The sequence below is a fragment of the Adiantum capillus-veneris genome, chromosome 25 (genome assembly GCF_014529385.1).
Source record: "Adiantum capillus-veneris isolate H3 chromosome 25, ASM1452938v2, whole genome shotgun sequence".
Taxonomy (NCBI): domain Eukaryota; kingdom Viridiplantae; phylum Streptophyta; class Polypodiopsida; order Polypodiales; family Pteridaceae; genus Adiantum; species Adiantum capillus-veneris.
The window spans coordinates 23,822,639-23,966,817 of record NC_140955.1 but is presented as its reverse complement, the minus strand read 5'-3'; the positions used below and the strand labels follow the sequence as shown (position 1 = coordinate 23,966,817).

General features: G+C 41.9%; 1 protein-coding gene across 2 annotated transcripts; it reads right to left on the bottom strand.

Annotated features, from left to right (window-relative positions):
* Window positions 1–94,360: 94,360 nt before the first annotated feature.
* LOC147424576 (putative protein phosphatase 2C 4) lies at window positions 94,361–137,807 on the bottom strand. Of its 2 annotated transcripts, XM_086500634.1 has the most exons (4): window positions 135,344–137,805; window positions 135,062–135,175; window positions 134,546–134,810; window positions 94,361–94,722 (listed from the first exon to the last, which is right to left on the bottom strand). In XM_086500634.1, exons 1-4 carry the CDS (start codon window positions 137,360–137,362, stop codon window positions 94,607–94,609), a joined length of 2,514 nt encoding a protein of 837 aa, XP_086356760.1. In that variant the 5' UTR covers window positions 137,363–137,805; the 3' UTR covers window positions 94,361–94,606. The 2 variants fall into 2 exon arrangements, with proteins under 2 accessions (XP_086356760.1, XP_086356761.1); XM_086500635.1 differs by lacking the exon at window positions 94,361–94,722 and having other exon boundaries at window positions 134,664–134,805; window positions 135,344–137,807.
* Between the last annotated feature and the right edge of the window lie 6,372 nt (window positions 137,808–144,179).

Genomic DNA, 144,179 nt, shown 5'->3' with positions numbered 1-144,179 from the left:
TGACACCCATATATTTGTTTCCATGCGCCTGCGGGTCAAGCTCCGTCCTCGTCTGACATTCTTGTTTGTTGATTGAGTTCTCGCTATTACAACATCCGCTAGCGGCGTAACCGCCCAACAGTACAGTCGTCTTGCAATCAACTGAAATTTTTTTGTTTGTCGAAATATTTGTTGTTTGGATCTGTCTTCCTTGTTATCAAATCTACCTGCAAAGGAAATAATGCTAACAATTTCCTGAGACCATTTGGGTATCATTTCAATATTGAAAAGATAAGCATCAGGTATGTCATCATCTACTCCTTCAGGAGCTTCCCCGTTTTGTAGCCTTGAAAGATGATCCGCCCGTAGATGAGTTTTATCCTTTTTTACTACCACTGTGAAGTCAAACTCTAGAAATATAATAAACCACCGTACAATTCTCCCAGTATTGCATGGTTTATTTACTAGATACAAAAGAGCTTGATGATCTGTGAGGAACACAAAATTGTTTGCAAGCAAGTAATGCCAAAATTTCTTTACAGCATAAATCATTCATAATCCCTCTCTTTCAGTGGTGGTGTAGTTATTTTCTGCACTATTTAGCTGTCGACTCACATAACAAACTGGGAAATCTATTGTTTCGTCTCCAGGTTGAGACAGAATACTCCCAATTGCATATGCAGATGCATCAATGTGAACATGGAATATCTTTTCCCAATCTGGTGCTTTAAGTACAGGTGCTGGTACAAGGTTTTCCTTAAGCTTTTGGAATGAAGTTTCACACTCCTCAGTCCAATCGAAACTAACTAAAGCGATATAGTGGTTGTGCAATGACCGCATAGATATATATGAATCTTTGATAATATCCGCAGTGTCCCATGAAGGATTGTACTTGTTTGGCATTAGTAGGCCTGGGCAAGTCTGCTATGACTCTAATTTTGTCTAGGTCAGTGGTTATGCCATTTCTTGAGACAATATGTCCTAAGATGCGGCCATGAACTTTTCCGGGTTGAGACAGATTCGATATGTTCTGCACTTCTCAAATACCTTTTGTAAATGGTCAATATGTTCTTCTCGTATAAGAGCATGGACACAGAGATCATCCATATATATTTCTAAGAATATTCTCAGGTATTCTTTGAACGCATGAGTCATTAACCTTTGGAAGGTAGCTGGGACATTGGTTAGGCCAAAAGGCATAACTCTATACGCATATATTCCCCACTCTGTGGCAAATGCTGTTTTGTGTTGATTCTCTATTGCAATTGCCAATTGGTTATACCCAGAAAAACCATCTAAAAAGGAATAGGCATGTTTTCCTGCCACCCTCTCAAGCACATGTTCTGTGATCGGCAAGGGATAATTATCCCTTATTGTGGCTGCATTCACTTTTTTTTAGATTCACACACACACACAGCTTTCCATTCTTTTTGGGGCACAATGGATGAAACCCAATCTGTATGCTCGATTTCATAGATGAATTCAACATCCATCAACTTGTCAATCTCTTCTTTGATTCGTTTAGCGAATGTGTCATTATATGTGTAAGGACATTGTTTGCTAGGTTTGGCATCTGATTTCAAAGGAATTGTATGTTGGCATATCGATGGATCAACTCCTTTGAGGTCTTTGTAGGACCATGCAAACACATCTTTATACTTCTTGAGAAGTTGTGTTAGCCTTTCTTCTTCTTCAGGCTCTAAATCAGTTGCTATATAGACAGACTGAGGCTCTTCGCCTAGCGCAGCGAGGTCTATCCGTTTTGCATTTTCCATCCCATCGTAAGATTCCTGGTTTACTCTTTCCCTTATTGGTGGTGTCATTATGATTTTTCTGTCTTGGATGGTGAATTTTTGATAGTGGGATGGTACATTCATGTTTTCTTTTTCTGAATCCTCCTTATCGTCACTTTCTCCCTCAGTAGTCCGTACCTCTCGTAACGACCATTTTAGTTCTTGGTATATCTTTTTACTCTCCATTTTGGTCCACTCCAGATCTTTTGTCTTTTCCTATTTTTATTGTTGAGATTTTCTTGATTTTGTTTCTGTTTTAGTCTTCCGTGCTTGTTTTATTTCCTCATGTGTCCTTTCCCTTTGAACTCTTGAGAATCTTCCTGATATTTGGTCTTTTACACAATCCTCTGCCTTGACAAGCATTAGATAGTGAGTTTTATCTTTTATCCTGGGCATCAGGTTCTCTCTAATTTTGTTTTTTGCTCTTTTTTTTTTATAGCGTTCTTGGCATCTAGGGTGTTGATTTTCAAAATCATAAAACTTGATATTCGCGGTTGTCTCCCCACGCTCGCTCGAGCTGTCTAAACACTCGTTATCTGCATCGTTACTTAATTCCAGATGCTCAGAGGAGTCATAAAACTCTTCTTGTTCTCGTGAGTCTACATTTTCATGTCCTGCTGGTATAAGGCTTACCATGTAATAGGGTAGCACATCATAGCCATCCTTATCGCAAAATTTTGTCGTTGGGCTATCTGTAATGGTACAGACATCCAATGTTGCTAGTGTGTGTACCCATTCCAGAGGTTCTAAGGCATCTTTGGGAAAAGGTTCTGGAATGTAATCCTTGTCCTCAATAGCTCTTTCTAAGATGCATTCCTCTCTTTTTAAGCTCCCACAATGTGAAGCTCCGCACATCCATAGCTCTTTTTTTTGCCCTAACCATGCTGGGAGTTCGGACCCTGCCAATGTAGCTGAATCAAACTCTTCCACTGGTGTCTGGTTCACATCCTTGTAACTATGGTCTTTTAGGTATATTTTGGTTGTAGTCTCCCCACGTCTGAGGTATATGTGGTCGTAACCCCAATCATGGACCATCTTTAATTGTCTCATGAATGGTCTTCCCAAGATGATATCGTAATTGTTCTTTTTGTCGAAATCAACTATTGCAAATGTATGCTCATACTCGATTCCGAAAGAGGTGACAATTACTTTTTCTAAAAGTCCTAGAGGCTTTTTCATGAACCCATCTACCAGTTGCAATTTCATTCTGGTAACTCTCAAAGCCGGTTTTCCCCATTTTTTCTAGATTTCTTTGGTGGCGATAGCGACTCCCGCTCGACTGTCAAGAATAGCTTTGGATACTACTCCTTGAAATTCTACTAGTAGTGTGGTATTTCCATCTTCTCCCTCGTAATATTCTCCAACCTTGTTTAAAGGTACTGGCCTAGTGTTTAGTTGAGGCTTGTCCAATTCTCTCATCCCTTCTTGAAGCTTCGAGGTAGGGTCCTTTACTCCAAATTTTTCTAAGCATTTGCCTACGGTGGTGTTACCATATACATGTGGTAGTGATGTGTGTGAACACACTAGGACCGCCAAGGCATTTTTTCCCTCTTTAGGAGGTTTTGTCCCCCGTGCATTGTATATATGCCCATCACTCTAGGTCTATCTATCTTTCCCTTGCACACTAAGTAATACACTCTATATAGTGTGCCTTGAGCTTCCTTCGTCTTCTCCAAGCTGTGTGTGTTTCTCTGCAACCCTAATTCCAACAATTGGTATCAGAGCAGGTTGCCTCCTCTCGGGCTTAGTCGCCAGCTGCTCCAGTACACGCCTGCTCACTTTCTCCGATTTCAGTGAGCTTTGGCGAGCGTTCGTAGGTCGAGAAATACAATTTCGGCCTCCGTTTCCACTACAGGCAATACTGCACAGGCTATTTCTTCATTTTGTGCAAAATTTCTGTCAGTGCCGTTTTCTGCATAACAGGTGCCTTACAATCTTCTACGGTTTTTGCTACATAGCACAGGTTGTTCCCGCTCCGTTTCTCCTATTTTTGGGCAGTTTTCACATCAGGTGCAGCATTTACCATGGCTGACAACAACAACACAGATGTGTTCAAGATGTTTGCTGCCGAGTCTGTCCCTCATGGGAATTCTGTCACTTGTGCCAACAATGCCTCTTATCTGGTTCAGGGAGTTGGAAATATTGTGCTTACTGCTACAAATGGAAGTTCCTTCACACTTGTTGATGCACTTTATGTACCTGGGATCAAGAAGAATCTCTTGTCTGTATCCGCACTTGCTAGACTGGACTTGTAGTCAAATTTGTGGATGACAAATGTACACTTCATGATCTCAGTTTTGGTGATGAAATTGTTGCATCTGGGTTTTGTGCCGTGGGTTGTATAAGCTCACTTTGTATGACAAGTGTGGACAAAATTTTGCAAATGCTGTTGAAGATTCAAGGGCTATTTCAGATGCAAAACTTTGACATGCACGTTTTGGTCATCTGAATTTTTCCAGTTTGCTGCGTTTGCAGAAATCTGATATGGTTGCTTCTTTGCCACCTCTTGAAGCACCTCTCAAACATGTTTGTGAAGGCTGTATATTGGGTAAGATGCAGCGTTCTAAGTTTCCAAAGGATGGTTCAGTCCGGGCCACATGCAGGTTGCAGCTTGTGCATAGTGATGTTTGTGGGCCCATGCAAACTCCGTCCTTGGGGAATTACCTGTACTTTGTGACTTTCATTGATGATTACTCCAGGCATGCATGGGTATTTCCGCTTAAAGCGAAGTCCGAAGTCTTTATGTGCTTCAAACAATTTCTGGCTATGGCTGAAAATGTCTCGAAATGTACTATGGGCACCCTCCGTTCAGATCGAGGGGGGGAGTATATGTGTCATGAATTTAATGCATTTCTGGCTAGTCGTGGGATAAAACACCAATGTACAGTGCCTTATACACCTCAGCAAAATGGTGTTGCTGAGAGGAAAAACAGGTCACTGACGAAAATGGCACGATGTATGGTCAAAAGTCAAGCTTTGCCGCGTTCTTTTTGGCTTGAGGCCATCATGTGTGCCACTTATGTACTTAACACGTGTCCTACGAAAGCTTTGCAGTCTATTACTCCATATGAATCATGGCATGATAGAAAGCCTTCTATTGAGCACATGCATATTTTTGGCTGTTTGGCATATGCTTTGGTGCCACAAGTGCAGCGCAAAAAATTGCATGATAAGGTTGTCAAATGTATTTTTGTTGGTTATAATGATGAAAGCAAAGGTTACAGGTTGTATCATCCGCAAACAAAACATATTCCGGTTTCTCGGGATGTAGTGTTTGTGGAAGATTCTGTTCAGCCCTTGCTGTCATGTACCAGAGACAGTAATGTAACCTCACGGGACATTTATGACACTTTGTTGCCTCTTTTCAGTGGTGGAAATACGAATGTAAGTTCCAATGAGGAAAATGTACAGCCTATGGGGGTTTTTGAAAATGTTTTAGATCAACCTATTACTGATGCAGATGTATATGATGTACTTGATGAGGAAAGGGGTGAAAATGAGCAGGCTAGAGGTATGCCAAAATGGCTAGTGCACACTTTGCGTGACAGTAAATTGGATGCACCTTTGTCTAGTCGTACTCGTTCAGGCTCTCGCCATGCATCTTATGCATCAGATTGTTATGCTTTGGCTGTGTCTAGCTTACATGATGTTGAGGAGCCTCTGTCTTTTGATGAAGCATAGAATTCAGAAAATTGTACTAGAGTTTAACTCAAATCCGAGAATATGTATGTATGTATAAGGTTATCAATCAAAGCTACATTGTTGGCCATACAAAGCAAAGCATTCCAGTCCTATACAGGGTCTCATATCTCCTAGGATTTAGCCAAGATCAAGTACTATAGTAGATCTTGTCAAAATCTTTATACTGAAAATACCTAGTATTACTAGCAAATACAGTTTAGGTGGATTTTTTCCTAAAAAATTAACTTCCTCACCAGCAGATCCTGACCAAATAGATCCACGTCATTTAGAAAGAATTCAGTCCCAGAAAAAATAAAGCAAAACTAGCAACAACTAGAGACCATGATCAAAGGACCATCCATAAACCAGATCTCCAATCAACCGGAATCCAACAAAGTCAGCATACTAGAAGTGAAAGATCTTGCCAAGTGAGCATGATAGTGATCACAACCAAAATTTTCAAGAATTATTATTAGTGAAAACCCAAGTTCAACTCAGAACTATCACAATAAGCACAGCCATATAATAGATTTTGCCATACCTTCCATAGAAATAAATACACTCAATAATTAAGAGTCAAAAAACTAACTCAAGAGTCAATAAGAGTATAATTTGTATTTAAGAATATGGTTACCAACAGTTAAAAAAGACCATATTTAGGCCAGACATCAAGAACCGAAACTCAATGAGTAATCTTGTAATCTGCAAAAGGCATGTACACTCCTCAGCACACACCAAGTACCATAAAGAATTTCCCTTGGTATCAAAGTAACAGCTGAACTAACTGCCCAGAGAAGTATCATCCAGAGCCACAAAAAGTGGAGTTATTTTCTATTGTAAACCTCTTATACAAAGGTAGTGAGCATGATTCATTTTCACTTAAAAAATTACACCCCAATTACAGTAGCACCACTCCATTGATGTGTGAATATAAGTCAATCCTATTTTGTGCGCAAGTGCTCCAGCAATAAGGTATTACTGAGATATCAAAGTTTAGATTAGTAAACTCTCAAGCTCAATGAGTAGGCTAGGAGTCCAACTATCCAAAAATTTGTTACATTAGCCAGAGGACCAATAATAATTAGAGGGAAAAGAATCCATCATGTTTTGTGCCCAAGCCATATTAATCATAGTTAATCAATATTTTACTCCTGCTAAACAACAAAGACCAGATTAGTAGAGCTCCCATTCTTTTGTAGATCATAAAAGAAATAGTTTCAAAATTTTTTAGTAAAACCACAACCAGTAAGCGCTAAAGATGTTGTAATAAAGAGTTTAAGAGCCATATGATTACCAAGTGAACTAGTCTTTACATCAACAACAACCAGTCAACCAGTAACCAATCAACCCTCATTTTACAATCAATAACCATAAATAGAATGTATTTGATCCAATTAGGCCATTTAACATCTGTCAACATGGAATTCAAGTCCAAATGCACATATTAGTGTAGTAAGTTTAAAAGTAGCATGTTCTAGAAATCATCAGAATAAAGTTTATTAAGCATGTGTGAGTAGAATAATTGGATTAACCTGCTTTCTAAAACCGATTGAGCCAAAAGACTACAATAGTCATGAGTAGGAAACCAGTCTATAATCAAGGAGAGACCACCTAACACCTGTCAACCTAGCAAGGAATTATAGACAGTGGGTCAATCAAAGCCTATAGACAAGAATAATCTAAAGCCAGCATCTCGGTCAGTTGCTTGGGAGGGCCTAGTGTTTAGGGGTGTGTGTAGATATTTTAATTTATATACATATACACCAAACAAACGACGTTCAAAAAACAACTGATTTTAGATCACTAGGCAAGATTTGTACAAAACCAACTCAGTCTTTGATTCATAATTTTACAACATATTAAGAATGAGGTATCATTCCAAATGAGTTTATACAAAGGTATCAGAACTATCCTAGTTGAATCATCAAGTGTTTTCAAAGTCGGACTACAGCATGCTAAACCTTTTTAAGTCAAGATGGAATTTGCACCTCCATCCATATAGTCAAGACAACAGATATGTTAGACTTGGCTACGTATGGTAGGCTTCAAAGCACCTATCAGTTGTTATCCATGTCATCCTTTTTAAGTCAAGAAAGAATTCTCACCTACATCCATATAGTCAAGACAACAGATGTTAGACTTGGCTATGTATGGCAGGCTTCAAAGAACCTATCAATCGTTATCCATGTCAAACTTAAAAAAATTTAGAATAGCTATTGTCCTAAATATTAAAGTAGTTAAAATCTCAAGTTTTTTCTATATCATAAGTATTCCTGCCTGAATTGCTCCATATAATTTTTAAAAATTTTCATTTTATATTTACTAATTACTGTAAAAATTATCCATTTATCCATAAGTTTAGAAAATTATATGCACTGCTTTGTTTTGTAGCTAAAACATGTATGGACCAAAACATGTATGCAATGCTTTGTTTTGAAACTACATCCAAATGTATCATGACAACAGTGGTTTGTATTGAAGCTTTAATTAAAGAAAGCTCACAAATTACATTAATTAGGGTGTGCTACCCCTATATAGGTTTATCAAAAAATCCATTTTTCCATCATATGACAGAAAATTGTAGTAGCAAAATCCCAAAGTTTCAACCAACAAAGCAGAAGATATATTCATATTAGCAACCAGAAAGGAGACTAAGAATCTAAGAAGATTATTGGATCATAGTCAAACCTTTTAAAACATGGCAGTAAGAACCAGAGTTTGACTCAAATCCGAGAATATGTATGTATCTATAAGGTTACCAATCAAAGCTAGATTTCCCCCCACACAAAGCAAGGCATTCCAATCTTATAGAGGGTCTCATATCTCCTAGGATTTAGCCAAGATCAAGCACTATAGTAGATCTTGTCAAAAACGTTTTACTGAAAATACCCAGTATTACCAGCAGATACAAGTTTAGGTGGAGTTTTTCCTAAAAAATTAACTTCCTCACCAGCAGACCCTGACCAAACAGAGCCAGGTCATTTGGGAAGAATTCAGTCCCAACAAAAATAAAGAAAAACTAGCAAAATCTAGAGACAATGATCAAAGATCCATCCAAAAATCAGATCTTCAGTCAACAAGAATCCAACAAAGTCAGCATACTAGAAGTGAAAGATCTTGCCAATTTAGCATGACAGTGAACACAACCAAAATTTTCAAGAACTATTATTAGTGAAAACCCAAGTTCAACTCAGAACAATCACAATAAGCAGAGCCATATAGTAGATTTTGCCATACCTTCCACAGGAATAAATACACTCAATAATTAATAGTCAAAAAACAAACTCAAGAGTCAATAAGAGTGTAATATATATGTAAGAATATGGTTATCAACAATTAAAAAATACCAAATTTAGGCCAGATATCAAGAACCAAAATTCAATGAGTAATCTCGTAATCTACAACGGGCATGTACACTCATCAGCACACACTAAGGACCATAAGAATTTCCCTTGGTATCAAAGTAACAGCTGAACTAACTCCTCAGAGAAGTATCAGTTAGAGCCACAAAAAGTGGATCTATTTTCTATGGTAAACGTCTTATACAAAGGTAGTGAGCATGATTCATTTTCACTTGAAAAATTACACCCCAATTACAGCAGCAACACTCCCATTGATGTTTGAATATAAGTCAATCCTATTTTGTGCCCAAGTGATCCAACAATAAGGTATTACTGAGATATCAAAGTTTAGATTAGTAAACTCTCAAGCTCAGTGAGCAGGCTAGGAGTCCAAGTATCCAAAAATTTGCTACATTAGACAGAGGACCAATAATAATCACACAAAAAAATCCATCATGTTTTGTGCTCAAGCCATATTAATCATAGTCAATCAATATTTTACTCCTGCTAAATAACAGAGACCAGGTGAGCAAAGCTCCCATTCTTTTGTAGATCATAAAATAAATAGTTTCAAAAAAATTCAATAAAACCACAACCACTAAGTGCTAAAGATTTTGTAATATAGAGTTTAAGAGCCATATGATTACCAAGTGAACTAGTCTATACATCAACCAACAACCAATCAACTAGTAACCAATCAGCCCACATTTTATAATAACAATAAATAGAACCTATTTGATCCAAATTAGCCAATTAACATCTGTCAGCATGGAATTCAAGTCCTAATGCACATATTTAGTATTTTACTAATGCCAGCTCAGAGCAAAGTCAATGGAAAACTACATTTTTTCTTTGCATTCATCACCCAACAGGGACAAAAACGTCCTTTTTTAGAATCAACGCTTTAAGGCAAGAATCAAATCCTATCATAATCATTCAATCAAGAGCTAGACATTTTTTAAAACTGAGATTTGAGTGAAATATAGAACCTGCAGAGTAGAAGCAATTCCAAATAATCTCCAAAGTACCCGGGGAAAGCTAAGCACATTTCCATTCACTTCTTACTCTCTCTTTCCCCCTTTTTTGATACAATAAAACCAATTCGACCATATTTGGTTGTTTTAATGTTGCAAGGGACATCATACCAAAATCGAATGCCCAATCCCTAAACCATAATTTCTTTTCATGTATGCTAAAGGCAGAAGATAGAAAAAACCCAAGCCTAAGTGAAGGGAGAAGAGCCCCTCACCTTTATATATGAGTGGCAATAAAAAAGCACGTTAGCTATCGTTATCCTAAAATATGATAGGTATGGCCACACCTTGCATGCTCACTACTGCGAACACTCCCATCAAAATCGTGTACAGGCCCTTCTCTTCAAGAGGGAAAGAGGAGGAGTTATCATGAAAAGGATGAGGTACATGTCGCACCAAGTCTCCATCATCATCAGAAAGGGAAGCTTCCATCGTGAATCCTCTTGAGTGAAATGGGGAAAGGGATCTGTGGCAACAGATATTGAATGGAATGCCCTCGCATTGATTTTTGCTAGGAGGAGCCATAATGGGAAGGAGGTTTACCATTTATCTTTTAAGGGTTAAATTCTTATAGGTTTTCTCCCCCTGAGTTTATCTTTTTGGTGGTTCACTTTCAACCATGCTAACCAAGATAGCAGTGTAAGCCAGTATCAAGGATTCAAATCTCAATTCTCTTATGCAGTAATTTCATTCTCAAGGTGGACAACCTTATACTAAAAATAAGGTTTTATCCCATTGAGTTTATCTTTTTAGTGGTTCACTTTCAACCATGCTAACCAAGATAGCAGTGTAAGCCAGTATCAAGGATTCAAATCTCAATTCCCTTATGTAGTAATTTCATTCTCAAGGTGGACAACCTTATACTAAAAAAAAGCTACTTGTAATTATGCAGCAATAGTGTCAAAGGCTTAGTCGACTGCCAAAAGTGTATGATTATGTGTGTGTTGGGTGAAGCATTAGCTACATACATAGTTCAGGGAGCAATACCAGTAGGTTGAGTATGGTTATGAGTGTAACTAGAAATAGCTATCATGGTCAGATGTGGCGTGGGATAAGTGTGTGTGTGTGTGTGTGTGTGTGTGTGTGTGTGTGTGTGTGTGTGTGTGTGTGTAGCAGTTCTAAATATATACATATACGCAAAAGAAAAAAAAATGTTCACAGACAAGAAATTCTAGGTAAATACAATGGAATTGTACAATAATTCATTTGCTGTTGCAAATAAAGTACAAGGTAGTCAAGAGAACAAAGTATATCAAGGGAAAAAGTAATCCTCAATTTAGGAGTGATGCTCCTTTAAGGTAAAAGATAATCCATATGTCATCAACCACGTCGAAGAGTATGTTTTTATCAAAGAAGGTAGCCCTCACCTGCACCCATAGTAAACAAGAAAATGCTCGGTTAGCAAATGTTATTGTGTACAGGTGATGCATGGGCATCCCAGTTGTTATCCATGTCCCAATGGAAAAAACAAATGTTATAATAATTTAATTGTATTTTGATACAAAGAATAAGGGAAATTCTTTTGTTAAGTTCTTACTGTACAAATTTTTTTAATATTTTGCAAAAAAAAAAAGATGAGATTCCCATAGTAAATGCTCCCATTTACCAAAGTATTTCCCGATTTTTTTCTACAGTCCAGAGCCTATTTTAAGTTTCGAAGGTTCTTTCAAACAAAAAATGTTCAACACTATCAAAATCATTCTTAAATCAGTATTGGGAGAATTTCCCCCTTATGATCAAGCACAAATTGGCTCGAGACAAAACATTTTATAGTAGGCAGCAATTTTTTACAATTAATCAATTTCACCACATCTCAAGAATTGCTAATCGCCGGTAACATATGAAGCATGTCAAACCCAGATTTTATTTTACTAACAGAGCTTGAATGTTTACATTAGCATTATAGAGAAAGAAAAGCCATAAACATTTTAACTTTCCAAGGTGAAGTCCTTAAAGAAAAGCCGACACTATAATCTTCAGGTTTTTGAAACCAAAAAAACGACCGGAGGAGTCACAACCTGTATGTCTGGTATTTTCGATATTCCGTTTATGATTTACGAGTAGATTCAATTATATTAACTGTCATCATCAAAAATACCGTTGTCTCTTAGTTTATGTCATGTCCAACATACTTTAACACAGCCTGTTACAAATTCCATTTTATTCTATGTTACCATATAATACACATTCCTTCCCTCTTCTTTTTTTTTTTTGAAAACAAGAAAGTAACAGTTTAATTCTTTTTGGTAAGGAAAAAGATATATGTATTGATAGTGTATGCCACCGTGCTAAAACTCTGAAACACAACTAGACTGGCATGACTAAGCATTTAAGAAAAGCATTACCCAGAACCAGCACAGAAGCAAATAGAGAAAAGTTAAAGTAAGGCTAAAAAGGCGGGACCAGCAAAAGCAAAGTCGATGAAATCTCTTACACTAGAGAGAACCTATTAGACCATCAACCCATATAGGGTATCTAACACTAGCTGGAGAAACCTGTTTAAAATTCCTTGTAGCCGCATCAAGCGGGTAAGTGATCATCCTCCTACATTCTAAAATGAGATTAAAAAAGGAGCAAATACTGGCAAGCTTAGAAGAGTAAAGCTTAAAATTCTTGTATAGCGGAGGGGCCAAACTATAACCAGGCAAGCACTAACCAGTTATCATAAGTCAACAAACCATGCGGGTGGTGAGCCACAAAAGACTGTTAGCTATCGTACAGGTAGGGGATGTAACAAGGTAAAAGAGATCAAGTACAAATGTAAAAATACTACATCATTAGGGTATGTGATGCTATTCAAGCTTTACAAGTCTTTTCAAGATATGGTAGCTCCTTAGAAACTAGTACTCATTATGACAGTGAGCTTGCTATTTTCTCAAAAAATTTAGTGAAACAAACCCCGGAACTGAGCAACACATTCAATCTTAAGTATGTCCAATTAGCTAGAGTAAACCATACCAATATTTTACTATTTACCCAAGTATTTTTACAATCATATAAAACCAACCCGACACAATCTAGAAGGCCATAAAGTTTTTTTCACCCTTCCGAAACTTTTTAAAATCTGGCAGTACCTCAGTACCCATAACATAATCAATAATGAGCAACTATTTTACGAAAATCAGCAACAATAAACCACATAGGGTCACGACCTCCAATCTATCATAAAACTATCCAATGAGTAGTAGTTAAAACCACAAAGCATGCTATCTAATTTAAGTTTAACCCATTTATCATAATAAACTTAACTAAATCCGCTCAGCCCCATCTTAAAAGCTAGCAAAGTGACAACCATTTTCAAAAATAAAGCACCTGTAAACTCGGAGGAGATGACAACTCCACCACAGCACTCTCTTTAATTTTAGGCATGTTGCAGTCCCCACAGTTTATAGTTTAGAACGCACAGTCACAGAATAACAACTAACATTATGGAGGCAGTAGTAAGAACACACTATACAGGAGATACAAAAGGTTAGGGTTAATAGGCAGCAAAGACTCACTAGTTTGAATAATTACAAAAGTGAGGCTAAAAATGAATCCCATCATCATTTACTGCTAGTGAAGAAAATAAGAGTAATAGTAAGTGAGTGGCAATAGCTAGTTTAGACACTTTAGACTAAAGCCAAAGCACGCCTCAAAAAACTACTTATGAGGTAAAAACACTGACATTGGAAGTATTCAGACGAATAATTACCATACAAACATTTTATAAGAGACTAATACCAATCGTATGGCCAAATAGGTATGTTCCAAGGGGAAACATATGTCATGAAAACAAAAAGAAGAGTAACAGTGTTACAGTATTCAAGAAGTGTGGGCTCGTAAGGAGGGTATTTAGTACAGATAACCACGAAAAAGAGGTTGCAATCAGGGTCTATATAAGATAGGCATATTCTACCACAGAATGCACTATAACCGACTTCGGCACTTCTTATCTCACCCACAGCTTACAAGTTTCTTCCATAGCTTGTCTTTATACTTCATCAGCTATGGCTTATATTCAGGAGAAGCCATCGTGCGTGAAGGAAAATCACTCACCGGAAACCAAAATTCTCATGGCCAAAAATCAAGGGCAACTTTAGGGGCCTCGAGGGCGGAAGCCCCCGAGATTTTTGTTTTTCATTCGACAGAATATTCCTTTTCGCCGGAATATTATGGCCGGACTGTGGCCGGAGGTCGGAAGTCAATGGCTGGTGGCCGAATTGAAAAGCGGACTTGTCTTCTCAAGGGTCCGATTTGGACTTATCTACACAAGGGCGGCTACACATGGCTGCCTCTCATGAGAGAGGGCAGCCCTTTTGGCCTATAAAAGGAGGCCATTTCTACACACATTTCATAGTGTGAAGTTGATGCAACAAGGTGAGTGTGAGGTGGTGAGAGTGAAGCAAGGCGGGAGCTCCATTAAGGGTATAATCCCTTTGTAAACTACTTCTTGTTTTGAAGTACTAAAGCCATTGAGTGGCTGCTTTTCCGTGGACGTAGCCCACATTGGGTGAACCACATATATCGTGTGTACTCTCTCTCTCTCTCTCTCTCTCTCTCTCTCTCTCTCTCTCTCTCTCTCTCTCTCTCTCTCTCTCTCTCTCTCTCTCTCTCTCTCTCTCTCTCTCTCTCTCTACTCTATAATCTCGTGTATGTAAATCTGTCTCTCTCCATTAAGTAATCTACTCAATTATCTATTTAGCTACGTCATATTTCCTAACAGAGCCCCAAATTACCTTCCATAGGAAGACCTTCATGTGTTGTGGAACCTTTGGCTTCCATATGTTCTCCATTTTTTGATCCCACCTTTCCTCCGGCCATTGCTTTTTCCACAGCTTGTTAGGGGGGCTACACCAATTCTTCTTATGCATCATTGCCTGATATATGCTTATAGGATGGGGTTTCCATAAGAGACTGCTTCCGGGCCATTTCCAAGCATTCCAGTCAAACTCTAAATCACAGATTGGCATCACTAAATTGCCAAGCTCCTTCATCACTTTGTGGACAAGCAAGACCTCCAAGATATTGAGTTGGTACTGGGTAACCAAAAGGTCAATGGTTTTCCAACTCTTGTTGCCATTGTCCTAGAAGTGCCCAAGTCGCTTCAGACCCTTGTTATTCAATTTCTTGGTTGTCTCAATCCAATAGGGAGTTTGTGGCAGATCTACAACTTTGGACAGCCAAGGGGACCAATGCAAAATGGAGTTCTTGAAGTATCTGACTTCTTTCCCCCACTTTAAGACTCATGTTGCTCTATTGCATTTTCTTAAAATTCTCCCGAGCTGCCCCCCAGTCTTAAGGTAGACCACTCCGGGGCTAACAATTTGTCATGAACCTCCACCCCTCTCCACTTTCCACCATCCGAGCCAAGTTTAGCTTCTTCTATCATATCTCTGACCATGACAACCCAAACTTGATCCTGTTTAGCTAAGGAAACAAAAAACTTGGTGCAACAAGCTTCTGCATGGGCCACAGGGTTGAGAATTCCAAGGCCTCCTTGATTCACCGGTCGAGCAACTAATTCCCACCGGGCCCATTTCCATGGCCTGGAGGATTCCATGTTGTTTGTCCATAAAAACCTTTTAACTCGTTTTAAGAACTCTTTCCAGTGGCACTTAGCCATCTTGAGGAGCGGGCTAGTGAAGGCAATATAAGGAATCATAAAGGCATTCATCACTTTTATCCGACTTGGGAATGGGAGAAGAGCATACTCATTTTTGCTTTGATTTTTTCAAGCACCCACTAAAATCTTTGCTTCTGAGTTACGTCCACCCCCAAGGGGGATCCCATTTGTCTAAATATATTCCCTTTTGTGACAATCTCCCCCGACGAGACAGAAGAGTCAAATGAGTCGTTTTTCGATAGGGAGATCAGCCTTGACTTCTCTACATTACACTGGGACCCGGAAGCTACTAAGAATATTTGTACAATCTCCATAGCTTTTCTGATGACCTGTGGGCACGCCTTCAAGAAGAGGAGAGAATCGTCTACAAAAAGTTTTGCTAGGAGTTGGCTATTTCCTGGCAAAGCAAGGCCTTGCAACTCCCCTCATTCCGCACTAGCTTCGAACGTCATGATTAAAGGATGTGATCCTATGGCAAAAAGTAGGGCGGCCAGAGGGCATCCCTTAATAGACCTTTTGACCTCAAAAGAGCCCACAATTCTATTGTTGAATAGGAGCTCTGGCTGGCTTCCAGCCCCTAGTACGCGTACCAACCGACATAGACAAGGCCCAAAGCCCAGAGCTTCCATGACGGCTTCTATATATGTCCATGTTATTCTATCATAAGCATTGTCCAGGTCCAACTGCAGTAGAATGCACTTCTGCTTTATGACAGTTGCGTATTCGATGCCCACCATTGCTGCCAAGATGTTATCGTAAATGGACCTTCCTTTTATGAACCCATGTTGATGGGGAGAGATGATCTTGTTTAGTATGGGACCTAGTTTGAGGGCTACTGCTTTAGCTATAATTTTGTAGGCCATCAACATCATTGTTTTAGGGCACCAATGTTTCAATTGAGAATAGCAGATTTGTTTTGGGATGGGTTTGATAATCCCTCTCTTTACACTTATCTCTAACGACCCTTCGACCATGGCTTTATTGGCCAATCTTGTGATTGGGGCCCTGAGATCATCCCAAAATTCTCTATAGAATTCCACCGTCATCCCATCCCAACCAGGGGACTTTTCCTTGCCAAGGGCTTGCAATCCTAGTGAACATTCGTCTTCGGAGAATGCCCGTTCCAAGCAATTAGCTTCTGAGTGGGGAATTTCCTTCTTCATACTCTATAGTAAGGTCCCTCTAGCTTCTTCCACTTCTTGGGACTGGATCTCTGGCCATCCAATAATTTGACTAATATAGCTCAACATCAGACCATCCATCTCATCCTAGTATGAACTGTTGTCCCTTTCTCATCATAGAGCAAGCGGATGTGGCCCCGGCTCTTCTTGATTTTTAAAGCCCTAAAAAACTGAGTTTGATTGGAGGCTTCAAGTTGAAGGAAAGTCTCCCTCAAGAGAAGCCTTGCCTTTCTAATATCTTCTAATTGATCATTAGCAAGGTTAGATTTGGCTTCAAGCCATCGTTTGTGTTCCTCCTCAGTAGCATGCCCATTGGCTTTTATGGACGTAAGCAATTGTACCTCCGCTGTAAGATGCAGAAGGTGTACCTCCCTAGCTTTCTTGAATCGGGGACCCGAGGTTTTGATTGCTTTCTGGATTCTCCGAGCAAAGAGGTCCCACACATTGTGCTTGTTGAGGTCGACATATTTTTTGAGCTTACCCAGTGCTTTCTTGGTTAGATTCCTGAAAAGCGAGTCTTTGAATAGGTGTGCCCCCATTACTAACAATTTTTTCTCACCTCTTGGGGTCTGCTCCTCCTCTTTATTCTTCTTAAAATGTATGTGCAAAGGAATGTGATGACTACCTTCATCTCCATCAAAGACGGTATCCAGTCAGCTTGGTGTGAGCAATAGCATCTATCCAGCCTAGAGGCAGTGCGGGCATACTGGAGGCTTGTGTAGGTGAAACCAAGTGTGCTGTTCCATGGGCCGACTTCCCATAAGTTGACCATCGCCCACTTTTTGCACAAACTTTTCCATTTAGACCTTTCTGAGCCAGCCAACATACTCGAGGATCCTATTCTATCCCTGCTCTTTTCTACCATATTGAAGTCGCCAACCAATAGCCACTCCCCTTCAATAGGAGTATCTCTAAGATGCATCCACAGTTTAGCTCTTTCTTTTGCATTGCAAGGGCCATACACATTCACAACGGTGAATGGATGCCCTTCCCATTTGATTCTAATCCCCAAGATTCTATCAGATGGGTGGTTAAGAACCAACTTTGGCTCCAATTCTCTATCTGCAATGCTGAGACGCTACTGAAACCGTTACTTCCTTCTCCATAGAATACCAATTTCTTTCCTAGCACGTGTTTTCTCTTGCTATGGGCATCTAAGTGGTGTTCTTGGATGGCCCAGGAGTTGACTATCTTCTCCTTTTTTATTTCCTCCCAGAAAAGGGTACTCTTCTTACAGGTTTTCAACCCCTTTACGTTCCAAGATTGGATGGTGAGAGACTCCGTCATTAATGAGGGGTTCATTGGGACAGAGGAACAAATTCTTCAGCATCCGAATCATTCTCCCCCCCCCCCCCCCCCCCTCTCCTTGATCACAGAGAATCCGGGGGTTCCAAGTCAGGGGATTTCTTTTCTTGCAGTGCTGCAAATGGATTGTGCAGTGGGACAGTGAACCCCCCTCCTTTCGAAGGGGTGGAGGATGAATTCAATCCTTTCACCTCAAGTGTTCTCACGGCTTGCAGCACTTTGGAGTCTCTTGCCACTGCCTTCACTCTTCTGGCTCTTTTCAGACCAGGGACTTGGACAGTCGTCACCGTTGTCACTGTCATAAATTTGGGGGTAGCGGCAGGAGTAATGACCCTACTATTATTGTTTGCACCTTTAAAAGTTTGTTGTATGGGAATCGATTCTTCCACAATCTTATCCTGCATCTTAATATCCATTTTTTCACGTACCATACCTCCTTCATCCTTCTTTGCATTTACCCCTTCTTTGCATTTACCCCTTTGTTAGTGTCTCCTTGCTTCTCCAGCCCTTCCATCGGGGATTCCATTTTGTTGGGGGCCTGTGCTGCCGGAGCTGCAGTATCATTAGACTTCAAGGGCAGTCCTTGGTGAAGTTTCCAAATTTGTTGCATTCAAAACATGCCCCAAAGTATGTTCCAAAGTTTAGCGGAATAGTAACTAGCCCTGCTCCGACATTGATAACCATTCTCTTAGGTGGCATTTTAGACACATCCCAGCCCTATACAAACCCTGTTTGAGGTTCTGCCAAACCCTCTCTTGCTAGGTATAAATAAGGGAGTGCCCAATTGGCTAGCAAGCATCCTGAGATTTTCCCACAGCCAACTAGGCAGACCCACAAGCTCAACCTAGACCAGATGAAACCCTTGTAAAGATTCAGCTGAGTCAAACACTGGCTCCCAAGGCACCACACAAATCGTAGTCCTAGTAAATACTAGGGGCCCTTTGTCAAGGATCTTTTCCACATCAGAGGCCTCTTTGAATCTCACTGAGCAGAATCCTTTAGCTAGGTAACAAGTACTTTCAACTGCTCCTCCATGACCAAGAATTTGAGGGCCTTGAAGCCATTGAATCATCTCATACCTGTTCGGGATTCTTCCACTGAACCCAAATACAAGCATTAGCTTAGCTTGCCTGGCTAACTGTTTTTTGATAATTCCTGGTGGAATCGCTACAGTAATAGCCTTGGCAACCTCCACCTGCTGGGGTAGAGACTTTTTTAAAGCGGAAAAGACCCGATCTGCCAACCCGTCTTCCACCAGCCCACTACAATCTGTTTGGGAGCTAGTTCTTTTGTTGGTGTTAGGGCTGGATTAAATCATTTTTTTGACTTCCTTAAGCTCTTGTTGAAGTCTAGCTCTTGTATTCTGCAATATTTCAATATCTCTTCACTCGACAACCCTTCTGCTGAGCCTTTTCCACAATCCTTAGAGTTAGGCCCCTTGAGTATGCTAGCAAACAAGATGCATGGCCTACGAACAGCAGATGCACTTGACGCCTTATTTACGTTCGTGCATATGGGACTCTGAGGAACCCCGTCTTTGAGGGTTTTAACCTCGAATTTGAACCCTTGAGCTGAGCCCACTTTCTCTCTTGTTTCCTTAGAAGGCACTTTTCCAATCGATACCGTTTTGTCCTCTTTCATGGTTGAAGCCTTTGGCAAATTGGGGCTCAACATTTCCGCGTCATATAACGGTTTCAAGACCGAACCATCGCCTTCATCCATCAGCACTGCTAACTCCATTTCGGATAATTTACCCGGCGCTAACATCTGTGAAAATTTTATAATATCTTCGCCGCCTACTGAAGCGTCGGGTTCCATTACCAAGTGGCTCACAAAAAGAAAGAGCAATAATCTCCCCTTCCACAAGCAATAGAGAGTGGTAGGCTTAAGTTCCAAAACAGGATTAGTTCTCAAGACTAAGGTCAACTAAAGCAAAGCAAAAAAAAAAAAAAGTTATTTGCTAAGGCAGCGACCAAAGCAAATCGTCGCGATTATTATGTACTAATCATCGCGATCATAGTCTTAAGAAAATATGCACGTTTGTCGCATGTGTCAATGCAAGGAACTTGCCAATACATTGTGTGCGACCCACAAATGGCTCCAAGCATACAACAAGCCTAAAGTAGTAAGCTCAAAGATGGCGATGGTGTGTCACTCACCGCTCTACGCTTGTTGTCGTGGAGCATTCCTCGCCGCAAAGAAGAAGGAGCTGCCACTGTGCCTCGCTCAACCGCTTTGCCGCCGCCATGCCGCCGCAATGCTCAATCACTCTCTCTCTCTCTCTCTCTCTCTCTCTCTCTCTCTCTCTCTCTCTCTCTCTCACACACACACACACACACACACACACACACACACAAGGAGATGAAGAAGAAGAAGATGGAGATGGAGCAAGAGCACTCTTCAATTGCACAAATGAGAGAATGAGTAAATTTTAGGTTTAGTTGACTTTTATATGAGCCCGCCCCATTCACACTTGGACACCCATGCTTAGCCAACTAATCCCTTGAATGTTCCAGTTAGAGTGCACCTCTCATCGGCAATCACTCTTACCCTTTTCCTATTGGACCGACAAGCCCGGTACCTAACTCTACCAAATAATTAATAGAGCATCCGTCATAGGTGATAGGAATGTGCGTGAGGGTTAACATACCCCCCATCCTAATGTAGATTCCGTTCTCGGAATCTATTGAGTTGAAGCTCGTTCGTTGTGGTGGACGAGCATTTGAGATGAATGTCCTTAGCCTTCTTCAGTCACTGCAAAATCAAACAACATTGGCACAGTAATTGCATTCTCATATACAATTAAAAAGCATATATAGTTTTAGGCAGACAACTTGATTGGTAGCATAATTCTAAACCATTTGCCAGCAATAAACATTAGATTGCAATTTAATCAAACGCATAAACAGTTGGGAAGGTAAAAAATTAAACAAGTATGGGGTCGCTAATTTAACGGTCGAAAGGCACTAAAGATCGACTATTAATACCATGGCCAAGCTTCTCAATTTTCTCTGGTCAATTAAGTTGTTTAATCGCGAGAGCCAAGTATTTCATGTCCGAGGACTAACTAGAGGCTATACCTAGAAGACCTTGTAGTTAAGCTACCATAAAAGGAATTTCTCATGAAATCATCGCCTGATTGATTACCTTTTCTTTGATCCCCCAAAGTCTTTTCACAGTGATTCAATTTTGATGTTTGTGCTTATTTTGTATGCCTTGGATTTTTTGCTTTTCACGGAAAAGCGCCCACACTCGGAACCTCTAGGGCTCTAGTACTGTAACATTTAATGGCCTAATAACTTGTGTGTAGCGGAAATGAGGATGAACATAGTGGGCATTTCATTAGAATAGATTCCTAATGAGAATTACAAGAGTGCTTGGGTGGAGAGACAAACAAAAAGCATAACGCCTAGTTAGATAGCATCGACAATACTTTCAAAAGAGAGAGAAATTAAGCTAATGACAACAACTGAGGACCGGATTTGCATGGAGCCGGTCCCCCCTCCAAAAGGCTTTGTATTATGGTTTCTCCCATCAAGAGAGACATTGTACAATGCAATTCTTTGTGTTCCTTCAAGACTAGCTAGTGCAATGAAGATGAAAGCTTCATGCACTAAGCAAAACACTTAACAAACACAACTTGAATTATCCCCGTTCTCAGACCCAAGACCTCACACACCTTCGAAGATGGTGAGAGCTAGCAGGGTATGAGAGTAGATTGAGAGGAAGGAGTATCTTACGAGAAAGATGTACATCTCCTCACATAATCACTCATATTAGCATAGCTTAGCTTAGTAATTATCTTGGTAGAGGAGATGAGCATGCATTGAAGCTTGGCTCTTGGTTGGATTTGCATCCACATGCCAAGAGTGTGTTGATGTAGGCTTCTATCTCACAAGCTTGGAGTAGGTGATGAGCTCTCCATTAAAGCTTGTGAAGAGATAGTCTTCTCTTTCTTCACACATGAGATTGTGTGAGTGTGTGTGTGATAATTCCTTGCAAAAATCATCCCCCTCTCTCTCTTGGGCGAGCCCTCTTGCTATTTGCTCTTGCTGAGCCCTCATTGGCTCTCCCCAAGTCAAGCCAATGACTATTAAGCAGCATAAGTGATAGCCTTCTGACATGTGTCCCCCTTTCCCCTTTTGTGAGAGCTTTAGGTAATTAAATAATTAAACTAAACTCTCATTGGACCCCTTTGCCTCCTTGCCAATAGGAATCAGGCAAGCCATTGGGCTCCTGAATGCTCATTGGACCCCTTGTGAGACTGCCCAATAGTCTTCTAGGAGACTTAATTCTCATTGGTTTCTTTTATTAAATGTTTTTAAATTAATTAAACTAGATTTACTCTAGCTTAATTCTCATTGGTCCACTTCAAGGGTCATCCAATAGAAACTGGGCACACCTTGTGGGCATCTGGCCTAGGGAGTTGACATGTGTCCCTCATTCCCTTTGTGTAAAGGGAGCCTGTGTGTGTGTGTGTGTGTGTGGCTTTCTCTCTCATCCCCTAGAAGAAGAGCTCGCCCCCCTCCATGTAGGGATATGTGTTGACTTTGGAGAGCACACAAAGCATCCAATTCCCCCTAAGCTTTAACCCTTTGGACACAACCTTTGAATTTTGGAACCTTAGCATTTTGGAAGTCTTAATGGGCTAAACCTTAGGGTCCTTTTAGCCCATTGTTGCACATGGCTCTTTTGCAGATGGCCCCCCCTTTGGATCCCTAGTTTCCCTCCTTTGGATCCCTACTGTGGCCGGTCTTCTAGCTTAACCAATATTCTAGCCTTTTCTCCCTTGGCACTTCCCCACATTAAATGATCAGTTTAATATGAGAAAATCATTTAGGAGAATTAGATATTGATTATTATGACATTACCTCTCTCTTGAAATCATAGTCGTCCTCGACTATGGTGTAGAGAAGATAAAGCATATTCATGAGTCCTTTTCTTAGCAGGTAGAGGATCCCTATGTTACCCTACGACATCATTCCACAATGGATGACTAGTCCATTTGGCGCTTGAGAGCCTTAGGCTGCCGCAAGCATGTCTCCACATTAGTCCTATCAGTCTTCCATAATAGAGTGACAAGCTCTACTTGGTGTTTGGGAGACGTCGTCTCCACAAACTTGATCTAAGCATGCATACTACTTCATTTTGTGCACAATAAAGAAAAAGAAAGTCTTATAAGACAAAAAATATGTTCATTTTTAACATTTTGTACATTTGCTTACTCATTGGGAAGCATTGTAAGCATTGACAAGGTTTAGGTTATCCTTTAATTGCATGCCTTGCATCCATCTAGAATCTTCAAAAGGATAATTCTTAAACTTAATAAGATATCGCCGGATAGTCTTACCGCCTCTTAGCACCTTGTCTTTATGTCGGAGAATGGACTCGGGCTGCAGCACCTCCTCTTGGTCCTCGATCTCCGGCGGGTCTTCAATAGTTGGTTCTTGAGGTGGCTCTCCTTTGTAAGGCTTTAATAGGCTCACATGGAAAGCATTGTGTATGAGCCAATGATTGGGCAACTTGAGTTGATAGGCCATCTCATTGATTGGCCTAAGAATCTGAAAGGGACCATAGTACCTTTTTGCTAGTTTAGCATAGTACTTTTGGTGGCCCGTAGGTTCTTGCCCGTCGTGTGCCTTTATCGAGCCTTGGGAAACTTTAACAAGACCCAATCGTTTTCTTTAAAGTCTTGGGCTCTTCTGTGCTTGTCAGCAGCAGCCTTTTGCCTTTGCTGTGAGATAGAGATAGCATCCTTAATCTTTTGGAAAGATTCTTATAGGTATCGGCTATACTCATCTGCAGCGAAGATCTTCCCATGTACCTTAAGTAGCAAGGGACTTTTTGATCTTCCCTCAATTACCTCGAAAGGTGCTTTTCCCGTGGAAGTATGTACAGTGTTATTGTAAGCATACTCCACTAAGGGTAAGTACTTCTCCCATTGGGATCTTTGATCTACTTCTGTTACATAGGCTTTTAGTAGATCGAGAATGGTTAGGTTAGCTATTTCACTTTGGCCATCCGTTTGTGGATGATAGGCCGAAAAGAAGTTTAGCCTTGTCCCTAAATTCTCAAAGAGACCCTTCCAGAAATTACTGGTCATTCTAGGATCTCTATCTGACACTATGGACATTGGCAAGCCATGGTACTTGAAAATTTGTGAAATGAAGAGGGTTGCCATTTGATGGGCTTTGATATTCTTTTTGACAGGTATAAAATGAGCTTGTTTACTGAACCTGTCTACTATCGTCCATATTTCCGTATTCCCATGGATAGACTTAGGCAATCCAAATATAAAATCCATGGATATGCTCTCCCATGGTGAATTAGGGATTGGCAAGGGTTGAAGCAATCCAAGTTGCTTCCCTCTATCAAATTTTTTCTTTTGGCATACCACACATTTAGAAACATACTCTTGTATGTTCACTTTCATGGTAGGCCAATAGAAATATGTTTCAATTCCCTTTAAGGTAGACTGAATCCCTCTATGCCCCGCATAAGGTGGAGCATGAGATTCATTCATTACTCTCTCACGTGGTGAGTTAGTAACGCATAGTCTATTGCCATAGAGAAGATAACCATCTTGTAAGGTAAATGGTTCTTCTTTCTTCCCTAATGCAAGGGCTGAAATCACATCTCTAAAATCGGGATCAATAGCGTACTCATCTATCATTGAAGACAGATTCATTGTGAGTTGTTATGGAAACCGCATTCACTCTCGGCCGTCTTGAGAGTGCATCAGCTACTTGATTATGCTTGCCAGCAATGTGAGCAATATGAAAATGAAATTGCGAAAGGAAATTTGCCCACCTCATTTGTTTGTCGGAGAGCTTGGTCTGCGTCATGAAGTACTTAAGACTTTGGTGATCTGTTCGCAGAATGAAAGGAGTCCCCAATAAATAGTGCTTCCATGAGTCTAAGGCATGTAGAACTGCAAGGAGTTCCTTTTTGTATATGCCTAGAGCTTGCTCAACAGGGTCGAGCCTTCGACTCTCATAGCCTATGGCATGCCCTTCTTGGAGTAAAACAGCTCCAAGGCAATCACCACAAGCATCACATTGGACCTCAAATGGTTTTGAGAGATCCGGTAGTGTAAGCACAGGTTAAGAGATAAGCTTTTCGAAAGCATTGTTCTCCTTAGCAGACCATGTATACCTAACGCTTTTCTTTGTTAGGTCATGTAATGGTCCCGCAATTTGTGAGAACTTTTCTATGAAACGTCTATAGTATGCACACATACCCATAAAGCTTCCTAGTTCATGAAGATTCCTTGGTTTAGGCCATCCTTTTATTACCTCTAGCTTAGATGGATCCATTTGGATGCCATCTTGAGAGATAATATGACCTAAATACTAAATCTCTTGCAAGAAAAAATCACTTTTCTTTCGCTTAACATAAAGTTTATTCTCTCTTAAAACTTGAAATATTACCTGGAGGTGTTGCTTGTGTTCCTCCAATGAATTAGAGTAGATGATAATATCATCAAAGAACACTCAAGTGAAGGTTCGATGAGGCCTGAACAGCTTCTCCATCAAGCGGTTGAATGTGGCTAGTGCATTGGTCAAGCCAAAGGCATGACAATGTATTCGTAAAGACCAGATGTGGTGCGAAATGCGGTCTTTACAATGTCTTGATCAACTATCCTTATTTGATGATAGCCACTTTTTAGGTCAATCCTACTGTAGTAGGTTGATCCTTGTAGCTTATCAAATAGGTCTTCTACCCGTGGAACGGGAAGCCTATTCTTGATAGTGATCCTATTTAGTGCTCTATAGTCGACACACATACGATATGTGCCGTCTTTCTTTTGCACTAATAGCACAGGTGAGCAAAATGGAGATGAGCTTGGCCTAACCATACCCTTCTCAACTAACTCATGCACTTGCCGCATGATCTCCTCTTGTTGAGCTTGAGAAACTCTATAAGGAGGTTTGTTAGGCGGTGAACTTCCTGGAAGAAGTTCGATTGCATGGTCATCATTACCTCGTTTAGGAGGTAGCTCACAAGGGATGTCGTCAATAAAAACATCTTGAAACCCCTTGAGAAAATTGGATAACTCTAATTCCTTTTAGTTGATTTTAATTTCTTTTGCTAAAGCATTAGGTTCATTTTGAGAGTCTTTAACAAAAATCATGTACACGAAAATAGAGCTCTTTATTGACTTGTTGAAAGCTAGTGTATGTACAATGGGGATAGTGTTACCCATTTCCTTAGCATCTATATACATGTCTTTTTTCCTGAACTTAAAGGAGATTCTCCTTTCAGGAAATTTAACATCGGCAGCCAGGCGGTCAAACCATGGTGCCCCTAGGATTACATCCTCATGCTTGAGAGGAGAGATAAAGAAGTCCTCTTTGTCCACATAGCCTTGGATATGAAGCCTCAATTTCCCAATCAAGGGAGTGACTGAAGCTTCTTGCCCCTTGAAGGCACTGTCTGCGGGTAGGACATCTCCCATCTCGTAGGATTGTATGCCTAGCTTGGTGGCTAACTCCATAGATATAAAATTGTGAGTAGAACCAGGGTCAAAGAGAATAAAAGCATCATGTTCTCTTACCTTTCCCCAAGCATGGCACAGAGGAGATCCTTTGTGGTGAGTTTGGTGAGTCTCCTCCTCTTGGATTTCAACCAAGGAAGCTCTAGGAGGATCTTGGCGGTTGTTCTTTTGGGGACAAGCGCAGTACGCATGCCCTTGTTCACCGCACTTGAAACACCGGTTATCCTTACGATAACGCTCAAGCTCTTCAGGAGAGATTTTATTCTTACCTTTGTAAACTCCCTTCTCTTTATCTTTGTTGGAGTTGCCCTTAGGAGACTTTTGGACATTGTCCTTCCCCTTAGACTCATTGGAACCCTTGTTTTCCGGGGGCTTATTATTTCTTTTAGCCCCCGTTTGGAAATTGATTCTAGAGGCCACCATAGTATGGTGTATTACCACCGATATGGTACGTGGCCTTTGGGAGTTGACATACTCCACCATTTCTTCGGTTAAGCCCGCACAAAATTGTTGCTTTTGCTCTCCAAAATCCAACTTTTTGAAGACAGTGGCTTTGAGTTGTAGGTCCCAAAACTTGTCTACATATTTGTGGATGGATTCATTGGGAGAGAGCTTTAAGCTTCGCCATTCGGTGAGTACTTTGTCTCTGGCATCGGTGGCCAAAAACTGCTTCATAATGGAAGCTCTTAAAGCTTTCCATGTTCGTGGAGCTTCACGGTTGGCTCGTAGGCTAGACCACCATTGTCTGGCGGACTTTTGAAAGTGAATAGCTACATGGCGTAGCTTAGAGGACTCCGTGAAGCCCTCATCTCCAAACGCCGCATCGAATTGCTGGATAAAGGCCAAGACTTTGTCCGTAGCACCAAAGGTGGAGAATTTCTTCAGCTTGGACGACCTCTTCCATGCAGCATAGGATTTCCTATGGCCTCTTCTTTTTTATGGTTCAAAGGTTGCACCATCACTTTCTTCAGAAGGTGAAGAATTTGAAGAAGGTGGAGAAGAGGGTGACCTCTTTCTCGCCTTTTTCTTGTCTTGATCTTTGTCGTCTTCACCATCACTTTCATGAGAGGAAGAGGATGAAGAAGATGGAGAAGAGGGTGTCCTCTTTCTCGCCTTTTTCTTCTCTTGCTTTTTATCATCCCTCTTTGAATTGTGGTGAGGAGAAGAATACGATGGTCTTCTCCTCTTTGGTGGTGATGGAGAGCGTTTAGCCCGCCGTGTTCGTGGAGCCATCTCCGCCGAGGTGGCGGAAGACTCGCTTCTTTCTCGTTCCTTCGGTGGAGGCTCTTGAGTTCTCCTTTGGGAAGGAGATGCGTTATCAAGAAGTAAATTCTTGAGCCCTTCATATGGATTCTCTTCTTCTTCCCGAATCGGAGAGAGACCTCTTTTGGTAGTCTCACAAGGAGGCTTCCTAGGTGTTCTCTCGTCATGGTGATGATCTTGGAAAATCCCATGAGCACGGAGCTGCCGTTGCACTTCACTTTGGAGAGATGGATTGCCCATGGCTTGTTGAAGCCTAGAAACAAGATAGTTAACAAGCATTGAAGCATCATTAGTAGCTTGCTCATGAGCAAAATCAAAGTTATCAACATTAATTTCACTCCCTTTACTATTGTCAGCCATTCTAACAACTTTTAGGTGTAAACTTTTTAGGTGTACTTTGGCACTTCAAGCCGTAGTTGCTACTCCTCTTTACCCCTTTAGAAAAAGCACTCAAGCTATTGTACCCGCGGCTCGAATACCATTAATTGCAAGGAATAGAAGAGAGGGTCTTTCGACACCAAAACAGCACCGGCTCCTGTCAAGCTTCTAATAGCTCAATAGTGGTTAAGCCGTAGGCAAGCCCCGTAGGACTCCACTATTAAAACCATAGCTCTCGATGGTGATGCCCCGTTAACTGCACAAAGGCAGGCGCACTGCAAGGCTGAAAAATTCCTATTCTACTTACTCACAGGCAATTAATAATACCAACCATTTGGAGCTAGCTTGAGGACCTCCCTTCTTGAGCAAGAAAAGAGAAACCTTGTGCTCTGATACCAATGTAACATTTAATGGCCTAATAACTTGTGTGTAGTGGAAATGAGCATGAACATAGTGGGCATTTCATTAGAATAGATTCCTAATGAGAATTACAAGAGTGCTTGGGTGGAGAGAGCAACAAAAAGCATAACACCTAGTTAGATAGCATCAACAATACTTTCAAAAGAGAGAGAAATTAAGCTAATGACAATAGTTGAGGACCGGATTTGCATGGAGCCGGTCCCCCCTCCAAAAGGCTTTGTATTATGGTTTCTCCCATCAAGAGAGACATTGTACAATACAATTCTTTGTGTTCCTTCAAGACTAGCTAGTGCAATGAAGATGAAAGATTCATGCCCTAAGCAAAACACTTAACAAACACAACTTGAATTATCCCCGTTCTCAGACCCAAGACCTCACACACCTTCGAAGATGGTGAGAGCTAGCAGGGTATGAGAGTAGATTGAGAGGAAGAAGGAGTATCTTACGAGAAAGATGTACATCTCCTCACATAATCACTCATATTAGCATAGCTTAGCTTAGTAATTAGCTTGGTAAAGGAGATGAGCATGCATTGAAGCTTGGCTCTTGGTTGGATTTGCATCCACATGCCAAGAGTGTGTTGATGTAGGCTTCTATCTCACAAGCTTGGAGTAGGTGATGAGCTCTCCATTAAAGCTTGTGAAGAGATAGTCTTCTCTTTCTTCACACATGAGATTGTGTGAGTGTGTGTGTGTGTGATAATGCCTTGCAAAAATCAGCCCCCTCCTCTCTTGGGCGAGCCCTCTTGCTATTTGCTCTTGCTGAGCCCTCATTGGCTCTCCGCAAGTCAAGCCAATGACTATTAAGCAGCATAAGTGATAGCCTTCTGACATGTGTCCCCCTTTCCCCTTTTGTGAGAGCTTTAGGTAATTAAATAATTAAACTAAACTCTCATTGGACCCCTTTGCCTCCTGGCCAATAGGAATCAGGCAAGCCATTGGGCTCCTGAATGCTCATTGGACCCCTTGTGAGACTGCCCAATAGTCTTCTAGGAGACTTAATTCTCATTGGTTTCTTTTATTAAATGTTTTTAAATTAATTAAACTAGATTTACTTTAGCTTAATTCTCATTGGTCCACTTCAAGGGTCATCCAATAGAAACTGGGCACACCTTGTGGGCATCTGGCCTAGGGAGCTGACATGTGTCCCTCATTCCCTTTGTGTAAAGGGAGCCTGTGTGTGTGTGTGTGTGTGTGTGTGGCTCTCTCTCATCCCCTAGAAGAAGAGCTCGCCCCCCTCCATGTAGGGATATGTGTTGACTTTGGAGAGCACACAAAGCATCCAATTCCCCCTAAGCTTTAACCCTTTGGACACAACCTTTGAATTTTGGAACCTTAGCATTTTGGAAGTCTTAATGGGCTAAACCTTAGGGTCTTTTTAGCCCATTGTTGCACATGGCTCTTTTGCAGATGGCCCCCCTTTGGATCCCTATTTTCCCTCCTTTGGATCCCTACTGTGGCCGGTCTGCTAGCTTAACCAATATTCTAGCCTTTTCTCCCGTGGCACTTCCCCACATTAAATGATCAATTTAATATGAGAAAATCATTTAGGAGAATTAGATATTGATTATTATGACAAGTAGCATAGGCGATACATTTGAGTGGAGTACCAAATCAAGCTGAGGTTTCTCTTCCAGCTTAAGATTTTACATTGTGGCACTATGATTTTTTGTTTGTTCGTTTTCAACATTTTAATTTTGTAACTTTGGGGGGTCATATAACACTATTACCCTCCCCAGGCTCATTACACTAGTAAACTCCCTTTATAATACTTAAGCTAAAGGTCAATAGGGACTAAGTCAACTAGAAATCCCTTGTACACTTCACTCAATGCTGCCTAAATTGGATTAAGAACCTAAGTAACCATTGATTATTAGGAAGGCATTCCCCATGGTATTAAGAGAAGATCTCTAACACCTAACTTGGTCAAACTAGCTTAGTCAGACTGCTTGATTTTTAAACCTATACAAGTGATTATAACAAAAAATTACATTGAATTTAATGTTTGATACTAAGCAAATGTGTTGGATATTATGCTATCAATCACAATTAAAGCAGAAAAACATGGATGCAAGAAGATAAGGGGCAATGCTAATGGACAAGAAACACCTATTTGCATTGATAATTGCACTTGATTTGAAGAGTGAGTCGAGATAAAGATTCCATGAAGGTCCAAATCCTAACTACAACAACACGTCTGTGTACACACTAGGAAACACAAAGAATAACTCTAGGAGGCACATCAGTGGGAAAAGGTACCAACACTTATTGAACACAACTAAAAAACATAAGGAACTCTAACCTAATTATTTGCACTCCCCCTAGAGAGTCAAGGGAATAGGATATTGTAGAGATTGGGGGAAAACCCTAAGGCTAAACCCATATCCTCATCGTCGAGAAAAACAAAGTCATTATCCGCGAGACCATACGTGCCATCCGTATAATCATGTAAATCTTCTTCATCATCAGAGGCACCAATGTTTACTAAGAAGGTCACTAGATGCCTATAGTCATCTTGGTCAAAAGGATAGGCTTGTGCAATGGAAGATACACTCTCTACTAAGTATGGATCAGTCATGGTCAAAAGACGTATCAGCCATTCTAACTCCTCAAAATTCCTCTCACATGCTAGCATACCTACCAAATCCCATTCACATGCAAGCACCGGAAAGACCATGTGAAACACTTGTGAAAAGTAACGAGGGTACCTCTCACCCAACGCAGGAGTGGATGACTCTAGCGTACTAGCCATATCTGTACACGCAAATAGATGATGGTTAGAGTGCAAATATTACAAGCGTCGTGTTCTTGTGCATAATGTGTTTTTATGATTTTGTGTTATGGCTCTTGCTATTTTACTTTTTTATCTTGTTTTTGTGAGTATAAGGCTTTATAATTACATTCCCTAAGATTGGAGATTAAGAGGTCAGGGAGGAAGGTTGACAGGGAAGCAAGTGAATGATGGATGTCAGCAAACACTCCCCCCTTCCTTGGGTAGATCATACCTTTTGAAATGATTTTGTCACCCTTTGGAACCAGTTGTTCCAGGTTGTTATAGGTAAAGGCTTTAACCAATAGTTTTTGACCGCCCTATGTGTTTCATCTAGTTGCAAGGGTGGTAAGGTACTCTCCCATGATTTTATTTGCAACATTGTTGTAGGTGGTGAACTTACAACGGGAGGTGCAAACTCTTTCTTGCTTGTATGGGTATGTACAATGGTACGTGGAGGTTGTGTCGAAGCTTCTATTTCTGTATAGGAACTACATGAAGAGCAAGAAGCTTCATGTGATTTCCCTATTCCTGAGCTAGGTGGAACAAATTGTTCTTTCTTTGGTACCCAAACTAGCTCTGGAGCAGGTGTGTAGCATTTCGTGATTTTTTCCTTTCCACAATCTTCAATTTGTTTTGGGACCACAGGATTGAGCTCACATAGGCCCGGTGATAAGTAAGAGCATAATTTACGTTTTGGCACCCAGATTTGATCATTTCCTTTATAGTAGCCTTGGGCTTCCAATAGTTTTTTAGGGATCCATCGCAACGTTTCTTTACATTTCTTGGGGCGAATGGGGCGTCTCTTACCAGGCTCCTCTCTTTTAGCACTGGCTATGGTTGCTAAAGAAGCTTTAGGGACCCACTTGTATGTTTTCTTTGTTATATTAGGATGGGTATTGTGTGTCTCAAGCTTTATTTCAACTACATCAGTTGAAGCTCTAGAGAGTTAGGCTATGGGGACATATGGTTCAACCTCTTGGACATGCAATGTTTTGGGTTTTATTTCCTTAAGAGGCAATATCTCAGGGACGATGGCTTGAGTGGTAGGGCTAAGAGTTGGTTTCTGTGTTGTGACACCCCCTGTCCCCCAATCAATAGTGCATTTGGTGGCTATCATCCATGTGCGTCCTAGGTTTATATTACCCCCCATAGTTCCAACAGGCATGACCAAAAAGTCTTGAGCTACAACCCCATTGTCATAAGTGACAGAAGTGTGACAGGTTCCAAAAACCAAAGTTTTTTTCTTGTTGACACCCTTGACTTGGATAATACTCTCAGATAGAGGTGGCTTCCCTAACTGACACCACATCCCATATGATAGCAGATTATATTTAGCACCCGTGTCCAATAAGGCGTTATATAGCACTTTTCCATAGGTGTTGTTTAGCTCAATAGGGTATCATAGAGGTGTATCAGATTCCAACCAATCCTCGTCGGTTTCAACGTGGAATGCATGTGTGACTCCAAGGTTAGCCTCTCGTTTTTGTCTTATGCGTTGTTGTCGCTCCTTAGCGTCATCTTGAGCTTGTATTTTCTTCAATTCTATTTGTGCCTTGGATGCCTTTTTTGTATGGATGGCACGTATCTCCTCTTGGCTTAAAGGATCATAGTATCTTTTAAATTTGCTCCCATTGAGGAATCCAATGGTTTCAACTCCATCAAGAGTCTCCACATGAATGGTTCCTTGTGGGGTGATCTCACATACTCTACATGGTGCTTTTCCCTCATATTTCAACTTTTTCTTTTTGTTATGCACTCCATACATAAGGACTTTATCACCAACATTGATATCTTTGTTCTTTAGATGACGGTCAAACCATTTCTTCCTCCTATATTTCTCCACAAGTGCATTTTTCACAGCTAATTACCTCTCTTCATCTAGCCTTTCAAGGATATATAATTGCTCAACTAAGGGGTTACCATCCCAACCTTCTTGAGAAGCTACTCGAAGACTAGGAACGACAAACTCCCATGGCATAACCGCTTCTTGGCCATACACCCATCTTAAACGGTGTGCAGTTAATGGCAACTTTGTACATAGTACGATAAGCCCATAGAGCTGATGTAAAGCTTTAATCCCAATCTGTGCGATGAGCTTCCACCGTTTTGGTCAAGATAGAGATTAACGTCTTGTTGGTGCTCTCAGCTTGGCCATTTGCTTGTGGATAATAAGGTGTGGACTTATGGTGAGCTATCATAAAGTTGGTAGTGAGTTCTTTTATTACTCCATTTATAAAATGAGTACCATTGTCACTCACAATCTCAAAGGGACAACCAAATCTTGTAATAATGTTCTCAAAGAGAAACTTGGCAGTTGATCTCGCATCGGCTTTACGTGTCACCTTGGCTTCCGCCCACTTTGTCACATAGTCAGTGGAAACGATAATATATCAAGATTGAGTGCTACGAGCTGTCGAACTAATTGGGCCTACAAAGTCCAACCCCCATTTTTCAAATGGTTGAGTCACTTTAACCGGATATAAGGGCATCCTATCCTTTCGTTGTGTGATCTTGTAACTTGGAATTCATCACATCCTTTTGCAAAAAGTGATGCATCGTTAAATAAGGTTGGCCACCAATAACCTGATTGCAACACCTTTCTAGCTGTTAGTTCCCCTGAGAAATGTCCTCCGGCTATACCCATGTGGGCTTCTTGCAGTATGTATAAATACTCGTCCTCACGAGCACAACGTCTAAGAATATCATCCTTCCCTAGCCTGTAGAGAGTTCCTGCAATGAGAGAGTAAGGTTCACATTCTTTTAACAGTTTTCGAGCTATGTCTTTACGAAGCTCTTTGGGTGGCAAACCATTAACTAGAAAGTTCACAATCTTCTCACTCCATTCAGGTATGGTTTCGACTAGGAATAGAGAAGTATCGGGAAACACATCATCGACTCTAGTAGGGGCTTCACCATTGGGTATGCAAGACAAATGATCCGCCATGACATGTCTTTTACCAGGTCTCACCACAACGGTAAAATCAAACTCAAGGAGAATTAACAACCATCGTGTAATTCTTCCCGTGGAACAAGGTTCATTTACTAGATACAACAAGGCTTAATGATCAACATAGAACACAAACTTGTTGGCCAGAAGATAGTAGAAAAATTTCTTCACTGCATAAATCATACCTAAACCTTCTCGCGATGTAGTGGTGTAGTTTCTCTTGGCATCATTCAATTGACGACTTGTAAAGCTAATGGGGTAGTCCACTTTATGTTCTCCTGGTTGAGCTAGAACACACCCAATAGAAAAGTTCGATGCATCAATATGCACATGGAAAATTACATTCCAATTGGGCACTCATAGAAGAGGAGCGCTAGTCGAGGTCTTTTTCAATGACTCATAAGCATGGTCACACTCTGCAGTCCATTGGAACTCAATAAGAAGCTTGTACAAAGGACAAGCTATCTCAGCAAAGTTTAAAATAAACCGTCGGTAATAACCAACATGGCCCATGAACCTTTGAACTCCTTTATAGTTTGTAGGTGGTGGCAATTTAGCAATGGCTTTAATTTTTCTCTCATCTGTGGAAATCCAATTTTTGGACACTATATGCCCTAAAATGACTCCATGTTTAACCCAAAATTGGCATTTGAAAGGGTTTAAGGAGATGCGATACAATCTACACTTCTCAAACACTTTTCGTAAACATGATAGATGTTCTTTCCAAGAGGAATAAACACAATGGTCATCTAAGAAAGCTTCACAAAACTCCCTCAAATATTCTCTAAAAGCAGTGTTTATTAATCTTTGAAAGGTAGCAAGGGCATTGGTTAAGCCAAAAGCCATAACAAGTCCATGTGCATGACATGATAAGATAGTTGAGTATCTTATCACCATTGGATTTCATATGGCTGATGTGTATCACTTTTTGTATGTGCCAAAGAGTGATAGAGGCATTGTGATCATTATGATTTATGTAGATGATATCATTGTTGGGGTGACAATTTAGATGAGATTGAGCATGACAAAGACTTGTTGAAGAAGCTGTTTGACATGAAGGACTTGGGAGATCTACGCTACTTTTTGGGCATTGAGGTCATTCGCACACCTGAGGGAATTTGGTTGTCACAGAGACAGTATATGTTGGACATGTTGTCCAAATATGATATGGCTGATTGCAAGCCAATTTTGGTGCTATTAGATCAGAATGGCAAGATCAGTGCGGATTTCACTGTCAGATGTCTACCTGGAACATGGATCGCGATTCATGTTGGAAAGCATCTGGTCGTGATTTTTGGTTCTGTTGGTTTCCTGTTTCTAGTTGATCCCAATTCTCTTCCCTTTTTTGAATTTGGACAAGTAAACGTGCGAACACTCCAAATTCGGTTATAAAGGCTGTTTTAGCTTGGTCCTCCAGCGCAATTGTGATTTGATTGTAGCCAGAGTACCCATCTAAAAAGCTATAAGCTTCCTTCCCTACAAGTCTTTCAAGCACATGTTCTGAATATGGCAAGGGGTAATGGTCCCTCCTAGTGGCGGCATTGACCTTCTTGAGATCCACACACACTCTGAGTTTCCCATTCTTTTTTGGCACAATCACTATTGGAGACACCCATTCTGAGTGCTCAATAGGGTATATGAATCCGCATTCCACAAGCTTTCCAATCTCTTCTTGAACGATTTTTGCATATTTAGGATTCATTGGGTAGGGTCGTTGTTGAACTGGTTTAGCCATGCTATTCATGGGGATTGTATGTTGCACCACGGAAGGTGGAACACATTTCATATCATGATATGTCCAGGAAAATATATCCCTGAATTCCTTGAGAAGTTCTTTAAGTACACACTCCTCAGTCTCTGTCAGATCTTGGGCAATGAAAACAGGTTTAGACTCTTCTCTTAGGTTTGCTACTCTATTTCCTTAACTATCGCTAGACCGTCATAGACTCCATTGCTCCCATTGATAGGTTTTCTTTGAGCCTTTTTATACACAACCTTACGTTCCTTTGTGGTATAGGATTTGAAATGTTCAAGTGCAGGGTTAAGTTTGTGGGGTCCTATTGTTCTGTGGACTATGATTTCACTTCCGATTCCTTTTGTTGTTGAGCTAACTCTCTATTTTGTCATCTCCTTACAGTACGGCTCAACTTTGGCTTCTCTGTAGCCTCTAATTGTGTGATGTCAATGGGTTGTGGGCTACACCACATAACGATTTGAAGGTATCACCCCAGTTATCTACCAACTTTCGATGAGCATCACATGCCCCTATATAATTAAGCCATTCTTCGGTAGATTTCTTTTCATTTATTCTAGCACGCACATTTGCTCGATATCGTTACCTCTTATATCTCTTACTCTTCTTGTCTAATTTTTTATTACAACTGATCTCTAGTGAAGAGTCACTAGATGAATCGCTTCTTGTGTCTTCTGCTCCCTTGGATAGATTGTCATTTGGGGTACCATTGGGCCCTGAATGGTTTGTTCTCACATTTGTACTAAGATTTAACTCGGATTCTTCGTTTTAAGAGTCAATTTCAATTGATGATTCTGACCCCAAATCGTGTGGGCTATAGTCTTGTGAGGCGCTACTAGTTCCAATGCCAGTCAAACTTTCCTCTTGTAGGTCATCAAAAGCTATATGCATTGCTTCTAGCATATTTAAGGGTACGAGTGGTGGCATTTCATCCCCCTCAGGTGTTACCTAGGTTGTCCCCCTATTTCCCCAAGTGTCTATGGTTGCTGCTAGGTGGACCCAATCCACATTGTCCGACTCGGTCATCCCAGGTAGTACATCCATATAAGGAGAATCTTCCCCAACATCAGTGTCTGCTTTACACGTGTAACAATACTGCAATGGGGCCGAGTGAACTCTCGTGTCAGATCTATGATCAATTATAAACCTATTTCCTAGAGGATGTGCTTGACCAGTCACAAGATCCACTCGAATGACAGAATCTTGGAACTGCAAGTAGACATGGTTTTTAGACCAGTCATGCACCATTTTTGCTTCCCTCATGAAAGGACGTCCTAAGATCATCTCCGATGCCATAGTGTGTTCGGAGAAATCCATAACAATGAAGGTAATTCTTATTTTATGTCCAAACCTTGATCTTGAGATCTTCCAGCATCCCAATAGGTTTAACAATAGACCCATTGGCCATCTTCACTACTATGGTTGTGGTCGCAAGGTGAGGTCTTTCCATACTTTCCTAGAAATTTTTAGTCACAATGATAACCCCAGCACCACCATCAAGGATTCCCTTCACAGTTAATCCCTTAGTAGTGATTGGTATAGTCGCATTGGATTCATCACCCTCAAAGTATTGTCCCAACTTGTTAACAATAACAGGTATTTCTATAACAAGGTTCTCATCTAGGTTGTATTGTGGATCTAAGTGTTCCTCCTCTATTGGCATCTCCCCAGCTCCATCCATCTATGCAGATTGTGGTAGCCCAAACTTCGGTTCTCCATTGAGGAAGGCTCGAAGAGCTGAGACTAGCTCAAGATCTTTATATAGTTTGAACATGATGGTGGTTCTAACTTCTGAAATCCATCAATTTGGCAATGTTTAACGGCACCTTTTGGCCTTCATCCCCTTGACTTGGGGAAGATGGGATCTCTAATTCTTCGATAGGATCAGGTAGTCCCTCTGTAAACATTCTTTCCATCAAGAAGTGAGTACGCCCACTTTCCCATAACTTTAAGTCACTTTCTTTTTGGATGACACTAGGTATGGCTAAGGGTCTATGGACTTGGTGAGGTTATTGTTGCGTAGGGAACACGGTGTCTGTAATTTGGATCTACCTAGGTGCTGGTTCTAGATCCCTTTGGGTATCTTCTACCAAACTCCTTAATTGCTTGACTCGCTCAATCTCCTCTATAGGGTTTGGATAAGTTCCTATCTTCTTCTTGGATCCTGGACATTGTGGCTCATGAAGATCTTCCTTGTTGGTTTCTATCTTAGTGGTTGTTTTGGTCACCATGGTTTCACCTGAATCATAATCCTCTTCAGTGTCATTCATATATACGAGGTCGTCACCAGTCCCTATGTTTGTCTTTGAACTAAGGTGACTTCGTTGCTTTTTGCGATCTCTTCCTTTCGTGTTTTCTTCTTTTTTTGAGATTGCGCAATTGATGCCGTGTATCTTTCCTCAAGAATATAATTTTGTTTTTGGAGCATCGATCGTGTGAGTACGTTTACTGGTACCACAGGTGTACTTTGTGATGGCTCCTTGGTAACTTCAATCAAGTTTAATGGCGCGATCTTCGGTGCATTTGGATTATGTGGACATTGGGCAATCAAATGATCTATGCCACATCGATTACACATGAGTATTGGCATTGTAGACGTGCTCGCTTGATTGGTTTTCATTAGTGTGGCATTCGTTTGTAGCCTAATAGGACACTCGGCTACAGGATGTGGACCTCCACACTCATAGCATTGAAGAGGTGTTCTCTTAGCAGTGTAATTGATATTTTGGCCTCTTGCCGCAAGAGCAGCTACCTGATATATAGGTTTGACTTGTCCCCAGTAGTCCTCCATGTAGTATTGTGGACTTTCTTCAAGCACATCCATCCCATAGGCAATACTAGGATCTATATCTTCCTCACAGCCTTCCAAACAAGCAATAGATGACTCACAACCCACTTGATTCACTGAAGTGATTCTCAAATGTGGTGGTTGCGGTCCTAGAACTGGAGGTGGTAAGAAATTTGTTTGAACAACATTTTGGGCCCTAGGGACCATGTGTTGTGCTGTTTGTTCAAGAGGTGGGGCTGGCATCAATGCAGGCACTCGAGGTGTGTATGTCCATGCTAAGGTTGGTCTATTGGCCATCGCGCGCTTAAATACTATGCAATCCTTAGCTTGATGACCATACCTCCCACAGGCATTGAAGTTTCCATTAAATTTTACTCTAAAAGTAGGGCATTCACTGGTACTATGAGGTCCATAGCATACTGAGCACCATTGTTGCTCCCTTCTTGGATACATATGATTGTTTTGCGGAGCACGATTGTCTCTAAGACTCTCTTGAATAGCCTTGGTGAGATCTGCTAAAGTCATCTCAGATATCTTTGGCTCCTTAGCAATAGGCTTTAGGGTCATTGACTGATGCCCCGATGCTTGCGAGCTAATAGATTTAGGCTCAACAGACACTCTTTCTCCTTGAATCATTAAATTATCCTCCAATTGGATCGCATTGGTGGTGACTGCTTCCCAAGTGGTGATACCTCTAATGACTAGGCCATTGTAGATATCCTCATGTCGTAATCCCCTAATGAATCTATCAAGCAATTCATTATTATTGAAGTGCTCATTTGGATTACAATGAGAATTCAAATGCTTTAAGCGACTAATAAAGTCTCTCACCGACTCTCCTTCCTCTCGTTGGGCTGTTTGGAGCTGAGAGGCTACACCCCAAAGCACTCCCTCTTGTGTGTATTCTTTCATGAATAGTCTCCTAAGAGTAGGGTAAATCGTTTTTTCTTCCACCCTTAGGGTTCTATATCAATCTCCTGTCTTCCAACTTAAGGTTAGGCTTAAAGAATTACTCTTATGCACGTCTTTGTGTTCTCCTAGAGAATTGCATATTTGTTCAAACACTTCGATATGCTTTCTCACATCCCCGTCTCCACTAAATTTTTGTGTGAACTTGGCTATTTGTACTGCCTTACTTCTAGGCTCTCTATCAGGCGTGTTACGCATATTCTCAGCAATAGATCGATCCATAGCTTTAGCAAATGTTGCCAAGTCACCTAAGTGAGCAGGCACCATGGGTGAAGGTGCTCTAGAGACTACATGTGGAGTAGGTATTGGCATTGGGCTTGGCGCATAGGAAGCCCTTGGGTTCCACGTTTGGTACGGTGTTGTGCCATGTGGCGATCCAAACTTCATATGGGTGGCCCTAGGCATAGCAAACATCGGATGTGACATACTAATGCTAGCCGGTATGGTCCCATGGAAATAAGAACTTGGGTGTTGTGGTTGTGGAGCATAGGTTGTTGAAACAATGGGAAGGGTAGGGACTACATGAGTACGAGGACCCATGGGTGTATAAGATTGGTACACACTTGTAGGTACTGTTGCAGGCATTGAGCTACCATGTAGTGGTGCTTTACTAACAAATGAGGTCCATGGCGTGTTTCTCGGCATGTCCATGATTGGGGTAGGCATGGTAGCCATGGTGTCATCAAGGGAAAGATGAGCTAGACTTGGAAAGGTACAGCTATCACTTGTGGGCTCAGATTGCACTGAGACCTCTGGAAAAACAACATATGGGGGATCCATCTGACTTACCGAGGGAGTCTTCATTTGCGATAAGGTCAGTTGTTTAGCCTTCCGTGTATCCAAGAATTTCATGAGACCCGTTGAAGGCATGTGGATCCCCTTGTTCTGTCTCTCTAACTCAATCACCCTATGGATGACCTCACAAACTCTTTGTTGTTGATCCTCCACACTAGTAGCACCCATTGTGGATTGTAGGATATCTAACCAACCCACGTGATAGGTGTGACTTGTGTATAGGTCGGTCAGAGTTTTCATTTGTAGTTCGTACTCCCGGTTCTCATTTAAGAACGCTTCATCTAGAATTGAGGTGCTAGGGGTGTCCTTTGAGCTAGATGCAATGTTGCTTTCTAGGGGTTGGCCCTTAGCGGTTGCTAAGTCAAGAGCACCCGATTACTCTCCTAGCAAAGATATTGACATAGGAGCTTTTGATTTCAACTCTCTTCGTTGCTCCGCCTTGCGTAATCTCTCAATTTCCTTTTCCCTCGCTGCAAGGATATACCGCTCAACCTCTTGCACTTTAGCAAGGCTTCTACCATCAGGTAATATAACTTCGGAGGGGAATTGCTCTGAAGAGTTAGGAGGTGCAGTGAATGAAGTATTCACGTGCACATTCTCTAAGGGCATAGGGTCTACGTTGGTCATGAATGGAGAATCTACTTCCCCACCCCCCTCATTTATATCATTAACTCCATGTTCGGAGCGAGTGGCTCTACTAAAGGTTTCCTTCAAGCGACTAAGCACGCTCGGTCCGGACCGTGGGCCCATGGCATGCATGTCTTGGCTTGAGCTATCGGGATTAGGCATTGGAAAACCCTCCATGACGTTGTAATCAGAGGAAGAGTCACTAGCCGCTATGTTCGGGTCTTGGTTTGTACTACCTTGGGTCCCCGCCAAGGGCCTGGAACCTAAGGAAGGTGGGTAATGAGAACTCGCGTAAGTTGAAATTCTCTCTAGTTGCTCCGTCTCTAGCACACAACTAGAGCGAAAATGCATGTGCCTTTGACACCCTACAAGCGTCGGCGAATAGCTTCGAAGGTTAACCGCTTACTTTTTTAGGCGTTCGGTTTTACTCATTTTTTTATGTTTTTTAATGATCGATTTTTTTATTAAAGTATGTGATAGCTCAAAACGAGCGTATCACTCAGAGGGTTGCGGTGTGCTTTACAGCACAACGTTCGATCACCAGAAGCTCTGTTGGTCCTAAAAAAAAGTCGATTTTTAGCTACGTGTGAAGGTAAAATACGTAATTTTAAAGGGCTTCTGAAGCCTAAGCCTGAGCATGAGCTTGAGCTTGGGTTTGGGCTTGGGTCAAGGAGATATTCCCGATCCCGATCCTACCTTTAAAATTTTTATAAAAAATTTTATTTTTATTTTTTTTGGGATAAGGTCACCGCGGCCTGCGGACAAGCACACACACACTCTACCTACATACTTACAGCTAATACACCTACTGTTACACACTAACACACTTCATTAGCTCTAACAGATCTACTTCCTACTTACTGTACTTTGCATTACACAGAACTAACAACCTTAATACTAAGACCTTATCACAGAGAAAACACAATAACCTTTCAAAACTTCATTAACAAAGAAATACACAGTAGCACAAAATCCTCACACACACTCCTTCCTTCCCTACTTTTCCTACAATTGAAATTGCACCACAAAAGAAGCACAAAGTGCTATTCAATCTTAGTGTATGGCATTCCCCAGCAGCGGCGCCAAAAATGTGTGCGTTTGTCACACGTTTCAATGCAAGGAACTTGCCGATACACTATGTGCGAGCCACAAATGGCTCCAAGCACACGACAAGCCTAAACTAGTAAGCTCAAAGATGGCGATGGTGTGTCACTCACCGCTCTACGTTTGTTGTCGTGGAGCATTCCTCGTCGCAAAGAAGAAGGAGCCGCCGCTGCGCCTCGCTCAACCGCTTTGCCGCCGCAATGCTCGATCGCTCTCTCTCTCTCTCTCTCTCTCTCTCTCTCTCACACACACACACACACACACACACACACACACACACACACACACACAAGGAGATGAAGAAGAAGAAGATGGAGATGGAGCAAGAGCACTCTTCAATTGCACAAATGAGAGAATGAGTGAATTTTAGGTTTAGTTGACTTCTATATGAGCCCGCCCCATTCACACTTGGGTACCCATGCTTAGCCAACTAATCCCTTGAATGTTCCAGTTAGAGTGCGCCTCTCATCAGCGATCACTCTTACCCTTTTCCTATTGGACCGACAAGCCCGATACCTGACTCTACCAAATAATTAATACAGCATCCGTCGTAGGTGATAGGAATGTGCTAACATACCCACCTTCCTGATGGCGATGGTGTGTCACTCACCACTCTACGCTTGCTATCGTGGAGGATTCCTCGCCGCAAAGAAGAAAGAGCCATCGCTGCGCCGCGCTCAACCGCTTTGCCGTCGCCGTGCCGCTGCAATGTTCGATCTCTCTCTCTCTCTCTCTCTCTCTCTCTCTCTCTCTCTCTCTCTCTCTTTCACACACACACACACACACACACACACACACAAGGAGATGAAGAAGAAGAAGATGGAGATGGAGCAAGAGCACTCTTCAATTGTACAAATGAGAGAATGAGTGAATTTTAGGTTTAGTTGACTTTTATATGAGCCCGCTCCATTCACACTTGGGCGCCCATGCTTAGCCAACTAATCCCTTGAATGTTCCTGGTACAGTGTGCCTCTCATCGGCGATCACTCTTATCCTTTTCTTATTGGACCGACAAGCCCAATACCTAACTCTACCAAATAATTAATACAGTGTCCGTCGTAGGTGATAGGAATGTGCGTGAGGGTTAACAGAAAACAACTTAAAACTTTGGTAAAATTCTAAACTTAAAACTTTTCATGATCCTTGCTAATAGCGTAATATTTTGAAATCATTTCTTAATATATGATTTACTTCAATGTAGACAAAAAACTTTAATTTCTTAATGTCACTACCTTACTACACAATCAACGAACAGGGCACTTGAATGTCCAATTACAACACTAATGTTAAATTGTTTTAAATTTCCAACTTGACCCTTCACCTTGCTCTTCTTGTATATCTCATAATTAGTGTGTTTCATGAAGCCACACTGCAAACTTTTGGCTAGTCAAACTCTGAGGCATGCCTCTACGAGCAAGTTGCATTTACCACACATGAAAAACTGCATTGCAAAGAACAAGGTCTCCTCCTGACAACCCTTTTGCACAACAAACACTAAAAGTGTTTCTTGTCCTTTTTCATTGACTTCAGTGATGCCAAATGCTTCCAACCTATAAGCATCTTTAACAACATTTAGAAAAATATCCTTGACTATATATATATATAGAGTATACGTGTATTATGCTCTATAGACATGTATGCTATCTAAGCAATACTTAAGATGATAGTTATTGATTGTTTTTGCAAACACATGAAAAATTGCATTGCAAAGAACAATGTCTCCTATTGACAACCCTTTTGCAACAATCGCTATAGTGTTTCTTGTCCTTTTTCATTGACTTCACTGAAGCCAAATGCTTCCAACCTATAAGCATCTTTAACAACATTTAGATGAATATCCTTGACTATATACATATACATGTGTCTGTGTCTGTGTCTGTGTCTGTGTGTGTGTGCACGCACCTCTATAGACAAGTATGAATATCCTTGACTATATACATATACATATGTGTGTGCGCGTGCGCGTGCATGCGCGCACGCATGCATTCACATGCGCACTATGTTCTATAGACATGTATGCTATCTAAGCAATACTTAAGATGATAGTTATTGATGTTCGTGTAAACTACAAGTATGAGATTTTGCTACTCTCCAAAAGTACGCATTCTTATTTGCATTAGAATGACTATAAGCTTTGTTTTTTTAAACGTCAATACCAAATTTTCATGAAAAACCAAATTGAAGCATTTATAATCTCATTTACATGCTTGTTTAGTCACAAAATTTGAGACAAAATTTCCAAATGCTATATGGTTTACGCAAGATTGAATCCCAAAAAATATGCATTTGATTGGTTTTAACCCATAGGCTAGGCTGACTTTAGATCATAGCCTTAAGATAATAGCTTAAAAATTTGGTGAAATTCTAAACTCAAAACTTTTCATGATCCTTGCTAATAGCGTAACCTTTTAAGAATATAGGATTTACTTTAATGTAGAAAAAAAAAACTTCAATTTCTTTGTGTCTTTACCTTACTGCACAATCAATAAATAGGACACTTGAATGTCCCATTACAAAACTAGTGTTAAATTGTTGTAAGTGTTTTTCTTGTATATCTCACAATTACACAATTAGTGTATTCCATGAGGCCACACCGCAAACTTCTGACTAGTCAAACTCTTGTTATGCCTCTACAAGCAAGTTGCATTTACCACACACGAGAAATTGCATTGCAAAGAACAAGGTCTCCTACTGACAACATTAACCTCATGGTCTGTATTGTCTAATGGCGGGTTCACTCTTTTTTATTACTTGTAGTTGCAGACCATGAGGTTAATATTAAAGTTCAATATATTTAAAAAGCGCCACTGTCGTGGCCTTTTTTAAATGCTTCCACTCGTCGTCTTGGTCCAGCAATAGTCGATGGCACCACCACGCGCGCGTCAACACGGGACAAACAACAAGCTGTCGACATTTTGCACGTCTGTGTACGAGAGAGAGAGAGAGAGAGAGAGAGAGAGAGAGAGAGAGAGGAAAACAGTTTGGGGGGCGGTTAAGTTTTCTCCGACCTTCTATTTTTGAAAAATATAGAAACTTCTCTCCCCTTTCAATTTTGCAAACTCAAACGGATTTCTCAGCTGAAGATTACCTTAGATTCCACATAAACTCTACTCCATGATGTGACTGCACTATTGACAACACTTTTGCAACAATCGCTATAAGTGTTTCTTGTCCGCTTTTATTGACCTCACTGATGCCAAATGCTTCCAATCTACAAGCATCTTTAACAACCTTTAGACAAATATCCTTGAATTGGATGGGAACAAATAGGTCAAATGCTCATAGTTCACATAGTTTGATGTTATTGTGCATCCTCAACTGTGTTGAGTTTTTAAAGCTTGGATTGTAGGTTTTGTGCATCTATCAATTGGCCTACAAAATGTCACAAGACTTACACAACCGAATTCTTCCTAGCAAGTTCCACCACTAAACGTTGTTCGGCTCACAATCCAACCACTTGAAAATTTTTGGGTCTATTTTTGGGGTTTTTACACTATTTTTCTCTATTTTGGGGCGGAATTTCTCCTTTTCCCTTTGCCCTCAACCGGCATTTTTGAAATTGAAAACGGCACGATATTAAGCTGAGACACATTTTTTTTTAACACTGGTTTCTTCCTAGCAAGTTCCACCACTAAACAATGTTCAGGAAACGTTGTTCGGCTCACAAGCGAACCACTTGAAAATTAAATAATGTCAGTTAGTAGTAAGAGAAAAATGAACTACTTGGTTTAAAAAGATCTAAGTATGTCTTTTAAATTTCACATAAAGCACAAAAAGCGCGACAGGTTAATATGTTTTCACCCATGCACATATGGCATCATGGTTTGAGGTACATTGTTTCTCTATGGATAAGCATCCTCCAATTCAAAATTCCCTCCTCCCTCTCCTTGACATAGGGAGATTCGTAAAGTTACACGGATGGATATATTCCAGCTCGACACTCTAGAGGACATGGATTCTCGGTCGACACAAGAGCTAGGTATGAAGATGGCTTTAGTGATGTGCTTTGTGTTTTTTTTCCGAACGTTGTATCTGACGTGTAGAAAACTCTACGTACTACTGTGTAATCTAATGGGGTTTTTCTTCCATGGTGCCATTTTAAGAAAGTTGCACTTGTTGAAAATCTCGCTTACTGTCTTATGTGGCATGACATCTGAAATATACGCTGACATGATTGTATACAACTATGGATATTTGTTTAATTTTTTTGATAAACAAGCTGTAAAAGGATTTTTTTGATACATAAACGTCTTAGTTTTGGCTCATTTTTGACATAGAAGGATAGTTTGTTTGGAGTGTTTGACACCTCGTTCAATAGTTTGATGCATTATATTTGGTGGAAAGATTGGTATAAATATACAACTAATAACTTGGGACATACAAACTAAAGAAGAGCGATTCAGTTAGCCCAAGTGGACTTACATATTTTGGTTGAGTTTGATAAACATGGTCGAGTCAGTTATCTTTTACTGCCAATTAGAAGTTTGGGTTGATAAGAGGTATTTAAAGGTTATTTTTTGGTTACTTTATAGCTTCACAGTACTTAAAAAACTAAGGGAATTAGTGCGTGACAAAGCTGGCAAAATCTAGTATTGAATAGTGAGTTGCTATAAAAAATAATACACTTGGATTGGAAGGGTTGGTGGCCTTTTGATAATATGTTTGATTCAAGGTACAAATAAAAGATAGGGACAATACTTATAATATAATTTTGGGTTAAATAAATTTTTTTACCAAACAATCTGGAATACCTTGAAAACTTTGGACAGGTTTTAAGTTAAAAAAGTTGTAAGTCGGACATGGATAACAATTGATATAGTCCATTGACACCTGTAAAACACATCCAATACTAACGTAAATGTTGTTTTGTTTGGATGGATGGAGGTGAGGACTCTATCATTTCTTAGAAATTTTTTTGGCTTAAAGCAAATGTCTGTCCATGATTACACTTGCTCCTACTGCTTAGGAAGTATTTCTACTCTCAGTTTATACTGGAATGAGGTTTCATTCTCATAAGCCATGTACAAAGATAATTTTGAGACTGAGTTGTTTTTGTACTTATCATTGCCTATTCTCTAAAGCTAGCTGTCTTTTGAATGTTAAAGTTCAATTATGTCTTATTATTTAAGTAAAAATAGCTACACATACGTCCTATACATAAGGTTTTTTCCATACTTTTTGGATAAACCAGGACACTGGCTTTAGAAACTAGTCTGAATCTTAGTTCTAAGTTGGACCCTTGGGGGTGCACTATGTAATCGTGTTAATTTATAACGTGAGTTAGAAAGGAGAGGTTTTAAAATACAAAAAAAATAGGCAATTTAACAGAGATACATTAAAATAAGGGATTTTTATATTCAATTTTGAAAAAAAAATCCTAAAATAAGGGGCCTTTTAATTGATTTAGACATGTTAAAAGAGAAGTTTTTCAATACCCAGCGAATGCATGTTATATAGGGGGGTACTAAATGGTGAACCCCCTAAGGTTGGACCCACACTCTAATTTCTTGATAGGTTGGATGGTGTTAGGTGGTCCTTCATAGGCTAATATTCTGGTTACTTGCTCACGACTGTTATAGTCTCTGACTTTGTCGGTTTAAGGATTGCAGGCCCAACCCACAAGACTAATTGTGTGTATATATATATATTCTTTCATGATCACAAACATTTGAAAATGACAACTCACATGCAAGTAAACTACGACCCAGAGAAGCATACAAGGATTTTAGAGCAGATTAGGTTTTACCATACTCCAAAAAAGCCTTAGCTATTAGAACTAGACATTTTTTGGCTAGACGGGCGAAATGTTGTGTTACATACGACCATAAGTAATCAATGCCTTACTAGAAATTTTGTATATTGCTGACCCTTGCTCTCTCGCAAGGCGTGGAATTATCTTCTGAGCCCCTCTTTGTGGAAACCTCTTTTGTCCTCAGATGTATTGACAGTTTGGATGCTTCTCAATTATTATATGATTCGGCTCTCACCACAGATAAAAAGCTATCTATCTTGCACATGTTGTCTTTTAATGATTGGGTCAAGATTCTAGTTACCTTGGACAAGGATTCCAAAGGTGGGCTTAATATGATTTCCCAGTACATAGCCAATTACCTATACTCTCTGTACAATATCAACAAGAGCTTGCCCTATTTTCTTATTTTGGGGATGAATTATTTAAATTTTTGAAAAAATTATGTTGTCTTAATCCTTCTTTATCAGTACCCCTACTGCTCCAACTATCCCTCAAACAGGTGGTATCTTTTGTAGAGATAGTGGGGTACTCGAAGGTGTCAAGGAATTTAGTAATCTTTGCTCCCTTAGTGACTCTAACCTTTTAGAAATGGTACCGAAAATATCCAAGGTTTTCCCTTTCCTACCAGTTATACAAATTTAAATCGAATCCTTTGGTGAGGACCATCAGCTTTGGGTTCTACCTAAGAAAGCTTTTTTGGCACCAATTCTTAGTGAAACCTGGGTGTATTTGGCTAATCTTCCTGCCTCCACTATTGAGGATTGTAGACTCAAAATTCTAAAAGGAGGACATTTCTTTGACAAAGGGGATCTCATTAAAGCCCCCTTCAACCTCAACCTTATTGACCACTCCAAATGCTCTTTCAATACAAATCTATACATTCAAACAAAAGGGAACATGGAGTTTGCCAAAAGTAATCCGGATTTCTACATATAATCCATTTGGAATGTTTTTCGACCATATGTTAAATATGCTTGCAAATTTCTTGACCCGAAAGCATCATGCGAATCCAGCATTATGTGGTGTAACCATGCTATATGGTTTATCCTTGTTAAGAGACAAACCGACGGATGTCCACTTGATCGAACACATAGCCGGACACCACATTTGTACTCTATTAGTTTTCCGACCTAGTGTAGTGATACTCTGTGTAAATCCTGATTCCAAAGTAGCAGGTCAATTCCCTAAGTTGTAATGCTATCATGACATTTGTAAAAGTCCACTTGCCATTTAGAACGCCATAGGTATAAAGGTCAATAACTTTAATGTGAAAGGAGGCTTATCTTTAGAAGAAGAAAGAGCTCTGATGTACGTATGCTCAAGCTACGAAGCTGCTCCAACTTGTAATCATCGCAACTAATGATTGGGTAATCAGTTTTAAATTTTGAAATGTGCTTTGTGTTCCTCTCTCTTTGCTCTTTCATTCAAGTGTAAGCATTGTCAGTTTTGTTGAGGTTTGCGACTACGTGTTAGTGAGCATAATCTTCAGATTTGAGTATTTAAATCACTGTTTTTAATCGTTTTGACCATAGGAGAGTGTTCTTAGACCATAGGGTGACCTTTTTGGATAGTCATGTTGCAGTTTTCAGGACATTTTTTAATGATGGATCGTGATTTTGGTATCGTGTCGAATTGCGATCAGATTTGGTAGGATAGTGCCCCTAGGTGTCGTAGACCTCCTCCTAAAGTTTCGTTGCATTTTGAGTTCGTTCGAGTGCCGAATTAACGTGATGACTAACATAGCTTTTTGGTACTAACATAATGTCAATACTCAAGGAAGTGACTCGGATGGTAATAGCCCAAATTTGATGGTGATAGTTTCTACTTACCCTAGTCCTAAGTACTGAAATGAAACATGAAACAAAAAATAAATAGAACGGTGCAAAATAAAGTCAAAACAAAAAATAGAACAACACTCTGAAAGTAATGAGAAAATCAAAGAATGAGATACTTCTAACTATCTCATTCACAACTCTTTTTTCCTATCAAGAATAGATCTAGCAAGTCCTTGATTTCTAGACTCTATCAAGCACTAAACCCCGTATCTAGCTTCTTCACTGATAATGTGTAAATGAAATGGAAGACAAATCTTCGAAAAAGAACGCTCTAAATATTCACTAGGTCAATCACCATCTAGGGATCATATCCCCGACGCAACGGCGCCAATGTTAGCGGGTAGCCGGACATCTGCAACATATATTTTTGGTGCTAACATAATGTCAATACTAAAGAAAGTGACTCGAATGGGGCACGAAGACTCTTTGAGATCGTCAATCTTAAGAAGTGAACCTTAACAAGTTAATGTAACAACTCGACAAGCAAACCAACACTCTATGATCAGGGAAATATGTCTATGTCCTTTCTCACAGCTCTAGGTCATCACGCCATTCTGGCACTCGAACGGACTCGAAATGCAACAAAACTGTAGGAGGAGGTCTACGACACTTAGGGGCACTATCCTACCAAGTCTGGTCGCAATTCGACAAGGTATCAAAATCATTTTCCATCATGAAAAAGGTCTTGAAAATTGCAACAGAACTATCCAAAAAGGTCACCCTATGGTCTAGGAACACTCTCTTATGGTCAAAACGACTAAAAACATTGATTTAAGTACTTAAATATAAAGATTAGACTCATTGACGCGTAGTCGCGAATCTCAACAAAACTGACAATGCTTACACTTGAATGAAAAAGCAAAGAGAGGGGAACACAATGCACATTTCGGGATTGAAAACTGATTACCCAATGATGAGTTGCGATGATTACAAGTTGGAGCAGCTTTGTAGCCCAAGCGTACGTACATCAGAGCTTTTTCTTCTTCTAAAGATAAGCTTCTTTTCACATTAAGGTTATTGATCTTTATACCTAGGGATTTCTAAATGGCCATTGGCCAGTTCACATGGACTTTTACAAATGTCCATGACAACATTATAACTTAGGGAATTGACCTGCTACTCTGGAATCAGGATTTACACAGAGTATCACTACACTAGCTCGGAAAACTAATAGAGTACAAATGTGGTGTCTAGCTACGTGTTCGGCCAGGTGGGTGTCCATTCGGTTTGTCTCTTAGCAATCCTCAACCATCTGGACCTACTCTTCCCCGAAAATCCGGTGGACTTCCATCTATCCCTTATTTGTTCTTGGCTAGGTGGCCAAGCTAAACAAATAGTGATTGCTTAAATTGCTTTCAACATCTTTTGTGGGCTAATGCTGGATATCCTAAAGGAACTGAAATCTCATGAACCTAGGATATATTTGACTACTTATTCTAACTACAAAGGTGTTAAGATTATCACTAGTCTACTCAAGCCATGTATTAAGGATGACGACTCTCCCTCACTTAAAAGACCTAATTCTCTTGCCACCTACAATTCGTTCACTTCATTTATGACACCTAGCTCTTCTTCTACTTTAATAGAGGAAAATCTCGTAGCTACATTAGAGGAAGAGGTAGAAACACTCTATTTGGCACCTTCTTGACTTATAAACACTTATGAATATGCAGGTTGCTGTGGGCCCATGTGGAAGGAGGCATCTCAACAAAAAAACTTCTTGCATAAATTATATTTACGAACATATTCTTTTCAGAATGAGCTTCTAGATTGGATACACGCTAAGACACTTTTTTGTGAGTGTTTTGACTTACTGTTTGGAAACCATGAATTACTTGATAATGTACTTATTGGTTGGAAGTATCAACAACCTATGAAGAATTTGGTTTACAATAATGATTTTTTACGACATAACCCCATTCCTAAATGTGCTTGTGATAAATTTATCACGTTTTGTAAAGATTTTGTTACTTATGGCATGCATGTATGCACTTGAGATTTTAGTATTACTGAAGATACCACAGTTAGGAAAGTCCTTGCTAAAGGATTTAATCATATACCTAACTTTTCCAAAAACCCATATCTTGCTTTATCAGCTTTACTTAGTTGTTTAACTGACCTTGCCAGTACTCTCCGACTGGAGAAGAGAGCTTTACTGGACTTAGCAAAATTGGTGAAGCAATGTTTTTTCCAAAAAATCTCACTCATACCATGTAAATGTTGGGGTTAAGGCCTATGTGCCTTGACCGGTCGCCCAGGTCATGGGCGCCCGCCCACTGTTACCCTATACTTATAGTGAGTATACTGTATAGGGGGAGCTGCCACTTCACAGTCTCCCCACCCACATCATGTGTGTGTCTCCTTCTCTCTCTCACACTCTCCATCTGTGGTGCTCCCCGATCCCCTTCAATTGGTATCAGAGCGTAGGTGCGGAGGGAGCGTGTGTGTGCACAGTCACGACGACAGCGGAGAGCCAGTTTCATTCCCGAAATCGCGTCCGCACGCGCGCCCATTTTCAAGAGTGTAGGTATCCTGCCGTTTTACCCCCCTTTCGAAGCCATTCGAGCCATCAAAAACTTCCTTCGAGCTACGGTTGAGGAGCTGCATTTTTCAGCCCTCTTTTGGCAGTTTATGTTGCGTTTTTGGGTCGAAACGGAGTTTTTTTGGCATAGCTTTCACACCCGGACTCGGATACATGTGATCCAGGAGTCTACCTTGGGGTTTTGGCACGCTCCGGACGCGCTCGTCATATCAAAATTTTAAAATTCTAAACGCTGAATTTTCTGCAGCAGCAGCAGTTGTTTATTGTGTGTTGAGGATTCCACACATGGTTTGCTCTCAGATGTGAGAGTAATATTTGCTGCAAGTTTCCTCACAGGTGTGAGGATACAATGTATGTCTTATGTGGTTTGATGCTCAGGGAGACTTATGTGATTCCATTTTGAGCTCGGCAATGTATGCCTCGAGCATGTTTTTTGGCAGTCACAGGTAGAGCAGATATTTGTGTACTAGATATGCAGGTGTTTGCAATGATGTATGCAAAGTGTGGAGATTGGTGCATGCATTTGGAGTGCGGTTTGATGCACTTTGGTTGCTCATGGTTTTGAGCGTGCAGTCAGTTTGGTTACTGGTTTTGTGGCCGTTTTACTGACGAAACTCTGACGAAATTTTCCCAGGAGTTTTATGCGCATCATTTATGCGATCTAGGTAGAGATTGCCAGTTGCACTCAGCATTTGCGTGCGGTGTTCTCTGCAGGTGGGAGATTTGTGCGTGTGTATGTATCATTACCGCACAGTGTGGGCTTGGTGATTAGCTCACAGTTTGACAGGCGTACAGTTATCTTGGCACACTCACAGGAGTGAGTATTGTGATGTATGCTTGTGTGGCTACGAGCTAGGTAGCCGGATTCAAGCACTAATGGCTTGAGGTTTTTCAGCAGGTTTCAGCTAAAGGTTTACAAGTTTACAGGCAGGTTTGAGGGCTTAATTGGGCGCTGAATTTTCAGGCATTGTTTCCTCTTTGCAGGTGTCCATGTTTGGCTCAGTTGTAGGCTGATCTGGGACACGTTTGTGATTTGTTTATGCAGCTGTTTAAGAGCTGAATTTTGGGGCTGTTTTGGGGCTGATTTGCAGCCATATTTTACAGCCATATTTGCAGACTTTTGTTGATGCGATTCGAGCCAGTTTAGGGCTGATTTGGTTGACATTGCGGGAGCTCTATTTTGGAGTGTGTCTCACAGGTTTTACATTGTGTTTCTGGCCATATTTGTAGACAGTTTCAAGGTGTTTTTGGTGAGGTGGTTTTGCTATCTAGCTTGCTACTTGTGCTCATGGCAGAGACAGGTGATCGATCAGATTGTGACCTCTCACAGATGCGCGTGTTTGATGGGTCAGACTTTGCGGCATGGAGAGAGTGTATGCTTGATGCATTGACACAGCGAGGGTTGCATCGACCATTGAGTGGTGATGCAGGTAGACCTTCAAACATGTCTGACGATCAGTGGCAGGAGCTAGAGGAGATGGCACTATCTACACTCTCTTTGCACCTTGTGGAATCTGTATATGCTCTTGTTATGTATGAGGCTACTTCGAGAGTACTTTGGCGCAGATTACATGATATGTATGATAGATCTGAGTCATCAAGGACTCGTGTGAGACATGTACATTCACGAGCACGCCGACAGGTGCATGTTGGTATTGCGGTCATTCTGGACACGTTAGACGGCTCAGTTGAGGCACATGTAGTGTCGGAGTATACTAGTGACGGGGATGTCACTTTTACCTCGAGCTATGCACGAGATGCTATACATGTGGATAGTGCACTCGCTTCGCAGTGGTTGCTAGACGCAGATGCTATGTTTCATGTCATGCCGCATCGTGAATGGTTTTGTAGCTATTCTAGTGGGATGCTTGGCAGTGTACGTTTGACCGATGGATCGGTGCATCCGATAGCAGGTGCAGGAGATGTGAGACTGTCATTACCGAGTGGTGCATCTTACTTGTTACGACATGTGCGCTATGTACCAGATTTGACAGAGATTTTGATCTTGATTGGTCAGCTTAGAGATTGTGGATGTCAGATTTCGCTACGAGAGCGAGATTTTGTGATGCATTTGGGTTCGCTAGTGATTGCGAGAGGTGCCAGGAGTGGTACACGTTACCCATTGCATGTGGATCACGTGAGAGACGGTGTTGTCTCTGTGATCATGCAGCCAGGTAGACAGCGAGAGAGCAGGCGAGTCTCTTTTGCTTGTGGGTTGCAAGATGCTTTGCATGGAGTGCAGAGCAGTGACCTTGTTGTGCAGGTTGCGTCTACGGATGCACAGGTAGAGCGGGACAGCTCTAGTGAGTCACAGCAGGAAGAGTCATCAGAGGTGATGACAGAGATGACTCGCATGGATGCTGAGATGTCGACTATTGTGGAGTCATTTCTTGATATGCTTATGCCAGAGCTTGATACAGATTCAGGACATATGGATACTCTTGGTACACGTGTGATATGTGGTGGGCAGCTCGGAGTCACTCCAGAGCTCGGAGTCAGAGTGCCATGGTCTCTATGATAGGGGACAGGATTGCCATGAGTTGAGTTTTGAGTTGGAGGTGGCAGAGATTTCCAGGGTTGCATCAACGTTCGGTGTCCTCATGTACGAGATGCTGATCTCGAGGCCCGACATAGCAGCTGCAGTGGGAGCATTTGCAGCAGGGTTGATTAGTTGTTCGATGACTGATCTCGACATAGAGCATAGGGGAGGTTTGTAGGTATTGGACCGATACTTGCAGGAGTGCATGAGCTCTTGTAGACTATTTGCAGAGCTTGGAGCTAGCTCTGTGTGGCTTCCGCAGCGGGATGTTTGTCTATCAGTAGAGCCGGATGCACTAGCTCATCGAGAGTCAGTGGGCATAGGTTGAGAGAATCTCTCACCTTCTATTAGTTGTACACTAGTAGATCTTGCTTAAAGGCACATTGGCCTTTAAGTGGGAGGTTGTTGGGGTTAAGGCCTATGTGCCTTGACCGGTTGCCCACGTCATGGGCGCCCGCCCACTGTTACCCTATACTTATAGTGAGTATACTGTATAGGGGGAGCTGCCACTTCACAGTCTCCCCACCCACATCGTGTGTGTGTCTCCTTCTCTCTCTCGCACTCTCCGTCTGTGGTGCTCCCCGATCCCCTTCAGTAAATGGTTGTCTACGGAAAGCTCTTCGATCACACCACAACCGGCTCTTGATTTTCCAAAGCTTTCAAAGAATTGGTTTATAGTAGGGCTGGATAAAATCTCCAATTGTCCCACTCTTACATGTAAAAACCTGGCTTGGAAAGCAGCTCACTCTCGGGTTTCTGGGAAGGAATTCACACCACTTAAGACATCTCTATGTGAGGTCACTTCTAATAATATCTCAGGACAATTAGGAAATATGGGATATTTTCTTCAGGATACCAAACTTCAAGTACTTTTTTCCACCTTTAAAATTAATGAGCATAAATTCAGATGGATATAACACTTGGAGTACTTGATTATTAAGATGTATAGGCTGATTTAATAGCGCATGGGATGGTTCCTTGCCTTAAAAGGCCTAGGTTGAAGGAAAAACTGTGAAGGGTTGTTCTGTTCCAAACCCGCTTTTTGACATTGCTATGCACTTTGGTCTGAGCCATGCATAAATGAAACTCACTATAGCTTGTTACTGAACCTTGCATAAATGAGGCTTATTGCATATTCTTAGTTTGATTTGGCACCCTTCTTACCCTAATGAAGGAACCACACATGGAGGGGGAGTGTTTCACTACTCTTGACTGTTATGTTCTGCCCGTACTATAGATAGGACCTCTTCATATTTCTTTGGACTCTGACAGTACTGTACAGAACTATGGTACAGTACTGTACAGAACTATGGTACTTGGTAACTAGTAGGCCCTCTTGCCTTTTGGGACTAAAAAACACTAGTGATGTGCTCTGTGTTTGTTTTCCGAACTTTGTATCTCACGTGTAGAAAACTCTGCGTACTACTGCGTAATCTAATGGGGTTTTTCTTCCATGGTGCCATTCTAGGAAAGTTGCACTTGCTGAAAATATCGCTTACTGTCTTATGTGGCATGACATCTAAAATATGCGCTGAGGGTATTTGTTTAAATTTTTTTGCTAAACAAGCTGCAAAATAAATTTTTTGATACATTAAATTTTTTGTTTTTTTGGAGTGTTTGACACCTCGTTCAATAGTTTGATGCAATATACTTGGTGGAAGGATTGGTATAAATATACAACTAATAACTTGGGACATACAAACTAAAGAAGAGTGATTCAGTTAGCCCAAGTGGACTTACATATTTTGGTTGAGTTTGATAAACATGGCCGGGTCGGTTACCTTTTACTGGCAATTAGAAGTTTGGGTTAATAAGAGATATTTAAAGGTTATTTTTTGGTTACTTTATAGCTTCAGAGTACTTAAAAAACTAAAGGAGTTAGTGCCTGACAAATCTGGCAAAATCTAGTATTGAATAGTGAGTTGCTATAGAAAATAAGACACTTGGATTGGAAGGGTTGGTGGCCTTTTGATATTATGTTTGATTTAAGGTACAAATAAAAGATAGGGACCATACTTATAATATAATGGGTTAAATAATTTTTTTTTACAAACAATCTGTGATACCTTGAAAACTCTAGACATTGGTTTTAAGTTAAAAAAGTTGTAAGTTGGACATGGATAATAACTAATATAGTCCATTGACACCTGTAAAACATATCCAAGGCTAACGTATGTGTTGTCTTGTTTGGATGGATGTACGTGCGGACTCTATCCTTTCTTGGATTTTTTTTTGGCTTAAATCAAATGTCTGTCCATGATTACACTTGCTCCTACAGCTTGGGAAGTACTTCTACTGTCAATTTATACTGAATGAGGTTTCGTTCTCATAAGCCATGTACAAAGATAATTCTAAGACTGAGTTGTTTTTGTAATTATAATTGCCTTTTATCTAAAGCTAGCTGTCTTTTGAATGTTAAAGTTCAATTATGTCTTATTATTTAAGTAAAAACAGCTACACACACACACCTTTACAGTCGGTTGATTATAAAAAAACAATTTTTTAAAAAACTATTTACCTTGCGTATTATGCCTAATTTGAAAACCTAAAATATTGAACTAGTCGGTATTCTTCTTTTAAATAGGGGGTAACCCTCCTCCTAATACCTCATGGGTACCCACCCCCTAGGAGATTTTGTAAGGATTGTGGCCTTCATTACCCTAAACCTCATGCCCGCTGGCTCTTTCTGTCCCCCTTGGCTATACTACAACGTGTAGTAGCCTATACACTTGCTCTCTCTCCCTCTCAACTCCTCATATGCAAGCAAGAGTGGCCATAGAGGAGGCTTGGGATATCATAGCCACTTAGTAAACCGATCATGGGGCGTCTTCTCACTATTCAGCTAGCCAGATGCCCTATATCAGGTGAGGGTGCTTTGGCCCCTCACTTAGTTTGTGGGTGTTTCTTTCTTTGTGTGTGTATATCAAAGCAAGGAGTGAGGGCTTTACCATTGTGCAGCTATGGAAGTCGTTGAGCTGCCATCAACAGGTTGGTGTTCTCCTTGGCAAGGGTACCTTGATTAATGGTGTTGAATACAATGAATGGATACTTCTTTATTACTATCGCACAGATATTGCCTGGCGTAACTTGGTTTTCTTGTTGGGAACTCTGCCGTAACTGCATACTGTGTATAAACTAATAGTTTATGGGAGGGATGCTGTCTTTATAATGAAAGTGGAGATAATTATTGATGGGCTTAAAGGTCTTTTTGCTAATCATGCTGATTATTGTTTGGTTTTTTTGGGGTTTTTTAATGGTAGGATGTTGGCTTATTATAAACAAAGGGGTTTTTGATAACTTGTATGGTGCACTAAATTCATTATGGTTGAACCCATGCATAACTAGAGTAGTGGTGCTTCATTTGCAGTAATCGGACATTAAAATTTTTTTTGGGATCTTTTGGTAACTTGTACTGACGTTTGTCTGGTCGGCCATACGCAGCCTAAAGATGTGGCTTTTTTACTCTGTATCTGACGCGTGTAAAAATTTGCATATTACTGCATAGTGTAAATGGGGTTTCCTCTTCCCTTATGCCATCTTTTGGGATTGTTATACTTGCTAATAGTCTCGCGAATTGTCTTATATAGCATGACACTGAAAGAATGGTAAATCGAATATGGGTTTTTCCTTTTTTAGAAAAGCTATAAATAGGTTCTTGGCTTTGGCTCATTTAATGGGTTCTTTTCTCATTTGGCATGCAAACTGAGGTAAGTTGAATCCCGAATGGGCATGAGAATTCTAAATTAGTAGGATAACAATGCAGAGTTTTGTCACCTTCAAAAATGGAATATTTTCTCGTTGAGAAATATCTGTACCTGTTGTTTTTGATACTTTATGGCTTCAAGGTACTTAAAAATGCCAAAAAGATTTGGAGCCTTGAAAAACTGGCAAATTATTTATGATATTAAAAATCTTTCGGGTAACTAAAACCTTTGGGGTAACTAAAACCAAAAGAATAAAATACATGAACACTTTGGACAGGGGTTTTAAGTTTCAAAAAAACTTATAAGATGGACATGGATAACAACTGATACAACCCATTGACACCTGTAAACCACATCCAAGACTAAAGTATCTGTTGTCTTGTTTGGATGGATGCAGGTGAGGACTCTATCCTTTCTTGGAATTTTTTTGTCTTAAAGCTATTGTCTGTCAGATAGTACACTTGCTCCTACCACTTGGGAAGTAATTATTTATTGGATCACTATCATTGTATTGTAGAATGTGGCTTCATTCTCATATGCCATGTACAAAGATAATTCTAAGACTGAGTTGTTTTTGTACTAATTTTTTCCTTTTCTGTAAAGCCAACTGTCTTTTGAATGTAAAAGTTTATTTATGTCTTATTATATAAGTTAAAAAAGCTACACACACGTCCTATACATAAGTTTTTTTCATTGCGTTTTTGAGAAAACCGGGACGCTAGCTTTAGAAACTTTCTCGAATCTTGGTTCTATGTTTGACCCATTGCCTTTAAATCCTTGATTGGTTGGATGGTGTTAGGTGGTCATACATAGGCTAAGATTCTGGTTTCCTGCTCACGACTTTCATGGTCTCTGATCCTACTGGTTTAAGGATTGCAGGCCCAAACTACTGGACTAATCTTATATTTACTTTCTTTCAGGATCATAAACATTTTAAGTTGACAACTCGCATGAGGGTAAACCACGACTTGGAGAAACATTCAAGGATTTTAGAACAAATTAGATTTTACCTAAAGGACTAGTCTCCTAAAAATTCCCTAGTTGTTAGAACTAGACCTTTTTGGGCTACGGGCCAAACTTTGTGTTACTTACTACCACAAATAATCCATGACTTACTAACTAATTTTGTCTATTGTAGACCCTTGCTCTCTCGCAAGAAGGCATGGAACTATCGTTTGAGCCCCTCTCTGTGGCTACCTCTCTTGTCCTCAAATGTATTGGCAGTTTGGATGCTTCTCAATCAATTTATGACTCAACTCTATCTTCTGACAAAAAGCTATCTATCTTACACATGTTGTCCTTTAATGATTGGGTCAATATTTTGGCTACCTTGGACAAGGACTCCAAAGATGGGCTGAATATGATTTCCCAGTACATAGCCCAATTACCTATACTTTCTAAACAATATCAGCAAGAGCTTGCCTTATTTTCTTCTTCTAAAACAGAATTATCTAACTGTTTGAAAAAATTGTGTGGGCTCAATCCATCTTTTATTAGTGCCCCTACTACCCCATCTATTCCTCAAATTGGTGGAATATTTTGCAGAGATAGTGCAACACTTGAGGCTGTCAAGGAATTCCAAAACAATCTTTGCTTCCTAAGTGGCTCTAACCTTTTAGAAATGGTACCCCAGGTATCCAAGGTTTTTCCTTTCCTTCTTGTTAGATAGATTGAAATTGAATCATTTGGTGTGGACCATCAACTTTGGGTTCTACCTAACAAGGCTTTTCTGGCACCTATTCTTAGCGAAACTTGGGTATATCTGGCTAACCTCCTGGCTGCCACTATTGAGGATTGTAGACTCAAAATTTTGGAAGGTGGCCAGTTCTTGGACAAAGGAGAACTCATTAAATCCCCCTTTAACCTCAACCTGATAGACCACTCCAAGTGCTCCTCTAGTACAGGTCTATACATACAGACAAAAGGGAACATGGAGTTTGCTAAAAGTAATCTTGATTTCTAAACAAAATCCATTTGGAATGTTTTTCGATCTTATGTTATATGTGCTTGTAAATTTCTTGATCCTAAAGCTTCATGCAAATCCATCATTATGTGGTTTGACCATGCTATCTGGTTTATCCCCAATCATTTGGACCAAATCTTTCCTGAAAAATCGGTGGACTTTCACTTGTCTCTCATTTGCTCTTGGCTAGGTGGCCAGGCCAAACAATTAGTTATTGCTCAAATTGCTTTCAACATTTTTCATGGGGTTATGCTAGATATCGTCAAAGAATTGAAGGCTGATGAACTAGGGACTTATTTAACTACCTATGAAAATTACAGGGGTGTTAAGATTATCATCAGACTTCTCAAGCCTTGTGTTGATGATGATGATTCCCCCTCACTGAAAAGACCCAACTCTCTTGACACCCCAACTCTTTCACTTCATTCCTGACACCCAGCTCTTCCTCTAATTTTACTAGAGGAAAATCTCATAGCTTCACTAGGGGAAGAGGTAGGAACACCCCTATCAGGCACCTTCTTGACTTATGATCACTTATGATTGTGCAGGTTGCTGTTGGCCCTTGTGGAAGATTGTCTCTCACAAAAAAAGACATATGGCAAAAAGTATATTTACAAACATTATTTGTTTCAAAATGTATTTCTAGATTGGGTACACCCTAAAACACTTTTTTGTGAATGTTTTGACTTATTGTTTGGAAACCCATGAGATACTTGATAATGTTCTTATCGGTTGGTTTATCAACAACCTATTAAGAATGTGGTCTACTGTAATGATTTCTTATGACACAACACTATGCCTGTTTGTTTGTGATAAATTTATCCCATATTGCAAAGGTTTTGATACTTATGGCTTACATGTCTCCACTTGTAATCTGAATCTCATTGAAAATACCACAATAAAAAAATCCTTGCTAAGGGACATAATCACATACCCACTTTTCCTAAAAACCCATATCTTGCTTTAACAACTTTACTTAGCTGTTTAACTGACCTTGTCAGTACTCTCCGATCGGAGAAGACAGTCCTACTGGACTTAGTTAAATTGGTTGAAAAATGCTTCTTTCAAAAGATCTCACATATACCTTTTCAGTGGGCTGTCTACTAACAACACTTGGATCACATCACAACTAGCAGACGATTTTTGAAAACTTTCACATACATGGTTTATTGTTGGACTAGATAAAAGCTCAAATTGTCCCACTCTTATATGCAAAAACCTGGCTTGGAATGCACCTCACTCTAGGATTTTTGGGAAGGAATTCACACCACTTAACACTTCCCCTATGAGGTCACCTATGATATTTCAAAAAATCTTGAAAGTATAGGGTATTTTATTCAAAATACCAAACTTCCTGTACTTTTCCCACCTATAAGTTACACAAGAATAAGTTTAGATGGATATTTGATGCCTTGAATAGTATTTTTCTCACATTACCAAAGATATTACCCTTTGCCTTGACCAAATTATTTCAAAATTTGAAAATGTCTGTGCATCTAAACAGAAAATCTGCTCTAACTTTCTTAAAATTCACTATAACCCATTTTAGTTGGTAAAAAATGCCACTGCGGTTACAAATAAACCTCCCTAAACAAGTTTTCCATCTCTTGACAGCTTATATTACTCAGTACTATGAGAATATACCTTTGGAAGGTGAATTAGGACTGAAATATGTTCTATCTCAGATGATTAAACCAGCCTTCAAGAATGCTAGGACTAATGGCTTCTTTTACATATCGCTCTCTAGAAAACCTAGATGGATTTAAAAACCACAATCTTCTCATCCCCTTCACTTTGATGATGTAAAACTATTCAATAACATATCTTATGTACTTGATAACTGTACCATCCTCTTCGGAGGATAGTACTTTAACACTAGGTTGGTAACATAACAGGACATAAAAGTGTCCTTTCAGGGTTTTGAAAAAAACCTCCAAAACCATAGTAGATCCACTCATTTTGTAAAATCCTTTCATGAGGTTATAGTTCAAGGCCTACTACACATGGAAAAAATAAGAAACTTGTAAAATTTCTCATCTTTTGGTCACACCAAGCCTCCAAAGTTGATGGACCAGTGCATTTTCATCAAAACAGTCATTTCTTACGTTTTGTTGCATAAAACTAAGATTAGGGATTTTTGTAGGACTTGAGATAAATTCCATAGTTAACTTCAATGGGTTGGTAATCAGAACATATGATTGCTTCTCACTCACTATTTTTTGTTTTGCCAAAATAAATAGGTACAAAAAAGTTGGAATTTTACCATTCTGCAAACCTATCATCAAAGTTTCTATAGCCACTCTCAATACAAGTAATATATGCATGTTTTCTTAGTTCCCTATTGTCCTTTATGTTCATAAGGAGCCATGGAGCATGTCAAAAGAATAATACATCTCTTACCAAGGGGAATCTTGGGGACAAAGATGAAGTGCTAAATACAGCAAACATGAAAAAACTGGGTTCAACATTATGAGTTGTAGAATCCCATAGAAACTATTCAATATCTAGCCAAATTTGATCCTTATGACTAGATATGGTTACTACCTACAAAATGCATGTAGTTGTCACAAGAAACTAACAATATTGAAAAAGCTATACTTTATATACTAGAATGTTACATTTTCTTCTATAATTGAAAAAATCAACCATCGTTGTGTTCTATGCAAAATAGGGTATTAGGTGCCCCAAAACTCAAGGAATATTAGCTTTATGTTACAATATGCGACATAGAAAATCAAAAATGCATTTGGATATCATGAAATCAACCAAAAAAATCATAGAAGAGCTAAAATTGGCTAAAAAACAGGATTTGACATTTTTGTAATTTGGTCATAGCTTACAACTTTAATATTTATTTCTTCCTAGAAGCATCAGGACATGTTGAGGACTACTAAAGATAGTTCTCTAGCATTATAGACCTCACAAAAATGAATTCTAGAGTGGTATAGTTGCAAAAAGTTGAAAAAAGCCAAAAACAGGACCCGTTTTTCCACACAATTTAGGTTGTAAAATGTTGTGCAAGGACAAGGTTAAAGATGGAATTGATATTCCAAAAAAATGTCGAGTTTTTTTCAGCTCACGAGACAACTTTCTAGATAGATAGCACCTCAAAATCCATTTTGAAACTCTTGACATAATTCAATGAAAATGGTCACTTAACAGGACATAAAAGTGTCCTAGGACGTAAAAGTGTCCCATTACCAACCTAGTGTTAATAAAAGCCAAGGCATTCCCATGTGATTTTCCTGCTCACCTGTAATGTGTAATCTATACTTAGCCTTTTTTGAATACAAATGGTTTCTCAAAACCGCGAGTGACAAGAGTAATTATCATAAACTTTCACTTTTTAATCATACTTACAGATATATGGATGACTTATTAAGCCTCAACAATAGATTATTCTTGGATGAGATTAATCTATTATTGGATGAGATTAATCTTATTTATCCCAATTGCTTAAAAATTGAACCAACCTTTAAACATAGGTTCACTACACGAATTGACTCTTGGGAAGATATTAAGATTCTTATACATAAATTTTGCCTTGATTGTTTCAAAAGAAAGGACATCATTAACATAATCATACAATCCCTTTCTCATAATGACTGGCTTGGCGTACATTTCAACCGGATTAACCTCTTTTCTGTGATTAGGTAGTAGGCCAATTCACAATGGGCCTACTATCGACCCATTGTGTATGGTGCCTGGGACAGGGCGAGTACACACACACACACACATATTGGCTGATTATAGCCTGTTGCTATTTCCTTGGTATTATTTTGCTAGAACTGTTGGCTTGGTGTACCTTTAGTGAACAACTTGCTTAAATTCACTAGGAAATGTATATATTGGTACTAGTACTAGTACTGACTGGTACTACTTGATTATATTGGTAATGGTATTGGAACTATACACTACTGATACTGATACTGTTGCACTAGTATTACTAGTTTTGGTGTATTGGTACTGTATATACTAGTACTGATAATGATAATGATACTTACTAATACCACTGGACTATACTAGTACTGGTACATACATACACACACGTGGCTGGTTATTGCATGTTGCCATTTTCTTGGTATAATTCGCTGGAACTATTGGCATGGGGTACCTTTGGTACTGACTGGTACTACTAGACTATACTGGTATTGGTAATTGCATTATACACTATTGCTACTGATACTGCTATACTACTATACTAGTACTGGTACTGACTGGCTGTACCAGTACTGTATATATTGGATCTGGTACACACACACAGATGACTGGTTATTGTGTGTTTCCATTTCCTTCATATAATCCACTAGAACTGTTGGCCTGGGGTACCTTTGGTACTGACTGGTACTACTGGACTGTACTGGTACTGGTCATGGCACTATACACTACTGATACTGCTATATTGCTATACTTGTACCGATAGTATTGGTTGTACTGGTACTGGTATCGGTACTTATTGGTACTACTGGACTATACTGGTACTATTACTTATTGGTACTACTGGACTATACTGGTACTCACACACACACACACACACACACACACACACACTCATATGGCTGGTTTTTACCCTGGTATAATTTGCTAGAACTGTTTGCTTGGGGTACCTTTGGTGAATAATTGGCTTAGATTCACTAGAAAATATTTTTTAAGGTGGTAGGTACCTTAATGGTACCTAACCCTTAGTTATTAAAGGGTTTATGGGTGGCCCGGCTCAGTAAATGATGTCGTCTTTTGCTTAATAGTGAAGTGGCTCCCTCCTGGAAGGTCTGCAATAATGCACCCTTAGCGCTCTCTCTCTCTCTCTCTCTCTCTCTCTCTCTCTCTCTCTCTCTCTCTCTCTCTCTCTCTCTCTCTCTCTCTCTCTCTCTCTCTCTCTCTCTCTCTCTCTTTGTACAAGGCGGCACAACTGCACCATCCCCTCTTGAAACCGGGCCCACCGTACGACTGTGAAGGACGGTGGCTATTTGCTCCAAACCCTATAAAAATGTTTTACCTGCAAGAGGTAATGCTAAGTGTCAGATCTATGGCAATGGGCAAGGATAGGCAAGCTTTTGTGGAGCTGGCTGCTCCGACTCAATCTCAAGTGACGTTTTGGCATTGAAATGGAATGCTATCTGAACCAATTGATGGATTGTGTTTCACGTGTTGGTATGGGAAAACTCTCATGCATATAATGGTAGAGGTACTTTAATGGAAACTTTTGATGAGATGTTTTTGTATTTACAGCACTGGTTTTTATCTCACCTTGTGGGTTAGGAATTGCTTTTTCCTATCATATGCATGAACACCCTTTCAGTGTCTATGACTTTGGTTTAAAATTTACTTTTGAGTTTAGGGATATTTGTCAATGCATTTCTATGGTTTGTTATACATGTGTAAAGAAACATTGATAGGTTGTATCTTCCTAAATGTGACCTTGAAAGGCGGTTCTTTAAGAAGGGGTGTATTGATAGAGGTTTTGCCTAAACATCTAGTGTATGACCCTATATAGTGGGGTTGACACACTTGTGGGGTATAAACAGTAGCGTGTATGGTCTGGGCTTATCTCATGAGAGCTTGCAAAGCTAAAGGGGCTCCTAATGGTTTTCTTCCCCTGTATATGAAAACATCTCTGAATATATGAGTAGCTTCACTTTTTATCATTTATCTTTGAAAAAAATTTAGTTGGGTGACATCTATAACATGTGGTATACCCATGCATCACCTGCATATGGTACCAATGCTAACTGAAAGTTGTGTTGTTTCCATGGGTGTAGGTGAGGGTTACCTTCTCAACTATGTTTTCAAAGTTCCTTGGCTTGAAGATGAAGGACTAATATATCCTCTGGTCCTTGATTTTAGCACTTGTGTATAAGAATATTATGTACTATGAATCATAATTATACCATCTTTTCATTGACATAGTTTCTAGTGTCTTTTGTAATTCGAAAAAATTCTTTGGTGTATATGTTACATTGTTATTAGAACACACACACACACACACACACACACACACACACAAACATGTATACCTTTACAGTTGGCTGATTATAAAAAAATAGTTTCTTTAAAAAGTATTTACCTTGTGTATTATTCCTAATTTGAAAACCTAAAATATCAAACTAGTGGGTGTTATTTTTATAAATAAGGGATATCCTCCAATACCTCATGGGTGCCCACCCCTTAGGAGATTTTATAAGGATTGTGGCCTTCATTACCCTAAACCTCACGCCTGCTGGCTCTCTCTGTCCCCCTTGGCTATACTACAACGTGCAGTAACCTATACACTTGCTCTCTCTCTCTCTCTCTCTCTCTCTCTCTCTCTCTCTCTCTCTCTCTCTCTCTCTCTCTCTCTCTCTCTCTCTCTCTCTCTCTCTCTCTCTCAACTCCCCGTATGCAAGCAAGAGTGGGCATAGGGGCGGCTTGGGAGATCGTAGCCACTGAGTAAATCGATCGTGAGGCATCTTCTCACTATTCAGCTAGCAAGATGCGCTATATAAGGTGAGGGTGCTTTAGCCCCTCACTTAGTCTGTGAGTGTTTCTTTCTTTGTGTGTGTATTCAAAGCAAGGAGTGGGGGATTTAACATTGAGCAGCTATGGAAGTCGTCGAGCTACCATCACAGGTTGGTATTCACCTTGTCAAGGGTACCTTGATTAATGGTGTTGAACATAGTGCATGAATACTTCTTTATTATTCTCTCATAGAATATTGCCCAGCTTAACCTGATTTTCTTGTTGGGAACTCTGCCATAACTACATACTGTGCATAAACTAATAGTTTATGCGAGGGATGGTGAAACATTTGGCCGGGGAGATCCGGTCTTTCTAATGAAAATGGAGATAATTATTGATGGGCTTAAAGATTTTTTTGCTAATTACGCTAATTACTGTTTCTTTTTTTTGGGTTTTTTTAATGGTAGGATGTTAGCTTATTATAAATTTTGTAAGTACTGACCTAATCGCTCTCTAATCTTCCTAAACCTAGTCTCTACCCCCTCTACATCTCTCAACCCTCTACATCTCTTAGCCCTATCTAACATCAAATCTACCCTACACCCTCTATATAGAGAGGGTAGGTAGATGAGGGGGGTGTATAGTGAGAGGTAGCTCTCTCTCTATCTATCTACACTTAATATACACCTAATATCTCTATCCACCTCTCTCTCGATCACCTAATCTACACACCTCTATCTATCTATCCTCTCCACACCTAATTTGTACCCTTTATATAGAGAGCATAGGTAGATAGATAGATAGATAGATAGAGAGAGAGAGAGAGAGAGATGTACCTCTCCCTAAATATCTACTATCAATATACACATAATCTCTCTATCTACTCTCTCTACACCTAATCTAAACACCTCTATATTTCTACCCTCTCTACACCTAATGTATACCTAATGCACACACCTCTATAGATTATGGAGAGAGAGAGGTATATACATTATTATCAATATATCTACCAAGGTAGATAGAGAGGTCAAAGAGAGGGAGAGGTAGGTTGAAGGGTTTCACTATATGTAGAACCTATATATCACATGTTCAAAGAATATTTATAAAACCCCTTATTAGCGTGAATTTTTCACCAATCAAAAGGACCCTTTTCCTGTTCAATCAGTGAAAAAAAATTCCAAACCATTTTCTTAAAACCCTTTTGTATGTGAAAATGTGAAAAATTATAGAAAATAATAATTCTTAATATTAAACCCATGTGATAGTAGACAATTTTGATTCTATTGACCACCCTGAGAGACACAGAGGGGTTCATAGAGAGAGGTAGATTATTACCCATCAATCTCTCTCTCTCTCTCTCTCTCTCTCTCTCTCTCTCTCTCTCTCTCTCTCTCTCTCTCTCTCTCTACATCAGTGTGTGCTCCTCTCTTGCAAGTGCTAGGTAAAATTCCTCGCAAATCCAACCCTCTATGGGGAAAGCAAGACAAGCACTATTACTCTTGTTCCCAACAAGCATCTTACAGGGATAGGTACTACAAATAATTGCAATGGCTATGAGAAGATCTCACCTCAAATAAGGGAAAACCTAATTCAAGAGCATTTTTTTGCAGCATCCAGTGCACCTTCAAGGGGGTCGTCAATTTCACAGGATTTCTTGCAAGATGCATTACTTGGGGACCTTGGTGACATTCCAAGAGATGGAGGGATGGGTTCTTGCTCTTAGACTACTGTGCCCTCCACTTCCAGCACTAGTACAAAAAGAGCTCATGTAGCAGGTCTTGATGAGGAGGAGAGTGGGGATGACTAGTCTACAGCTCCCACCAGTGCACCGAGGTAGACCACGTTGCCTTCACACAACATGAACTCTCAGCCCTGGGTGAGAGAGAGGCAGACAATAACAGAGATGGAGATTGCTCGTACTCTTGTAGAGTGCAATATTGCGTTCAATATTCTTCAAATAGATTAATGGAAGAGGATGGTTGAAGCTATTTCTAAGGTTGGCCCCGCGGAGTTGTGGATTGGCTTGGATTACAACAAGATGCATACAAGTATTCTAGATGAGCAGAAAGCAGTCATTGATAGAGCAGTCACCCCAATAAAAGTTGGGTGGTAGAATTTTGGGTGTTCTATCATTTTTGATGGATGGAGTGATGTACGTAGATGCCACATCATCAATATTCTAGTCTCATCTTGCCTTGGTACATACTTTTTGAGAGCCATGAATGCCAAAATGGCAGGTGAGAAGATCACTGCAGAGTTCATCTACAAACATATTTGTCAGGCCATTCTTGAGGTGGGAAAGGAGAATGTGGTGCAGGAAAAGTCAATCTCCCCATCTCTTCTCCTTGTGTTTTTTGTTCAATCTCTACTATTTCAAGAGGACCACCTCTTGAGACTTGTATATCTACCATTCTACATTAATTACAATGTACATTGTTTGGCTACTTGCAGGTTGTTATAGATAATGGTAGCAATTTCAAGGTCATGGGTGAGATGGTAGAGAGGGATTTCCATTGTGTGGATTGCATGTGCCGCCCATTGCCTGGACTTACTCATGGAGAATATAGGAAAATTGCCTTGCCCTGGGTTCAGCCTATTGTGTTTGAGGCAACAAAAATTACCACTTTTCTCCGCACAAACCACCAAGCACTGGCCATCTTCACGAGCCACAATACATTGGATATGGTGCGGCCCTCGAAACCTAGGTTTGCATACATGTACCTTGTTCTTCACAGACTGCACAATTTTAGGAACCCACTTTTGCAGGCTCTTGTGGATCCAAAGTGGCGTCTAATGTGCCATGTAGGACAGGAGCCTACCAAGGCCATGCAAAGGAAGGTTCTAGATGAAGCCTTCTAGATAGAGGTGCATAGATTTTTTGTGGCTCTTAAGCCACTCTTTGTTCTCTTATGCATGAAAAATATGGAGGGATCTACCATTGGTCTAGTATTTCACCTTTTCATGCAGATGAGGGGACACATTGAGACGTGCATGACACTACCTCTAGAGCGGTAAGAATCATTAGTTTGATTAACTTGCAGATTTTTTAAGAATGATAGGCAATATGCCAATGTTAGATTCAATGTTGTTCTTTTTGAACTTGCAAGCAGAACGACATTTTGGTTATTGTAGATAGTCGATGGCAGTATATGCGTTGTCCCATTCAAGGGATGGTGGCTATACTCCATCCCTTCTACAAGAAGCTTGAGCTTTTTGGAGACATGTCCTTGCCGACCCTTCGTTCGGAGTACCTTAATCTCATGCTCAACGAGGATGAGCAGTTGGACATAGATGGGAACTTAGGTCCTACTTTCATGAGGAGTGTTGTAGTGAGACCAGAGGCTACCAAGCTTCCCCTATGTTGGTGGTAAAACTATGGAAGACAAGGTCTTCAATAGCTCTACAGGCTAGCTCTAGGTATTCTCTCTCAGGTACTCAAGTTGTAACATGTTTGTGAGTAGTGCCTAAAATGTTGACCTTGTGCACTTTTTTCTCTAAAGATTTTCACTTCTTGTACATTGCACCTCTTAGGATTTTTCAGATGGTGCTTGTGCAATTGGAGTGCATATTCCTTGATGCACACTAAGATCAGGAACAAATTGAGCACGACCCAGCTAGAGAAGTTGTTGTACTACCAAGCAAACATGAGGCTAGTGCGCTCTTTCCATGCTTTGGAAAATCCCAAGCAGGTTTGAACTTTGTTCCATAGGCTACAATCCACTTAAGGCTCGTAGATAGACTTTAAATATTTATGGATTTTTGTCAATGTTGGTGCAGGTGGATCCTATGGAGGTGAAGATGGTTCCTGACCCTATAGTAGAGGAGATAGATACTCATATTAGAGACAAGCAGGAAGAGATACCGTGAGAGCTTCATAGAGAGTTGGAGAGTGTGGATAGGCGAGTCACCAGGTCATGCGCTCGGTCCTTGAGCATCCCTCTCTTGCAGGAGGCTGCAGATCGTGACAGGGCACAGCGAAATCTTCTAATACGCAGGTCTCGCGTTTGAGAGAAATCGGTTGTTTGTCTCATCCATACTTCAATGGTAGGGTGATCCACATGTGGATGATGTAGACACACCAGGGGACCCAGGATTTATAGGGCTAGAGTATGATGATGATGGCAATGTCTTCATAAAGGGAGAGATGTCCTCATCATCATCTTCATCGTCCTCTGATGATGATGATGACCTTTGAGTGCAGTGCTGAGTGTGCGGTTTGTAGTACTTACTAGTTATTAGAGTCAGGACTTCAGACTTCAATCTTAGATTTTCATGATTCATTATGTATTTATTTTGATGCTCTTAGTTTTATGTGACCATGGCAATAGACATCTGATACTATTTGGTTGTACACATTGGTTCTTTTTATTAGTCGTGGACTCCAGTTTCTGGCATTTGTAATGGTGTACTATTGATTTTCTAGTCTTTATTTGAAGTCTTGGTGAATGCATATATAAATGTATGAAGTACTCCCAATTTCATGCTTTGAGAAAAAAAGTACAACTTTTTATGTAGCTAAAAACTCAATCCATTCTGTACTACGTACCTTATGTATCAAATTTGTATCAAACACTACGTACCTAACTTGGTCTTCTCTGAAGACATTATGGGATATTATGATGTTGAGATTTGCTTCACTATGGACTTCTTGATGTGGTACATCTCTTGTAAGTTTCAAAATTGATTGTTTTACTCTCATCAACTTGATGAGGTAGTAGGCCCATACTCAATGGGCCTACTGTCTTAACATTGAGTATGGTGCTAAGTAAGGGTGGACACACACACACACACATGCACACACACACACACTATATATATATATATATATATATATATATATATATATATGTAGAGAGAGAGAGAGAGAGCGAGTGTAAGGTTTCCATTTTTTCGCAATAAAGAAAAGGTGTACAAAACTAATTAAGAATTTAGAATCCACAAACTAGTAAAAACTACAATGAAAATCATTGCATTTGTTATTTTAGAATCTTAAGCACAACTTTAGTTCAGCCTTTTTTTTTTCGGACTTGAATTAGGATTAAAATTGACCCCCGAAACACTTTGAAAGTTTTCACAATCCCCTAAATAAATTAAATAATTGAAAGCCTTTGTAGATATTAAATTGCATGTGTTAGAAGATATTAAATCACATGGCCTATTTTATTACATGCACCATATATTTTCCAACAAAGTAGTAAAATGAGACTAAAGTTGGCAGGTTGGAAAATCAAGCTAGGCAAGTGCTAGGGAAGATATTTAGGACATGCTCGAGATTTCTTTAGCAATACAAGGAACCTAGAAAAGCTGTTTCGGGGGGGGGGGGGGGGGGGTGTGTGGAAGAGATGTGCTTAAGCATTGCCTCCTAATTGCCAGAAAACTATGAATAGGCCCTTACTCTTCACAATTTTTCTTAGACTCGGAGACCTCGACAAAATCTCTTTAGCGTAGAGAGAATCATCTGAAAGGTCACCAAGAGAGCAATACTCTAAGTGATTAATCGAGTTTATTAGTTTAATCCTTGTAGATTAGTGAAAGACAAATAAAATTAGGTTTATTTATATAATTATCTTATTAATTAGAAAAGATATGGATTTTCTTTGATAATAATTAACTTCATTATATCTATTTAAAGTATTGATTATAAGTAAATCAACCTAAGAAACTTATGGGATAATTTTTGAAGTTAGACTACAAAGTTAGGAAGCTATGATAAAAATATCATAATTAGATATTTAGTTTGACTAGTTACTAGATTTAAAATTCTCTAATTTTAGAAAAAAATTAAAGAGAATAATTAGTAAATCAATTTAAAAACTTATGGGATAATGTTTAAGTTAGATTACATGGTTAGAAAGCCATGATAAAAATGTCTCAATTAGATATTTAGTTTTACTAATTATTATGGCCAATTTTTTATTTTTAGTAAAAAATCAAAGGGGATAAATCAACTTAAAAACTTATAAGATAATTTCTAGAGTTATATCACATTGCTAGAAAGCGATGATAAAAATATTATAATTAGATATTCAATTCTACTTATTACTAAGTTTAAAATTCTCTTATTTTAGCTAAAAATTAAAGAGGATATTTAGTAAATCAATGTAGAACTTATGGAATAATTTTTGGAGTTAGATTACACTATTAAAGAAGCCTTGATGAAAATATTTCAATTAGATATTTAGTTTTACTAATTATTATGTTCAAAATTCTCTATTTTTACAAAAATTAAAGAAGATGATTAGTAAATAAACCTAAAAATTTATGGGAAAAATTTAAATTTAGACTATATCATTAGAAAGTAGTGCAAAATTATTTTAATTATATTTTTACTTCTACTAATTACTATATCCAAAACTCTATGTTAAAAAAAAGGGATAATTAGTACATTAACTTAAGAAATTATGGGATAACTTTTAAAGGTAAAATACAATGTTAGGAACCTATGATAAAAATATATCAGCGAGATATTTAGTTTAGATATTTACTACATGTAAAATTGTCTATTTTTAGCCTAAATTAAAAGAAAAAATTTGATAAATTGACTATAGAAATTAAGGGGTAATTTCTAGAGATGCAAACCACTATCCAAAAGACGAAAAAAATACTTTGATTGAATGTCTAATATAGATAATTATTATGCCAAAATTTGTATAAATTTGGTTATAGATTGAAAGAAAAATTAGCAACCTAACCCAAAAATTCACACGATAAATTTTAGGGCGAGGTATTAATTCACCAATGATAATATATATCATACCTAAGAGGATTACTTATAGTACTATAATCCAATAAAAAAGCCTAGATTCAAGAAAAATTAAATTAATTAGGTTAGAAAAAAGATGTCTTGGAAAATCTTAGGGTAAGCTTTTGAGTTTCATTACTTTATGTAATGGTTAAGAATCCTTTTATAAGGATAAAGACAATGGTTCCCAAAAGAACATGTGCAAATCATCAGACAAAGGAGGAGGTCATCGCGAAGAGGGCTAGGGCCACTCATGACAATGAGGCTGGTCTAAGTAATTTGCTAACATATGAGAGCATTTGGGTCCCTGACCCACATCAAATCCTAATGTTTGATCAATCCAAGGTGGACCTTTGATTATTAAAACTCCTATAAATTAGTATGTCTTTAAGTTACAATTTTGCATATGTTAGGAAATAGATAAGTACTTAGAAAATATTAAATTGGCTGAGAATGAAAGGACACCTTCCAAGAAACATCATGCACTTGTTTGTTAAGTTAGGAATTAAATGTTTTGGTTAGTTTAGAACTAGAAAAGAACTGATTGATCATCCTTAAGATAGTTTGTTTAAAGACCGTCTCTAATTTCTTGATATATTTTCACTTCAAGTGATGAGCAATGAAGGCGTTTTAGCCAATATTAAGTCGGCTACCCCCGTGGACAAAAATTCTTTACTCCCTGCATATATATGTCTTTACATATCTTAGGATATCGTTTTTTATCCTAGGGGATCCACCCGGTTGTATGGGCGGTTAGTTAGGGTGTATGGGCACACAAACTTTTGGGTGATGGCCTTTTTTGCCCTCAATTATGAATAAAGGAAAGGGTGCCATTTTCACCCATGTACAGGTGTACTTGAGACAAGAGGAGTGCTGGTCATGGTTATTAGGGTCATTGTTTTCTTGATAGTAACTTGTCTTATGATAAAGAATGTTTTCAATGCTCCTTTCAATACTTTGTTTTAAGGAATCACTATTACTTAAAATTGAAAGGAGCCATTATTTTAAGTGTCAAAAGAGTGTGGTAGTAATTAGAAATAAAGAATCATGTGTGAGTGCGGAATAGTAAGTAAGGATTGACTAAGATTGACGATCATGGGCAGGTGGATCCGATTGTTCGGGTAACTATCCATCCTCACATGTTAATGTTGAATAAACTTCTTAAGTGGAAGAGGAGTCTACCAATGGATGTGCCCTCACTTGCGTAAAGGAAAAAAAGTGTTGTAAGTGGATTCCTTAGCCCATTTGCAAAATATATAGGGCCAAAGTTTTAGGTCTTTGAGGTTTTATCCCGTTTTTGCTTGCAAGATTGGAATGGGTCTTTTTCTAGGGCTAAAATCTCAAGCCATTGCCAATGTTAAGGGTCTGTTGCCTAAATGTTTCTTACTTAGAGACTCTAATTTTTATTAGGCTTAGAGACCTGTCAAGGAACTCCATCATGACTTTAGCGTCTATGGGTTGGGGACCTCTCAGAGAGAGAGAGAGAGAGAGAGAGAGAGAGAGAGAGAGAGAGAGAGAGAGAGAGAGAGAGAGAGAGAGAGAGAGAGAGAGAGAGGGAGAGGGAGGGATATTGGAGAGAGAGAGAGAGAAGAGAGAGATGTATAGATAGATAGATAGAGAGAGATCTGTATATAGAGAAGGAAGGAGAGAGAGAGAGATAAAGAGATAGAGAGAGAAGGGAGAGAGAGATTGAATATATATATATATATATATATATATATATATATAGATAGACAGAGAGAGAGAGAGAGAGAGAGAGAGAGAGAGAGAGGGAGGTTGAAGGAGAGCAAGAGAGTGAGAGAGGGAGGGAGGATGGAGAGAATGGAAAAAAAAAACTCGCTCCAAAAGATCAGTCCATATCAATCCCAGAAGGTTATGGAGAAAGCTATAAAATGTAAGAAAAGGGAGGGGAAAAGCTCACTCCAAAGCTTGCTCCAAAAGCTTGCTTAGTATCAATTCTCACAAGCTTCTCTTTCCGTCTCTCCCTCTCTCTCTCTCTCTCTCTCTCTCTCTCACACACACACACACACACACACACACAATATTGTTTATAAAAATCTCTTTGCAAACCAATGGAAAAAAGAGCTAGATTGGAAATCTATGCAAATTTTTAGCAATATTTGAGGAATTTATCAGTTTTTACCTCCAAATTTTGTTGTTTTTTCAAAAAAAGCCAACGGCGGGGAATTTTCAATTTTAGCTCTTAAAAATACACTAAAGGTCGGTTTTCTATGAACAAAACGGGCGAAATAGGGCCCTCTCATTCCCAAAATGCATTCCCAAGCCTTGTACATCTTGGGAGTTGTTCCGTCTTCCTAGGCTTAATCAAAACGCCAAGAAGAATGGGGTCCTGATGGGACGGAAGAATAGCAGAATGGGGAACCAAATGGTATGAAACAATCAATTTAAAATTGTGATTGTTTTTTTGAAAGAAATAGTTGGTTTGGGGCATTTCTTTTTGAGCTTTGGTGGGGGAAGGAGGGGTCCCTGTCCAACCTCTTCTATATAAACTAGGGCCTTGGACCCTTTCTCTCAAGCTCTTAGCCTCAAGGCTTCAAGCCTCAAGGGTCAAGGCTCAAGTTCCATCTCTCCCTTGCTCTCAAAGTCTCAACCTCACCCTCTCTCTCTCTCTCTCTCTCATCTCATCATAAGATTTTTTATTACGTGAATGTGGGCCCTTGGGTCCCAACAAGTAGAATGATGAATCATCATGGTGGGACTACTGTATTCTTGAGTGTTGGGAAAGGTTGGCAATGCAAGTAAATGGAAGTGTAAACTATGCCACTTGAAAGGCAATCCGGCACAACCAAAGTCCACGCTCAACTCCTTAAGCTGGAGGGACAACAAGTATCAATATGCAAGGAGGTGATGGATAATTTGTTGAAGGTATTTGAGGTGAAGGATGCCTTCATCAAAGCCAACAAACTAGAGAAGGAAGTGGACAAGCCAAAGTGCCCTGCAATCAATCCCAACAACTTGTTTTTCCTCCCTTCTACACCTTATTCATCCATTTGTGGTGATAGTAATGCAGCGATGGCAACATCATTTTGATCAACATTCACAATTACTAGTACTACATGGTCTTCACCCCCAAACCTCACCTTCTACACCTTATTCATCCATTTGTGGTGATAGTAATGCAGCGATGGCAACATCATTTTGATCAACATTCACAATTCCTAATACTACATGGTCTTCACCCCCAAACCTCACCAACCCATTCTGCATGCCACTTGGGATCCAAAAAGGAAGGAGGATGTGGATGCAAGCATTGCAGCTTATTTTATCATGATCACATTCCCTTCATAAAGGCTCAATAAGATGTAATTCCATCTTTTCATTGCTCAATGTTCAATCCTCTCATGAGTCATCTACATAATATTTTAGGAGTTATAAATAATGACCGGTTTAATTCTAGATTCTAATACCTTTGTCTCACCTATGTGTTACCTCTCATGTGTAAGTCAGAGTACTTGGAGGCCCTGCACACTACTATACTTGATAGAGAGAAGATTGTTGTGGAGATGACTACCTTTAACATGAAGAGATAGTTGACAAAGTATGAAGAGATAGTTGACAAAGTATAAAGTGACCCTCATTTTGGATAGATGGACCGACACTAGGAGAAGATATATTCATGGCATTGTTGCCTATTCCAAAGGGGCATATATTTTTACCACTCCAATGAGGCTACAAAAATAGAAAATCAACTGATATCATTGCGGGAGAGTGGGCCTCTATCGTAGAGATGATTGGGCGAGAGCTTGTGATAGGGCTAGTCACTAATGGAGAGACGTCAAACGCGACATCGAGAGCTCATCGGGAGCTATTTTTGAAGGCATGTACCCTCACATCCCGATGTAGTTTTTTATGTCACATTGCCTTAACAATTGCCTAGAAAGATTTTGGCAAACTGCATTGAATAGAGCCTCTCATTGCATCTATGTCCAAAGTAATCTTTTTTGTCAACAACCACAATGTCCTTTGTGCTGAGTTCTTGAAGTGGTCCGATGGTAAAGTTCTTATGAAGTATCATGAACCCACTTTGCCTAAAACTATCTTTTGGTAAGACGTTTTGTAGAGTGTCAGAGTGCATTGTGACAACTCTTTATCAGTAATGGAGTTTGCAGAGACTTCCCATGCAAGTATAGCCACAAAGATCATGTGGACACGGAAGGTAAAGGTTCTTGAGTTCTGGGAGTCTCTTAAGACTCTTGACAAAATGGTAAAATCAATGATCCACTTGCTTAGAGTGATGGATGGTATGCGGCCATGCATTGTCAATGTTTATGAAGCAACATATCGCATTTGTGTTGGATCTAGAGTTTGAAGGTGCATGACATGAGCATCATGGAGAGGTAAATACACATTGGAACACTATCTTGAAGAAGCTTCACCATGATCATGACATGCAATGAAAAATCAAGGATCAACTTGCGGATTTGCAAGGATCATTTGGGATTTTTGATATCCAAATTGATAGCACCAATATTTTCTCCTTCTTGTGGTGGAAAGGAAAAGGTTAAAGTGGAGCAATTGTGAGTGCTTATAGCCTCATTGCATCGAGAAAGAGGAATCAACTTGGAGTGGAAAAACCAAATGACGTTGTTTTTGTCAGTGGAAACTTATGAATTCTTTACAAGTCAGCATCCAACATGACAAACCCTTTTCTACAGTGGGAGATGGAGGCAAAGGCAAAGGTGCATGGAGAGGCATAAAGATCTACGCATGAGGATGAACCTATGTATGAAGATGGGGAGGATATTCATGACATCTAGGACACCACTATGGATTGGGGGAAGCAGGAGGCTCTTTGAATCTTACGCGAGGGTGAACATGAGGTGTGGGTCATGAATCATTGGTCATTGTATTTTGTTTCCTTAGACCCTCCCACTTTTGTATTGCCTCCACGTATCGTTTTGTAGCAAGGTGTAGCGTTATCTGGACTTGTGAGCCATCATCATGATCTATCATCTTTTTGCTCCAAGCCTTTGTGTGTACTTTGGACTCTATTCAAATTTAAGTTAATATTCTTTCTATGAAGAATCAAGATGCATTTGTAAATTATGATTCACGACTTGTGTTGTGTGTAGTGCATTTGCAAAGGTGGTGCAACCAAAGTGGTTCGAGCTAGAAAGTGGTCTATGCCAAGCGAGGGTTGCAGGCAGGTGCAGTGCAGAAGGCTAGGGAAGGTTGTGCCAAGGTCCTGGGCAGCCAAAGGGTAGCGAGAATGTATGTCTGAAGTGGTTCTTTAGGCTGAAAGAGCTGAAGGATGGTCTAATCGGGATGACAAATGAAGGTGCCCAAAATGCCGAGTCAGTGATACGAAATGTAGTGCTTGATGTGCTCTAGAAGTTGGTCTAGACAGATTGTCAAACGGAGCCCCAGTGTGCAAGATATTGAAGTACAAACTTAGAAGGTGTTGTAGATCCCTGACAGGCAGGGTAGGTGAGGACAAGTAGCCCAGGTAGATGTCAGCAAATAGATGCATAGAGCTTGAATTATGGAGCATGCTTGTCTTCTCGGATGCGAATCGGAGCTCGGGATAACAAGTTATGATCAGTTGAAGATTTTCCAGGGGCCAGGTCTGTATCCACTTGCCCACATTGAAGAATATGCCATCTAGCATCTTTTTGATCTTGCCAAGGTTCTCGAAGATAGTATGCATCATGTGGAGCTAGCACAAATGGACAACTCGTCAATCAGGTTCTTGGTCCCAGCAAGATACAGTAGGACGAAGTCGGGAGCTAATGTCGAGGAAGGACTTGGCAAATTTTTTTACCTTTTTTGTAGCCTCCAATCAATGGCCCGGGGAATTCAAAGTGCAGTGAGCGCAGGGGATTTTAAAGTCAATGACAGGTTCCGTCGGCCGGGCTTTGTGGCTTGGCAGTCTGACATTGGAGCAGTACATGGGTGCATGGGGAAGGAAGGCCCGAGATGGAGTTTTTTTTATACCCTTTTGGGGGGTTTTTGTGAGCTTGAGGGGACATGGGACCACTGATTGCCATGTGGACGGGATTGTCCCACATGCGACGACATGGCCCCCGGCCTCATGGTATACAGGCCATAGCGTGGAGGCCTTGGAGAGTGTATGAAGGAGTGGGGAGCTCCCCACCTGTTGGCTATGGCGGAAGGCGTGGGCGGCCCTGTTGGGCGCTGCCCGCTGGTTTTGGCCAGGAGGGGCAGCACCGATGGCGCGCGCCGCGTGAGGAGGGGATAGCCAGTGGTGGTGAGCTGCTTGCTAGTGGTGCATTCAGGTGACGTGGCATGACGCTCCCAATGGGGGCCGAGTTCACACGGGTGACAGTCCCGCCCCGTCTTTTAAAAGAAAGCCCTCCCCCACAATTAGCGATATCGCTAATGGTAGGGTAAGGGGCGCATCCCAAAGGGGTAAAGAGAGGGCCAGAGCAGACGGGTCTAATGCCAAGGGGGGTGTCCCACGGCAGTAGAGTGAGCCAGAGAGAGAGAGAGAAAGCCCGAGGGCAGACATGTGGACCAAGTGCAAGGGGGCCATTTCAAGGCCGGCCAAACATAGGTGAAAGCAAGGAGGAGCTAACCGGGCGGCCAATCAAAGGGATACAAAGGAGAGAGCAAGGGCAAAAAGCAAAGGAGAGAGTCCGGCACCAAGAGGAAGGAGGAGGAGAGAGAAATAGAGAGAGAGAAGGCTGGAGGGAATCGGACAATAAGAGGGTCAAAGCTAGGCCAAAGAGGCAGTGTAAGCTAAGCTCCCCAGAAGGGGTAAAAAATGAGGAAACAATAAGAAGATAAAAAGGCATAGGGGGCAATAGGGACATCGCTAATGCCCCCCCCCCGGAAAGAGAGCAGAGAAAAAAAGTAAAGCGGTTTCCTCCTTCCTAAAGATGCCAAATCAGGGTACGAGATGGACCAATGAAGAGATAATTTCCAAAGTTAAAGGCCCCCCCCCAAAAAAAAGTCAAATTTTAATCAAATTAGGGGTTTTTTGGTGCCGTTTGAAGCCTGCAAAGTGGAGTTTTCTGACAAGCTAAACCCTTCATAATTTTTTCTTGAAAATGGCCATAGTGATGGCAGGGCATGCCTGTGTACATGCCTTTTGAAATGCAATCAACCCATTGTTGCCCTGTCTTCTTGTTGCTTCCCCTTCCCCCCTTCTCTTTCTCCTACTTTCATGTTTCCCTTCGGTGCCGGCTGTGTGGAAGTGTTTGCCCCCCAGACCGACGGTGTTTTGTGTGAGAGTGAAATTGAGCGGCTGTGTGCATGTGTAAGGGTGGAGACAAACTGTGGCAGTAGTTGTGCTTTGTGTGGTGGATTGTGGAGTGTGTGAGCAGTGAAAATTGAGCAGGTGGTGGTGTGCTAGTGTAAAGTGTTTTCTTGAAGGTGTTTTCTGAGAGGATAGGGGTGTTGTGGATACCCTGAGCTATAGAGAGGCCCTTGTGTTTGTGGCGGGTGTGTTCCCCCATTCCACCTCTCCATCTTCTGGTGCCCCCACAGAGGATCACACTCATTGCTCCTAGTTTATCGAAACGAAGCAATTTTTTTGCGTTGGAAGTCATGGTGGCAAGAAGCTATGGACCGATTTTCACAGGCGAGGAGAGTCCCGACGAGTGGATGTCGGATTTTGAGCTATATATGCTATTGTTGCGTATGCCGCACGAGGATAACAAGATGCAGACCTTTCCTTTGGTGATGCATGGTGAAGCTAAAGTATGGTGTGAAGCGTTGGAAGGCAAGCCAAGGCAGGCATGGCCGGCTCTACGGGCAAGGTTTCTTCACGACTTCCACAAGGAGGTGTCCCTAGTTGAGATGGATGCGAAGCTGAAGGCGCTTAAGCAAGATGTAAGTGAAGAATTCAATCTGTTTTTGGGTCATTTTGAAGAGTGTTGGGCAGAAGTAGCGACAGCCATGCAATTGGCTAATGGAGACTACTTTAAGCTGGACAAATTCATGGCGTGTCTGCATCCTAAGGTGAGAGAAAAGGTCAATTTTGAGAGCCCCAAGAATTACAATGGTGCGGTAGCAATTGCACAATCAAGGAGCAAAAAGATAAAGAAGAAGATAGAGGAGGGTGTGTCAGGCTACGAGACGATGGCCCATGTTCAACCGTAGAGTCTGAGGGAGGCTATGCATGAAGAAAATCATGGAAAACGAGGTGTAGCTGTTGTGCCACAAAATTGGGTACGCACTGTGCAAGATTTGTCCGAGCAAATGCAGGAGTTGCGGCTCAGTGTCATGGATAGAGGACAACCAAGAGTAGCAAAGGGCAAGGTAAGGCCGTTGCTAGGTAGATGCTACAATTGTGGAGAGGAGGGGCACTATGCACCCAATTGTCCTCAACCACAAAGGGAGAGAGGAGGCATCTACCCACTTTTTGGTAGAGGTCGAGGTCAAGGGAAATTCAATGGTCCAAGAGAGCAAGCGGTGGAGAATCCTGTGAAGCCAGCCCCACCGAACGGAGGCAAGGTCCCAAGAGTGAACATCATCGGGGTGGATAAGCAGGATGTCAAAGTTTTGGTTAATAAGAGAGCAAGAGTTGAGAGAGAGACAGAGACAGAGAGGGAAACTAGAGCTCGCAGTGTCATTCCAAGGGTAAGACTATAGGAGGGCACGGCCCTGGCCAAGGGCTGATGGATACACATGCGGTACAGGGGCTATATATAGGAGGGGCAAGGGCCTATATATAGGAATGGTTGGGTGGTTATTTGCATGTCTATCTCCCTATGCTGTTTCACTGGTATCAGAGCAAGGTGGGAGAAGAAAGAAGGGAGCTATGGAAGAGGGGAGATGGAGGTCTCGCATGAAGTTTCTCTCTCTCTCTCTCTCTCTCTCTCTCTCTCTCTCTCTCTCTCTCTCTCTCTCTCTCTCTCTCTCTCTCTCTCTCTCTCTCTCTCTCTCTCTCTCTCTCTCTCTCTCTCTCTCTCTCTCTCTCTCTCGTTCAGGATGATTCGCATGGCGAAGCATGACTTTTGTCTTGTCTATGGAGGACACGAGTTGCAAGGCTATGTGCATGGATGTGGGAAACTGCCCCTACAGAACCAAAGAGGAGGTCACGCGGGAAGGAACCCTATCATGCTTGGAGAACCCTATCATGCGTGGGAAACAACCCTTGAAAGGTCAAAGATGACTGTGGGCAGGGCCGCTAAGCCGAGAGGGAGCAAGGGCTCGACCTCCACCAAATCAGGCAACGAGAGGCTCTTCGGTGGCACCCTCACCAACACATCAGTTTTCGACACAGGCCGAAGCCCGAGAGCCATGATAGGTGGCGCTCCATCAAGACCTGCTCTCGCTGTGCCACTGGGCTGCCATAGCTGCTGCTTCTTTTCGTTAATTTTCCCCTCTCCACACGATGGGCACCCCAAGGCCAAAGGCCTTAGGGTTTTAAACCAATTAAGGGAGGGTCCCTACCAGGCACACACCCAACAGTTGTAGTGGTACTATACGGGATAGAACAAGGATGCAATCAAGGACATGGGCAACGGCTGCCCAAGACTACTCAAGGCAGCATGTAGATTTCGAATTTCCTGTCAAGGAGGTATCCAAATTTCTAAATTTTTGTTGGCACAATTTTACCAAAGTGGTTTTTGACAGGGGAACTTGGCCGAGTCGGTTATGCGGCATGCCAGATTTTTCTCGCAAGGGTATCAACAATATGAAGATATGATTGCCGCATACACGGACAAACGCCATGGTCATCAGGTTTGCCATTTCAGAATTCCAAAGGTTTTCTTTAATCCCTATGTGAAGATATTTTGCAGAATTCTACGGATAGGTTTCCGAAAGTTACTTTTTAATGCAACGGCAAGGCCTGCTGTTAGTTTGGCTAATAGATCCCAAGCTGTTCGGCATGGTCGGATTGATGATTCGCAAGGCCGATCCTAAAGACAATTCTCAGAAGCCGGCAATCAACAATCACACATTCTAAGGATTTGAGAAAGATAGTAAGCCTATTTTTCTTCAATCTTTAAAGACTGTTTTTATTTATTAAAAGGAGCAAGGCTCATCGACAGCTGCTCATGGCCATGAGTTGTATAACCCAACTTTGAGCTTTGAATTGCTCACAAGTTTCCAGTTTGTTTGCGCATCGGGCAAGGCCCTTGGCAGCAACAAGTAGAGCATCCCTTGAACCAAACAATAATGTTTGGAACATAAATTTTTGATTTTCTTCTTGATTGCAACTCATTCGGTTCTTACGACGGCAAGATTCGCCGGCAGGTGTGCTTAATGAGGTACGCAGTTGATTTTTTGTTTATTGTCATCTTCATAACTAGTTACACAATTCTGGCCATATCTCTACATAAGGTAATGTACGAGACCGGCACTTAGCATACATATTTTGATCATCGACCATGAATTGATGTAATAACAATAGGGCTATCAATTGCTTATGAAGCATTTGACCTCGATGGAGCATGTATCACCTCTATTGCATATCTCTAACATGCATCAAAGGTGATGCAGTTTCCCCACTCCAAGCATAGGCACGGACTCTGACAGTTCACATAAGCACTCAAATTTTGTTGCATACATTAATGGCAAGGGATTATTTTTTAATATCTCAAGGAAACATGCATGGCCTCTTACTGGACTTGTTGAAGGAAGCAAGTTCCTCGGCATGGCCGACTCCTTGTCACAATTTCTACCGCTGACGGAGGATGCTTACCACATAGTACTGGTAAATTTCAATTGAAATTGCTCGACACGATCGATTCTTTTTTTCATGGTATCTACCACCACAAGCTTTCAACACAAACATATTTATGTGAAGCAAGGCTTCAATCTACGACTGTTACATTGAGATTTTTCCCGTTTGGGGTATGCTATGAGCACACGCCTTTGGGGAATTTCTCCATATGCCTGCAGGATATTTCAGGCCAATTTCTCTCATACAACAGAGATGGTTATGATCTACATTTGAGTGATTTTTTAGCACTCATGATCTACATTTGAGCGAGTTTTTCTTCCAGCATCTCCAGACAACTGGTTACAACAAGATGACCAGGTTAGACCATGTTCAATATTGTTTATTTTTCCATGTTTATCTATTTACATTGGAAACTAATGCTTTTGTGCAAAGCAAAGTTCTTTGTTGACAATTTTACATGAAGCAAGGATTCTCCCTTATGCCAAGGTACTGCCCAATGACTTGGAATCACGGGCAGTGGCACACAAGTTTGAAAAACTGGCAAAATACGGAATATCACCAGTTTAGACTGTGCAAGGCACTAATGCTTTTGGCTCTCACATTTGAGGCCATTACTCTCGCCAAGGGATTAACAATCTGTATGCACGGCATGCTAACCAGGGGATAACCAGGTGGCATGAATTCCGCCGCTTCAGAGATTACGCTTCCGCTATCACACCAAACACTCTATCACGGACAAATTAAGTTCTAGATTGTTTAAATTTTTGGTTGCTATCAACGCACAATACCACAAGCAAAGTGCCATATTAAGTCATTTTTGTAAAGTCACGACCCCATACATGGTAAGTGGGTCAAGCTATGGCTTGTGTTTTCTGTTCCCTCTCTCGATGAGAGGTCAGATTCTCAACCTTGAACACTAGTTATGGTGGGGTTGTTAATTTGAGAACAAGTCAAGGACTTACACTTGGAAGTTACTTTCACGGAAAGTGAAAAGCGGTACTCTTTCAGGTACATCTTTGTCGTGATAACGCGTTTAAGCATGTGCATTCTAAATGGAGTCTACACACTAGATGGTTCCAAAAGGACAACAATGTGCAAAATCATGATGTTATTCTTGATTTCATTGAACCTCCTACTATACCGTGTTTTGATCAAACAAACAACTAGATCCATGACGGATACCACTTTGGAAAACATCAGTATTCTTATGAAAAGATCCTACCACTTTTTTTTTCGCGGACAAAAATGCTTCTCCAAGGGGGGAGTAATGTCATGCCAAGGGTAAGCCTATAGGAGGGCACGCCCGTGGCCAAGGGCCAATGGATACACATGCGGTATAGGCGCTATATATAGGTATGGTTGGGTGGGTATTGGCATGTCTATCTCCCTATGCTCTTTCACGCAAAGGCAAAGAGAAGGTGTATGAAGGTAGAGAGTAGCCCGAGCCTAGCAAAAGTAGGAGGCGTCGCAAAATCAAACAAGCGGATTTCCAATTAGGGCATGGCCATCCCGAGTACAATCTGGTAAGTGATGTTCAAAATAAAAAAGCAAACATTACTTTTGGTCAGCTGTTAGCTTTAAATCCAAAGTTAAGGAGGCAGTGGTCCACCAGTGTTAGCACCAGGCTACCGAGAGCTAAGGGAAATGTGCAAGCGGTGCAAAACATGGCTTGAGGGTAGGTAACCCCACTGATGTTCTTCCGCTAGTGGATGCTGTTATAGAAAAGAGGATGTAGGTATAGGCCTACATAGACGGTGGAGTGCAGGTTTGTGTCATGAAGGAAGCAGCAATGAGAGAGACGGGAGTCAAGGCAGTAGTCAAGTCAAATGTGCGTATGAGGATGGCTAATCATACTAAAGCTAAGTGTCTTGGTGTGGCTTAGGATGTGAAGGTCAAGGTGATGGGCATAGAGTGCTTGATAGACTTTTTTGTGATGAAGGCAGGAGATAATGCTTATCCATCATTTTGGGTAGGCCATGGCTTTTGGCGATAGGTGCTAAGCAAGATTGGGAGAGCAAAGTGTTCACCTTGCCTGAAAAAGAGAGGGGAAGGCAGATTGTGCTTGATTTGAAGACCAGGGAGAGCAGTTCTTGTCCTATGGCAGTTAAAGATGAGGGTGACATGACGAGCTACGAGTACGAGACAGAGACGGGTTATGATGAAGGCTACACTAGCACAGAGGAAGAGAAGAGTGAGGGCGACATGATGAAGATAGATGCAGGCTTATTCGGGGTCACCATAGATGACTCCCCACCTAAAGAAGAAGGTATGTAGCCTCAAGCTCATGGTTTAAGCATAGAGGAGGTTTTGAGTATGTTAAGTGAAGATTTGACCAAAAGTGAAAAGGAGGGTTATGTTCAACTGTGTGAGTCTTATCCAAACGTATTTGCAATGGAATACAAGAATTTACGCGGTGCAAAAGGGTAGAGCACAAGATTGTTCTCAAAGAGATACATAGGCCTAAGGCACAAATGCTGAGAAGACTAGGGGAAATCCAAAAGGAGGCCCTTTGGCAGGAGATCAATAAGTTGCTAGATGCAGGCATTATATACCCCGTGAAAGAGTTAGAGTGGGTCTCACTAGTGGTTATAACCCCTAAAAATAATGGGAGATGGAGAGTGTGTGTCGACTACAAGCCATTGAATGCAGCGACCAAGAGGAATCACTATCCATTGCCATTTCAAGGCGAAATCTTAAACCAGGTGGCCGGGCACGAGAGATACTCGATTATGGATGGTTTCTCAGGGTATTTTTAGATAGGGATTGCACTCGAAGACCAGTTGAAGACCACATTTCATATCTCCATGGGGTTGTTTTGCTTCTGCAGGATGCCGTTCGGATTGGTAAATGCATATGCCACCTTCCAAGATTGAATGAATAGGGTATTTGGTCCATATTTGGGTCGATTTATCAGGGTCTTCATGGATGACATAGGCTGCTACAGTTCAAGATTGGAGCACCTATTGAAGCTGGAGTTATTCTTTCAAAGGCTTGATGAAGAAGGAGGTCAGCTGAACCCCAAGAAGTGCAAGCTAGCACAACCTCGAGCACAACTGTTGGGTCATGTGGTGTCGCAAAAAGGTATAGAGGATGATCCTGACAAGGTACATGCGTTGGTGTTGATGGAGCCACCATCAGATGCTCAAGGTTCGGCTTCATTTGTTCATAAGATGAAGTATCTATCATGTTTCTTTTGGATGTTATCGCAATATGTACATCCTCTTCAAAAGAGAGCTCAGCAAGTGCATGATTACGAGTGGCATGAGAAAGCTCATGAAGCTTTTGATAGGGTCAAGGAAATTTTGTGTCAGTTACTAGCGGTGTGTCCTCCCAATCGAGAGGACGACTTCTATGTGTCTATGATGGTGGACACAATTGCTATTGGAGCGGTTCTACTGTAAAAGGTAGGGAGAAGCTACAAGCCGATATACTTCGAAAGCACGGTGATTAGCCCAGGAGAGGCTACCTACACCGAGGCACAGCAATGGGTGATGGCTTTGGTCTTCGCTTGCAAGAAATTCAAGGTGCATTTAATTGCGCGTAAGTTTTTTGTGTTGACACCTAATACTCTATTGCCAGAGGTAGTGTTACATTTGAAGCCAAGAAGGAGGATTATGAAGTGGGTGTTGGAGCTACAAGAGTTCGAATTCGAGTTCAAAGTAGATCACACGAGTCGATCTCACTTGGCAAACATTCTTGTCAGCAAGGCCGAAGATTTACCAGCCTATCCAAGGGTCGTGCGAGATGAAGCTAAGGAGGAGCCTGATTTGGAGAATGCTTTTACAATGTGGTTCAATGGAGCGTATCGAAGGGTTGTACAGAAGGCAGAAGGAGGTGTGGTGATACACGACAAAGCTATATTTTTGAAGGCGTATGATTTGGAGGATGTCCACACCAATAATGAGGTGGAGTATCTCACTCTACATCTGGGTTTAAAGCAATGTATATAGTTGGGCATTTCGAGATCGGAGGTGAAAGGAGATGCATTGCTAGTCATCAAGAAATTGTTAGGCCAATGGCAGGTAAAATGGGATTCTTTGAAGCATTGTTTTTTTCCATCAAAAGAATGCTGAAGTCTTTTGAGGAGGTTCAATTCAAGCATGTGAGAAGAGAGCCGAACCAAGAGGCAGATCAATTAGCAAGTAGCAAAGTGTAGGTGCATGTTGCAGGTTTATATGTGGCCCCAACCACTTATGCAAGTAGAGAGACTCTAAGAGATTGAAGGGTTTTTGGGTACATGGTAGTATTAAGAGGGTTTGTCCAAGTTGAAAAAGAGAAGAGTGGTACAGAAGGCCCACAAATTTACACTCACAAGTGAAGATCTCATGAACTATAGACATGATGGAGTGCTTAGAAGGGTGCTGTACAAAGAAGAGATAGGAATGGTCCTTGAGCAATGCCACGAAGAAAGTGGACATCAGGGCAAAGACCAGGTTCTATTTTGAGTGCTTAGAGCAGGATTTTAGTGGCCTTCCATCGTGAAGGACGTGCATTATTAGTGCAAGACGTGCCACAAATGTCTGACTATAGGTGATAGACAACTGATAGCAGAGTCACAAGGTGCCATCATCGCACAAAGTTCTTTCTAGAAGTGGGGTCTGGATGCCATAGGTCTTCTCCCAAAGTCTACGAGCGGTAAGAAGTACGTGGTGGTAGCCATTGACTAAGGCTTACAAGGTGGGTCGAGGCCAAGGCTGTGAAGGAAGTAAATGCTAATGTGCTGGCTCAGTTTGTGTTCGATAACATTTGTTGCCATGGGTGTTAGTTTCTGATAGGGGTCAGGGGTTTAGAAGCAAGCTCATGAGTGCATTAGTGGAAAACTAAAGATTCAGCATCAGTTTTCCTCACCCTATCACCCCCAATGCAATGGTCTAGTCGAGAGTGCTAATGGGCAAATCATCAAAATGTTAACAAAATACTTGTATAAGCAGGAAGCTGAGTGGGAAACAAATCTAGAGAAGTGTCTGTGGGCGTATAGGACATCCTATAAGGTAGTTGGAAATTTCACTCCATTCGAGCTAGTCTATGGTAAGGAGACTGCGTTGCCGATGCATGCACAATTAGGTGATTTGAAGGGTATGTGGCGTGTCAATGCCACTCAATGAGGAATTCTAAAGGATCGGATAGCCAGTTTGGAGGCTTTGTAGATGGATAGAGAGGAAACAACAGAGTACTATGTGAAGCAGAGAGAGAGGCGGATTGCCAAGGTCAATCAGAACCTGCTAGACAAGAGGATAGAGGAAGGAGACTTGGTCATGAAGTACGAAAGCTACCTGGATTTCACATTCCACAAGAAGTTCAAGAAGAAGTGGACAGGTCCGTATAAAGTGCAAAAGGCCTTTCCAAATGGGACCTATCATTTGGTAAGAGCAAATGGCAAGCTTCTTAGAAACAGAGTGAACGATACTGCTCAAGCTGTATTTTGAGAGGGATTTAGTGCCCGAGGTGCATCAAATTGTAGTCAAGGGGGGTGGGCAACCCACCTAAAGCATGCGGAGTGCGAGAGAGAAAAAATAGAACTTTTTTACCTACCCTGTACATAGAGTTATGGTTTTACGAGTGCTTCCAATTCTCAGTTTGGTGTACCAGTTTTAAAGTTTTGTACATATGCTTTTGGTCGAAAATAAATGCTCAACAAGGGGGCTGGGCAATGATGGTGCAACCAAAGATGGCCCAAGGTTGAAAGTGGTCTATGCCAAGCAAGGGTTGCAGGCAAGTGCAGTGCAGAAGGCTAGGGCATGTGCCAAGGTCCTGGGTAGCCAAAGGGTAGCGAGAATGTATGCCTGAAGCAATTTTTTAGGCCGAAAGAGCTGAAGGATGGTCTAATCGGGATGACAGATGAAGGTGCCCAAAATTCTGAGTCAGTGCTCTGAAATGTAGTGCTTGATGTGCTATGAAGTTGGTCTAGACGGCTTGTCAAACGGAGCCCCGGTGTGCAAGATACTGAAGTACAAAGTTAGAAGGTGTTGCAGATCCCCGACAGGCAGAGTAGCTGAGGACAGGTAGCCTAGGTAGATGTCAACAGGTAGATGCATAGAGCTCAAATTATGGAGCATGCCTATCTTCTCGGAGTGCGAATCAGAGCTCGGGATAGCAAGTTATGATCAGTTGAAGATTTTCCAGGGGCTAGGTCTGGACCCACTTGCTCACATTGAAGAATATGCCATCTGGCATCTTTTTGGCCTCGCCAAGGTTCCCGAAGATAGTATGCATCATGTGGAGCTAGTACACATCGATAGCTCGTCAATCGGGTTCTTGGTCAGCAAGATACAGCAGGACGAAGTCGGGAGCTAATGTCGAGGAAGGAGTTGGCAGGTTTTTTTTACCTTTTTTGCAGCCTCGAATTGTGGGCCCGAGGAATTCGGAGTGTAGTGAGCACAGGGGATTTCAAAATCAATGACAGGTTCCGTCGGCTGGGCTTTGCGGCTTGGCAGTCTGACATTGGAGCAGTACATGGGTGCATGGGGAAAGAAGGCCCGAGATGGAGGTTTTTTTATACCCTTTTGGGGGTTTTTGTGAGCTTGGGGGGACATGGGACCACTGATTGCCACGTGGACGGGATTATCCCACATGCAACGACAGGGCCCCCAGCCTCATGGTATAAAGGCCACAGCGTGGAGGCTTTGGAGAGTGTATGAAGGAGTGGGGAGCTCCCCACCCGCTGGCTATGGCGGAATGCGAGGGCGGCCCTGTTGGGCGCTGCGTGCTGGTTTTGGCCAGGAGGGGCGGCGTCGGTGGCGCGCCCCCCGTGAGGTGGGGATAGCTAGTGGTGGTGGGCTGCTTGCTAGCGGTGCATTCAGGTGACGTGGCATGGTGCTCCCAATGTGGGCCGAGTTCACACGGGCGGTAGCCTCGCCCTGTCTTTTAAAAGAAAGCCCCCCCCCATTAGCGATATCGCTAATGGTAGGGTAAGGGGCGCATTCCGAACGGGTAAAGAGAGGGCCAGAGTAGACTGGTCTAATGCCAAGGGGGGTGTCCCGTAGAAGTAGAGTGAGCCACAGAGAGAGAGAGAGAGAGAGAGAGAGAGAGAGAGAGAGAGAGAGAGAGAGAGAGAGAGAGAGCCTGAGGGCAGCCATGTGGACCAAGTGCAAGGGGGCCATTTCAAGGCCGGTCAAACAGAGGTGAAAGCAAGGAGGAGCTAACCGGGTGCCCAATCAAAGGGATAAAAAGGAGAGAGCAAGGGCAAAAAGCAAAGGAGAGAGGCCGGCACCAAGAGGAAGGAGGAGGAGAGAGAAATAGAGAGAGAGAAGGCTGGAGGGAATCGGACAATAAGAGGGTCAAAGCTAGGCCAAAGAGGCAGTGTAAGCTAAGCTCCCCAGAAGGGGTAAAAAATGAGAAAAAAGATATAAAGATAAAAAGGCATAGGGGGCATTAGCGACATCGCTAATGCCCCCCCCCCCCCCCCCCCCCCCCCAAGTGCAAAGAGAGCAGAGAAAAAAAGTAAAGCGGTTTCCTCCTTCCTAAAGATGCCAAATCAAGGTACCAGATGGACCAATGAAGAGATAATTTCCAAAGTTGAAGCCCCCCCCCCCCCCCCCCCCCAAAAAAAAAAAAAAAAAGTCAAATTTTAATCAAATTAGGGGTTTTTTTAGTGTCGTTTGAAGCCTGCAAAGTGGAGTTCTCTGACAAGCTAACCACTTTGTAATTTTTTCATGAAAATGGCCGTAGTGATGGCAATGCAATGCTGTGTACATGCCTTTTGAAATGCAATCAAGCCACTGTAACCCTGTCTTGTTGTTGCTTCCCCTTCCTCCCTTCTCTTTCTCCTACTTTCATGTATCCCTTCGGTGCCGGTTGTGTGGAAGTGTGTGCCCCCCCCGGACCAACGGTGTTTTGTGTGAGAGAGTGAGATTGAGCGGTTGTGGGTGTGTGTAAGGGTGGAGACAAATCGTAGCAGTAGTTGTGCTTTGTGTGGTGGATTTGTGGAGTGTGTGAGCAGTGAAAATTGAGCAGGCGGTGGTCTGCTAGTGTAAAGTGTGTTTTTGAAGGTGTTTTTCGAGAGGATAGGGGTGTTGTGGATACCCTGAGCTATAGAGAGGCCCTTGTTTTTGTGCCGAGCGTGTTCCCCCATTCCCCCTCTCCAACGGCTATTGTGCGAGACAATCATGTATAATGTTTAAGGAGTATATCTAAATAGGATTCTACTTGGACTAATGGGTGTGGCTCTCAACTAACATATAGATTGAATCCAATATAAATTAAGAATATTTTAGGTTTACAATATAGACCCCTATTCCTGTTATGCCGTCCTTTGTTATGCCGTCCTTACCCCCCTCAGTGTGTCAAAAACATTCTTAAGGCCCCCTTTCCCGTTCCATGTAGCCTTGTGCGCACGCACACACACACACACACACACACACACACACACACACACACACACCCCCCCCCCCCCCCCCCCCCACACACACACACACACACACACACACACATATATATATATATATATATATATATATATATATATATATATATATATATATATATATATATATATATATATATATATATAGAGAGAGAGAGAGAGAGAGAGAGAGAGAGAGAGAGAGACAGAGAGAGAGAGATATGTATATACACATATAATGTGTATATATATATGTGTGTGTGTGTATGTGTGTGTGTATATATGTGTGTGTGTGTGTGTGTATACACACACACACACACACACACACACACACACACATATGAGCTTCAAGCTGCTGCTAGATCCACGTGATAGAAAGAATGAAGGGGCTCGTACCTCCTGCACATGACAAAGAGACAAGTGAGCATTGCACATACCTACCTAGGTTGATGGCAGAGAACAAGGCACACACAAAGAGAGAGAGAGAGAGAGAGAGAGAGAAGACCCCCTTTCTCTTTGCTCTTGTGGGCTCAAAAATACCCCCTCAAGACCTGCATGCATGAACGACTCCATCCACTTTGAAAACACCTCAAGTTGGTTTGATGGAGCGCGCGCGTGCACACACACACACACACACACACACACACACACAGAGAGAGAGAGAGAGAGAGAGAGAGAGCCAATTAACATTGTGGAATTCTCTCCCCCATAGCGGCCTGCACGGCCATTTGGTGGTCTACACGAACCTCTCTTTTTGCCTTCTTTTATTAAGAAACCGGCAACTTAAGTAGATTCTCCCTTTCCCTCATTTTTGAAAATTTAAAAGACATACTTAGATCTTTTTAAACCAAGTAGTTCATTTTTCTCTTACTACTAACTGACATTATTTAATTTTCAAGTGGTTCGCTTGTGAGCCGAACAACGTTTCCTGAACCATATTAACCTGTCGCGCTTTTTGTGCTAGTTAGCAATTTCACATCTTCGAAAAGTTGGACGTCTTGTAAATTTTTTACAAATAATATCAAAATTTGTCGGAGGTTGTACATTTGGATTCCTTGTTTCAAGTGCTTTCTATTGATATATCATACGTCATAGATCTTGGAAATGTAGCTCAAGTTATTGTACTAGTTAGCATATGTCAAAATTGTGCTAGTTAACATTGTCCGGGACATGAAAAAGCATGACATATTAACATGCTTCCACCCGCATACCAACATGATGTGTGTCCCTGCCCTGAGTTGTGAGCTTTTGAGAGAACTGTAGCGCAAGCCGTGCCTAACGCTCCCGAGGTAGCTCCCATAGGCTATGTAAGAAACATATTGATCTCGTGAGCGCCTCTACTACTAGTGGGGGTGCGGCTGCCTCTGCTCTAATAAACTCATGCGGAACTGTGGCTGATCGTCCTAGATATCATGGAGATAAGTGGCCTGTCCATGCCTCGCCATCCATCAATACGCCCATGAGAGAGAGAGAGAGAGAGAGAGAGAGAATTGTCGTAGAGACCTCAAAGATCTATTCAACGAGTCTTGAACTCTAGTCCTGCTATTCTCAAGAGGGAATTGGGAGGAGAGAGAGAGAGAGAGAGTATATGATGCAAGTGTACAACATCACCACTCAACACACTCAAAAGTGCACCCTGCGATTTATAATTGCACCATTTTGAGAAAGCATGTAATAGAGACTCCTTGCATTGCTTGTATGTTATACGAGTGGCTCAAGTTCCCATAAATCATTACACTTGCCAAGATTTTGGGGAGCGTTCCATGTCCAGCAAAGAACTTGGGCAAGGTTCTCTCAACAATAAAAACTCTTTATTTTACTTCAAAAATGAATTGCAGTGGGCAAAGCATGCAAAACATGCCCCTTTGAATGAAATAAGAGATCTGATCTCATCATCTACGCTTCAGCTTGAAGATTTCCACACTTTGCCTTCTAACGATATCACCATCACTGACACATCATCGTGATACTTTCGCCTGTCCCCTTGAGGGATGTCCAAAAGCTCATGAAAATCCATGCCTTCACAAGAAAACAACACATAAACTATGAGTACCTGCTGATTTAGAGAGACCCATACCAAATGCTTATTGAGCAAGCAATAGCCCAACACAAAGCTTAAGTTAATCCCAACACTTCGGCGAGGATAATGGGCAGTACACATTACTCTTACTGCTACACAGAAGGAACAATTTTCAGCCACTGCCTAATTCAAACTAAGAGTTCAACTCAGCATAAAAAGGAAGGAAATTGAAAATATTGATGGCGTGTGGGTAGGGGTGTGTGTGTGTGTGTGTGTGTGTGTGTGTGTGTGTGTGTGTGCGCGCGCACGCGCGCACATCATAGACTCTGGGCCCACTTCAAACTCCGGAGTCTATGCTGTCAAGGGTGGATAGGCAGCAAATTCTAAGTCCAGCTCTTGTTGCAAAGTGATTTGAGGAGTGGTGGCAGGCTCCCAAGCCGATACTGCATGGAGACAAGGAAACCTTGCAACACATCCGCATAATATGTAACGGGGTGCAGGCAGCGCAAAGTACACAGACATACACACACACACACACACACACATACATATATTTGCATATATATATATATATATATATATATATATATATATATATATATATATATATATATATATATATATGTCACTGCTGGACTATGACAAGATGCGCACCACAATGCTTGATGAAAAGGTGGTCTTGCAAGAGAAGGTGTTGGTCCTAGTCAAAGCAAATTGGCAACACTTGCAATGGAAGGTGTAGTGACGTGAGAGCACCGGGTTTTTCTTTTTTTTTGGGGGGGGGGGGGGGGGGGGGTGAGAATGTGGACAAGCCCTACAGGGCAGTCTATGGTGACGAGAGAGACACAAGTGCTCTACACAATCTGCCAAAGTTGGGGCGCCCCCCTCCTCCACGTTGCGGAGCTACAAATTTAACCGACCCAGCAAAACCACCCCATGACCCAACAAAGTGGAACATGAAGGGTCAAAGGCATAAAAAGAGTGGCCATACAAAACAAAATCTCATAGAAAGATGGGTCAGGGAATGGGAACGGAGAACGGGTCGGGTCGGGGTCGGGTCACGACAGCGAAAGTTAGGGAATATTTTAATTTTTTTTGAGCTGCACGTATGTCACATAGAGCTAAGAATTGCACCAAAATAGACAAGAAACAAAATCATACTAGCAAAATACGCCAAAAAAACATTGATGTATGATGGTGAATACAAGTAAATGAGTACATGCCTGAAGGAATCAAAATGACAAAGAGGCAGAAAAGGCTAAAGCCTAACTAGGGAGGGAGGGGGGGGGGGGGGGGGGGGGGGCACTTTGCCACAATTGCACATCAAGCTCCGGAAGTGCTTGAGCAATGAAAGAGTGGAGAGCCTTGAACAATGAGAGAGACGAGAGTAGAGAGGGAACCAAGCACTTGAGGATTGAGAGTGTAGAGGCTCTTGGGCATTTTCACTTAAAGAGTCTTGACAGTTCAAGGCTTGAATCTTGAGGTTTGAGCAATGAGGTGGAGGCCCCAATGTGCCCTAAGGGCCAAAACTCTCCCTAACAGCATGGTGAAAATAGTCCCCCAAATGGCTAATTCCAAAAGTGGACCATTTCAAATGGTCATGTGACTTGGCCGTTCCCTGCCCATTCCTGACAGCCAAGCCATTCAGAACGGCGTCCCCGGGATGCTTGGCTGCGATCCTGCCAAAACCGGCCACTACCCGCCCGTCCCCAACCATCCCTGTTCACTGTTCCAATACGGCCGTCCCCTGGCCCTAGGGGGTCGTTCCACATTCCCATGTTTCTATGCAAAATCTGGTGACTCCCCAATAACCCTAGAGTCTAGCAGAGCCTCATGAGGCCAAGCACAGCCACAAAGAAGCCCTCACTCACTAGATCTATCCTGGTTCGCAACAAGACCAAGAATCTAGAGGGCCCCAAGAGTGAAGAAGAAACATGAGAAGTCCAATTAAGCACTCCAAGTACACCACCTCTCAAGAGAATTTCATTGGGCACCAAGATATCTGATAGACAATCATGTCCACCGATGGACAAATCAGAGCTCACAACCGCCAAGTCCTGGAATCCAATGTCATCCGTACAGACCTAGAGCTCCACTGCCTATACACCATGTCGTGTGGGAATGTCATCAATAGCTGTAGTTTATAGGAAGATCAGCCACTCCTCCTCTTGGAACGAGTCGAGCCAACCTGCCCCATAGTATGCTCTCAATGCAAGAAACCAACATACATGTGTCTTGTGATCAAGTATCACAACGATGTACAACCTTTTGCTTGTCTGTCACACCATCCTGGATAGGTCCTCTAGGCTCTGTCCAGGAAGTAGCAGCAAATGCATGAGCCTCGTGCTGAGAAAAAATACGGCAAGAGTGCTTTCCTTTGACAAGTCTTTGAAAATTGGAGTGTATCTCATGTAGATGAAGGTAGGGGAACAAAGTGTGTGAAAACCGCATGATGTGTAACAATACTGACTTCTTCGGGCAATTCCACTAGGTGTGTCCTGGTTCACCACACTTATGACATGTCACCTCCCTACTCAACAACCGGAGGTTAACACATGCTTAATATGTAGTTCAACGACTGCTACGATTGGTTGTAACAACGACTCAATTCAAATGGAGTCAATTTCCCATTATCTACTCAGTATATATCCTCCTATTACTCATGCTATCCATCAACAAAATTCTCATGTCCCCCCTACTAAAGTCATAGCATCTCAAGTGAATAGCCCAATGCATTTCAATGTTTATTTTGGCTTTAGGTATTTATTTTACTTATTTGTCAAAGTCTTGGGTAGGGCAATTTACTGAGGGGGGGTACTTAAGGGCCCCCACACTAGTATGTAAGCAACACCTAGCCCCCATTGTAGGATTACTAATTCATTGCCCACTTGGTTGGTTCAATAAACTCTCTCTCTCTCTCTCTCTCTCTCTCTCTCTCTCTCTCTCTCTCTCTCTCTCTCTCTCATGTATTCTCCCCATTGCTCTACGCTTCCGCATCGTCGACTTTCACATGGTATCAGAGCTATGTACTCATTGGTCACAAGGGGAGAAGTGCTAGCAGTGAAGAGAAGCCACGAAGAAGAGGAACAGACGAAGGACTGCTCCTGCTGCGGTGTGGGATGGCGTTAAGATAAGCCCTCAAAAGCCTAGCTTTTTTGTAGCCTCCAACACCAGCGTTTTGAAACCCTAATGGACAACCTTTTGCATTTTCTTCCTATTCGGGCCCAACTGGAGCATAATTAGCTCAACCGTTTTCATGCCTCTGCCGACTCAGACTGTCAGCTCCCACCGGGACGTATTTAAGTCCGGCCGGCCACTTGTGTGGGCACCCACACCACAGTGAAAATATTTGATTATGACTTTTCTAAGTCCACTAGGGACACCATCTTATTCATGCGCTTGTTTTCATCTGTTCTGCACTGCGTCTGGCTACTCCTCTACTTATCATACTATCCAAACACGGATAAATTCCCGGATTACACTGGAAAAATTTAAGCGTTCTAATTTAATTAATTAATTGGTACCAATAAATTCATGAGTTCATAAATTCATTTTGTGCACAAAAATCATTTTCATATTATATGTAGCCGTAGCTAAAATATTACATCCCTCTGGCTTCTAAACAATTGTCCTCAACTGTAAGGCTTCATGATGCTTCTGCAGGATGCCGGAGAAAGATTGCAACTCTGATTCCGTCATCCACTGAGCATCTAGAGGAAAGTAATTCTTAAACTTTACTAAGTACTTATGATGAATTATCCAAACTTTAGTTGGCGCTCTTGATGGTGTGTGGTCTATTCGAGAAGAAGTATTTCTTCAGTTTCATCTACCTCAGGAGGATCTTTTGCAAGGTGGAAAGGTACGTAGTGTACGGTAAGATTTAGGTACGTAGGGAACGTACTTCCGTACTGAACCAACCTTTAGGTACGTGATAGGTACGTACCATTTGTAAAAAAAGAAAATTACACTAAATTTAAGTTCACAGACCTTTCAAAAGAGAGTCTTTTGTAATCCTGGTCGATTAAAAAAGCCCAAGGCTCTCTCCCTTTCACCCTATTATCCCAATCTCAAAGCGCCTCTAGCGCAAGTGGTCCGTGGAGAAAATGGCCCCAAAAAAAAACAAAAACAAAAACAAAAAAAACACCCCCAAAAAAAAAAAATGTCGTACTGTATCGTACCGTACGATTGTACCGTACGGAATCGTAAGGTACGTACGTACGGATTCCACCTTGATCTTTTGTAACTGGTGCTACAAGAGGCTCGCCAACGAAATGTCATAGAAGGCTCATGTGAAAAGCATTACCAATTCTCTGGAAGATCCAATCTAAATGCTACGTCATTTATCTATTTTGTAGTGTTAACCGGGCCATTATATCTGTTAGAAAGTTTAACAACTTTCCCTTTCTGATTGGCCTATTTCTTAAGTCACGCTTTATCAAATTTGAGAAGAACAAATTGTCCTTCAATTAGCTTGAGATCACGACGTGTTTATCTATTGCTTTCTTATGCTTTTCTTGAGATCTAAGGATAGAACGCTTCACTTGAGTATAAGCGGTATCTAGATCCTGAACAAATTCATCGACTGCGAATATCTTATCCTTGGCAAGAAGGATTGGGGGAAGATGTCGTTTGCCATTAATTACCTCAAGGAGCTTGTCCTGTAGAGGAATGTGCAGTGTTATTATAGGCAAATTTTGCGAGAGGTAGATATTTCTCCCATTCTCATTGGTTATCTGAGACGTAGTGCTCTAGAACTGTGGGCTTGCCAGATGGGTCAAAGATATCTTGGCCATGTGATCAGCTTTGTGGTTTTTCTTACTGAAATGAAATGGGCTTGCTTACTGAATCTGTCTATGATAGTCCAGAATGCATCATTTCCATTCGGGGTTCGTGTCAAATCCATAATAAACTCCATGGCAATTGGTACTTAAGGTACTGGTAGGGGCTAAAGTAAGCCAGGAGTTTTATGGCGAACATACTTAGCTTTTTGGCATGGTACACATTCTCTGACATATTTATCTATGTCAACTCGTAGTGTTGGCCAAGGTATGTGTCGTGGACATTATACCTCAATGTCTTGCGTAAGGAGAAGCATGTGCTTCATCCATTACCTTTGTTCTAAGTGGACGTGCCACACAAAGAGCTTGATGAAAATAAAGGTAACTATCTTTAATAGAGTAGGAAAAAATTTCACTGCCAGTTGGTAGTTGTCAAATTTCACCGAAATCGGGGTCGTCAGGGTACATCTCGGGTAGAGATTCCAATTCTTGGCGATGTATACTTGTGATGACATTACCTTCGGTCCCTCAAGAAAAGAGCATCTGCAACCACATTCTTACTTCCAGAAGTGTGCAGAATTTGGTAGTGAAACATTGAAAGAAAATTGGCCCATCGTATTTGTTTCTCACACAACTTTTTTTGAGAGAGAAAGTATCAAAAACTTTGATGATCTATCTTGATCGTAAAATATACTCCCAAAAGGTAGTGTTTCCAGACTGAGAGAGCATGGATGACTACCATGAGGTCCTTCTCATAGATGGAAGCATGAAGCTCTGCATCACGAAGTCGTCTACTTTCATAAGCTATTGTGTGGCCTTCTTGATTGAGAACTGAGCCAATGCAATCGCCTAAAGCATTACAATGTACTTCAAATGATTGTCCGAAGATCACATACAATGAGGATGGCTCCATGGGTGAGAAGGTACTTGAGCTTTTCAAAAGCTTCCTTTTGTTTAGCCCCCCATATAAAAGATATATTTTTCTTTGTGACATCATGGAGAGGTACAGCTATATGAGCAAAATGGCGTATAAAGCGTCTATTGTAGGAATAGAGGCCAAGGAAACTTCGGACATCATGAAACGAAGCAGGCTATGACTAGTTTGAAATAGCTTAAATCTTTGTTGGGTCCATACGTACTTGATTATGGGAGACAATGTGTCCCAGATAGTGAGTCTCTGTCAAAAAAAATTCACTCTTCTTAGCATTAACTTGGAGTTTATGTTGTTGCAATTCTTTGATCACAGTCTGTAGATATCATTTGTGTTCCTCCTCTGAGTGAGAGAAGACTAGAATGTCGTCAAAGAAGATTCCTATGAACTGTCGATGAGGACGAAAAATTCGGTCCATCATTCGATTGAAAGTTGTTGGAGCGTTAGTAAGGCATTACTAGAAACTCATACAATCCGAAAGTTGTTCGGAATGCAGTCTTATGTATGTCTTCAAGGCAATACAAATATGGTGATACCGTTTTTAAGATCTATGCGGCTGAAAATTTGTGCCCCTTGTAGCTTGTCTAAGATATCATTGATTCCGAGAATCGGAAATCTATTCTTAATCGTAATCTTCTTTAGAGAACGATAATCGATGCACGTGCAAAATGTGTGGTCTTTCTTTTGCACAAGCAAAACTGGTGAACAATAGGGAGAAGTGCTAGGTCGAACAAGACCCTTCTCGAGAAGTTCATTTACTTATTTAAGGATTGCTTCTTGTTGCAATAGACTAACCCGGTAGGGTGGCTGATTTGGAGGTGAGGTACCCAGAATTATATCGATACGATGATCTTCTCGTCTCTCAAAAGGTAAGTCATCTGAAAGGGTGTCAGTAAAACAATCTTTATACTGCCAAGTAAGCAAAAAGACACTTCTTTATTTCTCTTTTAACAGTGATGTGACTGACCAAAGGAATAGGCCAATTACTAGCACTTGCATCATCATATTGTTGCCCTTTAAAGAAAAGAACAGTTTCTTGCTTATATAGTCTCGGATAGGATGGATTTTGTAATGCAAGGGCATACTCAAGATGACATCTCATCCTTGTATAGGGGCAACTAGGAAAGACTCTTGATCATAGTACTTTTTGATTTTCAGATTCAACTATCCTTGGCTAGGAGTGGAATTCGTAGTCAAGTCTTCAAAGGTTGATCCTGAACTAATTGGAGTTCCCAATCTCTCCGGAGTGAGACCAAGAGACTCTGAGGTATCCAATGAGATGAAGTTGTCGGTTAACCCTGGATCAAACAGGATCAATACTCTTTGCCCATTCAAGCTGCCCCACCCTTTGAGTAGCTGTCTTTTTCCTTTCTCCTTCTTGGTGGATAGGATGGATTTTGTAATGCAAGGGCATACTCAAGATGACATCTCATCCTTGTATAGGGGCAACTAGGAAAGACTCTTGATCATAGTACTTTTTGATTTTCAGATTCAACTATCCTTGGCTAGGAGTGGAATTCGTAGTCAAGTCTTCAAAGGTTGATCCTGAACTAATTGGAGTTCCCAATCTCTCCGGAGTGAGACCAAGAGACTCTGAGGTATCCAATGAGATGAAGTTGTCGGTTAACCCTGGATCAAACAGGATCAATACTCTTTGCCCATTCAAGCTGCCCCACCCTTTGAGTAGCTGTCTTTTTCCTTTCTCCTTCTTGGTGTTGGCTTGTACGTCAAGTACAAAATTTGATGCATGAAGAGGATAATCTTTCTTAAGTTGTGGGCAATCTGGTTTCTTGTGCCTTTCTCGCCACAATAGAAACATTTGTCCTCTTCCATATACGCCTTCAATCGAGAGGGAGTGAAGAATTTACTTTTCTTTGCTCCCTCTCGCTTCTTTCTCGGCCTTTGGGCTGATCTGAAGGCCGCTTTCGAGTGGAGATTTCTGCCTCAGTAGTGAGAACCTTCTGCTTTCCATGAAAGGTACTAAACTCATGTTTACGAGAAGTTCCTTTCGAATACAAGTTACCAACTATCAGGGCGGATTGCATGATAATTTGAAGAGTGTTTAAGGGATAAAGTTTCATACTTTTCTGAAGTACTGGCTAGAGTCCAACTTCAAACTTGCACATCTTCTCTTCATCAGAAACTTTCATGAACGGAGTAACTTTAAGGAGGACCGCCAAAATTTGTCGACGTAGTCAGACACAGCTTCATGCTCTCTTTGGGAGAGCCAATCCCATTCTCTTCACATCATCGGCAAAGTCGGGAGGAAGGAACTGAGCATAATAAAACTCCCTTTTGAACTCCTCCCAGTCTTTGGGTTTGCGTTTTTCTATAATTGTGGTAAGCCACCAATTACTAGCTGTGTCTTTCAGATACATGCTAACATGGCGCAATCATGACGGGTATTGTTCTGCCAAGGACCGTCTCTCCTTAAAAAAGAAATCGAGAGGACCTTGATCTGATACCGCTGTCACAGAAACGGAAGCGTGCACTTAATACTTTCAAATTAATCAACCTTCTTCATATGAGATTACACACATGAAGATAAAGAGGGTATGATGCAGAAGACGGACACAGCACTGGGACCAGAAGGGGTTGGTCACCCCCCTTTAAGGAGATTTCTTATTTATTTTGAACAATTACAAGCACATAAATAGAAACAGCATACGCTGCTCGTATCCCAGATACTATTCATAAATTCATAAGCCTATTGGCTGAAATTTTTATACCTACAGTTGTGAATGGCTAATTCGGGTTCATACTGAGATTTCCTATGCGGGAAATGATTCTGTTGGTATCTGCTAGCGTAGGGAGTACCCGCATGAGTTCTTCTTGGCTGAATTCTACTACTGGAGGTAGTCGGAGTGCTGAAATTTGTGTGGACAACCGGTTCTGGGTTGTTTGAGTGCGTCTATTCCCCCGCACGGACGCACACAAGCTCAGTGGGATGCCCTACACTGCTCCTGCGCGCTTCGTGGCCTCTACGCTCTCTTCCTGGACCCGCAGCACACACACACACACACACACACACACACACACACAGAGAGAGAGAGAGAGAGAGGGCTGAACTGAGAGCGGAAAGAGGAGAGCATCTGCGTGGGTGAAAACTGCTGCAGAGAGTGTCCAATTTGTAGCGCTACGTCCTTTTATACCTAGCACCGGGTTTTTGTCACAAACGGGAGCGCATAACAATATAAAATACATTCAGATAAAGAGACTTTATCACTCATTACTGAAGCCAAAGGATATAGAGAGAAGTAGATAGAGAGTGAGAAGATCGACACAGTACTGGGGACCAAAAGATGGGCTGGTCCCCCCCGTAATAGTATCTTTATTACTGAGGAGAAGTCTATACAAGCACTTGAACAGAAAGTATTACCACGTTCGTTCTAGAATAAGACTTGATGGTTCCCGGAAGCCTCGGCTTCCGATTCCTAGGACAAAACCCTATTCCAAGGAACTTCCGTTCCTTATTCCAAATCCTTGAAACCAAGGTTCTCGCCTCTGGATCTCACCTTCCAGACTCAGGGCATGACATCCCTGCAACTCTCTTTTCCAACTCTGTTTCCAGAGTCCTCGTCCCGTAGAACAACTCTACTTTCCCAGACACGAAGTCCTTACTTGGGAATCCCAACTTCCGGATCACAAACTTGAGAGACTACCTCTCTCTGATCCGTGGATCTACTTCCCAAACTCGGGTACAAAACCCTTGGGCTGATCTGGCTCTAGTTCCTCAGAGCGCTTTTCTTCTGCAGAGGCTCATGCCTTCCTCCACTCCTACTCCCTCACGAAGAGGAAGTACACCTGCAATCAAATACTCAGAGATCATAACATGAAAATCGTTACCTTCAAAGTCTCGACGCTCAAAACGCAACTCTGTTCTCGAAAAGCAATTCCTCGGAAGAGACCTCTACATAGAAAATCCTCTCTTCAAATCCTACACACAAAAGAGGTGTGTTCTCGGGTTCCTTCTCATAAATCAGCCCCGTCTACGACATTTATGGGCTGAAAACAGAGAAAAACAGCAGCATGTCGCGATGGAAACACGCTCCGTAGGCACTTCTTCGCAAGGGAACTCGCGCACTGGGTCTTGGCGAAATTGGGTACACTTGGGGCAGCCATGGGTATCACCGGCAAACGTCTTCTTTGTGGGTGAACTCTGCAGCAGCATCTCCTTCTTGCAAAAACTAATCCTCCCCTCTGAGTGAGGGCATGTGATGCTTTTATAGCTCCCAACAACGGGCACGAATAGCTGCTCGCGTAGAGATCGCGGCCGTTTTTTTTTTTTTTTTTCAAAATAAAAAATTTTCAATTTTTTTTCCGTTGTTCTGCCAGAAAAAGAGAGAGAGAAAACGTTGGCTGATCTGTTGCCTTATTCATCAGATGGCTGCCCACTTATTAAATGGGCGGCTGGCGTGTTTTAAAAATAGTCTGAATCTGCCCAAAAACTCAATAAAACCTTATAAGTTAAAAACAATGCTTTCACTGCACTTCCCAGGAGTCCCTGGATACAATCACACGCACAATTGCAATACAGACATAGACTTCCTCGCGGGAAAGCATCTGCTTATCCCGCTTTCTCAGAAAGCATCTGTTTTTCCTCAAAGTTTCCTCTGAACCCATCTTCATTCAAGTGCTTGCTTTTCCTTGTGCACAATACCAACACAATTCGGAATTTCCTCCTGACTATGGATATTCCCTTTCCAATACACCTGTCACCCACCTTGTGACGCATCAAGAATACCCATCACCTAGTCCTTTCCAACCGAACTTAGGGTACAATCTCCTTCACGATGCTCTATGTCACCCATCCTATGACGCATCAGAGATGTCCGTTCCCGGATGGTCGGATACTTCTTTCCGATGCTCCCTGTCACCCATCCGATGTGACGCTTCAGAAGTACCCGTTCCTGGTGGCCTTACAGATATTCCCGTTCTCAGTACTCCCGTCATTACTTTGAATGACGCACTAGGAATACTCTGTACTCGGATGTCTCCAGTGAGAAAAACCCTCACTTAAAATTCCAATAATTCATTTAGAATTATTTCTCATGTTGTTCCAAGCGAGAAAACCCTCTCACTTATAAATCCAATAATTCATTTAGAATTATTTTTCTGTCAGATAAAGCCAATTTAGCAACAGTTTTTGTCTACCAAATGGTGCCAGAGAGAAAATTTTCTCGTAGAATTGTCAGTGCTGGAGTTCTAAATCTCACATTGGGAGTTCTTTTTCTAATACTTTAATAACTTTGGCCGCATTCAAACTGCTTGGCCACTAATTTTTAAAGGTTTTAAACCTTTCACTTAAAAACAAGCATAAAAACCCGGTTTCTTGACCGAACTGGATCATAATTAGCTCGGCCGTTTTCGTGCTTCTATCGACTAAGCCTGACTACTCCCACCGGGACGTATTTACACTGTGTCCGGTTGGCCACTTGCATGGGTGACCACAGTGAAAATATTTTATTATGACTGCTTTGAGCCTGCTAGGGACACCATCTTATTCATGCGCTTGTTATGATCTGTTCTGCACTGCATCCGGCTACTCCTCTACTTATCATACTATCCAGACACAGATAGATTCCCGGATTACACTTGAAAAATTTACCCATTTCATTTTAAATAATTAATTGGTACCAATAAATTCATAAGTTCATAAACTCATTGAGTGCGCACAACAATCATTTTCATATTATATGTAGCTGTAGCTAGAATATTACAACCCATGTGTTGGAGTTCCAAGTTATCGTTGTTTGAACCGTGGGTCAGGAATCAAGGCATCTGGCAAGGAACCAACGCGATGTATACAAAACACTATGGATGTGTGCACCAATCCATTGTTGTTGGCCGGATTATAAACAGGATGGGTTCCAAAAGTTCATTGTCTACGAAAGATAGAATGTGATGTGTTCACAATTCACTCATGTAAAAAGTTGGTGGAAGAATAGCTAAGGTGTATCAAGTGGAGTGTACACATGTTGATGTGTCCATGGTAGCTTCTACATCAACTTGATTTTCCTACATATGTTCACTATAAGCTGCAAATAGGGTGTTAAGGTTATAGCATCTCAAGTGAACAGCCCAATGCGATCCCAATGTTTATTTTGGCTTTAGGTATTTAATTTACTTGTTTGTCAAAGTCTTGGGTAGCGCAATTTACTGAGGAGGGTACTTAAGGGCCCCCAGGCTAGTATATAAGCAACCCCTAGCCCCCATTGTATAATAACTAATTCATTACCCAATTGTTTGATTCAGCAAATTCTCTCTCTCTCTCTCTCTCTCTCTCTCTCTCTCTCTCTCTCTCTCTCTCTCTCTCTCTCTCTCTCTCTCTCTCTCTCTCATGTATTCTCCCCATTGCTCTACGCTCCCACATCGTCGACTTCGACACCCCTTCTCATAATTCTATCCCTTCTAATATTATAAATTAAACCTCTTATGCTACTTCTCAATTCAACTTTTTGAATCCACGGCTACTCTCAAGCAGAGAGTCTGTTACAGGCTTGGACACTCCAAGCGAGAAATCAATAGCTCTCTCACAAAGTGTGCGATTATATCGTTCAACCACGCCAATTGATGCAAGGTTATAAGGAGCCGTCAACTCCCTCTTAATGCCATGCATCTCACAGAACTTGTTGAACTCATTAGAGACATACTCTCCCCCATTATCCGTTCTAATTGCTTTCAATTTAAGCTCCCTTTGTGTGGTAACAAAAGCATGAAACTGTTTGAAAGCCTTTTGTGGCCTGGCGAAATTCTTGAACCGCATGCGGTGGTCAAACACTTGGGATATCCTATTGGCTGGTAGGTAACTAATACCCAACAAGTCGACTGGGTCATGCAACGATTGAATGTAAAATTGCACTACTGGTAACTGTCCACATGGCCGTTACATGTTCAACTTCGTAGTGTCCAAAGTATCATGATGGCATATGTTCAGTTTTACTTGCCGCTGTTGCACTGGCCTCGCTCTCGCCTCTCGTTGCTTATGTCAGATATTGTATCTCACTTGTGGCGTCTCACAAACTGGTGACTCGGCAACCCTAAAAGTTGTTCCAACTTATAGCCAAGTGATGAGGAGACCTCGGCGACACAAAATAAATAAAGCAAGCGGCTGCTGACGTGGTTGGCGTGCGAAATTCTGCAGATAACGCTAATTGTACGGATCTCCGCAATTCGCGCTAATTGCTGTACTGACTGGCTGGAAATTACACTGATAGCTTTTGATAGTTTTGGACAACCAATTGCTTTTGGAAACTTATTGCTTTTGGAGTTTGAAGCTTTTGGGGGCTCTGCTTTTAGCAACCCTGTGTAATCTTTATAAGTGGCCTTTGGGGCTCATTACTCAAAGCATCTAGACGCAGAGTCTGAGAATGAGCACCCGTGGGCCCTCTTTGTACTTTGAACACAGATTAATATAAAAAGAAATACTGAAAGGGGCACCAGTCTTTGGGCCCAATACCTCTAGGCATGGAACTACGTCGGGCCATGTCGTCTTTGTGAACTGTTTTGAAGTAAATCTTTGTTGTGTCACGGTAGAATCTTGACTTGGGGTGTCCAAGTTTGTTATAGTGGTATTAGAGCGCAGTCGATTTCTCTGCTACCGGGAAATCCGATCCTTTTCTCGCGACACTTATGGATTCCAACAAGACTCAGTCGACTTCTTCTGCATCTGCCAATGCGGGAGGAGTCACGAAGAAGATTTTAATGATCAAACAGAGGAAGAGTACGGGCCACCTCGGCCTACTCAGTACGAACTTGAAGAGATGGAACGTCGACAGCAAGTTGAAAAGTGCACAAAACAGATGATTAAAATTGTGGAGGATCCGAAATTTGCAATTTTTTTGTCTCAGCAATCCATCGCAGAAGTGCACACCCAGTGGCAGAAAGCCACAGAACCACCCATCTAAAAGGCAATCAAGAAACCTTCTTCTCCGAGGATGTTTACAGAGCAAGAATTACAAGAGGTGGTTCAGACACAGATCAACCGACTTTTGGTCGCATACAACAAATGCAAAAAGCAAGAGAAAAAGCACAAGAAAGGGACTGACTTCACGGGTTATTTTGGTCGTCATTCTTCTTTTGCATCGGCAAGAAAGCAAAAGAAGCGTGTACAATTTGAAGGACTACCCAGTTCTTCTTCTTCTTCTTTTCTTCTGACAATTCTTCTAGCTCTTCTAACTCGAGCGACGAAGACAGAAAAGGCAAAAAGCGAAGCAAAAAGCAAAAGTTCGGAAAGGGTAAGATCAGGGAAAGAAGCCCAGATTTCACCCAGTTTCTAAGAGTTCTACAGAGGAGTCATCCTCAAACAGTTCAGACTCCGACGACCACATGTTTTATGCAAAGAGGAAGCATTTTTACAAAGCCAACCAATATGACTTTCTCGAAGACAAAATCAAGAAAGTAAAAGAATTCAAAGAAGGTGGACAGTCAATTAAATTTCAATCCTTTTCTCGTTTCCGAGATGCTTTGCCCTTCATTCAACAGTTTGACATAGCTTTCTCTAGAGGGCATTACTCAGAGCACTCCAAGATTAGAAGGGCTACATCTTTTTTCAAAGGAAATGCTCAAACATGGTGGTCCACTCTTCTTCTGAGGAAGGAAGCTCCAGTTAAATGGTTGAAATTCAAAAAGCTCTTTATTGGCACTGTCGTTAAGGCAGGGTCCAAGGGGAGAAAATTTGTCCCCATGACCATAGCGGCTTTGGCCAATCAAAATATGGCATGAGGGGTTTATTTTTTGAGGTGGACGGCATGTGTCACAAAACGGGAGCGTACACGAGCACTTAGAAATCTGAAAAATGATATACTTTGCAAAAGGGAGAGAAGGGAGAAGATCGACACAGTATTGGGGACCAGAAGATGGGCTGGTCCCCCCCCCCCGTTAAGAGTATTCTTTTATTCAGGGAGAATTCTTATACAAGCACAAGAACCCGAGGAAACCCCTCCGTTCTGTGATCTTAGACCCGAGGGTCGTGCTTTCCCGTAAAGGGCTTGGGCACAAGGCCGTCCTTCCCATAAGGGACTTAGGCGCGAAGCCGTACTTTCCCGTAAGGGACTTAGGCGTGAAGCTGTACTTCTTGTGAAGGGCCTTCCCGTAAGACGGGAGATTCCTGCAAAACAAACCACATGAAGCAACAATTCTCAATGCGTATCAATACCTTATACCTGTCGCTCCTTGCTCGGAGGATCGACCTCCGTACTCAGTCGTCACGCGAACACTTGCAAGTTCCGTCGCCAGCCTCTACTCCAAAATCCCAGCGCTAGTGTTTTTCTACTGCTTCCGGCTCTCCGAAACTGAAACGCTAGCTACCCTTTTATAGGGTCTGGCACCCGGCGAGAATAGCAGCCAAAAGCAGAACTGGGCGCTCCTAGAGAGAGGAGAGAGAAAATCGCTGAAGTTGGCACTTTCTAGAGAGAGGAGAGAGAGAGAGAGAGAGAGAGAGAGAGATCGCAAATCAGCCCCCCCTGCGTAGGTTTTAGTGCTGGCTTTTTTTTAAGAGCCTTGCTTGTTTTATTTTATTAATAAAAGCCTGGTCACTTAAAAGTGACCGGCCACTTTAATAAAATAAAGTGTGAACCTATTCAAACTTTAAAAACTCACTCAGTTAGTGAAAACAATGCTACACGGACACATTCAAGGCGTCCCCGGGTGCAGGACACGACACAGATGCAATGCAGACACAGACTCCTCGCGGGAAAACATCTGTCCTCCCGCGACTGTTCCTGCTTTTCGTAAAAAGCTTCATTGAACCCATCTTTATTCTTGTGCTTGCGTTCTTACGCGTATTTTCTTACTCAGTTCGGATTTCCTCCTTAGCCTACGGGATGCCTTCTTACTGATGCACCCGTCACCCATCATGTGACGCATCAGGGGCACTCGTAACCCGGCCCTTTCCACCGAACTTACGGAAACTCCTTCACGATGTTTACCGTCACCCATCAAATGACACATCAGAGTTGTCCGTTCTTGATGGTTGTTCTTGTAGCTACAATCTTTTAACAGTTCTTAGTGCACATAATAAAATATCCTAAAAAAGAGATTAATCATTAAAAATAAGAAAATAGTCCAATTAGCAACATCCCTCTGGCTTCTAAACAGTTGACCTCAACTGTAGTGCTTGGACATATACCTCCAGTATCTCGGGATAAGCTGCTAATTCCTCCTGCGTCATCCACTGAGCATCTAGATTCGAATAGTTCTTAAACTTAACCAAATACTTCCGTGTTATCTTTCCGGATTTGAGAGGCCGCTCCTGATGACTTACTATCTGCTCCGGTTGGAGTATTTCTTCTGTTTCCTCAACCTCAGGAGATTCCTCAGCACTAGGCTGGCTCGAAGGCGGTCCCACATACGGCCGGAGTAAACTGACATGGAAAGCATTATGGATCTTCCAATTAGGCGGTAGCTCTAATCGGAAAGTGACATCATTCACTTGCTCAGTGATCTTAAACGGCCCATAGTAGCGGGTAGAAAGTTTTACCACCTTCCCCTTATGAGACGCTTGTTTCTTAAGTCTTGCCTTCTCAAACTTGAGTAAGACTAATTGTCCAACTGTTAAGTCTAGATTCCTTCTGTGCTTGTCCGCAGCTTTCTTATGCTTTTCCTGAGAGCGTAGAATAGCTCTCCTAACTTGCCCGTAGGCTGTGTCCAAATCTCGGACAAATTCATCCGCTGCAAAGATCTTATCCTTAGTTAAAAGGATGGGTGGAAGCAAAGGCTTACCATAGAGAATCTCAAAAGGTGCTTTCCCCGTCGACGAGTGTATGGTATTGTTATACGAATACTCGACAAGAGGCAAATATTTCTCCCAGTCAAATTGCCGGTCTGACACATAAGCTTTTAACATATCCAATACTGTGGAATTGGCTATCTCACTTTGCCCGTCCGTTTGAGGATGGTAGGCAGATGAAAAATTCAGCTTTGTACCAAGATTATCCATCAAGGCACGCCAAAAATTTCCTGTCATGCGAGGATCTCGATCGCTCACAATAGACTTAGGCATTCCATGATGCTTAAAGATCTGTGCTAGAAAGACCATGCCATATGATCTGCTTTGATCGTTTTCTTGACTGGCATAAAGTGTGCTTGCTTGCTAAACCTGTCCACAATGGTCCAGATCGCGTCATTTCCAGTCTGAGTTCTAGGGAGGTCCATGATGAAGTCCATGGCAATACTTTCCCAAGGTTCATTAGGCACAGGCAATGGTTGTAGCAACCCAGACGTCTTATGCCGATCATACTTCACTTTTTGGCAAACCAAACATTCCCTGACATACTTATCAATGTCAGCTTTAAGGTTAGGCCAAAAGAAATATCTTTCCATTGCTAAGGTCGTAGGGAGAATACCCCGATGTCCCGCATAAGGCGAAGCATGTGCTTCATCCATGATCTTCTTTCTTAATGGTTCCGCCACACATATGGCCCGATGGTGGTATAGATACCCGTCCCGAATGGAATAGGGAAACTCATTCTCTCCACGATGTAGCTTTCTCCAACTGGTGGAAAAATCTGGGTCATTTGGATACAAATCCGGTAGTGCTTCTAATTCTTGGTGATACACCGAAGTGATAGCGTTCACCCTTGGCCGCCTAGACAATGCGTCTGCGACCACATTCTTACTCCCAGCCGTGTGAAGGATCTGGAAGTGAAATATAGACAAAAAGTTTGCCCATCTCATCTGCTTCTCAGATAGTTTCCTTTGCGTAAGAAAATACCGCAAACTCTGGTGATCAGTCTTGATCACAAAATCCGCTCCTAGAAGATAGTGCTTCCAGTTGGATAAGACGTGAATCACAGCCGTGAGTTCCTTTTCATAGATTGATGCATGCAACTCTGCATCCTTAAGCCGTATGCTTTCGTATGCCATTGCATGGCCTTCTTGGTTTAACACTGCTCCGATGCAATCGCCTGAAGCATCGCAGTGAACCTCAAATGGTTTCCTTGAGTCAGGCACTATCAAAATAGGTCCATGGCTTAGCAAGTACTTGAGCCGATCAAAAGCTCCTTGTTGTCTCGATCCCCATCTGAAAGGAATCTTCTTCTTTGTCAAATCATGAAGTGGTCCTGCTACATGAGCAAATCCTCGGACAAACCTTCGATAATATGAACATAATCCCAGAAAGCTACGTACATCATGTACCGTAGTGGGAATAGGCCAATCTTCTACCACTCGGATCTTGGCAGGATCCATACTCACTTGATTGTGAGAGACTATATGGCCGAGATAGTGTATCTCTGAGAGAAAGAACTCGCTCTTCTTTGCATTCACATGCAACTCATGCTTTCGCAACTCTTGAAACACTAAATCCAAGTGCTTCCGATGTTCCTCTTCTGACTTAGAGAAGATGAGTATGTGGTCAAAGAGTACTCCTCTAAAAGCTCGATACGGGCTGAAAATGCGGTCCATCATGCGATTGAACGTCGCAGGAGCATTGGTCAAGCCGAAAGGCATTACCAAAAGTTCATGTAGTCCAAAGGTTGTGCGGAAAGCAGTCTTATGGACATCCTCAGGGGCGATCCATATCTGATGATACCCACTCTTTAAGTCTATGCGACTAAAGACACTTGCACCCTGCAACTTATCAAGTATATCATCAATCCGAGGGATCGGAAAGCGATTCTTGACCGTGATCTTGTTTAAAGACCTATAGTCTATGCACATTCGAAACGTGCCATCTTTCTTCTGCACCAATAGAATTGGAGAGCAGTAGGGTGAAGTACTTGGCCGTACTAACCCTTTCTCTAGAAGCTCGTTGACTTGCTTCAAAATTTCCTCTTGCTGAGCAAGACTCACCCGATAAGGGGGTTGATTGGGAGGCGAGCTACCCGGTATGAGATCTATGCGGTGATCTTCCGGGCGTACCAGAGGTAGTTCATCAGGGAGTGTTTCCGTGAAACAATCTTTGTACTTTTCAATAAATTGAAAACGCTTAATTTCCAAACTAGAGAGTGAATCCCCACTAGTTTTATCCTTCTCACGTGCAAAAATCAAGTAAGCCGAAACACACTTCTTCATTTCTTTCTTAATGGAGAAATAGCTTACAATTGGGAACTGCCAATCTCCTGCATCAGCATGAATCTTTATTTTCTTACCCCCGTGATCAAAAGTGAGGGTCTTTTCCACATAATCGGGGACAGGTGTCACATGGAAGTGCCATGGCATACCCAAGATGATATCACATCCCTCGATGGGTGCCATCAAAAATGATTCGCGGTCCTTGTACTCGCCAATCCGAAGATTGAGCTGTCCTTACACGGGAGTTGCATTGGTTGTCAACCCCTCGAATGCCGATCCGGATATAACCGGTGTGCCAAGCTGAGCCGGTGTGAGGCACAAACGTTCTGCAGTATCCAGGGAGATGAAGTTATCCGTGGATCTTGGATCATAAAGAATCAGTACTCGCTGGTTGTTCAAAGACCCCCAGCCCTTCAGAAGCTGACGCTTCCCTTTCTCCGTTTCTGTGTTTCCTTGAACATCTGGAATAGATTTCGAGCTTGGTGGAGCGGGTTCCTTCCTTGTTTTATCTTGCCTCGTAGGGGCGTGTTCTTGCCGTTGCTGCTTTAACGGGCAATCCGGTTTCATATGTCCTTTCTCGCCACAGTAGAAGCATCTTCCTTCCTCTCTGAAGGTTTGAAGTTGAGTAGGAGAGAGATACTTAGTTCGCTTGCCATTGCCCTCTGGCTTCTTAGAATGATCATAGTCCCTAGATGGAGGACGTTTTCTTCCTTGGCCCCCTTGGTCATCGTAGACCCCTCTTTGTCTCGCATGGTAAGTGCTATGCTCCATTTTTCTGGGCGTCCCAGTTGAGTGCAAATCCTCAGCAATGATTGCTGACTCCATCATCATCTGAAGAGTGTCATGCAGATACACTTTCATACTCTTTCGAAGCTGCGGTTGGAGACCCGCTTCGAACTTTCGTTTCTTTTCCTCGTCGGCAATCTTCATGGAGTGACCTTCAAAAGAACCGACCAATACTTGTCCACATAGGTCGTTACTCTCTCATGTTCCTTCTGGGCGAGCCAGTCCCATTCCTTCCGTATGTCCTGCTCGAAGTCAGGCGGGAAACTGTTCATAAAATTCAGATTTGAATCTCTCCCAAGTTCTGGCCTGAAAACCTTCCAAAATCTTGGCTAACCACCAATTACTTGCCGTTTCCTTGAGGTGCATCCCCACATGGCGCAATTTGGATCTTTCTATGAAGTGCCCATTGGTAAAGGCGACTTCAAACTGCCTGATGAAGGACAATGCTTTGGAGATATCTCTCCGTCCGTTGTAGGTTTCGAACTTGATGTCCTTGTCGCCCGATTTGAAGACTCTCATGCGATGATGAGACTTGCGACCATGCTTCTTGAATCGAGGCTTATCTTTAGATTGATGTAGGGTAGTGGTAGTAGCGGCTTCCTTCTTCTTGCGAGAAGATTGAGAAGTAGAAGTATAATCAGGAGAGTAAGATGGAGATGAGATAGAGATGTCCTTGCTCTCATCTAGCAGAGAGCGCGCTTTTTCCTGGCCTTTCCTTGAAGTAGGCCATTCATTCCGATCCGAAGATCCTTTGTGCACCTCGGCACGTTCTTCTTCTCTTGCCTTCTGTGGTCTCACGCCAACAGTGTTGTCTGGATGCTTGGCTGCATCAGTTCCATTCATTTTCTTCATTCCGCCCAAAAGCTTTTGGACGTCTGGCAACAGTAAGATTTGTTGCAAATCCGCTAGCTGAGCTTGCACTTGTTGAAGCTCCTCTTCAACGCTTCTCCCTTGGCTCGACATGGTTCTTCCCATTCTTCCCGGAATCGTCCTCCTTTGCAGAGAAAGAGAGGAATCCGAGCTCTGATACCACTGTCACAAAACGGGAGAGTACACGAGCACTTAGAAATCTGAAAAATGATATACTTTGCAAAAGGGAGAGAAGGGAGAAGATCGACACAGTATTGGGGACCAGAAGATGGGCTGGTCCCCCCCGTTAAGAGTATTCTTTTATTCAGGGAGAATTCTTATACAAGCACGAGAACCCGAGGAAACCCCTCTGTTCTATAATCTTAGACCCGAGGGTCGTGCTTTCCCGTAAAGGGCTTGGGCACAAGGCCGTCCTTCCCGTAAGGGACTTAGGCGCGAAGCCGTACTTTCCCGTAAGGGACTTAGGCGTGAAGCCGTACTTCTCGTGAAGGGCCTTCCCGTAAGACGGGAGATTCCTGCAAAACAAACCACATGAAGCCACAATTTTCAATGCGTATCAATACCTTATACCTGTCGCTCCTTGCTCGGAGGATCGACCTCCGTACTCAGTCGTCACGCGAACACTTGCAAGTTCCGTCGCCAGCCTCTACTCCAGAATCCCAGCGCTAGTGTTTTTCTGCTGCTTCCGGCTCTCCGAAACTGAAACGCTGGCTACCCTTTTATAGGGTCTGGCACCTGGCGGGAAAAGTAGCCAAAAGCAGAACTGGGCGCTCCTAGAGAGAGGAGAGAGAAAATCGCTGAAGCTGGCGCTTTCTAGAGAGAGAGAGAGAGATCACAAATCAGCCCCCCCTGCGTAGGTTTTAGCGCTGGCTTTTTTTTAAGAGCCTTGCTTGCTTTATTTTATTAATAAAAGCCTGGTCACTTAAAAGTGACCGGCCACTTTAATAAAATAAAGTGTGAACCTGTTCAAACTTTAAAAACTCACTCAGTTAGTGAAAACAATGCTACACGGACACATTCCAGGCGTCCCCGGGTGCAGGACACGACACAGATGCAATGCAGACACAGACTCCTCGCGGGAAAACATCTGCCCTCCCGCGACTGTTCCTGCTTTTCATAAAAAGCTTCATTGAACCCATCTTTATTCTTGTGCTTGCGTTCTTACGCGTATTTTCTTACTCAGTTCGGATTTCCTCCTTAGCCTACGGGATGCCCCCTTACTGATGCACTCGTGACGCATCAGGGGCACTCGTAACCCGGCCCTTTCCACCGAACTTACGGAAACTCCTTCGCGATGTTTACCGTCACCCATCAAATGACACATCAGAGTTGTCCGTTCTTGATGGCAGTTCCTGTAGCTACAATCTTTTAACAGTTCTTAGTGCACATAATAAAATATCCTAAAAAAGAGATTAATCATTAAAAATAAGAAAATAGTCCAATTAGCAACAGCATGCAGAGAAATTGCTATTTTTTGTTGTAATTATCGGCAAAAGCTATAAATTTTGACCAAAAAACCGGGAGAATTTCAAGTTTCCCCTTGGTTGGGAAACTCCTCGTGCAATCCTACTTCAACCACTCCAGCATGGGGTCAACATGCATCGTGCTTCGCTTGCTCAGTGGGTGCACCGTCTGGAGTTCATACCCACAACCATCTGTTCACCAAATCCTCTCAACAATCTGTTGTGTTGTTCTCGCAAAATCAAGGCACGTCGAGGCTTCCATTGACTATATAGCCAGCTCATCTTTGTTGCTTGCTGAATAGATGATGTTTCTACATGCCGATGACTGGTGTTGAGGCCCGTTACATGACAAGCCCTATCGGGATTCGGATGTTGACTGCGTTGCTCCTGCAAATGCCACAACACTCAACGGCATAACCACCAGCTACTGTTGATACCCTCACCTGCCCATCATGTTCAAGTACATATTGTGCCATCTCTATGGCGTATCTGCTCTGCTGACTATCGTTGATGATTATGCTCTCATATGGCGTAGGATGAAGCCCCTAGTGCGCGCACCTTTAAGGGTGAGGCCAACCCCTGAGGCTGCACAAACAGGACTCGGATCTACAGTTCATTTACCAAGAGTTCGGGCAAGCATTGCCACGTCTTAACCTCACTCGCATGTCGTCACCCTTCTCCACCCCACCCTCGCCAACCCGTCGGTGATGCATCTCTCAAATCCGTTGTTCACCGAGTCACCGAAGACAACCTTGCCGGACAGCCCGTCGCCTAATTCTCCTGCTTGAACTATTGTCAAGATGTCGAGCCTGGAGTACACGAAGTTCTCAACAACACCTCAACAGGATCTTAATGATCATTGCATACTCTTTGAGATCTCAATAACCTGATGGCTAATCCAACCGCATCAGTGACGTCCGAGCAACTACATATGAAGCGATGACTCGCTACAACAATGAACAAAAATGCGGCACAGGCATGGGTAACACAGAACATGAATTTGACAACCTATAGGAATTGAAGTAAGAGTCTCTCGGTGCATTCCAATTGCAACCAACAACCGCACATTTTTGAATGCCTTGGAACAACTTGAAGCAGTCATCGTTGGCAAAACATGAATTTCGTTGTCTATGTTTTTCTTCTCAATGCAGATGACTCTGGTTTCACGCATACGGCCAGGGTGTCTTTGATAATAATTGACCATGTTTCATTGTTGCCAGGTTCAATGATGTTCGTTCTTTTCTGGTTGTTTGGTTTCAGCAATCTGCACATAAGAAGCCTGGCCTACCGTTCTTGTCTCTGGTTACTGCTGTTTGTCTTCGTCTTCATCATCCTCATCATCTTTAACGCTGCTGCCAAATAGGCTTAGCATCCATGGTCAGCACAATTTGGTACAAAGAAAATGAAGGCTTCAAACCCTTAATGTCCGTATATGACCAAGCAAAAACACTTTTGAAATCTGTAGCAATTCTCCAATTGTGTTCTAAATTCCCCTTCGAAGTGTTTAACTTAACTGGTATAGAATCTCGGTGGTGCCAAGGTTCAAATCCACTAACTCTTCTCCTTTGCTAGCTTAGGGAACTTCCTTTTCCTGAAAAAGGTTTTCTCTTCATCAAGTATCTGATCCCACTCTGGTATCTTTGCTACTAAGATACTCGAGAGATCTTCTTTTTCCTCTGCTATGACAGGCTGTGGCTTAGCTGCTGTCACCCACTTTCGGTTAGACTAGCTTGGACTCAGCCCAATTCTTAGGTCTTGAGTTCAACTCCCCTCGTCTGCGGATAGATCTTTAAGTCTCTTGGGATAGTTTCCTACGACGTTAAAATTCTCTTCTTCGTCTCTTCTTCTAGCTTCTTCTTAACTTTGGACAGCTTTGAAAACGGCACTACTGTCATCTTCGGTTATGCCATCTTTTATGACCTCCCTTGGTGCCGGCACATGATCCTTGGCACCTTGTGTTCTCTTATCCTTTTCTAATAATTAGGCGACTTCAATTTTAAACAAGGTCGTCTACAGTAGATGAGGGCACTGCCTCCAATTAAGCATTGAAATTGTTGGTCAACAACTTGTTGCTCGTGACTGTGGCAATTTAATATGCCTCTCTCATACACAAATATCAACATAACCCTCACTTTTCTCCCCACCTGCTCTATTAACAGATATCTACTAACGTAAAAACCTCGGAACATACACAAGGGATGCTGGTGCAAAAGGAGCCATTGTCAAGGAGAAGTCATTTCAATGCCCTCAAAAGAGGCAGATCTTCCCTTCTTGGCCTACTATATTCCCTCATGTTATGTGCAAATGGCTCTTTTCGATTTAAAAAAATGTGTAGTGTGGTATATTACACACAAATCCTAACATGGCATGCATTCTCATAGCGTGCTGCAAGTAGTGCACTTTACTCAAAGAGATGACTACCTTAGCTTAGCAACGTTGCTTGCTTCGAAGCTTTTCTACAGATTATGCATATAAGAGCTCAATAGCTTGTTGCTTATGTTTTCAAATAGTGTGGAATTCTTTCATAGCATATAAATCATTGATATTGTGCATTGCGAGTAGGGACCCCTATTGCCTCTTGATTAGAATTGTCCATCAAAGTCAATAGCTCATAATAGTCATGACTTGCTCTCAAGCTTTGACTAGGCTCTCTGGAGAGCTACATTCAACCTAATTGTGGCTAGATAAATCGGTTTTGGGTCAAATACAAACAATGCCAAAGATTCAACCTTGAGCCTATACCTCGTGGCTTAAGCTATTGTCCTTTGTTTGTTATTTGCTCCTTTCAAATGGCTTATACCATGAATTTCACTATCGTGGATGGTTGTAAGGGTGGGGGTGGGCTTTTGTAGGTGAAAAGACAGACTTAGTATTGCTACATGTGAGGAGGTTTTGGCGATCATTGGGTCAATACTCAAAAGTAGCAAAGCGGGAAAAAACTTCTACTTCGATTTGAGTTGTAAATTACCGTTGTGATTCTATGTGTTTCATATCAGGTAGTTTTACAACCTACATAATATCCTTTGGAATTCCTAAGCTGGTTTTACATGGGGACAAAATATTTGAAGTCTGTTATGAACTGTGACTATGTCAAATATTATGAGTTGGCGGCTATCTTTGATGCAAAGTTTCAACCACGGCTAGCCCTTCCAGATGAATTTTCCTGAACGAGGGTATGCAACAGATTGTATGTTGCTTGTTGTCTGACGATGTCTGATAGACCGGGTACAGTCATTCACTTTAAGGTGCCATCTCTTTGATTTCTTTTGGTGCTTATTATGTACTCTATCCAATACACTATGTACAACATTCAAATAGACACACACACATAGATGGGTACACATACACATATATAAAAGACTGTTATTTTAGTCATAAGTTTGTATACCGTATCTTTGACTATGTTTTGACATTGCTTGGGGTCCCATTTCATTTAATAGCTTATTTTAGGAATTAAGGAATTGTGCTTTTGTCTCTTGTCTATATTGATGTCAGACTTTGAAGAATCAATTCGTTGCCCTCTCATTTCCTTATTTGAATGAAGAAATTATAGCAAGAAAAAACAAATCCTCTTACTGTTCCAAACAAATTTCGAGGAAATAAGTTGCAGTCGAAAGTTAATAAAAGATAATTTAAAAAAAACAGAGTGATACAAAGTTCTTGAGAGCAAGACCCTAATACATACCAGAATTACAAGCCTACAACAATACGCACTACATCATATTCGGTTATTTTTCATGGTCACAATTTATTGTTTTTCTATACCAAATTTTATGTGGTTCATTACTGCTTGTTTTTTGGGAAAATCATAAAAAATATTACATACTTACTTATAATTCACAACTGCAAGCATTCTCTAATCCAATCACCTTGACTGATTAAAGTTTAGTGTTTCTCCAAACTGCTGTCAAGCATAGATTACATCTATATAATTTCTCGCGCCTCAAGTTTAATAACATTTTTGACCACCAATTCCAATTTTTAATTGGAGGCAGTGCCCTCGTCTACTATAGACGACCTTGTTTCTTCTTGGCTGACTCAGGAGTACGAACGAGATATACGAACCGCTTGGAACAATCTTCGGATGACCGAGAGAGATTCTTTGGACAAATATTGCGAGAAATTTTGGAACTCTTTTCTACCAACCTCTTCATTTAAGAAGGTCTCTTTTAAGGAACAAATTGAGCGGTTTTGCTGCGAACTCCCTACAGAGATCCAAGACTACTGCCTGGAACAAAAGTCGTGTTCTATTCAAGAATTGATGTGTCATGTGAAACGGCGTTTTGCAATACATTCGGGAAATTTGACCTACCCCGCTGATGAGATCTTGATTCAAAAAACCCAAAAGACCTCTCAGAATGAAAGTAGAAAGAGAAAGAGTTTCCAAGAAAAGAAAGACAAGAATACACGACACCGGCTCACTCTTCGAGAGAGAGCCAATTATATCAAAGAAGGGAAGTGTTTTGGATGCGGGGAACTTGGGCATGTCTCCGTGAAGTGCCCCAAAAAGACACAACAAGAACAACATGAAGACAGGCTAGAGAGTTCCATAGCAACAGAGGAACGTGACAGAAAAGGCAAGATGAAAGCAGGACTGGTTCAGATTGCATGGGTACTGACCCAAGCATGATTGATGAAAGTGCAGAACTTTGGCAAGCTTGGAGCAAAGTGAAAGATCAAGAAGCCTTGATTTTCTTTGATGGAGGAGCCAAGGCAAACTTCATTTCCCCTGAATTGGCGGCGCGGCTCAAGATTACACCTGATAGGATGGAACAACCAACAGAGGCAGTTCTAGCGGCACCCGCACAGGACATAGCCATTACATTTGTCATTGGCAAACTTCGGTTGCATTGACAAGGGTATTTGGGTTGAAGCAACGTCTTAAGCAAGTTGGAAAGAAGTGTCCCAAGTTGTCTTTTCGAATGTATGGTCCATTTCCAGTCATTAAAAAGATAAATGAGGTTTCAATGAAATTGCAGTTGCCTAACTCATGGTCAATGCACAACGTTTTCCATGTTTCTTGGTTGAAAGTGTTTCAGGGAACGCCTCCAAAGGACATTTCGGAAGAAGAAGAACCGGTGATCATAGATGAAGCTAAAGTCATGGAGCCGGAGCAAGTGTTGTTGCATCGGTTTTGACATGGTTCGAAGAAGCAAGTGAGACAATATTTCTTGAAGTTCAAGCATCGAGGAACCCACGAAGCGATGTGGGTCGACGAAGAGTTTTTCAAAGATTATCCAGAGTTGTTGGCAGACTACAAGGAAGCCGTGCAGCTCGGTACAAGTACCTCACTTTAAAAAGGAGGGGATGTCATGTGACACATCCAACCCTTTGTGTCCCTAGACAAGCTACAGCATGACAAGGGTTCAGTCAATCCAGTCAGTCTAGCTTAGGAAGTGTTCTGGCACTTTTGTGAGTCTGTTCGCAAACCATGCATGCCCAGGCACTTAGAGTAGATGCATATACTCTGGTTGCACACAGCATTACCATCAGAATCCATCAGGAGCATTTTCCAGTGCATTAAACCTATTTTTCCTATTTTTGACATTTTTCACTTATTATTTTAAGTGACTTTCGTTGGGAACTGAGTAGGGCAAATTGGGTAAGATAATATATAAGCAAACCTAGGCTAGCACTATTTGGCAGAAGAGCAAGGAGAACACAGGCCAAGCGCAGCAGGTTCCCCCTCTTTCTCTCAAGCAAGACTCCCCCTTCTTGGTGGCGATTTCCCCGAGCAAGACCCGCGACCTACACCACACTCCCCCTAGCATTTTCAGCCATTAGCCTCATCGCCATAGCCTCAGCAAATCAGCGTTTTAGACCAGCAACATAAGCGTTTTTGGAAGTCTCAAAAGACCGGTAAATCAGCGGTTTCAAGGCAGCAGAAAAGCACTGAATTACAGCAATAAAGCAGCATTTTCATGCTATAGCGGGCTACGTTTTTGCATCAGCAGATTTCAGCCTCCTTGGCGTTTTTGGACAGCAATACACAGGTTGTTGGAACACTCAGTTTTCAGCCACACTCGGTCCGTCGTCAACTGTCGACATCGACATAGCCATTAGACTTGCAACAGTTTTGCATCCAACCACTTTTGTACCAGATTGTGCAATCAATAGTAGACCACTCTCGCCAACGAGAGTGGGGCCTTCGGAGGAGGGTTTTACGTCTCTGGTGTCGTATTCTCTTCTCTCTCTATCTCTCAGTCTCATGCACCTTCACGCACACTGTCCATTCACTTTGTTCGTATTCACTGCACTCTCTCATTAAGAACGGAAGGCTCTCCCTACCATAAGTAAAAGGAACCTTGAGCACAGCTCGGAGCACTCATCTTGAGCAAAGTACAACTTTCATTCCGCTGCACCTAGCACTGAAGCTGCCCGATACTTGGAAGATTCACAATGCTTTTCATGTGAGTCTCTTGAAGCCTTTTAAAGGCGATGTGTGATGATGGGGAGCCAGATGAGCAACCCATAGTGGAGGAAAGCGAGGAGATACTCGTTCCAGAATAGATATGGGCACACAAGGTGTCACGAGGATGTGGCAGTTATTAACCATGTCACAGAGATGTGGCAACTGCTAACCTTGGTTGTTGGTTTCTTTCCAATGGGGTTTATTTTATTTGTTTAAGACCCTCTTTTTGAAGTAGCAAACGGTCGGACATTAAATGGCCAATGTGAACGGTAGATTCACCCGCAGACGGGAAGTGGTCGGCACTGGAATTCGTATGGTAAGAGGATGTCTAGGCTCAGAGCAAGATCATATAGGTCCCCCCGTCGCACTTAGCAAGTTGGTGGATACTAGGAAGTGAACTCAATTAAGGCGTAAAGTCAAGGTGGGACTACCAACAAAAAGTATCCGACAGTTGGGCCACATTGCACTTTTGGATGCGGTCCCAATGAGGATAGATGGTCAGAAGACCAGTGGGAGCCCAACGGAAGCATCTCCTAAAATTTAGGGAGCTGCTATTTCGGGCCGTGAAATGTGTTCGCGTCATTACCTCTGGTATGACTAGGGGAACATTTTATAACTCTGCCGCGAAGTCAACTGACGCGTCGGTTGGGATATTTTTAAGCGGCGAACCCGAAACGGGAAAATGCTTGAAAATGCGCCAAGTGTCACATTTTCGTGAACTTTCCTCTTGCAGAAAAATGGGCGCTGATTTTTATGCTGGGAGAGGCCTCATTTCAGCTTTTGTCATAGGTTAAGAGCTATGGAGTGCTTCCTTTCCCTCTCATGTACAGTGTGGTGCTAGGAGTGATACCCTGCACACTACACACTGCTCTCTCTCTCCCCTACGTGCAGTTATGTGATGCCCCACAAGAGGGCTACTCATTTGACTGATGTACAGTTGTGTAGGTTCATGCTTTTGTGCTGAGGCAAGAGCCTCCTTGAGCAGGAACAGGGGTAGCTAACTGCTGCTCCAAAGCAGGCACTGGTGAGGGTCATAACCTCACCGTACAGGTGCAAAATCAGCGCTGTGTATGCGCTGTAAATTCACTGTTTTTCAGCCGTACGGACGCCAGGACCATTGGGAATCGTGCCCCACTGGCAGAGGACAGTTAGGGGACTGTTTGGGGCTGAAAACAGGGCAAAAACCAGTAAAAACAGCGTGCTGAATTTACTGTTTTTGGACAGGAATCAGAGGGTATACGACAGTGCAAGCGAGTTCCATCAGGGGAATTGGTTTCGCGCAAGTTTTGGGGCTGTTATGCTGCCGAAATTTGGCCAAATCAAATGGTATCTAGTGGGATACAGTCAAAGGATTCCCAGGACCTTACCTTGTAATTTACCCTTCTAAAGAATAAAGAAATACCGAAAGGGGCGCCAATTTTGGGGCCTATAGGTTGTCGGCGTCTGCTCGGAGCATTCTAGCTTCCGAGCCGTGTGTGTATTCAAGTGTTAACTCCCGTCGCAGGTTCTCTTTGCAAAGTGCTCTGTGTGTGTGTATAAAGTAAAGAATTTCGGGTGAAAGCCAACGCCTACCGCCCTTCGGGCCGGTTACATGGTTCCGTTGCCGGGACATCAATCACTTTTTCCTCAAAGAGTGAGCCTGGATTGTTCAGGGTAAAGACACACAGTGCAAGAACGCGGGGATTACACTATGGCCGACAAGGGGAAGGGAATTATGGAAGGGGGTTCCTCTTCAAAGGACAGGCAGGAGATTCCTATGGTTTTTGAGATTGGCGAGAGCTCACGGCCACGTCAGTCTGTACTTCCTGTCAACGTGAATGTCCCTCCAGTAGTACAGGGCTTTATGACAGGGCAACTTGAGGATGATGCGTTTAAGACTCAGTTAGTTGCCGCGGTGAATGTCTTTTCGCAGCTGGTTTATGGAATTCTTGCAAGCGCCACCACTGCAACAGCAAAATAGGCAACCTACGCCGCGTACGGAGCTTGTTGAAGCTCTAGCCCAGGTACTTCATGAGGCGCAGGAGGAAAGGGAACGCTCGCATGTTGCGGAGTCGAGGGCTCCAAAGCAGGTTCTTCCCGTGCTTGAACAGGTGGCTAGAACGCCTATTCCACAGGTTATGCCAGTTCAGCCCGCCACCTTTCAGAGCCAGCATGCTGTCTTGAATGGACAATGAGTTGGATACCAGGCTATGCACTCAATTTTTCCACCACCCACGGTACATCCTGGGTATTTCGGGGGTGGATCAGTGTTCCAAAGTATGGCTGGTTATGCGTCTGGAAGTCAGCCGTACATGCCAGGAACAGTGTTCGAGGGTATGCATCATGCCAAACCCCATGTATGGTACTATCGGCATGCAGCAAGGTTTCCACCGCAACCACGGCCAGTTTGGGGTGCCACAAGCAGCCAGATATCGCACCTCTTACGCAAAATGTGAATGGCCAAGGCGTGCCGATCATGCCTAGTACAGTGCCCATGTTGCAGACCATTCCGTATGACAACTTGGGGGCACTAGAGAAGCCGAAGGCTTACAAAGAAGGTGGTGAAGCAGTAAAGTTCAGTACCTTCAGTGGTTTCGAGGACAAGACCAAGGCACTCACTTTCCTCCAGCAGTTTGATACAGCTTATGCGGGAGGGAATTTTACAGAGGCCTCGAAGGTCAAGAAAGCTGCCACTTTCTTAAAGGACAATGCGCTTACATGGTGGACGACGTTGTTAATGCAAGGACACGCACCCGCCACTTGGGTTTACTTCAAGCAAATGTTTGCATCTGCTTGGCTATCAAATGAATTTGAAGCCGATGTCCTGACAGATTGGCACCAGCTTACTTCAGCTTCGTGCAAGAGCTTGCTAGAGTACAATAGGAGGTTTTGTAAAGCGTTACTCTCAGTGACCTCCTACAGATTTGTGCCACTGACAGAGCAGATAGAGAAGTATTGTTGTGGGCTGCCTAAAGGGCTTCGTGATTACTGTACAAAGAACAGAGTGGCTACCCTTACTCAGCTTATGGAAGTTGCGAACACCGGTCTTGCCCTGTTGAAAGGAGAGGACAGTGGATTTCCGAGCAGTGATAAAGGAGGGCAGCAAAAGAAAAATTCAGCGAAGAAGCCCTTTGTGAAAACGGCTCCTGATGCGTCACAGGGGTCAGAACAGGCCACCAAAGACAAGGATTCAGCTGGGACTTCTGGAGCGCAGGCAAAGAAACAGAAAGGAAGCCTTTTGTGCGCAAGTCGCTCGAGGAAAAGAAGGTCCTAATGGCTGAGAACAAATGCTTTATATGCGAGCAGCCTGTCATATTTCTATCAATTGTCCACAAAGGAAAAGGCCAGCTGACTCAGAGGATAAAGAAGACCAGAAAGGCAAGAAGCCTAAACCCACGGCAGGTTTAGTGCCAGACATGGTGGGTGACAGGCCCAGCACAGATGCCAGTGAGTTATGCAGGGCATGGGGTAAAGTTAGGGATCAGACGGCACTCATTTTCTTTGATCCAGGTGCCAAAGCCAACTTTATCTCACCAGAGTTAGCTATGAAGCTGGGCATCAGAGCTGAAGAGATGGGGTACACCGCAAAGGCAGGGTTGGCATGTCCTGGCCACTCAGAGTGTGTTACTCCCATCATTGGAAAACTGCGTCTGCATATTCAGTCGTATGTGGACACTGAAGAGTTTTACATCATGCCGCTGGAAGGTTGTGACGCCTTGTTGGGGATCCCGTGGATGTTCCGAGTGCATGGAGTCTTGGATACCTACAACAAAAAGATCACTGTACAACATAGGGGCAAAACTCACATCTTGGATGTAAAGCTTAGAGGAGAGTCAGTCCCTATTGTATCTGCTTCTGCTATCACTTCTGCAATAAAGAATCATCTTTCTGTGTACCTGATTTTTGCACGTGATGTCTCAGATAATGATCAGTCAAATTTATCTGTGTTAGATAAAGAAAGGTCAACATTTTTGCAAAAGTTTAGTGACTGTTTTTCTGATTCATTACCGTCGCAATTGCCGCCAGAGAGACCTGAGGACCATCGGATAGATTTGGTGCCAGGGTGTAGCCCACCAAATAGACCTCCCTACAAGGTTAGTGCGGCACAGCAGAAAGAGATTATGGGCCACGTTGAGGAGTTATTAGAGAAGGGGCTGATTCAGCCTAGTTCTTCACCCTTTTGCTCCCCAGTGCTCCTAGTGCAGAAGAAGGATGGCTCATGGCGCATGTGTATTGATTACCGTGCGTTGAATAAGAATACCATCAAGAATAGGTTTCCTATTCCTCGTATTGATGATATTCTCGATCGTTTAGAGGGTGCTGCAATTTTCAGCAGGATAGACCTTAAGAGTGGGTACCATCAGATTCGTATAAGCCCAGAGGATGTGCACAAGACTGCGTTTAGAACGACATTTGGTCTTTATGAGTTTCTAGTGATGCCGTTTGGGCTAACAAATGCTCCTGCCACGTTCAACAGAATGATGGACCGGATTTTCCGCTCGCATCAACAGTTTGTTGGAACATTCTTCGATGACATGATTGTGTATTCGAAGAATGAAGAGGAGCATAGGCGTCACTTGACCATTGTGTTCGAAGAGCTGCGCAATCACAGGTTACTTGTCAATCCTAAGAAAAGTGAATTCTTCCTCGAAGAGATCCACTTTCTCGGCCACATAGTCTCAAAGGATGGTGTTGGAATGGATCCCGCAAAGGTCGAAGCTATCAAGACATGGCCAGACTTGAAGACTGTGCACGATGTCAGAAGCTTCTTGGGATTGTGTTCCTACTATAGAAGGTTTATCAGAAATTTTGCAGAGATAGCATCGCCTCTTCACGCATTGCAAAAGAAAGAGGTCACTTTCAGATGGACCCAAAAAGAGATTTCAGCTTTTAGTCTCTTAAAGGAAAAGTTGACTTCAGATCCAGTTATTGTTTTGCCAGATCTTAGGAAGTCATTTGTGGTCCAGTGTGACGCGTGTGGCAGTAGCATCGGAGCAGTGCTAATGCAAGATGGGTGGGTAGTAGCCTATGAAAGCCGAATTTTGCAAGGGCCAGAGAGGACTATGCAAGTCTATGAGAAAGAGCTCTTGGCCGTGATTCATGCGCTTTCTAGCTGGAAGCACTACCTCTTAGGTGCTGATTTTGTTGTCCAAACAGATCATCAGACCTTGCGATACTTCTTGACACAGTCAAAGTTATCCGAAAAGCATATGCGATGGGCAAACATTCTTTCCATGTTCCACTTCCAGATTATGCATGTGGAAGGCAAGAAGAATGTTGTGGCTGATGCGTTATCACGAAAGCCACAAATTTCAGCTATGTCAATTCCTTATCATCATGAGTTAGATGACATGAAGGAACGGTATACTGCCGATGAAGATTTTGCAAGGATCTTTGAACAGTTACAAGAGGGGTAACATCATGAGCACTACCTCCTCAGAGATGGTTTTATGATGATGCATGGCAGACTTTGTGTCACTAGGCCATTGCGACATAAGGTCATGGAAGAGAGTCATGTCCCACCGTATGCAAGGCATCGTGGCATTGATGCAACAGTTAAAGCGGTAGAGACGTTCTTCTATTGGCCTACCTTGAGGAGAGATGTGGATGCCTTTGTGCGAGCATGCATAGTTTGCCAAAAGGTCAAGTTTGACAGGCAAAAGGCACCAGGGTTGTTACAACCATTGCCGATTCCGGATAAGCCATGGGAAAGCATTGCTATGGACTTTATCTTTGATCTTCCAAGGACGCCAACAGGGAATGATGGTATATGGACCATTATCTGCAGGTTCAGCAAGCAAGCCCATTTTATCCCTGTCAGGAAGAAGATAAAATCTGATCAGATGGCACGCTTGTTCATGTACAATGTGTTTAAGTACCATGGTATGCCACAATCGATTATCAGTGATCGTGATCCTCGCATGACCAGTTTGTTCTGGAGAGGATTGTTTGAGAACATGGGTACTACACTCAAGTTCTCGTCTTCGTTTCATCCACAAACTGATGGACAGTCAGAAGAGGCCAATTCTACTGTCTTAGATCTGCTGAAATGCTATGTGTCAGATAATAAGGGCAAGTGGGAACAGTATTTGCCTATGCTTGAGTATGCGTACAATAATACGGTGCATTCGTCTACTGGCAAAGCACCTTTTGAAATTGTTGAAGGCGGCAAAAAGGTTCCTCCCATTTTGCACACAAAGGACAAGATCTTTGAGGCAGATCAATATGTTGAGAACATGGATGAGATGTATAAGAAGATTAAAGTTGCCTTGGAGAAGACTCAGGCAAAACAGAAAAAGGCTGCTGATCGTCACCGTCGTGAATTGCTACTATCACCTCGTGATTGGGTTCTCTTAAGGTTCGAAAAGGCAAGGTTAAAGAAGATGAAGGGCAAGGAACGGCTGTTTCCTAAGCTCAGCATGCGTTACTATGGGCCTTTTCAAGTGCTTGACAAGATCAACGATGTGGCTTACAGGCTGAAATTGCCTGATGCGTGGAAGATTCATAATGCGTTTCACGTGAGTCTTCTAAGACCCTTCGTGGGTGATGTGCCAGAAGATATGCCAGTTGAGGATCAGCCAGAAGTTGAGGAACTTGATGAGATCCTGGTACCTGAGCAAGTTTTGGCACATAAGGACAGAAAAGTTAAAGGACAAGTTGCAAGACGTTATTTGGTGAAGTTCAAGAACTATCCACCTATGGATGCAAAGTGGATGGAAGAGCATGAATTGTCAGAGTCACCAAATGTATTGCAGCTTTACCTTGAAGCCTTTGGGTTACAGCCTACTTATGCCCCAACCCAACGTGTGCAAAGGAGGGGTAATGATAGAGCTAGTACATCAAATGTACATATGAATTCAGTGCCATAGATAGAAATGGCAAAAGTATGAAGGCCTCATTAAGTCATTTGTATCTATGTATGTTACGACCTTTCTTGCGGATACATGCGATGATAAAAGAGTGTTGATAGCACAAGATCATCAGTGGCGTGTATTTATGGAATGCAATCGAGGACGTTTGCGATTTCAAGAGGGGGGTATGTCACGAGGACGTGGCAATTATTAACCATGTCACAGAGATGTGGCAGCTGCTAACCTTGGTTGTTGGTTTCTTTCCAATGGGGTTTATTTTATTTGTTTAAGACCCTCTTTTTGAAGTAGCAAACGGTCGGACATTGTATGGCCAATGTGAACGGTAGATTCACCCGCAGACGGGAAGTGGTCGGCACTGGAATTCGTATGGTAAGAGGATGTCTAGGCTCAGAGCAAGATCATATAGGTCCCCCCGTCGCACTTAGCAAGTTGGTGGATACTAGGAAGTAAACTCAATTAAGGCGTAAAGTCAAGGTGGGACTACCAACAAAAAGTATCCGACAGTTGGGCACATTGCACTTTTGGATGCGGTCCCAATGAGGATAGATGGTCAGAAGACCAGTGGGAGCCCAACGGAAGCATCTCCTAAAATTTAGGGAACTGCTATTTCGGGCCATGAAATGTGTTCACGTCATTACCTCCGGTATGACTAGGGGAACATTTTATAACTCTGCCGCGAAGTCAACTGATGCGTCGGTTGGGATATTTTTAAGCGGCGAACCCGAAACGGGAAAATGCTTGAAAATGCGCCAAGTGTCACATTTTCGTGAACTTTCCTCTTGCAGAAAAATGGGCGCTGATTTTTATGCTGGGAGAGGCCTCATTTCAGCTTTTGTCACAGGTTAAGAGCTATGGAGTGCTTCCTTTCCCTCTCATGTACAGTGTGGTGCTAGGAGTGATGCCCTGCACACTACACACTGCTCTCTCTCTCCCCTACGTGCAGTTATGTGATGCCCCACAAGAGGGCTACTCATTTGACTGATGTACAGTTGTGTGGGTTCATGCTTTTGTGCTGAGGCAAGAGCCTCCTTGAGCAGGAACAGGGGTAGCTAACTGCTGCTCCAAAGCAGGCACTGGTGAGGGTCATAACCTCACCGTACAGGTGCAAAATCAGCGCTGTGTATGCGCTGTAAATTCACTGTTTTTCAGCCGTACGGACGCCAGGACCATTGGGAATCGTGCCCCACTGGCAGAGGACAGTTAGGGGACTGTTTGGGGCTGAAAACAGGGCAAAAACCAGTAAATACAGCGTGCTGAATTTACTGTTTTTGGACAGGAATCAGAGGGTATACGACAATGCAAACGAGTTCCATCGGGGGAATTGGTTTCGCGCAAGTTTTGGGGCTGTTATGCTGCCGAAATTTGGCCAAATCAAATGGTATCTAGTGGGATACAGTCAAAGGATTCCCAGGACCTTACCTTGTAATTTACCCTTCTAAAGAATAAAGAAATACCGAAAGGGGCGCCAATTTTGGGGCCTACAGGTTGTCGGCGTCTGCTCGGAGCATTCTAGCTTCCGAGCCGTGTGTGTATTCAAGTGTTAACTCCCATCGCAGGTTCTCTTTGCAAAGTGCTCTGTGTGTGTGTATAAAGTAAAGAATTTCGGGTGAAAGCCAACGCCTACCGCCCTTCGGGCCGGTTACACAAGGATAGAAAGATTAAAGGTAGAGTGATCAGGCAGTTCTTGGTTAAATTCAAAAACTATCCTGCATTGGATGCGAAATGGATGGAGGAGGAGGACCTAGCAGATATTTTGGAACTTTACCTTCAAGCATTCGGTTTAGCATAGTCTACTCCGATAGAACCCCGATTTCAACATGGGTGAATCTAATGCAGCGGGCATGCACAAGAGGGAAGTCACTCCGCTCCTTTGTCAACAGATTACCCTAATTTTTGAAATAGGGTCGCTGATGTCCCTTTGGGTTTCAGGGATACTCCTGGGCTGACAGTATTCTGCTGTATGACTTTCAGAACTAGAATTCCCAAAAATGATAATGAAACTGATTGATTTGTACTTGACTTGTTTAAGTGCAAGAACTAAAGACGAAATGACTGTAGCATTTCGGTCTCATAAATCTCTATCGACATGATTGCAATAAGGATTAGTTAATCGGGCAACTGTGAGGTTCCGAATGGATCTAAATGCGATTACTAAATATGTTGCCGATTAATCATGGAATGAATTTGAATGTGATTTGTCATGTGATGTCATGTGATGTCCGGTGATGTGACTGTCGATTTGTACAAGTGCTAGATGTGTTGTGTCTAGTGCGTCGGTACTAACAGTCAGTGTCTACTAAGACAGTTCATGGCCTCTGTCTGTAATGCAGGTGTAATTGAGGGCGATTAAAATTCTTTCAAGAAGGGGGTATGCCACAAACTAGTGACGTGGCAACCCTAAAAGTTGTTCCAACTTATGGCCAAGTGACGAGGGGACCCCGAGGACACAAAATAAATAAAGCAAGCGGCTACTGACGTGGCTAACGTACGGAATTCCGCAAATAACACTGACTATACGTATCTCAGCAATTCGCGATGACTGCAATATGGACTGGCTGGAAATTACGCTGACAGCTTTTGGCAGTTTCGGACGACCAGTTGCTTTTGGAAACTTATTCCTTTTGGAGTTTGAAGCTTTTGGGGGCTCTGCTTTTAGCAACCCTATGTAATCTTTATATGTGGCCTTTGGGGCTCATTACTTAGTGCAGAGTCTGAGAGTGAGCACCCGTGGGCCCTCTTTGTACTTTGAACACAGATTAAGATAAAAAGAAATACCGAAAGGGGCGCCAATCTTTGGGGCCAATACCTCTGGGCACGGAACTACGCCGGGCCGTGTCATCTTTGTGAATTGTTTTGAAGTGAATCTCTGTTGTGTCGCGGTAGAATCTTGACTTGGCATGTCCAAGTTTGTTACATGGTGCACTAGTTCGCATAAGAAAGGCCTCCATCTGTTATTAGCAATGGAGAAACTTTGCACTCCCAAGCGTTTTGGGGAGCTGAATATTTTGGACCTCCGCCGCCACGCATTGGCAAGGAAGGCTATGTTATGCCTACTTTGGCACAACAGTCTCAACCGTGGACAATTACGATTGCAGATCTATGTCAGCATGTTATCACTCCCACCTTTGGTCATTGGCAGACTTCCCTTTGGAAGATTGTGTTTGGCAGTCATATTCCTGGTTGCTCGATCACCTCTAGTTTGCTTTCTGCTTGGAAAGTTGTTACGGATATCTCTCTTTTCATGGCAGGCAGCAAACAGATGGAAATTCATTGCGTTTGGAAAGCATTCACTGGAGTAGGGTGTTCAATCTTACTCTAGTTGATCGCTCGCCTCGCCAAGCTTACTTCCTCTCAGGTCGAGGCATACGTACGGTGGATGATATGGTGAATTCAACTGGGAATTTGCTCACTTTCTCTCAGAGGCAGCAACACGCTTTGGGTTGGGCCTGCATTATCGTCAGATTTGGAGTGTGCTGGAGCATATGCCCTTTTCCTCCCCATTCCGCCGTTGGCCAGTGGATGTTGTATGCAGGATTGAAATTTATGAGACGTTCTCTATACTTCCCTTATGCAAGACTCTTGGCTTGCTCATCACTGTAATGCGCTTTGGTCTTTACACAAATCTGATCAATGGTGGAGAAAGGTTCTTACTGCAATTTGGAAGTCCCGCTTGCCTCTTAAGGAGCGTCTCTTTCTTTGGCGCTGTTTGCTGGGAGTTCTTCCTGTTGGCACCCTCCTTGCGACGCGTCACATCAGCTATTCTCGTTGTGTCAGTTGCTCGGCTGCTGATGAGATTGTCAAGCATCTGCTTTGGGATTGTCGCTTTGCCAGGGCTTTCCTGAACCGCGTCTCTCCTTGTATGCACCTCGTTTTCCCTCAGCAGTTTTCCACAAACGATTTTGGGTTTTTGGCATTCTTTCGCCTTCCCTTCAACGATTTGCGATCTTCTTGACATGGGTCAGATTCTGGTCGCTATGGTCTTTGTGGCGCCAACGCAATTTGCACATGTTTCATCAGTATGAGGCGGATCCTTTTCCCTCGTTCAAGATTTCGCTAAGGCAATCGTTACATTTTGCCGTTGACACTAGGGACATATCCCTGGAAATCTTGCAACTCTTCTCTGTTTGCTTTTAGCACTTTCATATCACAAAACACTTCTGTGTTCCTCCCTTTGTATTTGATCTTTTTCGAGTGTTTTCCTCGCTTTGAGGTTTCCCACTTGTAAAATTAATCAAAAGCAGATTTACATAAAAAGTGTGTGTGTGTGTGTGTGTGTGTGTGTGTGTGTGTGTGAGAGAGAGAGAGAGAGAGAGAGAGAGAGAGAGAGAGAGAGAGAGAGAGAGAGAACCAATAGCTGAGGCACTGTGAGGGTAGGCAAACCCCTCTTTTTGTCTAAAAGGGCATTAGACTTGGGAGTCAATAAACATAAAAAGCCAGCTGACTCACCTACATATCAAAAACTGATTGAACTCTCTCGCAAAGAACCTACACATACAGCTTCAACTATGAATCATGCAAATGCTAGAGACCCTCAGCGGGGCAGAGGAACACAAGTCTATGCAGACCTTGCAACCAGACATTCAAAATAGCTTGTACCTGATGACTGGAAACCAAGATGGCACACCATTACGCATGGATACTCTAAAGCAATTTACAGCAGATATGATACTTATAAGATCAGTGGGATAGATGGAGAGCAGTAGAAAAGGTCATTTACCAGCTTTTTTAGCAGCTCGAAACAATAGCTCTTCTATCAAATGTTGCGCAGGATCACCCTCAGGAAACTTTTGCATGAACCATTCTACGTGACAAACTACTTCTTTATTGCTGAAATATTGATATAAACCATCAGAGGACAATACAAGAAAGCGATCATTGGGACCAAGCCTGTGATGACGCAAGGCAGGTGCACAGGTGACATATGGATCAGAACCAACATAATCGATCTGGAACATTTTCAGCACAGCATTATTCCACCTGGGCTGCATTTAAAAAGAGGAGTGTCAAGTCAACTGAAACTTAAATATGGGTGTCCAGCAAGTTCCCAAACATATCAGGCCTAAAATACTTGACAGGGACAAGAAACCTAATGCAAAAAAGCATAGATATTTGTATATAAGGGAGTGAAACCCGCTCCCAATGAATGCAAAAGTTCACATCACAGCCATGACATATTCATTTCTTTTAAATGATCAAGACCAAAATGGTAAGTGCCAGTGTCTGGCATAGATACCTTCTTCAAAAAACCAGCACCAAAAGCCCGTGTCACTTTCAGTCTCCCCTTCACACGGTCATTAAAAATGCACATGTTGTCATTGGGGTGCTCTAGCTTTATTCGCTGAACTTCCTGAGAAAAAGGGCCAACCATAAATAGTCAATATCAACACAAAATTTAAGACAGCAATCAATATATCTATGCTTAAAACTTGTTCTACATTGACTTTCAAGTGACAGAAAAGAGAGAGTTCTATATCAACCTTCAGATAAAAGAACATCCAAATAACACAACTTGTACCTCTTCAATGCTTGTGCTATGGTCCTGAGAAAGCTGCAGCGCAAACAACGAAGCACTTGAGGTGGGAGGACCCAAATCTGTTGTAAGTCTCAAAAATTCACTGTCTTCTGATATGCATTCCAGGTCATTTCGTATAGCAGCATCTTTGAATCCATTTATCTTTGTAACACCAGTGTTACCGTGAGGATGAAAAGAGCACTCTGGATCTAGTTCTTGTGCAACAATGGCTCGGCTATCACCTACATTCAGTATATACACATCCTTCTCTTTCACCAGAGCAACTAAAATGCAAGAACCCATCAGCAGTAGCTCCGGGTTGTCCTCCAAGGCAAGATCTGCCATATTTAGATATGCTTCTTCTGTCTCTTGAAGAGCTCGAGACAAAGCTTTCAGTACATTATCATGATCATCTGCACCCTGCTTCCAAAGGTTAGCCCCATCTTTTGTACAATGTTCCGTCCCTGATTTAACGAAGTCACATGATAAGTCGTCTCTTTGAGGAAGAAACTTCCTGTGACTTTCTTTCTTTTTCATCTGTTTATGTCCCAAGCTGGGCAATGGAAATCTCCTGCCAGTCAAAGTACTGGGAGTTGTCTCCAAGACATGATAATTTGAGGCTCCTACATTGTCACTGAATTTCACCGCCCCATTTCCAGGGCCATCCTCTGCATCACCTGCAGAATCATTTGCCCTTTCATTGGTAATATTAACAGCTTGGCTCTGTTCTCCATTGTCAGGGTTGCGAGAACAGGATACAACTTCTCTACTCAGAAGTGGCATAGACAAGGAACGGCCTTCATGCTTCATACCAGAATCACATGTCGAATCTTCAACATCTGAATCTGTACTCTCTAAATACTCCTTCAAGGTACGCGAGCGCGTAAGATTGCCCTGATTAGAGCAGATACTGGTATCCCTACTAGGAGAGACATTCTTAACTGAATGTGTATTCAAGCCACCATTCTCCAATCTCTGGATCACATGATGCCCATCCTCATCATGATCATCTGATAGCTTACCTTGCTCAGAATCACCTTTTGCATCCCACAAGAGCCCTTGTAGCTCTCTATACACTGCTGTATAAAGATTCCTCATGAGAAAGTCAGGGGCATCCGGCCCATTAAAACCGTCATAAATGCCAACAAACAGCCAACCATGATCTTCTGACACAACAACGTGGACTCTGTCCTCCCCCGCCTTGCCTTGCGCCCACTGAAGGTTGTGATTGTCTAAAGGATCAGCTTCTGAGGAAGCATACCTAAGCTCAGAGCCAGAGTCATATATAATAGCAGCTTCTTTGCCTCCATTTCGAACACGTCGCCACACAAATTGTCGAACAGGGACAACAAGGGATCTGTGGGTCCGAGCTAGTGTTGAAGTGATAGTCTTAGAAAGAGCCCCTTTTACAGGCTTTCCAAATGCATTAAAAAGGCGAGAGAGATTCCGTCTTCTTTGTAAGCGCTTGGAATTGTATGGCCCTGCCAAAGGAGCTGAGAAATGGGTATGGTCCAGATCAATGGGACCTGACATGTGGCTGAGCTCGAGTGGGCCCGACCTGAAAACACGCTCAAGTGGGGCAGACATAGGCCCCGAGAAGGTAGAGGAAATGGGGCCTGAGAAAGTGACCCCTCTTGGAACAGGTTGGAGAGGTATCGACACAAAGGAGCCAGAGCTTTCAAACGCAGCATGCCGATCATCCGGAACATTTGCAAAGGAGTGAAGTTGTTCGTGACTGAGTATTGTGTGGGGGGTGGAGGTATTGGCACTTACAGATGCACCAGATATTGTCCTGAAAGCTACTGATTCGCTTGCCGTTCTGTGAGATCGAAAAGAGGAGCTGTGGAGCTCAGAAGCATACCTGTCCGAGTGAGAAGGGGAAAGGTTAATTGCCTCTGAAGAAGGTCGCACATAGCAGAAAGAGTGCCCAAGGCCTTCATCAAGCGCTGAATTCACAAAGGGGGCAGGTCCTTGGTCACGATCATGTGCAGCCGGGACAAAGCAGCCCACCACATTCCCCATTGCACATCGTGGAGACAGAAGCCTTCCCTGCTAGCTGCAAAGAGAGGGAGGGCTACTGCATCGAGCGAGAGAGCAGAGGCAAGAAACGGTACGCCTTGCGTGTGATACTTGGGCACAAAGCAGAAACTGTGCGGGATCGGCACTCAAGAAGTAAGTGGAAGAGTGGAATCGTCATCATCTACCATCAGCTTTCTGATATCGTGCTGGTGTGCGCGCGCGTCGGAGAGTGTGTGTGTGTGTGTGTGTGTGTGTGTGTGTGTGTGTGTGTGTGAGAGAGAGAGAGAGAGAGAGAGAGAGAGAGAGAGAGAGAGTGTGTCGCGCAAGGAGGAAAGCAGGAAAATACCTCGAGCGTGGGCGTGTTTCTTTGCGCGGGAGTCTCTCCCCAAGAGCTTCTCCTTGATCGCGCCGCGAGGAGAGACGCAGCGGGACGCAGTATGTGATGTGTTGTGTGTGTGGGGGGGGGGGGGGGGGGGGGGGGGGGGGGGGGGGGAGCGGAGTGGGAGACCGCGTTGTGCGCGTGTGCTCGTTTAAGCGGACGCTGGAGCCCACCCGAGGGCGACCAAAGTCGTAGCAAACTTGAAAGGCGTGACGGGAGCGAGAGAAAAAGAAGGGCGAGTTTGTCAACTTGAACAGACCTCACACTGCACAGACTGGCCTTCTCCCTCAAAATGCATTTGAAGAGAGAGAGAGAGATTGAAATGCTATCATCTCTCGTGAGAACTTGAGAAGATACTTCAAGGAAGTGTACCCGGAGAGAGACGTGTGTTTGCGTATATGCACACATCGAGTAAGTTTTGTTCTTGGAGGAGGAGGCATTAGGGCTAAATGGAGTTGACTATGCTACCTAACGATAGCTAAGGCCTCTATCAGATACATCCGAACACCCATATACGCTATTGAGTTGGACTAATCTCCTCTTTCGCCTTGCACGTCGCCTGTCACATAGGACGGTGGACAATCCTCTTGCTTGGTAAGGTGGAAGCCAGGGCGACGATCGCGCTGATGGGTTTGGTGTCCGAGGGGTCTGAGTTGCCCACCCTCGCCCATCTTGCAGAGGAGCCAATCAGCATCAAGCTTTTCGTCATAATTTTTTGGAAGTGTGGCCGCCTTGTGTGATTTCAATGGAGGACACAAATTTTTCTGCTCAAAATGGTCGCCGATCACTCTGCACCACGTAGGATATGTCCATCGCCCTTTTGTGACACGAGCCTAACCCTCGCTTCAATTTTAAACTTTGCCGAAAGAAAAAAAGTTAGGGAACTCCCATCTCTACACTTTTTTTTTTCCTAATCTTGGCACTCATTTTCTATAGGTTGGAACTTGTCTCCAACATTGTTGAGCTACCCTACCTTCTTGCATGTGAATCCACTCTTATCATGAAGGAGTTTTGAGGGGGGTGATTGTGAGAGAGAGGTGTGACTTTTAGACTTAAAGGAGGCTTGCCTCCCTATCTACCCCTTCCTTATTATTAGCAACCTTTTCACATTAGAAGGTCAACATACCCCAATTCAAGGCTCTCTCAACTTCTCAACCCCTCCTTTGATTTTTCCCAACTTCAAAGTTTGCACAAGACTTTCGAGACTCAAATGGGTTTTGGTTGTTTTAATGCCCTCCGGTAATAACAACCAAAGTCATAAAGTCAAGCTTTTAGGTGAGTCTTTTTCCTTATCCCTTGACCCTTTTCCAACCACATGGTAAAGGGAAAGAAGATTTTGGGGGTTTTTTTTTTTTTGGGGGGGGGGGGGGGGGGGGGGGGGGGGGGGTCCCCTTAATTTTAATGAAGAAATCAATGCGATCACTTTATCTTTGGCAATCTATATACAAAGGGGCAAGGAATTTTGGTTTTCTCTTGTCACGTGTGTCTCTCTCTCTTGCATCCGACTCTTTAGCTCAATGTGCCTTGTGTGGAACAATGAGATTGTGAGAGAGAGAGAGAGAGAGAGAGAGAGGGATCATCACCAGAGACAACGCCTGCATACTAGTTGTGATAACTTTTTGTGTTTTGATAAAAACCTTTGAAGCTTTGTTTCATATGTGTATCAAAAATTTGTATTGTAGAAGTGCCATGGTCAAAATTTTCTCTAGTAAATTTGAAAACTTCTAGATTTCTGAACAAAACAAGACAAAAATCCCATTGGAAAATTTGTAACTCGTGAAAAATTCTTCATCAATTGTGTTACCCTTTTGTGATATACTCGAGTTTGATTAAAAATTTGTTTGATTTGTTCTTCATATGCGTTGAAATGTCTTATTTTACTTCGATAGAAGCTTTCGATCTTATGTAAAGTTTGAAATGTTCGAAACATTACAAATGCTAGTCTTTCACAATGTTGTATGACGAAATTGTAAACTTAAACGTCTCCATCTTGGATTCAGGTAGGCTCCATTTAGACTAGGTAGAGTCACTAAGCACTCTCCCATCTTTCCACAGCCTTCTCGTTCACACCTGTAAGGAAAAACAACATATGAAACGCTTGACACATCTTGTATAGCAAATGAAATTTGGCGACATGGTTGCACATTCGCTTCCTCTTGCAAGATCTAGAGCTCCAAGGATAGGTTGTGTTTCATGTTCATAAAGTGTGTGGACGTTCATTATTTCTGAAGGAATGAGGGTGGCCATTGTTTGGTTGGATCTAAGTGCAATTTCCTTCGTTCAAGTGGAAAACACTACCATATGTTAATATGTCATCAAGGATGTGTGTCATTTATGTACATGTTTATGATTTCAAGGTTTTGAAAAGTGATATGAATCACAAAAGTTGGAAAAAGTAGTCTTTCTACAATTTTTGGTATGACAAGGTGTTGGGATGGGTCGTGAGGTGTTGGGATGGGTAGTGGTACAAGAATTCTCACCCAAACAGAAGGATGGCATACCATATACTAGCATAAGCGAGGAAATGCTCTTGCTCACCTTGTCATAGTGTAGCGTTGGATTGGTTGAAGTGGCAACAACAGTTGAATGGTTCAAGAAGGATTTATGCATAAGGTGATTTGAAAACAAGCAATTTCAAAAGTAAAAATGCAATTACAGCTTCGTTTGGTAGACTATGTGATCTGGCAAAGAAAGATCGGACTAGCCATGAAGGAATCTTAGCTAATAAAATGGACTCTTTCACCAAAACTAAAAGAAAAGATACTTTATGCTCGTAGCTTGCCGTCGTTGTCTATTGAAGTTTCATCTCATTTGTTGCCAAGCACGTCATCAAAAAAAGGTCATTGTTGTCTATTGAAGTTTCAACTTCTTTGTTACCAAACAGGTCATCAAAAACCTGAGATAGCAAGGTGTTGACCTCCAAGTGTTGTATAGCTTGTTTTTTGCGATATCAATAAGAGTTATTTGAGTCAAACAAAACATTTTGTTTGCTAGACTGTGAGTGTGATGCGAAAACATAGAAGAAAGAGAAATCACCAATGAAAGCTTTGGACCATACAGGTAGAGTAACTAGTCTACTCTAATTCCCATCTTTGAACAAAGCACTCTTTCTAGTTATGCTTGTTGCACTAGTTACTCTTAGTCGATTAAAAAAAAATAGAATCGCCAAAATAGCTATGCGAGAAGATTTTTCCACAAACAACTCCAAAGGGAGCATATGCCAAGTCAGGTTGACAAAGGCTTCTTGAGAGCTATAAGATTGATTTTTGTCACCTTATTGCTTCTAAATGTGGGCTTATGGGCTTGAAAGGGTGATGTCAAGATTTGTGGTGAAAAAGGGCCTTGGGAATCCATTGTTCGAGCAATCTTGTTGTTACAAGAAAGTGTGTGTTCCTTTTTCACCCATGATAAGCTCCCCAAAAAAAAGGACCCTTTTGACCCTCACGCTAAAGTTTTGTACCACCTTGCATTGTTCATTCATGCCAATTTCCCAAACTTTAACCCAAGTACATAAAAAGCTATTTTTTTAATGGAGTAGATTGATAAGTATATCCCTTGTAAAAGCCCAACTTTCTTCTTGTCACTACAAGGAAAAGGACAAAGGTGCATATTCTTATGACACTCTTTTGGTGTTTCCACTTCATTTAGGCATGGAGATATGGGAGCTTGCCAGCTTGGTGATGAGGCATTAGGCTTTTTGAGACTCCCCACTACTTCCTTCACTAAGCTCTTCTTCCTTTCCTTGCACCCCACTCAGTTTCAAATAAACTTTTCACCATATTTTCTTATTGCTTTAATGAAGAGCATGTGATTCTTAGATATTCATTGGCACCTTTGACGAGTCTATAATCGTTCACCAAAATCACATCGATGTCCTTTGAAGAGTGAATAATAAGAAATTTTGGACGCGTCGTACCAAGTTACCTCTCATCAACCATGGACTTGATTCGATATAAATAGCACTTGCCAAAAACCTTTTTTTTTTTAACAAAGAGAATAAGAGAACTTTTAAAACCCTTTCCACTTTTATTTCAACTCACTCAATTGAGTGAGAATTGCACACAAAAAAAAGTCAAAATTTGAAGCATTTGTCAATATTTACACTAAAACTCATTTTAAAAATTTGATATTTACACTAAAACTTGTGAAATTTTGCTGGTTTGCAACTAGTAAGCTCAAAATCTAGCCAAGACTTTGCAATTCTAACCAGTTCAAAATACAAAAGACACCAATTTTTTGCAAACACTAGATATAAAACTAACTTTAATAGTTTTTTTTTCTTAAGAATTATCGGAGCGGGAAGACTCACCTCACCTTAAGAGTGGGGGTGGGGGTTGGGTGTGTGTGTTGTAATTTTATACTTTTTTTTAATGGAAAGAAAGAGAACTAGCAAAACACTACTTTAAGAGTCCTCATTTGTCTGACACCCATCTTATCAAAATTTGACTTGGTCTCCTTTCATGTTCTCAAGTGTGGAGATAGGACTGCAAATATTCTTATACATTTTCTCTTAATCAGTTGCCACTATTCACTTTCAATCCTGCAACAACCATCATATCCTTTGTAAAACACTTTTTCTATATGCTACCATAAAGCTTCAAACTCAAGATTTTTTTCTTCCCACTATGCAAAAGTACCATTACAAATAGCACTATTTTAGTATTTTGTTGTTGCAAGCATGCCAAGAAAGGTCACATCACACTTTGCTAGACAAGGACTTGAATGACTTTTGCATCTCTTGAAAAAATACAAAAGGCAAGGCTTCTTCCTACTTAAAACTCTCTTTGATATATTGTGGTTACATTGTTGGCTTCTTGACTTGTTGGCTTTATACCATTCATTTTCCTCATTTTAACCACTACCATGCTTAATTAATACCATTCAATTGCCCCTTCATCATGTTTGTCTTGAACCAATTTAATGAATTTGTTGTGAACTAAATGCACTATGGTAAATTTTTTGGGCTTTTTTTTTTTCATAAAGAGCGAGAGCAGATTTATATTATAAAAAGAGCGCAATTACAAAAAACTACCACAAAAGGTTTGGGAATTCAATGTGGTAGGCTAATGTGTACAAGTTGGTTCCTTACATAAGAGCACCCATTTCTTACAAGATATAATAAAAGTCCTCTTTTAGTTTGGAACTTGTCAAAGAAATGCTTATTCACCAGTGAGTGCTTTGGAAGGCATATGGGAAACTATTTGTGAGACAATGTGTGAGACTCGCATATGCATCCACAAGTCACTTCAGGCCTCAAGAGAACCCATTCCGTTGGAATAGCATCCCTTGTCCTTCTATGGGATTGAAAAAATCAAAGCTTTCTCAATAAAAAAAAATGCAAGCTTTTTGTTAACATAAAAGGAGAAAAAGGGGAGAGAGAGAGAGAGAGAGAGAGAGAGAAAGAGAAAGAGCTCTTGCCTTTTTAGCAATCCTTTACATGACTCACATATATATATATATATTTATATTTATAAAGGAAAGGGTACGAAAGTTTTGACTTCGAAGCTAGAAGTCATTATCTTTTTTGCTCTACAAAGTTGTTGTTGACACAAAAGACAACATGCAAAGAATCTCAAAAGTAACCCAAGATCCACCATGCACTATTGAGAGCTTCATCTTTCTTGGGGATTATGGTGATCCTCTCACACTTCTAAAACCCTCTTGCCAAGTATCTTGTCTCCACAATTGTGAGCGTGCCCTTATGAAATCGAGGGGTCAATGGACATGAAGTCATCCACTTTACATTGGAGTTTGGATCCTTAGTTCTCATAAACCACACTATTTGGGGTGTGTTTGATTTAGTTCAAACTCTCTAGACCATAGACCAAGAGTGTAAGTGCATTTCGGCAAAAGGAAAAGTCCCTTTGAGAACTTAAATAAACTACACTATTTTATTTTATTTTTGCAAAACTTACAATTGTGAGTGAATTATATTCATCATCTCAAAAAATTACAAGAACTTGCCATGCTTGTGCCGAGCTATGGCACCATCCAGAGACCAAACTTACATCAACTATCTAGGGAGCCACTCCTAACGACTTGCCCCCATGCCCTTGATACCCCAGGTTCATTAACATGTTCTTCACTAATCTTTTGGTTTCATGATTTTCCCAATAAACTATACTATTTATTAGTGTACACCTTACACCCACATAAAATATGGAGATCAAGCATGAAGTGTTTCTAGTTCCTAAACACCATCAATTATCTTCTTCCTTTCACTTCTCTATGTTGTATACAACATGAAAAGCCACTCAAAGAGGAACCTTCAATAGTCCCTTTGAGAACTAAAATAAACTACACTATTTATTAGTGTACACCTTCCACCCACATAAAATATGGAGATCAAGAATGAAGTGCTTCTGGTTCCTAAACACCATCGGTTATCGTCTTTCACTTCTTTATGTTGTATACAACATGAAAATCCACTCAAAGAGGAAC

Bases quoted from the DNA above. Each gene is read 5' to 3' on its own strand.
- LOC147424576 (XM_086500634.1), bottom strand. From the start codon at position 137,362: ATGGGGAATGTGGTGGGCTGCTTTGTCCCGGCTGCACATGATCGTGAC. The intron at 135,176-135,343 runs GTACAAGTTGTG...CCTTTTTCTCAG, and splicing joins ATAGCACAAGCATTGAAGAG to GAAGTTCAGCGAATAAAGCT. The intron at 94,723-134,545 runs GTAAATGACCTT...TTTCTTGTGAAG, and splicing joins TCGAGCTGCTAAAAAAGCTG to GCATGGATTTTCATGAGCTT.